Genomic DNA, 144,179 nt, shown 5'->3' with positions numbered 1-144,179 from the left:
GCCAAAAGCTATCTACAAATTCATTGTGATACCTAGCAATATCCCAACTTCATACTTCAAGGAAATAGAAGAAGCAATCCAAACATTCTGAAATAAAAGACTCTAAATAGCAAAAACAATCCTTAACAGAAACAACAGTGCTGGAGGAATATTAATACCAAACTCCAAACTCTACCACAAAGCCATAGTAATCAAAACAGCTTGGTACTGGCACAAGAACAGACCTGCAGACCAATGGAATAGAACTGAAGATCCAGAAATGAACCCATAGACCTATTGCCACCTAATCTTCAATAAGGGAACTAAACAAATAGAATGGAAGAAAGACAGCCTCTTCAGTAAATGGTGCTGGCAAAACTGGTTAAACACCTGTAGAGACTCTTAGCTCCAATTAGCTACCAAAAAGGCCAGAAGAAGACCTGTGGACCTGTGGCTCCAGTGGTAGAGCTCTCACCTTGAGCAAAACAACTCAGGGGCAGTGATGAGGCTCTGAGTTCAAGTCCTAGGAGTGGCAAAATAAAAAGAAGAGGAAGAAGGAGGAAAAGAAGAAAGAGAAGAAAGAAGAAACAGGAGGAGGAAGAGAAGGAGAACAAGGACAAGAAAAGAAGAAGCAGAAGCAGAAGAAGCAGAAGAAGCAGAAGCAGAAGCAGAAGAAGCAGAAGAAGCAGAAGCAGAAGCAGAAGAAGAGGAGGAGGAGGAGGAGGAGGAGGAGGAGGAGGAGGAATTTGTTATTGTTATTATTATTATTCAGGGCAGTTTTCTTTGTGTTTCTGCAAATGACAAACTTTCATTCCTTTCCATGAATGTGCAATATTTCATTGTGTATATAAAGCACATCTCTACTGATAAGAATCTGTCAATTGCATGTTTTCACTATTGTGAATTGTGTTGTGATGAACACAGGACAGCAGATATCCTTTTGGTATAATTAAGCTCTCATCTCCTTTGCGTAGAGAATTAATTCTATGGTAATTCTATTTTTAGTTTTTAAGAAATCTCCATATTGTTTTCCATAATGACCATATTAGTTTATGCTCCTACTAATACAATGTAAGTTTTCCTGAATACTTAACAATGTTAATTATTTTTGGTCCTTTTGATTTTTTTGTTGGTTTAGGGCTTGAACTCAGGGCCTGGATGCCGAGTACAATTCTTTTTTAACAGTGTCACCCCTCCCTCATTTTCTCTTAGGATTTTTCCTCCCAAACTCCCTTTCAAATTGTATAGTTCATTTCCAATATAGTGTCTAGTTAGTATCACTGCTGAATTGGTTGACTCTTTGTATCACCGTTTCTGTGCTTCTGCTTCCCCTCCCCAAATCAGATAAGCTTACATACAAGACAAAGGGTACAGGAATTTAAAAAACTAAAAAAAAGGAAAAACAGAAAAATGAACTGCACAAATTAAAATAAAAGAACTGCAAAAAGTAAAATTAAAAAACCTCTTGTTTCAATTTCTTGGAATTCATTTCAATAAGCATCATTTTATATGATAACATGCACATAGCTATTGAGCCCATGTGTCCTCTCCTAAGAGTATCTTCCTTTGGTCTAACTGTGTGAATGTTTAGAGTCCTGTTTAATCATGTCCTAGTGTATTTTTTTGTCTTTTACTATCAATTGGATTTACTTGGTACATTCTAATTATTACAAATGAGGGAAATCATGCAACCTATGTTTCTTTGGCTCTGGCTTACTTCGCTTAATATAATTTTTCCAAGTCTTTCCATTCCCTTATGAATGGGGAAATATCATTCTTTCTGAAGAAAACATAAAATTCCATCACACACACACACACACACACACACACACACACACACACACACACACACACACACACACACACACACACACACACACACACACACACACACATATATATATATTACATTTTCTTGATCCATTTGTCCACTGAGGGGCATCTGGGTTGATTCCATGTCTTAGCTATGGTAAACAATGTTGTAATGAACATGATTGTGCTGGTGGCTTTAGTTATGGCCTGGTTTGTTGGTTATAACCATTTTAATCAAAGTAAAATGACATCTCTTTGTACTTCCTCAATGTTTAGATACACCTATTGGCCATTTGTATGTTTTCTTTTGAAAAGCATTCATCTGTGTGTAGTGGAACATGTTTGTGGTTCCAGCTACTCAGGAGGCAGAAGTAGGAATATCTCAAGTTTGAGGCTGGCTCAAGCAAATTTAGCACAAGACCTTGCTTGAAAAGCAAACTAAAAATCAAAAGGATTTGGGGCATGCCTCAGGTGGTAGAGTATGTGCCTGGAAAAATACAAGACCTCCAGTAGAACAAGAAAAAAATATATACTCTAAAGCCACAACTAATACAATTAAAATGGGTCAAAGATCTGAATAGAGGAAGAGTGGGGAGGAATCTCATCATAGAATCAAAATAAAATTTAAAAGTAGGAATAAACCAGATTACAGGCTCATGCCTATAATCCTGGTTACTTAAGAGAGTGAGATCTGATGCTTGAGGATCAAAGCCAGTCTGGTCAGGAAAGTCCATGAGACACTTATTTCTAATAAGTTACCAAAAAAGAACCAGAAGTGGAGCTGTGGCCTAAGTGGCAGAGTGGCAGCCTTAAACAAAAGATGCTCAGGGACAGTGTCCAGGCACTGAATTCAAGCCCCAGAACTGGCAAAAAAAAATAAATATATATACATATATATGTATGTGATGACTTAACCAATGAGGTAAAAGATCTGTACACTGAGGAGTACATAACATTGATAGAAGCTGAAAATGAGGCACAGATGTGAAGATATTTTATGATCATCAGTTAAAAATAATATAATTTCCATTCTACTGAAAGCAATAGGAAGATTTAGCAAAATATCTATAAAATTCCAATGAAATGTTCCACAGAAATAGTAAAATCAAATTTAAAAATTCATATGATAAGCTGAGAAAAGGAGAGGGAAGGAATGACATTGTCCAAAAATAAATGTACTCATTACCTGATTTATGTAACTGTAACCCCCTTTATAATAACAATAAAAATTCATGTGATATCACAAAAGCTGATGAATAGCCAAAGCATCTTGAGATAGAACAAAGGTATGTGTTATCACATCACCGTGTGTGTGTGTGTGTGTGTGTGTGTGTGTGTTGGTACCAGGGCTTAAATTATAAGCATTGTCCCTATGCTATTTTGCTTAAGGCTATAGGTCTATCACTTGAGGCACAGCTCTAGTTCTGGCTTTTTGTTGGTTAATTGGAGATAAGAGTCTCATGGACTTTCATGCCCAGGCTGGATTCAAATCATGACCCTCAGATCTTGGACTCCTGAATAGTTAGCATTGCAGGCATGAATCACCAGCACTCAGCAGATCACCACAGCTTAAAATATACTACAGACTGTGAAAATTAAAACAGTATGGTATTGGTGTAAAAACAGACACACCGATCAATGGACTAAAGAACATAGATATGCTCACACATCTACAGCCACCTGATTTTCCACAGAAGAGCTAAGAACATGCAATGGGAAAAGACACTCTTATTGATGAATGGTACCTTGGAAAATTGTGTATCTATGTACACAAGAATGGAACTAGATGTGTGATTCTCATGGATTACAAGAATCAACTAAAAATAAAGACAATATTGTTTTACTGGAAAATGGATGTAACTAGAGATTGTTGTCATAAGTGAAGTGAGTCTGTTCCACAAAGACAAGTATCACATATTGTCTCTCATTTGTGGAAGCTGGAGGATGGGATAAAAAACAAACAAACAAAACAAAAAACAAATTCATAAAAGATGGATTCCTGGGAAGGTAGAAGGGGAAGAGAAAGGGGTAAGGGGGAACGAACAAGAAAAAGAATAGGGGGCTTCCATGTACATGTACATTACACACATGGAAATATCACAATGAAACCCTTCATTTTGTATGAAGTTTAAAATATTATGTAATGGGCCAAAAGAAGAGGTAAAAATGGCAAAGAAACATATGAGGAAATGCTCAAAATCCCTGGCCATAAACGAAATGCAAAACAAAACAATGCTAAGATTTCATCTCACCCCAGTTAGATTGGCCAACATCACGAGTTCTAACAATAAATGTTGGTGGGGATGTGTGGGAAAAGGAACCTTATCATACTGTTGGTGGGAATATAAAGTACTGCCACCACTTCAGGCAGCAGTCTGGAGGTTCCTCAAAAACTAAACATAGATCTTCACTACAACCCAGGCATACCACTCCTAGACATCTACCCAGAACATCACAACCTAGGATACCATTAAGATACTTGCACATCCATGTTCATTGCTGCACTATTCACAATAACCAAGTCATAGAAACATCCCAGATGCCCTACAATAGATGAGTGGATCCAAAAACTGTTGTACCTATACACAGTGATATTTTACACAGCCATTGGAAGGAATAATGCCATTTGCAGGGAAGTGGATGGACCTAGAAAAAAAATCATTAAGTGAGGTAAGCCAAGCTCAGAGAGAAAAACAGCACATGCTTTCTCTCATATGCAGAAATTAGATCTAAAATACACTGAGACATGATAAATTATACAGGACTCTAGGCATTCACACAGTGAGGCCAAAGGAGGAGACTCATAGGGGAGGAACACAAAGGCACAATGTTTATGTGCCTCTAATCATATAAAATAATATTTATCAAAATGAATTCCAGAAAATAGAAACAATAAAAAGAAATGTACTCATTACCTGATTTATGAAACAGTAACCCCTCTGTACATCACCTTTATAATAACAATAAAAATTTAAAAAATATTAAGATGGAAAATAATGAAACTACTAGAAGAAAATACAAGTAAAATGATTCAGAACATTGGAATGCAAGACATTTTCAACAAGGCCCAAAAGGTAACAAAAGCAAAAGAAGACAAATGGAATTTCCTCAAATGAAAACTTCTGCACTTCTATGCAAACATGACAGCATATAGAATGTGACAAAATACTTGCAAACTATACATCTGGAAATGGTTTATATCCAGAACATGTAAGTGATTTAAAACTCTGTAATAAAATATCTGATTAAAATAGTTAATAGGCTTAAATAGACATTTTTCAAAAACATTCAAATAGCAAGCAAGTACATGAAAAAATGTCCAGTATCATTCATCATCAGAAATGTGTAAAGTAGAACCACAATGAAATATCACCTAATATGATAAGAATTACTATGATAACACAACCCAAAAGATAAAAGTGTAAGCAAGTATGTGGAAAAAGGGAACTTTTACACATTCTTGGTAGGAATAAAAATTATTACAGCCATTATGAAAACTAATATGGAAATCCTCAAAACTCATAAAATACAATTGCTTTATAATCAATTTCACTACTAGTATGAAATTTATATAAGGAACATTTGCATCCCATATTTGTCTTCACAATAGCTAAGAAAACAACCTGTGTCCACCAATTGATGGATGAGTTAAGAAAATGTGATAAGTACACAAATGTAATAGTAAGCCACCCACAATAAAATGAAATCTTATCATTTGCAATAATACAAATGGAACTGTAGATCATTATGTTAGATAGACTAAGTCAAGAAAGACAAGTATGGCATATGATCTCACTCTTCTGTGAACTGTCAAAAAGTGATCTCATAGAGACTGAGAATAGAGGGTAGTTATCAGAAGCTGGAGAGAATAGAGAGAGGGTAGCTTGAAGAAGTGTTGATCAATGGTACTAAGTTACAGTAAAGTAGGAATAAGAATTTCTGGCATAGTACAGTGACTACCAATAACAATAGTGAGAAGTGAGAAGAAAGGATTTAATATTTTCATGATGAACAAATAAATGGCTAGAAATACGTGGCATATATCTGTAAATCTAGCTATTACAGAGGCTGAGATTCATGGCTTGAAGCTGTTCGAGGCAAAAAAGTCTTCAGAACTCAACCTTCAATTAACCAGAAAAAATGTCAGGTTGGAGGTAAGATTCAAGTGGTAGAGGGCCAACATGAGCAAGAAAGCTGAGCAAGAGCATTAGACTCTGAGTTCAAGCCATGAAAAAAGCAAAAACAGGGCTGGGAAGGTGGCTCAGTGGTAGAGCGTTTGCCTTGCATGCATGAGGCCCTGGGTTTGATTCCTCAGCACCACATAAGAAAAAAGAAAAAAGCCGGAAGTGGTGTTGTGGCTCAAGTAGTAGAGCACTAGCCTTGAGCTGAAGAGCTGAGGGACAGTGCCCAGGCCCAGAGTTCAGGCCCACGACTGGACTCCCCCCCCCCCAAAAAAAGAAAAGAACAAAGCAAAAACAAACAAAAAGTCAGATGGGTTAAAGATTTAATATAAGAACAAAGACTGTAAAACTACTAGAAGAAAACAGGGAAAAGCAATAAGCAATGAGTTTTTAGATATAGCCGCAAATGCACAGACTCCAAAAGCCAAAATACATAAATAGGATTGTTATCAAACTAAATTGCTTCTGGGCAACCATAGAAACAACCAATTGAGTAGAGACATTCTGCAGAATGAGAGGAAATATTCATAAACCATATATCTGAGAAAAGGTTAATATTCAAAATATGTGAGAAACTCAGACAATGCAGTAATAAGAAAAGAATCCAGTTCAAACCTGGTTAAGGGCCGGGCATTGGTGGCTCACACCTGTAATCCTAGCTACTCAGGCGGCTAAGATCTGATAATCATGGTTCAAAACCAGACTAGGCAGAAAAGTTCACTAGACTTTTTATCTCCAATTAATTACCAAAAAAAGCCAGAAGCAAAGCTGTGGCTAAAGAGGTACAGCACTAGTTTTGAACAAAAAAGGTCAGGGACAAAATTAACCCACAAAAATCAATAGCTTTGAAAGAAAAAAAAACATTTGAATCTTGGGGTTCATTTCCCTAACATCAACTTATCTGACCTGTTCTGCTTGACTCAGACATATACTAGATATTGCAAGTAAGGGAAACCATGGGACCTATGTTTCTTTGGGCCTGGCTTACTTCACTTAATATAATTTTTTCCACACCTTTCCATTTCCTAATAAATGGGGTTGTAACCCCTCTGTACAGTATTTTCACAATAAAAAAAAATCAATAGCTTTTCTGTACGGCAACAATGAGAAGAGCAAGGCTAAAATCAGGAAAGCAACTCCTTTTGTAATAGCCTCAAAAAATTAAGTGCCTAGGAATTAACTTAACAAGATGTGAAGGACCTCTGTGATGAAAACTTAAAACCTGAGAAAGGAAATTAAAGCAGATTTTAGGAAGCGGAAAAAACCTATCCTCCTGGGTTGGAAGGCTTAACATTGTGAAAATGGCAATACTGCCCAAAGCTACAACATTCTTCAATGATATAGAAGAAGAAATCCAAAAATGTATATGGAATAATAAAAGCCCCCGAATATCAAAAACAATCCTTAGCAGGAAGAACAGTGCTAGAGGAATATAAATACCAAACTTCAGACTATTTTAAAGTTGTAGTTATTAAAAAAGTTATTCAACAAGTGGTGCTAGCAGAATATGCTATACTACTGTAGAAAACTGAAGTTAGATTCTTATATATACCACCCTGCACCAGAATCAATTCCAAATGGATCAAAGACCTCAATTAAGAACAAATACCCTGAAAATATTACAGGAAGGAATAAGGGAAGCAGTAGGGTTCCTTGGCAAAGGTAAAAAATCCTAAGATTCAGAAACACAACAAATCAAAGAAAGGCTGCATAGCAAAGGACAAACCCACAGAATGGAAGAAGATCTTTACTAGCTATACCTCAGACAAAGGCCTCATATCTAAAATATATTTAGAGCTCAAAAAATTAAACCCCCCACAAAACAAATCCTCAAAGAAACAATAACCCCATCAATAAGTCAACTACAGACTTAAAGAGAGACTTCTCCGAAGAAGTAAGAATGGCCAATGACACATCAAGAAATATTCAACATCTCTGGCCATAAAAGAAATGTAAATCAAAACTACATTGAGATCCCACCTCATCCCAGTTATCAAGAAAACTAATAATAACAGATGTTGGTGGGGATGTGGCCAAAAGAGTACAATACTACACTGTCGGTAGGAATGTAAGCTTGTTCAACCACTCTGGAAAACCCTATGAAGGTTCCTCAAAAGACTAAGTATAGACCTTCCCTATGACCCAGCAATCCCACTCCTGGGCATTTACCCAAATGACCACAAACAAGGCCACACTAAAGCTACCATCACAACAATGTTCATTGCAGCATTATTCACCATATTGCTAAGATATGGAACCAACTCAGATGTCCCTTAGTAGATGAATAGGTCAAGAAAATGTTATATATATATACACACACACACACACACACACACACAAACACAATGGACTTCTATGTTCCCACCAGAAAGAATAACATTGCCCTATTTGTAAGGAAATGGAAAGACTTGGAAAAAAATTATTAAACGGAGTAAGCCAGAGCCAAAGAAATTAGGCTGCATGGTCTCCCTCATTTGTAATAACTAGAATATGTCTAGTATATTCTTAGGTGCTTCTTGAAATGAACTCCAAGAAATTTTTGTTATTATACTTTGCAGTTCTTTTTCTTTCTTTTTTCCTTGTTCATTTTTTCTTGTTGTCACTGTTTTATTTCTGTACCCTTTGTCTTGTCTATAAGTTTATCTGATTTGGGAAAGGGAAAGGGAATCAGAAATGGTGGGTCAAAGGGTGAACCAATTCAACAGTGGTACTTACTAGACAGTATGTTAGTGGGGAGGAAGGGAGAAAATGAGGAAGGGGGTAACACTGTTCAAAAAGAAATGTACTCATTACCTTACTTATGTAACTGTAACCCCTCTGAATACTACATTTACAATAAAATTTAAGTTAAAGAAAAAAGCTCAGGGACAGCTTCTAGGCCCTGAGTTCAAGCTCCAAGACTAGAACACACACACACACACACACACACACACACACACACACACACACACACACACACATACAATAAAAAATCAAAATGGACATTCAAAAAAGACATATAAGTGATATAAATGGCCCAATTGAACACTATTAACATCTACGAAATGGAAACAATCACAATGAAATATCAATTCATACTTATTAGAAAGGCTAGTATTAAAAGATTGAAAAATAAGTCCTGTTAAACATATGGAGGAAAGTAGCTTTTGTTTACTGTTGGTGCAAATATAAATTAGTATTTGCTATCATAGAAAAAATATGGAAGTTTCTCAAAAATTTAAAAGTAAGATATGGCACTGTGGCTCAAAGTGGTAGAGCACTAGCCTTGGGCACAGAAGCCCATGGAGAAAAAAAAAAGCCCAGGGAGAGTGCCTAGGCCCTGAGTTCAAGTCCCCCCAAAGTGCTACTAATCACAAACATCCTGAGGCTCACTCACATGAGGCTCACTCACAGCAAGCACTCAAGGAAACACAAAACAAGCAGATATGTAAGAACTTGACTGACATACACTTACATGAACATTTGTACCTTGAGACATTGTCCAAGATGGTGGATTAATAGCACTTACCAATCATTTGCTTCTGTAGGGGATAGAATCAAAGCAGCCTCAGAGCACCTACCCCTTAAGAGTAGCTTAATGGGGATGATGGGAAACTACTGAATTTTTGACTGTACACAGAATCCTAAAAACAGAATTTGATCAAGGTCCCAGTGCCTCATGTTTGTACTCCTAGTTACTCAGGAAGCTGGGATCTGAGGATGATGGTTCCGTGCTAGCCTGGACAGAAAGACTATGAGCCTCTTATCTCCAATTAGCCACCAAATGTCAGAAGTAGAACTGTGGCTCAACTGGGAGAGACCTAGACATGAGAAAATAAAGCTCAGATTCAGTGTCCAGGCCCTCAGTTCAAGTCCCAGGACTAGTACACACACACACACACACACACACACACACACACACACACACACACATGCACGCACGCACGCACGCACACACACACGCACACACACACAAACAGAATTTGAGTATGAAGCTGGTGGAATATGCCTGTAACCCTAGCTATGCAGAAGGCTGAGATCTGAGGATCAAGATTCACTAACCCACATGCCAATCTTCTCTGGAAACACCTTCACAGACTCGTTCAGAAGTGTGTTTTGCTGGTTTTCTAGGTAGCTGGAAATCTACTCAAGTTGACAAATAGTCCATAGACCTCCAGAAGAAATCAAGAATTGTTGGCAAGGTTGGTGTTAGGGAGTGAATATTAAGAAGAGAATTAAAAAATGCTACTACAATATGCTATCATCTATTGAGTATGTTCTATATACTACAAGTCATAAGTCAGATTGACAATTAAGATTACATGGAGACCAGAAGTATCACATGTATGGCAAGTAGAACTCCAGTCATCAACTTGAGGCTTCAAGACAGGACTCTTATAACTGAGAAAGTAAACAGTAAGAATAAACCGGTAGTTATGTCCATTATGCATGGTAATATTTGGCAAATTTCCAATAATGAAGGACAGAATAATACAGTAAGAAACTGAATTACTAAAACTGGGATTTAAGATTAGGATATCATCTTGATAACAAGACAGAAGTCCAGTGATCAAATATTAAATATTGGAGCAAGTCTCTCAGCCAATGGCATTTGATGGGGAATCTCCTGAGCTATGTTTTCAGTTCCCTTAACTCAGGTCAGTGTTATTTCTAAGGCCAGAGCAGGCGTAGGCCTTCAGGCAGAGGCCTTATGACTCCAGATATGGGAGATGAGGATGCTAGGCAGAACTCTTCAACTCTTGGAAATCTGAGGCTTTGAGTAAGGCAAAAGGGAAGGAAGATCAATCAGGGTTATTTTGGTTGCAAGTGGCAGAACATTTCAAAGTGGTCTAAGAAAAAAGCATACTTGCTAGTTTAGGTATCTCAAAAGATAGAGGTCTGGATTGAATCCAGTTAAATTGAGATTGAGCTCAATTGCATCATTACAACCCAGCTGCTCTATACTCAGAGTTCAATTCAGCTTCAGTGACCCTCAACTTTTTCCCCAGCAAGTTCCAATTCCAAAGATGAGGAGCCTTTTTTTCTGCCAAAGGCCAGTTGAATGTAACATCATCATATGCTATGCAAGACTATCAATGCAGGTGGGTAAGTTGTGGGCAACTGACAAGAAACATGTCTATCTTTTCATGTGCTAAATGATTTCAAAGACCTTATAGGACCAAAGAGCATGTCACTCTCCTCCCTTGATTGGTTAAGAGCAGAAATTATAGAGCACCATTGCAAGATTTTGAATCCTGACTCTACCACCTACTGTGGGATTTGATAGTTGCTTGATTCTGTATCTGCAAACCAAAGATAATACATAGTCATAGAGTTACTGTGAGGATGAAATAAATTAATGCACATTAGGACTTAGAACAATTGCAAATCCTTTCTTTTGTCATTTTCATCCTTATTATCTGCTAATTTCAAGGAATATAAAACATACTTGTTAGGAAAAATGGAAAAAGGAATAGGCTAGACTGGATTCTCAACAGGTTAAGACTGTTTATTGAGGCATAACAACAAGGGGCACAACCTTCCTGTGGGAATGGAGACTGTGCAAGGAGGTAGAGTTGGAGTTAGGCTTTTATGGAGTCTGAGCAAGGAGTCAGAGGTTACTTTAGTTCAGTACAGGGGAGGTGACTGCAGGTGTGGGCAGAGAAGAGAGTAAGTATATGTAGTGATTATTAACTCCCCTATCCAAGATCTCAAGATTTTTAATGTTCAAACAGCTTTACATCTTGTCTTGCCTTGACAGTTTGACCTTCTCAGGGTCCAGTGCTCAGTCTTCCAACCTCTTAACCCTTTCCTGGTCTCACAACTGTCTCAGAGTTCCTTACAGGTTAGGCCTACAATGGAATGTTTACAGCCTGGCTTAGGTTAAACTGCTGTGCCTCCATCAAGCACAAGCAAGTCCGTTTATGCATGCCTGGGGTTTTGAGTGAAGTCCCTTTGCACCTGGGATAATAGGGTGGATGGTCATTCCTTCTATACTGCCACCAGTAGTTCCAGCAAGTCCCAGGGATGACTCAGTTTGAGTCTTTCTTTCTTTCTTTCTTTCTTTCTTTCTTTCTTTCTTTCTTTCTTTCTTTCTTTCTTTCTTTCTTTCTTTCTTTCTCTCTTTCTCTTTCTTTCTTTTTCTTTCTCTCTTTCTTTTTCTTTCTCTCTCTCTTTCTTTCTTTCTTTCTTTCTTTCTTTCTTTCTTTCTTTCTTTCTTTCTTTCTTTCTTTCTTTCTTTCTTTCTTCTCCTTCCTTCCTTCCTTCCTTCCTTCCATCCTCCCTTTCTTTTTGATGCTACTACTGGGGCTTTAACTCAAAGCTCAAGCACTGTCCCTTAGCTTTTCGCTCAAAGGTGGTGCTCTACCATTTGAGCCACACCTCAAACTTCCAGACTGGTTAATTGGAAATAACACTCTCATGGACTGGGCTGGCTTTGAACCACAATTCTTATTTCTTAGCCTCCTGAGTAGCTAGTATTACAGTGACGAGTCATCAGCACACAGCACTTTCCCATTTCTAAACACTCAGTGGAGGAATGAAGGTTTATTGACCACAGTTGTCTTATATACCAATCCATTTGAGTCGGAGAAAGAAGTCTATTAACCAACATGACCAGGAAAATAGAAAGGACACCTCTCTAAAGGGAAATTGAGAAGGTAATACCAAAATTAAGAAAATGATACCAAAAAATGCCCATCTGAGGGCAGATCTAAGGGCAAATCTATAAGAATAAAGGACTAGCTACCAGAAGCTCACATCTGTACTATTATCTGCTCAGAAGGCTCAAATCTGAAAGATCTCAGCTTGAGGTAAGCCTGGGAAGAAGAGTTCGCTGAACTTCTCCAAAATAACTAGCAAAAAGCAAGGCCGGTCCCATGGCTCTAGTGGTCCTTTTAAACCACAGTACTGTCAAAAAAAAAAGAAAAAGAAGAATAATGGGTCCTTTTAAGTAACATTATTTCTCCTCCCCCTATTTTAAGCAACAATATGATGATGGTGAGGATGAAGATGACAAGAATATAATGATGGAAACAGAATGCACTAGACAATCTGATCTTGCAATTGTGCTGAGAAACTCTAAGAGATTTGGAAGATTTTAATCTAGCAATGTGCACATTATTTTTGATAGGTATACATTTTTTCCAAACTTCCCAGATGATAGGCTATTTGACGAATAACAGATGATTGGTGACAGTGATTTATCCCAGCTGTGAAAACAATGATTGAGAAGTCTTTTAAGACAGCGGGTGAGTCATGGAGGTATATGCCTATAATCATAATACTCAGGAAGTTAAGGCAGGAAGATGGCTAATACAAGACCAGACTGAGGTATATTATGAGTTCTAGATCAGCCAAGTTTAGAGACAAGTTCAGGACTTGTTTCAAAAATAAAAAATAAAAATAAAAAAGACATCTATAGTCAGGCTTTGTAATCAATTGGGTTCAGAAGAATCTAAGAGTTACCCACAAGTCCATGTAGGAACTTTTCTGATGGGGGTAAGCTTGCCCTTCCTTCCTTTTCTTCCTTCCTTCCTTCTCTCCCTCCTCCCCCCGAGGTTTGAATTTAAGGCCTTGCTTATACTTGTTAGGTTAAGTGATACCTACTTGAGTCATGACCCTAGATCCTTTGCTTTTGAACTTATTTTTCAGAAAGGGTCTTGAGTTTTGCCCAAGTCTAACATCAAACCTCCATCCTCCTACCTCTGCCTCTGATATGACTGGGATTACAGGTGTGATTTACAGCTGAACCTACTTTTTCTCTTAAAAAAAATTAAATGATCTCTCTCATTCATATATATATCATATATACATCTTACATTGAATACAAGATGCTTATTTGACTAGATTCAGTATTGATTGTTTTTATTTTTAAAGAATTTTTATTGAGATTAAGTGATTACATAAATTTCACAAATTTCACAGTATTGTGGAATAGTGATACTAAAAGTCACAAACACACTTTAACCTTCACAAGGCAAATTGTCATTATCATGATCTATAAAGTTTGTGAATTCTATAAGCTTTGACAATACAACTATTTCTTCCAAATCAGGTGATATGACTGATTGTTTTTAATATAGTAGGTCTAACCAGGTGCCGATGGTTCATGCCTATAATGCTAGTTACTCAGGAGGCTGAGATCTGAGGATTGCAGTTCAAAGCCAGCCTAGGCAGGCAAGCTTGTAAGACTTTTCTCTCACTTGATTACTAAAAAGAACTAAAAGTGGAGCTGTGCTTCCACTAGCTTTTTTATAGCCTTGGGGAAAAAGTTCAGAGACAGTGCCCAAACCCTGAGTTCAAGCCCTAGGAACAGCATAAAATTAATAACTGAGATAAATAGAGTTTAGTATGTTTGGGGCTTGTTTTCATAAATGGAACTATTCATTTGTGTCAAGTGTCCCTTTTCTGTCTGCCTATTCCACTCATACCATCATCCATCAGTGCAATTTACTTAACAGCTATCAGACAACCTTCTGTTGTCTGTCCAAATGATTCTTCCATGTTTCCTAGTCTGTGCCATTGCTCAAGCTGTTTTCTTTACACCTGAGATATATTTTGCATTTTTTCTATTTCTATAACTGCACCTTAGCTCCATTTCCTCCCATATTTTCACAAATTACCCCATTCTGGATTACACCCTTTCATCTTTGTTGTTCCATTCAACAAAATTTTATTCTGTTTTCTTTTCATGCTAGTACTAGGGGTTGAACTCAGGGCCTGGGTTCTGTCCCTTAATTTTTTCCTCAAGGCTGTCATTCTAACAATTGAGCCACAGTTCTACTTCAGGTTTTTTAGTGGTTCACTGGAGATGTTCCTGCCTACGCTGGCTTCAAACCACAATCCTCAGATCTCAGCCTCCTCAGTAGCTAGTATTACAGGAGTGAGTCATTGATACCTAGCTATCATTTGGTTCTTAGAATATTTACCATATTCTACCTTATTCATGGATGGATTTGACTTCATTGTGCATGTTTGCCAGTCCTGGGGCTTGAACTCAAGGCCTGGGCACTGTCCCTGAGCTTCTTTTGCCCAAAGCTAGTGACCTACCACTTGAGTCACAGTTCCATTTCAGCTTTTTAGTAGTTTATTGGAGATAAGAGTCTCTGTGGGGGCTGGGAAGGTGGCTCAGTGGTAGAGTGCTTGCCTTGCATTCATGAGGCCCTGGGTTCGATTCCTCAGCACCACATAAGCAGAAAAAAAGGCAGAAGTGGCACTGTGGCTCAAGTGGTAGAGCGCTAGTCTTGAGCTGAAGAGCTGAGAGACAGTGCCCAAGCCTAGAGTTCAGGCCCATGACTGGACCCCCCCCCCCAAAAAAAAAGAGTCTCTGTGGCTTTTTTTTGCTGAGGCTGGCTTTGAACAGTGATCCTCATATCTCAGCCTCCTAAGTATGTAGGATTACAGGCCTGAGCCACCAACACCTGGCTGGATTTGGCTTTCTTAGCAATTTGCACTGCCCCTCCTTCTCATTATAAGGCAGAAACTTTAGTCTTCACCCACCCATCTTCAATTTAGTCAAACACATGACATGCATTATAGTAGATGCTTTTAAACATTTATTCATTCACTGACTCATTTTTTTCAATCTCATAGCCAGGAGCAGGTAGCTCATACCTGTAACTCTAGCTACACACGAAGTTGAGATCTGAGGATCATGGTTCAAAACCAGCCCAGGCAAGAAAGTGTATGACACCCTTATCTCAAACTAACTACCAAAAAAAGCCAAAAGTAGAGCTGTGGCTCAGGTGCTGGAGCTCAAGGACAATGCCTAGGCCCTGAGTCTCAGGACTGGCATACATACAAAAGAATTTATCTTCCACTGGTTACTGGTGGCTCCTGCCTGTAATCCTAGATACTTAGGAGGCTGAATCTGAGGACAACCATTCAAAGCTAGCCCCAGCACAGAGTCTCAGAGACTCTTACCTCCAATTAACCATCAAAAGGCCAAAGGTAGAAGTGTGGTTCGAATGGTAAAGTGGCCAGCATTGAGCAAAAACCCAAGCAAGAGGCCAGGTGCTGGTGGCTCATGCCTGTAATCTTAGCTGCTCAGGAGGCTGAGATCTGAGGATCACGGTTTGGAGCCAGCCTGGGAAAGAAAGTCCATTAGACTGTTAACTCCAGTAAACTACCAAAAATAAAAGCCAGAAGTAGAGCTGTGGCTCAAGTGCACTAGCCTTGAGCAAAAGAAGCTCAGGGACAGCACCCAGGCCCTGAGTTCAAGCCCCAGGACTGGCATATATATACAAACATACCAAAAGAAAAAAGAAAAAAGCCAAGTATAAGAGTACAAGGCCCTAGTATTGGGACAAAAAAACTATTAAGTACCTATAATGTGCTATAAAACAGTTATTGAAGACCTAGCAGTCATCATAATTATCACTTTCATTCTATTAAGGGATACAGACAACAAAGCAATACATTTATAATGATAAGTAATGTAAAGCAAGGCAAAAATAAGAGGGATAGAATGACAGGGTTAAGCTCTATGTGAGGTAGGCCTCTCACAAAAGGAACATTTAAATAAAAATATAAACCAAACAGGACTATCTATGATTCAGTGGTAATACTCTTGGGCATTTCCAAAAGATTATGTCAGGATGTAGAGAAAACATTTGCACAAGCATCTTCCTTGCTAACTATTCACCATAGCGAAGTTATGGAGGTAGCCAAGGTGTCCCACATTGGATGAATGGATCAATAAAAAAGAGATTTTATATAGAGAGAATTTTACTCATCCTTCAGAAAGAACAAAATCGTGTCATTTTCAGTAAATGGATGGACTTGGAATTAATATTGCTAATAACTGGGCTCAGAGAGACAAAAGTCACATGTTTTCTCTCATATGTGGAAATTAAGTCTAAATTATAAATATATATATGATACTCACTAGACACTGTTGAAAATGAATTATACAACTTGTGGGGGGGATGGGAGGGAAAAACTGAGAGGGAAGGGGTGACACTGTCCAAAAAGAAATATACTCATGGGATGTGAAGGGTAAACAAAGGAGGAGGCTGCAATGCTTGGTAAGAAATGTACACATTATCCTGCCCATGTAATTGTAACTCCTCTGTACAGTATGTTCACAAATAAAATAAAATTAAATTAAAAAAAAGAAATATACTCATTACCTGACATGGAACTAACTGCTTGTACATCGCCTTTGTAACAATTTTTTAAAAATATATAAAAACATTGTAAGGTCAGCTCTAACAAACATATACACGGTCACATGCAGACATACACAAATTGCCCAAAGTACAATCTACACAGGCAAAGATTACTATGGGTTAGCTTCTTTCAACCATTAACTGACAAGTTAACAAAATGAACACCAGGAAGCTACAACATGTTTTGTCAAAAAAGGACAGGAGGTCAAGGAGAGAGGGGAAAACAAATGGAGAGAATAAATGTGTGTGAATACAGTCATAATATTCAATGTACATATATGAAAATGGAACCAGATACTTTGATTGTGGAGTTAGAATGATGGAAGGGTTGACATTGATCAAAATGTATTGTACTCATAATGGTGAATTGAAACCCTTTTGTACAGCTCCATAAAGATAATATTAAAAATGAAAATAAATACCTAATGTAAGTAAGAATTCACCATGAGGATATCTGTAGAGTGTGTCAAATTGTAGGGAGAATTAGGACAAAGATCCTGAGATAGGTACATTTAACCAGGCTAGTCTAAAAAGTACAGAGAGTGGGGGAAGATTAGATACAAGGTAAGAGAAGCTTGGTACTGGTGACTCACACTTGTAATCCTAGCTACTGAAGATGCTGAGATCTGAAGATCATGGTTCAAAGCCAGCTGGCAGTAAATTCCATGAGACATTGCTAATTAACCACCAAAAAGCCAGAAATGGAGCTATGGCTCAAGTAGTTGAGAACTAGCCTTGAACACAAAAGCTCAGGGACAGCACCCTGACATGGAGTTCAAGCCCCAGAACCAGCATAAACAAACAAGTCAAGAAAAGCACTAGAAGTGGAAATCATTTAGAGCCTGATGACTTGAATTGGGTTAAAATTAAATCAAGAAGTCTGGCTTGTGCCTACAATCCTAGCTACTCAGCAGGCTGATGAGGATTAAGGCTTTAAGCCAGCCCAGGTGGCAAAGGTTGTGAGATTTTTTTTTTTAGTTGTGAAATTCTTTGTTTTGATGTTTTACAATTTTTATTAGAGTGAAATGCCCACATATAACATTACATTTACTTGATTTTCTCTTAAGTATTTTAATCTATATACTCTTCTCATTTTTATTTTTATTTTTTAAATATATTTTATTGTTATTGTAAAAATACTGTACAGAAGGGTTACAGTTACATGAGTAAGGTAATGAGTACATTTCCTATGAAGCATTGTTACCCACTCCTTTGTTTCTCCCCTACCATCCCTTACCTCCCCACTTCCCCAACTCCTTCTTCTCCCTCCCCCTCTCCCCCCTCCCCCCCCAAGTTGTAAAGTTCATTTTCAACATAGTGTCTTGTACATCCATCTCATTGTTACAATGAGTCAACCTGTATCTTTAATTCAGCATTTTGTTATTTCCCTTCCCTTCCCCAAATTAGAAAAATGTATACACAAGATGAAGGACACCAGGGCTGGGAAGGTGGCTCAGTGGTAGAGCGCTTGCCTTGCATGCATGAGATCCTGGGTTCGATTCCTCAGCACCACATAGGCAGAAAAAAAAAAAGCCAGAAGTGGCACTGTGGCTCAAGTATTAGAGTGCTACCCTTTTGCTGAAGAGCTTAGGGACAGCACCTAGGCCCAGAGTTCAAGCCCCATGACCAATTTAAAAAAAAGATGAAGGGCACCGGAATCAAATACAGTGAAAACAGGGATTATACCATGGGGGAAGAACATACAAAAGAAACCAAAAAAATCACATGGTACATTATAAATACATCGACAACAACAACAAAAAAGATAAAACCACTTGTGTCCCTATCTTGGGGTTCGTTTCACTTAGCATCATCTTATATGGTCATATGTGCATAGCTTTTGAACTTTTCTACTTGTCCTAGACACATACTAGTAATTGAAAATAAGGGAAATCATGGGACCTATGTTTTTTCCAAGTCTTTCCATTTCCTAACAAATGGCACAGTGTCATTCTTTCTGATGGAGGCATAGAATTCCATTGTAGATATATGCCACATTTTCTTGATCCATTCATCTACTGAGGGGCATCTGGGTTAGTTTCATACCTTAGCTATGGTAGTTGTGAGATTCTTTTTTTGGGGGGGCGGGGGTCTGGTCATGGGGCCTGAACTCTGGGCCTGGGCGCTGTCCCTCAGCTCTTCAGCTCAAGGCTAGCGCTCTACCACTTGAGCCACAGCGCCACTTCCGGCTTTTTTCTTTTTGCTTATGTGGTGCTGAGGAATCAAACCCAGGGCCTCAGGCATGCAAGGCAAGCACTCTACCACTGAGTCACCTTCCCAACCCCGGTAGTTGTGAGATTCTTATCTCCAGTGAATAACCTAAATGCCAGAAATGGACCTGTGGTTCAAGTCAAGTGGCAGAATACTAGCCTTGAGTGAACAAACTTAGGCCCTGAGTTCAAACCTTAGTACTAGCACAATTTAAAAAATAAGAAATGAGACAGGATGGTAGTACCTGCCTTTAATTCCAGCACTCAGGATGCTGAGACAGGAAGATCCTGTTTCAGACCAGCCTGGGCTACATAACACCATTCTCACAACAAAAAGTCAATAAAAAAAGTTAAAAAATTAATGAGATAAAAATGGAGCTTGTTAAAAACAAGACCTCTGCCCAATTTAAATTGCAGTTCTCACCTCAGACACAGAGGCTCCATCTTCGAGGATTAGCTGCACCATTTGCTTATTGATCTTCAGAAGCCCATCCTTCCTCCCAGATGCTTATTGCTTCTGGCCCAGGTTGAGCCAATGGCTTTGATTCAACTCTGAAGAGGGATCTGAAAACGGCTTGAGGCAGGAAACCCACAGTCTGCTGATTACTTAACTGAACCAAAAAGCTCAGAGGATTTCTAAATTAAGAAGGATGTTTGGCCTGTTCTTTTTGAAACCATTAAAGTGTGGATCTTCTTATTTGTGGGAATGTTTCCCCCACAAATAAGTCTCTCTGTTTCTGTCTCTGTCTCTGTCTCTCTCTGTCTCTCTCTCTGTCTCTCTCTCTGTCTCTCTCTCTGTCTCTCTCTGTCTCTCTCTCTCTCTCTCTCTCACACACACACACACACACACACACACACACACACACACACACACACACACACACACACTGGGTCTAAACAGGAGCAGAATATAATCCTGTTCTGTGAAGAGTATGTGGTGAACAAAGGAAAGAGCATGCATTCTTCCAGTCCTGAAAGGTTGCATGGGCAGAAGTAGGGAGGAGGGGGAGAGGGGTAGGAGGAGGAGGAAGAGAAAAAAGCTCCAAACCACAAGGAGCAATGTGGCTAGTTTTGTTAGCAGCATTTACAATTTCCTGTTTAGTCACGGGAAATTGAACAGTAGATCTACATGATGGGTGGAACCCTATTGGCCATTAGACTTCCCTTTCACAGACTGAGTTCCAGGAATCCTTCTTGACAAAAAAAAAAAAAAAAAAAAAAAAAGACAAAAAAGGAGGAGGATCCAGGTGCTGGTGGCTCGTGCTTGTAATCCTAGCTACTCAGTAAGCCCTGATCTGGGGAAATCTGTTGGAAGCCACTCTAAGCAGACTAACTGGAGAAATTCTTATTTCCAACTCACCAACAAAAGCGGAGATGTTGCTAAAGTGGTAGTGAACCAGCTCTGAGCCACAAAAAACTAAGCAGAGTGTGTGTGGTCCTAAATTCAGGCCTCAGTACTGGCACTAAAACATGTTAATAAGATGACTTTTACATAAGGCATGAACTCTTAAGTCTAGACTACCCCCTGTTATCACATTACCCAGAAGGTAATGTATGCAATGGTTGAAAACACTGGAGCTCTAGTGTCATGTCTACTGCTTATGTGGGCAACAGGTGCCCCTACAAGCTGTTCTCCGGTATATGAAGAAGGTAACAGTTCCACTCTTCAGGAGTTTGAGGATTTAAAGGAATAGTGTAATAAATTCTTCATCACTTCCATTTGTCAAACTTTGAGTTTTCAGCCTCTACTATAAAGAGAAGAACACTGAAATAGTTGACAAAACACTTGACACAGGAAATATCATTGGAACAAAGCTTTTCGATAAAGGACAGAGGGACTGATCCCAACAAAGTCATGGATGCATGAATCAACTGGCTATTTACAGAAAGCAGTTTGGAGGATTAAAGAAGGACTTTCTGGGAAAATGGTAGAAGAGGTCTGAGAAACAGGCCTTAAATGGATTGTGCATAGCCTGTTGTACTCTGCCATCCTTCTTGAAATAGTCATCTAAAATACATTATCCCTTTTTTGTGTGCTGATAGTGGGGCTTGAACTCAGGACCTTGTACTTTCACTTTTTTCTTTGCTCAAGACTAACACTCTGATTTGCACAGCTCTACTTTCAGCTTTTTTGAAGATAAGAGTTTCATAAACTGTACTGCCTGGAATGGCTTTGAACCTGGAGCCTCAAATCTCAGCATACTGAGTAGCTAGGATTACAAGGTATGAGCCATCAGAGCCTAGCCCCAAGCCTATAACTTTTTTCAGTCCATACTGAATGACTTGATTTCAGATTTCTAAGCTACTAAGCAAGGAAACCAGATAAACCTATTCAGGGTTTTGATCTATAGAACTATGAGCTAACAAACAAGTTTCATTTTAAACTGATAATTTTGTTGCACCAAAATAGAAGCTACTCATTGTACAACTATTTGAAGATAACAAATATGTTTTAAAAGAAATAGAAACTAACACAGTGGTTGAGCAGAAACCCTTGGCTCCCATTTCACATCCTCTTGGGCCATCTCTGTTTTTAGCTGCAGCTGTGGTATAAAGTTATGACTCATCTCTAGCTGCTAGGGGCCTATCTCAAGAGCACAATGAACATCAAATGCCAAGGAGCTTGCTCAGAAGTAGAACATAAGTGCAGGGAGAACTAATGACCCCAGGAACAACCCTTAATCAGTGGAGAAAGGGAACCAATAGGATTAGATATATCTTCCAGCCTCTGAAAAAGATGTTTGAGTAGACAATCCTGGGAGACATGGTATATGTTTATTTGAGATCCCAGCAGAATCAAGAATCTGTTGTAGTGATCTGAAAAATAACCTCACATCTTTTGTATTTTTTTCCTCCTTCAGTATCTCTCCCTCTTTTTTCCATTACTCCTGCTTCCTTGGATTACTTCCTAAATAAACCATCTGCTCCTAAATACTTACACCAGGCTTTGCTCTCAAGAGAGGCAAACTAAGCCAATGGTGCTATAAATTAATGTAAAGAATACTGTAAGGAAGAACAGGTAAGATTGCAAAACTACAGATGGTATGCTCACTTTTAGATATAGTGAACTTAAAGGCTTTGTAAAATATTAATCCATTGATTCATTCAACAAATATTTACTGATAATCTTGTATCTGATACAGGAGACGTGAAGTAATGAAACAGGCAATTTGCAGCCTGATATGGAAGGCAGACAATGTACAAGTTCTCTTAATGAAAGACAAGTGTAGAGTGCTTAAGAGTATAGACTGGATGGAACTAGCCTTCTCTGGAGGTTTCCTAGAGAAAGCCACTTTTCAGATGAACTCTGATGGATGAGAAGGTATTATCCGGAAACACTGGAGAACATAAGTGAAGGAGAGAGAAAAGGAAGGATGGTTCCAGTCAGAATGAAGTAGGTACGCACCTAGGTAGCTAAAGTGAGAAAGAGCTCAATGCAATGAATATTGGTGGAATTTAGAACAAAAGAGTATAAACCAAAGTGACGTTGAAGTGGTAGAGGAGACCTGATTCTGCCAGGCTATATAGGCTATAATGCGGATTTCTCTTTTTATTATTTTTACTTTTTTTACTGTAAGAACAACTGGAAGTCACAGATGTGTTTTAAGTGAAGAGTACCATCTGATTTATATTTAAAAAACAAATTATAGCAGCTTTATGGAAAGTAGGTTGGAGGTATGATACTAGCTAAGTGATTAAATTATAAGCGATGTTAGTGTAGCATCAGTGGCAAAGGAGAGAAAGGAGATAGAACTAGGATGTATTTAACATACCTAATCAATAGGCTAGGATGACTGATTATATGTAGGGATGGGTTTGTATAAAGAAGAGTTAAATATGCCTGCTAATGGTATACCTTAAGCATATGGAGAGATGGTGATACTTTTATGGAGAGAAGAGATAGTAAAATCACAAGATGTGTATATAAGAACTTCTGTTTCCTATTCTCTTCCCATTGCTCCCACATCCAATAAAAATGTAGTTTCTGGATCTCATCATCTCAGACCCTAAGCTCAGCAAAACTCACTAGAACTAATGTGGTAAGTAAGCTAAGCCACATTAATTAGTGCTAATGTATTAATATACCCTCTTTTCTAGGCTTAAGGTTGGTATTATATGCCAAGAATCTTTGAAAGAGAGTGCTTTATTCAAAGAGTCATTGTGCAAGTCAAGGACACTTAAGGGTATGTAGGCAGAGAAGTGCATATTTGGCTTTGTTTTTGACATTGTCAGCCCCAAAGGACTCAAGACTCAAGAAACTGACTCTAATTTCTTCTCCAGGAGATCTCTAATATAGCTCAAATTGCAAGAAGATTGGAACTCAGAGGAAGGGCCCCATGCACACAATCTAGATTTTGCCTGGTCAATGGTGTGCTAGCCTGAACTTATATCAGCTAATGAGAACTAATTGTTAAGATTTCAGAAATTTTGCCACTAGTTGATAGTATTTGTAGCTCAAAACTGGTCAATTTGAATTTACATAATGGGAACTGACAACTGCCACCAAATCAGGGCTGCTTCCCTTCAGAGAACTAACTAATATTTGCCAGCATACTGTTGATCCCATGCCTGCCACCAAGTAACTTTCTCTATCTATACCCATAACTCATTCATCCTTGTGGGTTTCACTTTTTTTTAAACCTTTCAGAGTTGAAGACCATTTTCCCTGAACTAAAACCCCCAACCTGGGTCCTTGTGGTTTTAGATAGTGGTTACTAACTGGACCCTGGTAGATCTCACATGTAATCCTAGCTACTCAGAAGGCTACAATTTAAGGGTCCTGATTTGAAGTCAGCCTGGGCAGAAAAAGTCTGTAAGACTCATTGCCAGTTAATCATCAAAAAAGGCTGAAGGTGTGGCTCAAGTGTTAAAGTGCTAGTCTTGAGTGAAAAAGCCAAGTAAGAATGTGAGAGCCTGAATTTAAGTCTCAGTACTAGTACAAAACAAACTTTAAGAAATAACCAAGGGGCTTGGAATATAGCTTACTGATAGAGTGCTTTCGTAGCATGCATGAAGCCCTGGGTTCGATTCCTCAATACCACATAAACAGAAAAAGCCAGAAGTGGTGCTGTGGCTCGAGTGGTAAAGTGCTAGACTTGAGCAAAAGAAGCTCAGGGACAGTCCCCAGGTCCTGAGTTCAAGCCCCAGGACTGGCAAAAAAAAAAAGTAAAATAGCTGGGCACCAGCTGCTTATACCTGTAATCCTAGCTACTCAGGAAGTTGAGATCTGAGAATCACAGTTCAAAGCCATGGCAGGAAAGTCCATGAAACTCTAATCTCCATTTACTCACCAATAATACAGAAGTAGAGCTGTGGTGCAAGCAGTAGAGTTCTAGCCTTGAGCAAAAAAGCCCAGGAACAGTGCCCAGGCCTTAGTTCAAACCCCAGAATCAGCACAAAAAGATAAGTAATTGTAGTAGGAAGACTTCTACTCAGGCAGGCAAGCCCGTCTAGTCGTCTGGAGTGACAGAGCCCACCGCAACAAAGTTGTTAACAAAGAAGCAACTTTATTGAGAAGGTTCCTACACTGACTGGTCAGGGCCGCAGTACAAGCTCGGGAGCTGATACTGCGACCCCAAGAAGCCCCAATTCTTTGGTTTTTAAAGGCACAATCCATGAGGTCGAGCCTGGTCACACACAGGTGACCAATGGGATCGTAACACACACAAAGGATTGTACAGTCATACCAGACCACACACAGGTGGCCAATAGGTGGAGTTTACTGTAAGCATGTGCAAAAGGCAGGATTTACCTGCAAAATATAGCACTTCATTCTCCCTCCTTCTGCCACTCAAAACTATTAACACTTGGCTATTTGTTGACACTGGGGTTTGAAATCAGGGCTTGCTAGACAGGCTCTTTAGCACTTGAGCCATACCCTTAGTACTTTTTAACTTTATTTTTTTAGGTAGAGTCTTAATGCTTTTATTCAGCATGAGTCTCGGACTGCCATCTTCTTACTCAAGGCTTCATGAATAGCTGGCATGACAGGCACATTCAACCACATCTAGCTTGGGTATTGAAATGGGGATCTCACTAAATCTTTGCCCAGTCTGGCCTCAAACTGGGATCCTCCTTATTTCAGCCTCTTGAGCAGTTACAACTAACGAGCATGTACCATTATGCCTAGCTGTAGCTGGTGCTACAAAAACAAAATTTCCAGACTGTTGCCAACCACAAAAATAGCTGAATTTCTTCCTACTTCGGAGTTCTTATCTGAACATTAATGGATTATATAATCCCTATACCTGACCTGATGCTAAATTGTGGTGTTTGTTTTTTTTTTTTAATTTGTGCCAGTACTGGGGCTTGAACTCAGGACCTGGCCATTGTTCCGAAACTTTTATGCTCAAAGCTACTGCTCTATCACTTGAGACACAGCTCCATTTCTGGCTTTTTTTTTTGATAGTTAATTGGAAATAAGAGTCTCATGAACATTCTTGCATGTGCTGACTTTGAAGCATGATCCTCATATCTCAGCCTTCTGAGTAGCTGGGAGCCTCTAGAGTAGCTAGGATTACCGGTGTGGGCCATCAGCACCTGGCTTGATGACATTTTTTCCCTGCTGTTTGTGATGGGCGTAGCCAATTCCCCCCACAGCCCTTCTGTCTCCATAGCCCACAAAGACCAGTAGGGTTGCAGGCACAGGCTTGTACCAGGCAATGCCTGTTAGTGTTGTGGCTTTACACTGCTGTTGCTCTCTTGGGTTCTTGTCTTAGGAATTCAAAGAATGAAGCCTATGGGCAATGAAAGGCTAGTAACAATTTAGAAGAGATCTGTGGATAGTCTTTGCTGCTCTGTGCTAATTTGTCTCTAAGTGGATGGATGAGACTAAGGTTTTTATAAAACCTGGGCCCTGGGCTGTGCTCTAATTAGTTGTCACTATTAGGTATTTGGAAGGTGATGTCTTTTGGAAGGTGATATTTTTATTAGTCAGGTCCTGAATAATTTTCTTCCTCAAGCCTTCCAGGGTTTGGGGAAGGCAACTGACACTTGGGAAATTAAAGGGGGCTAGGGAGGGCAAAGGCAGGTTGTTTGTTTTGTGCTGGAACCTCTTTTGCAACAATGTTGTCTCTTGTGCATCTGGTTTCTACATTGCCTGGGTCCTAACTTACCCTTTCCCTGGTACCTACAGTATTTTACATTTTACAAAGCAGTTTGTGTCTATTCTTTCATTTAATCTGTATGTTAATTTTGCAGGTATCTATATTTCCATATTTGGGGTCAAAGTATGGAGGCTAATAGATGTGATGTGATTTGGTCCAGGGTCAGTTAGTAGTGGCTCAGGGCTGAGATTCAATTCAAGCCTTTTTTAATCTGTTATAAATACCTTATAAATACTTTATCCACAGTCCTACATGAAAATACCTGTGCAGCTTTAGAAATCATTGATTAGCAGAGTATGCATATTTCAAAGGCAGTTTTTCTTTTTTAAAAATTGTCTTTAAGTAGTTGTACAAAGTGGTTTCAATCCAACAGTTTATGAGTACAATGCATCTTGATCAATGATCAATGTCATTCCATCATTCTCCCCATCTCTCCTAACCCTACCCATCCCCTCAAGTTAACTAGTTAAATTTTCACCTATGAAGGCATTTTTTGAGGTACTTGGATTTGAAAACAGGACCTCATGCTTGCTAACTTAGTGCTTCACCACTTGAGCCATTCCTCAAGCTCATTTTCTACTAGACTACCATTCACCCTGCAGAGCACTCATTTTACACCTGACATGTGATTGTTAGTCTCAAAATTTCCCTGCAATGAGACATTCCCCACATTCCTTGTGCCTAGATACAAAGGAATTAGTTACTAGTGCTCTAAGAGTGGAGGAAACAGTTAAACAGTTAAACAACCTCCTCATACCCCACCCCTCACCCTACCAACACACTCATTTAATTAAGAATTTTCTAGCACAAAAACATGCTACTGGGGGTTCCAGTTAACTATCAATCTCTTGAGAAACTGGCAGGCTTATTATTACATACATAGTAATGTAAGAGGTGACTTAGAAGATGCTTTTGTTGGCCCTGTGAATTAACTAAAAGTCCCTTAACTTCATATCTTTGCCCTTTGATCTGAGCTATTTTCTGCTGTTTTTGTGAGAAAAGAGATAAGCAATCTGTGTGGAAGGTAATTTGTCCCCTCAAACAAGCAATGTCTTCTTCTTGTCATCTTAAAGCAAACAGCCAAAAATGTCAGGAGGCTACCTTGTCCCTGTTTTGTTCTAGTAATAAACTAACAACAACTGAAATTCCTCCAGGGATAAAGTATGAGCTAATGGTCAATCAGGCCATCCCTGTGACTTGAGACTGTTTTTACTATCATACCTTTCTCACCCCCTCAACCCAATTCTTCCTATTTAACCTAAATCAAATGTTTGTGCCCCTGAAGACAGCTGGAAAATACAGTCAAGTGCTGTCTTCCCATGACTGCCATGTAATTAGTCTTTCTGCCCTTCACTGTGTCTCTTTATTTGAAATATGGGAGTGAGTGGCTGGATTTATCTTGGGACTCCTGGACTTTGAGCCTGGAGTCCAAAATTCTGCCTTCAGCTTGAACTGAAAGTTGAAAGCATTAAATGTTAAGAGAGGTGCAAAGAACAAAGTTGGGGGATTCCAAGACAAGAGGGAGCATCTCTACCCATAGGAAATTGGGAATGTCCTTAGAGGAATGGATTTTGTAGCTAAGCCCAGAAAAATGTTTAGGATATGGGCCTAATATTGTTGAAGTTTAGAAGCATGGAGTAGGATTGACTCATCATTGTTTTTTCTGCTGGCTTGGAATTCAGGGCTTGGGCGCTGTTCTCTAGCTTCTTCACTCAAGATTAGCAGTCTACCACTTAAGCCACAGCTCCATTTCAAGATTTTTGGTGGTTTATTGGAGATAAGAGTCTCATGATCTTTCCTGCATAGTCTGGCTTTGAATCATGATCTTCACATCCCAGCCTTTTAAGTAGCTAGGATTACAGGTGTAAACTACCTGTACCCAGCTTGTGACTGGTTGTTTCTGAAAATACCAGAAGATAAATTGTAAAACATGCCCTAAAAGAAGTTTAATTTGATTGAAGTGCAGAATGTGAGAGAACAGTGGCTTCCCAGTAGTCAGAGAATGATTAAGACTAGCTTTGAAGAGACCAGAACACCATTGAGCACTCAAAACACCATGGGGTTGACAAGGTGGATAGGGAAAAGCAATGGGTCCTCTCAACAAGACCCAAACTTTCTTACTTAGCCCAAACTTTCTCATAATCGCTTTCCATAATTATTTCTGGAAACAAAACAGTACCATGATTTTTTTTCTCCAAGTTCATGTCAAGCTTAATTATACAAGGAACATTCAGTCCCCAGGGAAAGACTTTACCATGGAAACAAGCTAGGATCATCACCTGGTCCAGAAGGAAAGTATTGCTCCCTGGCTAGAAAAGGCAGAATTTCTGCAGAAAGGCAACCACCTAGGTTTCCTTTCTCTTTGCATCTGATCATCTACAGGTCTCAGTCAGATGAAGATCCAATTCCATGTCTTGTTTGATAGGATATGTGGATGTTTTAGCTGTCTTCCAGTGATTTTCCTGGGAGTGTCTAACTGCTAAGTCTGTTTCTCATCAGTGGCCCTATTCTCTTTACATGGGAGATATAGGCTGTAAGCAATGTGGTTACTACTTAATTATTTTGTGTGTGTGTGTGTGTGTGTGTGTGTGTGTGTGTGTGTGTGTGTGTGTGTGTGTGTGTGTGTGTCTGCCTATAATGGGGCTTGAATTTTGGGTGTGAGCACTCTCCCTTAGCATTTTTGCTAAGGCTGTGCTCTAAGACTTAAGTCACATCTCCACTTCTGGATATTTGGGTGGTTAACTGGAGATATACTTCTCATGGACTTTCATGCCTGTTCTGGTTTTGAACCATGATCCTCAAATCTCAGCCTTCTAAGTAGCTAGGATTACACATGTGAGCCACCTGCACCTGGACAGGAATGTGAATCCTGCTACATGGAAACTCTGTCCAAGACAAAGACCCTAGTGAGGCCACTTGCATATTTAATATTTTTCTCTGGATCATTGCCTTACCTCTATTTTGAGCTTCTTTTTTTTTAACACTGCCAGTGTGAAAAAGCCTTAGATGGTGTAGTTAACTACAAGCTCCATGAGTCACTAGTGATATGTAGCTGCCAAAGAAAAAGTCAATGCAATTTAATAAAAAAGAGAAGACACAAAAGGAGGGGGAGTGGCAAGAGCTTTCTCTCTGCTTTGCTGGGAGGTTGTGCTGCCTCAACACCATGTTTGAAGATATTGCAGGTAGAGAAAGAAAACAATACTGCCTTGGAAAGCTGCTCTATACTGCTTTCCTTGTAGTTCTTTACCAGACCTGGCAGGCTCCAGCCTCAAGACCATTTAACAGGCTCTTTTCTCTGCCTGAAATACCACCTTCAGTTGTCATTTCCTCACTTCCCTAGGCCTCTGCCTCTGGAGAGGGTTCTCCAAACCTTCAAACCTCACAGTTAGGTTCAGTGGCTCATACTGTAATCCCAGCTAGAGATCAGAGGGACCACAGTTTAAAGCCAGCCTGAGTATAAAGTTCAAGAGGAAACCTCCCATCTCAATGAAATGTTGGGCACAGTGGCGAAGCATAGATAGGAAGATACATGGTCTAGGCTGGCCCAAGCAAAACTCAAGACCTTATCTCAAAACAACCAAAGCAAAAAAAAAAATTGGCTGCTGGGTGTTGGGTGCTGGTGGCTGATGCCTGTATTCTTGGCTACTCAGGAGGATGAGATTTGAGAATCCAGAATGGAAGCTAGCCTGGGAAGAAAAGTCCATGAGATTCTTATTTCCAAAACCTCTTTGTCTTCTTTCTTACCATTTTTTTACTTAGTCAATACCTGCCATGGTTTATTGGGGGGATAAATGTAATAGCATGAGCATTGCCAAGAGTTTTTCTAAATTATCTTTAAGTAGTTATATAAAGGAGTTTCAATTCAACATGTCAGTTTGCCAATATAAAACATCTTGATCAATGTCACCAGTTTCATCATTCTATCATATATCTCTAAATCCCACCTATCCCTTCAATATACCCCAGACAACACATGGTCCAGCTTCCTGGTATTCATTTTGTTAAACTGTAAATTAGTTGTTCAAAGGACTTACATCATTAGAATCCTCCTGTGTATATTCCACACTTTAGTTAATGCTTTGTTTATAGCTTCATAGTACCCTGTAATATATATATATATATATATATATATATATATATGCGCACACACACACACACACACACACACACACACACACACACACACACACACATATAAATAAAATTCGGCTCTATCTTCCACATACGAAAGAAAAAAAATGTTGTTCGTCCTTGCAGAGAAGTTTTTAAACATTGGATACTGGTTGACCCAGACCTACACTGCCTAATATGAGCGTTGCTAGATACATGTGACTAATTAGTAATTTAGTGAAGGCTTATATGAATTGAGATGTGTTGTAGATATAAAATACACAGTAGATTTTGTAGCTGTGACATTAAAATGTGTTAACTATTTCATTGATTATATGTTAAAATAATAATATCTTAGGTTCTTAGGTGTATTGGCTTAAACTATATATACCTGTGCCAGTCCTGGGCCTTGAACTCAGGGCCTGAGTTTAGGGCCAAGCTTTTTTGCTCAAGGCTAGAAGTCTACCACTTAAACCACAGCTCTGCTTTTGGCTTCTTGGTGTTTAATTGGAGATGAGTCTCAGAACTTTCCTGCATGGGCTGGTTTGAACTGTAATCCTCTTAGCTCAGCCTCCTGAGTGGCTAGGATTACAGGCATGAGTCTCAGATGCCTGGCAATAAAATATATTCTTACAATTAAATCCACCTGTTTCTTTTCCTTCTTTTCTAATGTGTCTACTAGATTTATTATTATTATTAATAATAATAATATTACATATGTAACTATTGTAGTGGAAAGCATTGCTGTGGAGATTCTGGCTAAGCCCATGCTTAGGGACTGACCTTTATAAGTATGTGAAATATGTGTATGTGTAAGTGAATGGTATAGACAGTATCTTGTAATTAACATAGTAGAGGGTCCTCTGAAATTCCTTCTCCTGGGACTGCTGACAAAAAAGTAAAATAAACACTATGGCCTCCTACTCAATGTCATCTTTCTCATTTCTGCCTTTTCTTATTACACATATTCAAGACATACTAGTCATAAGCAATATTCCATACTTTATTTTTCATTTCTCTTCTTGCTTCCCACCTGCCTATGTGCCCACTGAAGAATAAAGGGATACATGTTCAAAAAGTAAGCCACATTAGAAGGGGGGAAGAAATAAGAGTATTTGTACCAATCACAAGTCCTTTCAAGTTTGCATCAATAATATTTCAGCTTGCTATGCAAATGAGATTGTGTTTCAATCAATAACATGTCTTCTGTAGTACTGCAGTGTACTTCCTCCCTCTGGACTGAGTGGAAGTGACAGTTATGGCAGTTGGTCATCTCCTGAGCTAAAGAATCTTTCAAAAGCATGCTGACATACAAAGGTTTATCAATAACCATACTTAAATCATATTTAAACAAAAAACTTTCAAAAGGATGAAAACAAGGGTGAGCTATAAAGTGTAAAAGGAAAATATGTATAGAAATACCTTGAGTCCTCATACCCTGGAAAATCCCCACTTTTAATTTCTATTCTTGCCTCATAAGTAATTTTGTGCCTAAAAAATGAAGCAAAACTTGATGGTGGAATTTCAGGAAAGTGATAGTGAAGTAAATTATGTCCTCCAGGAGAGTAAAAGCAAGTTAGGAAGTATAACTGGTGTGTTGATAGAAAAGAACACAGAACAGTCATCCAAGAAATGACCCAGACTGTTTACCTCAATTCTTGGGGTTAAGGTAAATCAGGAGAACGCTCCTTGGAGGAAGTGGGACTTGAGTTGGCCTTTGAAGCATGTGTGATTTTACAAAATCCTGGAATTTTAGATTTTGAAGGATCCTGGGAGACATAGTGTATTCTTCATTGTACATATATGGAAACTGAGGTCCAGGTACAGAGAGAACAAGATCACTCGAAATAGTTGGGATTAGGACCAAAATTTTTCTGGCTCACAGTCTTTTATTCTTTTACCAAGTGCTAAGAAGAGAGGAATAATGTTCTAAGTGTAATATCATGTAAAAAAAATGGGCACAGTGGTTCATACTTGTAATCCCAGCTACTTAGGAGGTGGTGATTAGCAGGATCAAGGCTGGCTCAAGCAAAAAGTTAGTTATATCTTACCCACCCCATTTCCCCAATAAAAAGGCATGATAGTGCACATCTGTAATCCCATGTACATGGAGTCATAAGTAGAAAGATTGTGCCCCCTCCACTACCATGCACAAAGTATAAGAGCTTATCTGAAAATAACTTAAAGCTAAAAGGGCTGGAGGTATAGCTCAATTGGTAGAGTGGTTCAAGCACAAGGTCCTGAGTTCAAACTCCAGTACTACCACCTCTACCACATCCTCAAAATAAACAAAAGTTTACATGTTCAAATGCCTAAAGGAACTATTGGCTTTTTACTCTCCCCTGCCCCAACACACCCACATCCTTCATACCTGGTATCTGCTTTGCTTTGTCCCTTAAGAATGTGTTAATTTAGCTGGCAAATAATATAGCACTGAACTCAGATTTCAGGTCAAACACCAACTCGTTTTTATTGAGTTATCAAATGCCAACTCATTTTTAATGAGTTATCAAATGCCAACTCATTGTTATTGAGTTAAATACTGGTTGTTGGGTGCTGAAGAACGGTTTCTCGGATGTAGTTAGCCATCTCAAAAGCTTTGAGATTGAGCGGTCCACCTTCTGCGCCTTTCTGGCCAATCACCACAAGACACACTGACTCAATCTGAATTATGGTCACAGCCTGGCTGGCTCTACTCTGACCTTTGGTACGCAGATCCATGGTGTTGGTACCCTCCATATAAAGATTGTCTCGGATCAGCAGGCATTTGATTCCAGCGATGGTAATTCCCTGCATGAAAAACTTCTCTCTTTCTTCTTGGCGCAGTAAGATCTGAATTTCTTCCGGGGTCACATTGGCCAAGTTGCCTCGAGGATAACAAGCTAATACCCAGGGTGGGCAGTTGGTGATAATGGCCACATCAGAGCACATGTCATTCTGCTGGAAGATGGTGATACAGTCCTTCCAGACTTCTTCACTGATATCCTCAATATTCTGCATGGTTCCAGAAAGCTGTCTCTGAGATGAATTGTTTTCTAGTGGGTTGGTCTTCCACAGAAGTTTGTTGGCACTTGGCTTTAAAAATATGATCAGCTAGGACTGAAATTATTATCAATCCAGTCTTTTTCCTAAGCGCTCTCCCCAGGCAACTTGTATGAAGCTGTTCCCAAAATACTCTCTGCTGTGACTTATATCCCTGAAACAGGAGTGAGGTCACAAAGGCTCTTGTGACTTCTGTAGAATCATCATCAATTACATTATCAGTGACTTCTGGTATCAACTTGCTGGGGCTGTCTCTTAGCTAGTTACCATGAGAAAAAACTCAACCTCCAATGGTAAAATCTTGGAGAAAAAAATGGGATGATAAATAAGTTGGAAGCTTGGTTACAAAACAACACTGATGAACACCTCATATGCTAGCTAATTTTTAACATTTCTCATTATTATACAGGTGATGTACAGAGATGTTATAGTTTCATAAGTCAGGTAATGAGTACGTTTCTTTTTGGAAAAAGTCACCCCTTCTTTTACTCTCCCCCAGTTTTCCCCTCCTGTTCCCCCCCCACAAACTGTATAGCTCATTTTAGACATACTCTCTAGTGAGTACCACTGCTACATTTGTTCACCCTTTGTCCCTCCATTTCTGTGCCCTCTTACCCCCCTCAAAGACAGATAAATTAGCAAGACAAAAAGAAAACAACAAAGTCTTTTATTTTTTTAAATCTTTTTTCTTTGAATTTCTCTTAATATCTTTGATGTTTAACATGGAGAATAGACATTATTAATTTCTCTTTTTTGGTGCCACTACTGGGGCTTGAACACAGAACCTGGGTGTTGTACTTAAAACTGGTGCTCAACTACTTGAACCACAGGTCTACTTATGGGTTTTTGGTGGTTAATTGGAGATAATCCTATGGATTATCTAATCCATATCCTATGGATTATCATAATCCTATGGACATTCTTGGTAGTGGTGGCTTTGAACTTTGATCCTCCAATCTCATCTCCTGAGTAGCTAGGATTACTGTGAACCACCAGTGTCCAACTACATTAATAATTTCTAACATATTTATATAAAGGAGAAAATTCAGGTGATAGGAGAATTTACAATGAAGGAACCTGATCTTCATATTTTAGGCTTCTCTGAGAAAGTTAACCTTATTCTGGGACTTGGAAGGTGAATAATGACTAGCAAAGAGTGTTCAACTAAAAACTTAGGGGAAAAAGAAACTTGTTTTAAGTAACAAAGTGAGAGAAGAAAAAGAGGTGATGTTTCTAGATATGTTTGAACTGTTGCTATGACAATTAATTATGTTCGCTATTGTGTTAGTTTTTCATTGCTGTGGAAAATAGCTGAAAGAAACAATTTAAAGGTGGAATGACTTTTTTAGCTCATAGTTTCAAAGGTTTTGAACCATCATGGCAGGGAAGGAAGAGGCAAAACAGTGTAGCTCACATCATGGTAGTCAAGATGCAGAGAGACAGAGGGAGAGAAAATGCCTGTGGTCAATTGATTAATCTTGCTGAGATCTGAGCTCAAAGCAAGGTCAAAAAGCCCACTATCTTACCAGTTCACAACTTCTTTGGGGACAACCACAACTTCAGCTTTAGTTTCCTTTTATTCTTGTCTTTCCTTTCCTGTCTTTCCTTTCTCTTCCTGCCTTTTCTTCTCTGTCTCTTTCTGTCTTTCTCTTTCTGTGTCAATATAGTGTCTTAAACCCAGGCCCTCACACTCTTGCTTGGCATTTTACATTCAAGGTTTGTGTGCTACCACTTGAGCAACACTTCCACCTCTGCTTTTCTGCTAGTTAATTGGAGACAAAACTCTCATGGACTTTCCTGGCTGGGCTGGCTTTGAATTTTGATCTTTAGATCTCAGCCTCCTGAGTAGCTAGGATTATAGGCATGAGCCACCCATGTTCTGCATTCTAAGTGGTTTCCTTGAGTCAGGGTTCTTCTAGTTTATCCTATAACTTGCACTAACTCTAGAGATTTTCCTTCTCATCAGTCACTCAACAAATATGAAGCACTCATTAGGTATCAATACTTTTCTAAGCACCTAGTTAGGTACACTAGTGAGCAAAACATAACAATCCACAGGCCTCGTAGAACTGAAATTTAATAGGTAGAGACAAATGATAGATTATAGTATCTCCTTCATTGAAAGTATTTTATGAGCTTAGTGCTCATCAAAAAATAATTTTTTTATTCTTTTTCATTAATTTCCAGGCCTTTCTACTTCTATGGGGATCCATTTTAACCCATGATTTATATTGCCCTTGGTAACTCACTGGGTATGCCTCACTTTCCTTTAAAATGACACCAACTTGTTTATGGGGCAGTTGTTTTTTTGAGGATTTGTTGTTGGGGGATTTAATTTTTTGAGTTCCAGGTATATTTTAGATATGAGACCGTTGTCCATTGTATGGCTAGTGAAGATCTTCTCCCAATCCATGGGCTTTCTATGGATCTTGTTAGCTATGTCCTTTGCCATGAAGAAGCTCTACAGCTTTATGCAATCCCATTTGTCCAACCTTTCTTTGATTTGTCCACAGTGTAACCCCTGTTTTGACTGTATTTGCTGTCGGTGCCCTGCATCTTGTATATACACTTCTCTAGCTGGAGGAAGGGAAGGGAAAAAACAAAGTGCTTAAATAGGGATACAGGTTGACCCATTGTAACAATGAGATGTACAAGATACTATGTTGAAAAACGAACTTTACAATTTAGGTGGGGAGGGGGGAGGAAGAAGTGGGGAGAGTAGTTGTGGAGGTGGGAGGAAAGGGTTGGTAGGGGAAAAACAAAGGAGGAGGTAACAATGCTTGATAGGAAATGTACTCATTACCTTGCTCATGAAACTGTAACCCCTCTGTACAGTATTTTTACAATAAAAAGTATTTTAAAAATAAAAATAAAATGACACCAACTTGCCTTAAGGAATATTAGCTAGGCACTGATGACTCTTGTCTATAATCCTAGCTACTCAGAAAGCTGAGATTTGTGAATCACAGTTCAAAGTCAGCCCCACGCAGGAAAAGTCTGAGAGACTCTTACCTCCAATTAACTGCAAAAAGCCATAAGTGGTGCTGCAGATTAAGTGGTGGAGCACTAGCCTTGAGCAAAATAGCTCAGGGACAATGCTCAAGCCCCAAGATTAAGCCCCAGTACTAGCACATAAAAAGAAGGAATGTTATAAGAAATGACTGTTAAAGGTAGAAAAATTATGTAAACCTGGCTAAAAACAGACATCAATAATAATGCCATAGATTGAATGCTGAACTATCTTGAATTGGCTCCCCCACATTATTTAGTCTGTCACCTTTAAATTCAGTCACCCATGAAGTATCAGGATATGAACAAAATGTGGACAAGTTCTTTGTCAAATGATCTTTTGTTCAACTCCTACTAGAGCCTTTTTTCCATAAGAAACCTCATAAACATAGGGTGTGTGTATGTGTGTGTGTGTGTGTGTGTGTGTGTGTGTGTGTGTGTGTGTGTGTGTGTGTGTGTGTGTGTGTGTGTGTGTGTAGTTGTGTGTGTACTGGGGCTTGAACTCAGGCCTGGGAACTGTCCCTTAGCTTTTTTGCTCAAGGATGGAATTCTCTACAACTTGAGTCATAACTCCACTTCTGGTTTTTTTTTTCTAATTGATTGGAGATAAGAGTTTCAGCCTTGTGAATAGCTAGGATTATAGGCATGAACCATCAGAGCCCACCTAATAAGCACAGTTGTTATTTTCCATATTCCCATAATCATTTTGGCCATCTAAGGTTCTTCTAGAATCACCCATTAGGCTCTGCTGAGTGCATTTTAGGGCTTCTTTTGCATGCTTCTCAAAGATATTCCAGATTCCTCCTGAATATTCTTTTCATGTGCTGAGCACCAGTAGTTTACACCTGTAATCCTTGCTATTCAAAAGGATGAGATCCAGGGGATTAAAGTTCAAAGCCAGCCTAGGCAGAAAAGTCCTTGACACTCTACCCCCAAAATGACTAGGGAAAAGCCAGGCTGAGGCATGGCGCAAGTAGTAAAGCAGCAGCTGAGCAAGCAAAGACAGGCAAGCCTGAGGTCTTGAGTTCAAACCCCAATATTGAAAAAAAAAAATAGAGAACCAGCCCAGTGCTGATGGCTCATGCTTGTAATCCTAGCTACCCAAGAGGCTGAGATCTGAGGATAACTATTTGAAGCCAGCCTGGGAAGGAAAGTCTGTGAGATGCTTATCCCCAGTTAACTACCAAAAAAGCTGGAAGTAGAGCTGTGGCTGAAGTGGTAGAGCACAAGCTTTGAACAGGGACAGTGCCTCTCCCTCCCCCCCCACAACCACATGGTCAGGTTTAGTAATAGCAACCATCCTACTCCCTCAGTATCAATTTTTGGTTATCTTTATCCTCACTGTGACTAAATACCTAAGAGAACTGGCTTAATAGAGAAAGAATTTATTCATGCTTTTAGGGGTTTCCAGCTTTTACAATAGGCAGAGTTTAGAAGAACGGAACAGTTACATCATGGCAAGCAGTAAAAAGAGCGAAAATGCTAACATTCCAATCTATGAGATGGTGCCACCTACATTCAAGGTGACTCTTCCCCTACTTATTCTTCTCTAGTAACAGCTTCACACACGTGTAAGCACAAAGGTATGATTTATCAATCTCTTTAGTGCTTGTCAATCTTTAGTGCTTGGCAGTTAAACTTAGCTGTCATGGGAGAGCTGAGTAGGTGAAAGAAGATGAAACTGAGTAGACAAGTAAAAGTGTTACCTTTAGGAAAGCTCAGGAACCATTTATTATTATTTTGTGTCAGTAGCAGGGCTTGGACTCAGGACCTAAGTGCTGTCCCTTAGGGTTTTGTTTTGTTTTGTTTTTGCTGAAGGTTGTTACTCTATCACTTGAGCCACACCTCCACTTTACTGGATAGTTAAGTGGGGATAAAAGTCTCACTTTCCTACTGTGCTGGTTTCAAACCTTGTCCCTCAGATTTCAGCATCCTGAGTACCTAGGATTATAGGCATGACCAACCAGCACCTGTTGGAACAGTATATATGGATTCACAGATTGTATATGGATTCACATTCAGGGCAGGCAGCAGATTTGTTTGTGGAATGTTGAGTTTCCTCATTCTTCCAAAAAGGCCAAGGGAAGAAAGAGGTTTGCAAAACAGAGGATGAGACTGAGAAGTGCTGCTGAATTCAGCAATTGAATTGAATATGACAAAAAGCCACCTGAAGTAGTGGTTAAGAAGAGACGATAAGTAGTTGATGCTTTGCAATGTTTGACATTAAAAAAATTGAAAGTGAGCCACGTAATGAGGTAAAGGAGTTTAGGATAGGAGAAAAGCAGTTGATGGTTTACTTAGCAAAAGTTATGAGTACTAAGAAAGAAATCACTCTCATAAGTGATTTATACTTTCTATCAAAGTAGTTTCCTTCCTTTCTGTAAATACTGGAAAATAGTTTTTAAGAAAATTTCCTGCTTTGACCTGGTGGTTTGGCCATTATCCTTTTCCTGCTACACTTTGATTAAGACATCCTGCTTAACACCCTGAAAACTTTACAGGAAGGAATAGGAGAAACTTTAGGGCTCCTTGGCACAGGCTGAAACTTCTTAATAAAGACCCAGAAACACAACAAATCAAAGAAAGGTTGGACAAATGGGATTGCATGAAACTGCAGAGCTTCTGCATGGCAAAGGACATAGCTAGCAAGATCAATAGAAAGCCCACGGATTGGGAGAAGATCTTCAATAGTCATACAATAGACAAGGGCCTCATATCTAAAATATACTTGGGATACAAAAAATTAAATCCTCCAAAAACAAATCCTCAAAGAAACAACCGCCTGATTAGTAAGTGGGCTAAAGACTTAAAGAGAGACTTCTCTGAAGAGGAAATAAGAATGGCTAATAGATACATGAAGAAATGCTCAACATCTCTGACCATAAAAGAAATACAAATCAAAACAACACTGAGATTCCACCTCACCCCATTTAGAATGGCAATAATCAAGAAATCTAATAACAAAAGATGCTGGAGGGGATGTGGCCAAAAGGGAACCCTACTGCATTGTTGGTGGGAGTTTAAACTTGTTCAACCACTCTGGAAAGCAATATGGAGGTTCCTCAAAAGACTACACATAAGCCGGTGCCAGTAGCTCACACCTGTAATCCTAGCTACTCAGGAGGCTGAGATCTGAGGATCATGGTTCAAAGCAGCCTGAGCAGGAAAGTCTGTGAGACTCTTATCTCCAATAAACCACTCAGAAAACCAGAAGTGGTGCCATGTCTCAAGTGATAGAGCATTAGCCTTGAACTGAAGAGCTGAGGGACAGCATCCAGACCCAGAGTTGAAGTCCCATGACCTACAAAAAAAAAGATTCCACATAGAGCTCCCCTATGATCCAGCAATCCCACTTTGGGCATTTACTCAAATGATCACAAACAAGGCCATACTAAAGCTACCAGAACAATTATGTTTATTGCAGCATTATTCACCATAACTAAGACATATATACACACACACACACACACACACACACACACACACACACACACACACACACACACACATACACACATATATATATATGAATTCTATGCCTCCATCAGAAAGAATTACACCACCCCATTTGTTAGGAAATGGAAAGACTTGGAAAAATTATATTAAGTGAAGTAAGCCAGACCCAAAGAAACATAGGTCCTATCGTTTCCCTTATTTGTGTATACATATACATATACATCTAGACAAGCAGAAAAGCTCAAAAGCTATGTACATATGACCATATAAGATGATGCTAAGTGAAATGAACCCCAAGATAGGGGCACAAGAGGCTTTTTTTCTTTGCCACTGTTGTTTTTAATGTAGTATGTGATTTTTTTTGTTTCTATTGTATGTTCTTCCCCATGGTATTGAGAGCCCCCATGAGAGACCAAAAATATATTTAGCAGTAATTTCAGACAAAATTAAAACATTTGTCATCTGTTATTGGAAAGTAAGTGTTAGATCCTGCACCAAGGCAAGATAACAGTAAGAATTATTAAGGGATCGGGCTGCCCTGATGAGTCCAGGAATTTGGGCAGTCTCTCCCCCTAAATCTGTCAAGAAAACATTTAGGACAAGACATAATTCAGCATTCTTGTGGTTAGCCCCACTTATCCAATCAATGATGTATGATTTAACCTATCCCGTAACCACTAAGCTAGAAAGTCCCTGCCCTTACTGGAAATGATCATACCCCTAACCAATGAGCTTGACATCCTTCCCCCTGCTACATACTCAATAAAAAAACCTGCTGAACATGTGCTCGGGGCTCACAACTCTGACCCGCTGCATCAGTGATGGTTGTGAGTCCAGGCTCGAGCTTGCAAATAAACAACTCTTTTGCTGTTTGTATTGTTTGTGGTCTCTGGGGGTCGCTCTGGGGTCTCGAGTTTGAGTATAACCCCTGTTGTATTTGATTCAGGTGCCCTGCATCTTGTATATACATTTTTCTAATTTGGAGAGGGGAAGAGAAATAACAAAATGCTGAAACAAAGGTACAGGTTGACTCATTATAACAATGAGATGTACAAGACACTACCTTAAAAACGAACTTTATAACTTGGTGGGGGGAGGGAAGAGTTGGGGAGGTGGGGAGGGAAGGGATAGTAGGGGAAAAACAGAGGACAGGGTAACAATGCTCAATAGGAAATGTACCCATTACCTTACTCATGTAACCCTCTGTACAGTATCTTCACAATAAAAAAAAAACTTAAAAAAAGACATCCTCTTTGAAGCTCTTTGAATTTTAGTTATATTGTGCTAATTATGCTACATCCTTTGAAGATTGTGAACCTGAAGTCAGCCAATGTGAGCAGAGGGGCAGGCCCTGCTGTGTTAGAAATAGTATATGTCTGAGTCAAGCAGAAAAGGTCAGATAAGGTGATGTTAGGGAAATGAACCCTAAGATATGTATTCAAATGTTTTTTTTCTTTCATGCAATTGTTTCTAACACATTTATAAGATTATTTCTTTATTGTTTTGTATGTCCTTCCCCCACAGTATAACCCCTGCTTTCACTGTATTTGATGTCGGTATAATTTGTGGAGGGGAAGGGGAAAAACAAGTCGTTTAAATAGGGATACAGGTGGACCCATTGCAACAATGAGAAGTACAAGTCATTATGTCGAAAAAGAACTTTACAACTTTGGTGGGGGAGGTGCGGGGATGATTGGGTGGGGGAGGTAGGGGGAGAATGGGAAGGGATGGGAAGGGGAAACAAAGGAGGAGGCTACAATGCTTGATAAGAAATGTACTCATTATCTTGCTCATGTAATTGTAACCCCTCTGTACAGTATTTTCACAATAATAAATAAATAAATAACAAATAAAAATGCAAAAAAAAGGAATAACTGAGTGCTTGTTTGCCAGCTATTTGGCTGATGGCACACCCTTCTGCAGAAGTAAACCTTACCTTGTCGAATTCCTTCTTATTTGGTGTCCTTATTCCTACATGACACCCCAACATCTGGAACTATTTCTAATACTCTGTAGGTGATATTGTGAAGTCTGAACAAAATATAGCAATTTTAGGTTTGGATTCCATTTTGTCCAGGAACTGTGTTAGTAACTCCCTGTGAGCCCAATTCCAGGAAATCAGCAACTTCCTTTGATCCCCTTGAGCCCAAATTCCAGGAACAACCCCCTTTATGGAAAATTCCACTAACCACAGCTAATGAGTAGATAACAGGATAAGGACCACTTGGTTGGGGTTCAGACCATCTGCTCCAGCCAATCATTTCAAAGAGCATGAACCCCATGAACCAGCCAATCCCCAGTACCTGGCCGGTCCCGCCACTGGTTGCACTAATCATCTTTTAGAATTATTTTATGATTTCCCTGTGGTGTGATATGATTTGCTGTGTTGCAATGACACATAGAAGGCCCTAAAAACCCTATTAAAACCCTGCTAGAGGAAGCATCGGGGCTCTCAACTCTGACCTGCTGCCTAGGTGATGGTTGTGAGTCCAGGCTCAAGCTTGTAATAAACGATTCTCATGTGCTTCATCGGAATTGGCTCCTTGGTGTTCTTCAGGGATCCTTACCTGGGCATAAGATCTCTGGGGGCTCGTCTGGGATCCCCCAGGCCCCAGAACCCCTGAACTGGAGAGTCAGACACCGATCGGTGAGTCTTATTGTCTGCTTTCTTTCATTTTTGTTGCTTTGCCGTTGGGGACCCCACCTTTGTATTTGTAAAGGTTGACATAGGACCTACGCATAAGTGCCCAAGGGTCGTCAACCAGGAGCCCTGGAAGACATTCCAGGCCCCTTTGGAGGGACATGGAATCCCCTCATTCCTTTGGAAATTTTGACAGGATGAAGCAGGTCACTCCTGCGGTGCAGCGTGAGGCCATCATCCCCCTTTGATATTTGCCTCCAGTCAACAGGAGGAATTTGTTGCTTGTCCTTTTGTATGTCAGTTTTGCTTTTGTGTTTGTCAGTTGCTATTTATTTCTGTGTGATGGACGATATGGGACAGACTCAAAACACACCCCTTTCCCTCCTGACTTATAATTTTAAAGATGTTAAAGAAAGAGCCTACAATCTGAGTGTTGAAATCAGAAAGGGAAAACGAATCACTTTTTGCAGGTGGGAATGGCCCCAGTGAGATCTCAGCCTCAGGCTTTGGCCCAGGGGGGTCTGAGCATGGGAGAGAACCTGCCATTCTTAGGGGATGGCCACTAGGGTCTCATTACCCTTGCCCCAAGATGACTGGGAATTCTCCTCCACCCTGGAAGGCCCCTGGGTCAATGTCTGCAGGAATCTAAAAGAAAAAAAATCCTCTTGAGGTGAATAGAGGGGGTTTGAATTACCTGGTAAGTGAATGGTGATGAGATGTCACCCCATTCACTGAGACCTGATTTTGTCTTTGTGGCCACTTGTCTGTCTTGTTTATTTTGGTGTGTTTTCTGTTCTATGTTTTCTGTGGTAGGGAAGTTCTGGGTGATGGTGGCAGGCTCACTCAGCAGACTCTGGATTCAGCTTGCTGAGTGAGAGCTGCACAGAGTTCTGGTAGGGATGAGCTGGGGGCCCATTAGTCCCCAACTCAACCTTTGGTTGTTGTCTTGTTCTGTTTTAGAATTGGTACCAGTTTTAAATGTGGATCCTTGGTTTTTGTGTTTATTTGTATTTTTGTTATTTATTTGAACATTTCTGGGGGAATAAAAGCTCCAGCCCCCAGCTGGGCCCAGTCACAGACCTGCTATCTCCCTCCCTGTGGGACATGGAAGATTGGTGGACTAATTTGGTCCCCTTCAAGCCTCAGGCTGCATTTTCTCCTTGTGGAGGCTGCCAGCCGGGAGGGTGTAGAAGGCTGTGTGCCTGGTTTGGATTTTTCAGCTGGTCCTGACAATGTAACATTTTGTAAAGTGCTCTTGTCTAAAATTGGGTAAAACACAGAATCAGGCCAGTTTAGTTTCAGGTGCCCCCCCCCCCAGCTTTCCTCCAACAGAAGGTATTCAAAAGACCAATTGGTGATATGCCTTGCTAAACAAAAAGCCCTGGGAAAATGAAGCTTAACAAAGGTATCTTGTTTAAAAAAAATCTCGTCTTAAATCTTTGTTTAAAATTTTTAGAAAATATACATACAACTAATTTTCACTTTTGCATGCTTTAAGATCTGTGTGAATGTGTTTTGTATGTGTTTGTGAACATGTTGAAGATAAAAATTGTCACAATGGCCGGGCGCCGGTGGCTCACACCTGTAATCCTAGCTACTCAAGAGGCTGAGATCTGAGAATCGCGGTTCAAAGCCAGCTCGGGCAGGAAAGACCATGACACTCCTATCTCCAATAAACCACTAGAAAACCAGAAGTGGCGCTGTAGCTCCAGTGGCAGAGCGCTCGCCTTGAGCTGAAGAGCTGAGGGACAGCGCCCAGGCCCAGAGTTCAAGCCTCATGACCGACAAAAAAAAAAAAAAAAAAAAATTGTCACAATGCTGTAACAATTTGGTGAGTTTAAGTTTAAAATTAAAAAGGTTATGAGGTTTGGATATTACCAAGAAATCTCAAAGAACCTTTACATTGTTTTAAAAGGCTTTTAAAGGATTTTTTAACTTGAAAATTAGAAAATCTGGTATTTTAAAGCCTGGTATTTTAGAATGCATAAGGCTGTTTGCCCTGTAATCAAGTTATCTAGCTTAACAAAAAGGCATTGGCTGTTTGGGATTTAGTTCCCTTGGCTAAAATTTGGGGATAAATATTAAAAATTTAAATGTAAAAGTTTAACACTGTCAAAGAATTGTTCTATCTGTCTAAACTGTGTATTTCATTCAAGAACCAAGAGAAAAGAAAAGGGAAAAACTTAGAAGCCAACAGAAGATCTATCTTTAGGAGTGAGAGGTGAACAGGCAGAAGTGCAGTTCAGCAGGTCATGCATGGTGGGATAGGCCCTGGAGGGAGTCCACATTTGGTGGGACAGGCCCTGGGAGGAGTCCACACTTGGTGAAAGAGGGCAAGCTGGCACAAACGCAGTTCATCTAACCCTAGAGTCAGATAGGGTGCGTGCCCATTCCATAGGAGGGGCCGAGTAGCCCATCTTTGTTCTGTCCCTTTTCCCTGCAGATAGACACTGGAAACATGATGGTAAAAATTAGTGATTTGATGACCTGATTAGAATTGCTAAAACTACCCCTTGGATATGTTAAAATTAAAATTAAGAAGGACTTAAAAAGAGGGTTAAAAAGTTATTTATATAATGTGACTTGCTTTCAATGATGTTCTACAATTAGGATATATTTTTAAAAGTCATAAAGGTGTTAAGTCTAGCTTCTTGGTACAGTGATGGGGACTATAATTCTTGCATTAAGGAAAAATTGTCATTTGAGTTTAAAAGTTTTTTGGGGGGGTGGTCTGGTCGTGGGGCCTGAACTCTGGGCCTGGGCGCTGTCCCTCAGCTCTTCAGCTCAAGGCTAGTGCTCTACCACTTGAGCCACAGCGCTGCTTCCAGCTTTTTTTCTTTTTGCTTATTTGGTGCTGAGGAATCGAACCCAGGGCCTCATACATGCAAGGCAAGTGCTCTACCACTGAGCCACCTTCCCAGCCCAAGTTTAAAAGTTTTTAATGTGTATCTGTTTTAAAACAAGCAGCCAAGAGGCAATGAGTGACACTTGGCCTCAAGATTTCAAGGGATCTTTTCAAAGTGCAAATGAAAACTAAAGTATAAAATATTAAAAGAGAATAAGAGGATTAAAAATTAGAAATGGATTCCTGGATATAAAGCTTAAAAGTAAAATTGTTCTTAAAATTTGTGTCAAAGAGCAAAAAGGAAAAATTAGGATTACCAAAATAATTGCTTAATTGCTATTTATGTTTGCTCCTATAGGTTTTTTATAACAGTTCCCAGCAGGCCCACAAAAAGGAATGAGGATTCTAGCAAGTTTGTGAGATGTAACTTTGGCTCTTAAGAGCATGCTTAAAAGCTACTTCTATGTTGACCTCCTTGTTGCTTTTAATTGGAGTAAAGTGGCCTTTTATAAGACTCATTGATCTGCAAACTGTTTCAAAGCCAGCCCGGGCAGAAGAAGGTCCCTATGAGACTGTCACCTCTAATCAGCAGAGTGCTGAAAGAGCAAGCAGAGTTGCTTTGGGACTCAAAGTGGCAGAGTGCTAGCCTTGAGCTGGAGAGCTGAGGGACAGCAGTAAGGCCCTGAGTTCAAGTCCAGCGACCAACTAAGGGAAATGCCACTGAAGCTATTATCCTGGTGTGGAGAAGACACTCCTGGGATGAAAGCAAAGGTGGCGTATCCAGAGGCAGTAAGCCACTGTTTGGGATGGAAGAAACAAAGTCAGACCCTAGAGTCATTTGTGCGTGGCCCTTCAAAATTGGTCACAGCCAGGAGGTCATGGAAAGATGGTTTGTAAGCATGCCTAATGTCCATGACTACCTTGTAAAGGACAGGAACTTGCCATCCTCTGTGATAGTAGTAAAAAGCTAAAGTTACAAAATGTGGGAGATAGTTTAAATCCCAACCCCTGTATGTGCCAAAAGTCCTAATTGGCAGTAACTTTTTTTTTAAAATTTTATTTTATTTTATTTGTGAACATACTGTACAGAGGAGTTACAATTACATGGGCAGGATAATGCGTACATTTCTTACCAAGTATTGTAGCCTCCTCCTTTGTTTACCCTTCACCTCCCTTCCCAGCCTCCCCCCTCCCCCCCAATCCCAATCCTTCTCCTCCCCCCCACCCCCCGCACCGACGTTGTAAAGCTCGTTTTGGACATGACAACTTGTACTTCTCATTGTTGCAACAGGTCCACCTGTGGCAGTAACTTTTGAGCTTACACCAGCTACATGAAATTCATCTGCTCAGGAAAGTGTGTAAACCTGAGAGTGTGTTTCTATTGACATCTGTCTGAAGGCCTGCACAGGTAATTTAGGCATTGTTAGGGTCACTAGAGATCACATTCCTAAGCCATCCAGAAAGATGCTTTTGCAAATCAGAGTGCTAAACAAGCTACACTGCTGTAGCCAGAGAAAAGTTCTGTGCATTTGTCAAAAGTTAAAATAGGCTAAGGTTATAGGTTCCCAGCTAGGTAGGATCAATGCTCCTGAAGTCAGCTTGAAGAAGTTACAGAAGATGGACCTTTGATTATCAACCCCCCTTTTAAAATCAAGAGTCCAGAGTCAGTTTTGGAAAAACAAGGCAAAATAGAATAGTGTTAACAGGTGTGCAAGTGTGGACTGCACCTGTTGGAGATGGTTACAAGACCAAGCCTTCTGTGTCTGTTTAAAAAGTTGTCTTGGTAAATTGTCCTGGGCCATTGTCTAAATGGTCTTAAAAAACAGTGGGGCCACAGCCTTCCAAGTCTGTGTAGGAATTTGCAGCCCAGCATGAGGTGTGACAGTGCCTTGGAGCCACTGAGAAATCCTGCTGCTGCTGCTGCACACCCTAATGGGTAAAGTTCAACGACAGCCTGACAGTCACCTGGAGGAGCTTATGAGTACAGCTGGCATAAAATTAAGTTAGCCGTGATATATAATCAGGACTGGTAGAAGAAATCGTGAGGGTCTTGGAAAAACTGCACCAGGGGCTTGCAAATGTCCCACTACCAACCTGGACTCTGGATCGCTTTGCAACCCTTTGGCTGAATAGATAATGCCTCTGACCCGACCCCTGATATTGTTAGTTCTGATACTCACAATTGGTCCTTGCATGATTAACAGGCTACTAATCTTTGTAAAAGAGCCGGTTAATGCAGTCCAGGTACTGGTTCTCAGATCTCAGTATCGGCCCATAGATGAAGTTAACATAGAACTAGATATGAAGGGACCATGATTGGCCCCCTTAGTAGTAAAGGGGGGAATGTGAAACCTGAACGAAATATAGCAATTTTAGGTTTGGATTCCATTTTGTCCAGGAACTGTGTAACTCCCCTTGAACCTTAATTCCAGGAAATCAGCAACTCCCCTTGATCCCCTTGAGCCCAAATTCCAGGAACAACCCCCTTTATGGAAAATTCCGCTAAGCACAGCTAATCAGCAGATAACAGGATAAGGACCACTTGGTCGGGGTTCAGATCATCTGCTCCAGCCAATCATTTCAAGAGCATGAACCCCATGAACCAGCCAATCCCCAGTACCTGGTCGGGTCCTGCCACTGATTACACTAATCATCTTTTAGATTTATTTTATGATTTCCCTGTGGTGTGATATGATTTGCTGTGTTGCAATGACACATAGAAGTCCCTAAAACCCCTATAAAAACCCTGCTAGAGGAAGCATCGGGGCTCTCAACTCTGACTTGCTGCCTAGGTGATGGTTGTGAGTCCAGGCTCAAGCTTGTAATAAAGGATTCTCATGTGCTTTATCGGAATTGGCTCCTTGGTGGTCTTTGGGGATCCTTATGTGGGTATAAGAATATGAGATTGCAAACCATTGTTTTCCATATTAATGTAATTGTAGAGCTAGTTCTGTCATTGTTACCTGGGTCAATTTAAGTCCAGGTGATATGAAATGATGTCCTCCAAGTCATACAGCAGGTTTCCTGAGAGAAGTACAGGTTTTTCAACTCTCCGATTGTTCTTTTTCCCCTCAAACATCTGATTCAGAGTACAGCCCTGCAGGCGTACACTTAATCTGCATCTCATGTGCGAGCTTGTCCTGTAGATTTATGGTCCTCTGTCTACGTGCAATATAACAGTTATAGGCTATACAGTAAATTAGCTCTAAACTAGGTAGCTGGCAGTAATAGATGGAAAGGAGAGTATGCACTCCCGTATTAAAAAACAACAACAACAACAACAACAAAAAACAAACCTTCAGTGAGTTCAAAGGTCTCAGTGAAAAAACTAGAAATCCAGCAGGCAGCTCAAGTCGACCTGTGTTCTCTAGGTAATATTACAATAGTGGAGTGATATCGGAACTTAGATCCCTTAAAGCATGAAGTCTGGACGTGGCTAAATCTGAAACGAAATCTGAACTGAAATCAGTTCCGGAAGAGAGTATTTGCCAGAAAGAAAAATGGCGGAAATGGCTACGGGAGAAATATCGCGATAAGAGCATAGAAGCGGATTCGAAAACGAGAGTTGGAGTGGGCGGAGGCGGGGGGGGGGCGGCGCGGGAGGGGGGACGGGATGGGGGGGGGGGGGGGATAAAAGTCGTTGAGCTCAGTGACCGTTGGAGCGGCTGCACGGCTGCAGCCAGAGAGTGCCCGAGGGTCTGGCTGGTGGGAACTGCGGCCATGGACTATATCACTAGACCTAAGGTAAAGAAAAAGTTAGAAAAAGGTCGGGAGCTGTGGGCTCTTTCTTGGTGTTTAGCTGGGAGTTCAGGTACACTCCGGCGCTTCCTCGGGCTGCTCTTTGACGCCCTCTTTCCGTGTTGGGATTCGTGGCATTTTCTCAGTCCACACCCCCTTTCAGCCAAACTGCGCTGTCCATCTCAGGACCTGCCGCGGAGCGGTCGCGGAGCGGAGAGAGGCGGTCTGTGTCGCTGTCCCACACACACTACCGCTCCAGCTCGCGTCTATCGTGCTCCTCCGACCCCATGGGGCTCCATTGCTTACCTCAGCCGGTACCTTCAAACCCACCTTTACTTCAGCTTTCCCCAATACCCCTACATAGTTGATTCTTTTTTTCTTCCTCGTTTTTCAGTTACTTCCAGATGGCCCCTTTAATATGCCTCGCCGGCCCCCTAACGCGCGTTGTTGTTGTTGTTGTTGTTGTTGTTGTTGTTGTTGTTGTTTTTGGCGGGAGGGGGGTAGGGGGCCGACCGCTACGGGAACAGAAGTGGGGAGGGGGCTGTGAAGAGCTAAGATGGGAGGAGAAACCCAAGACGTGTAGCAATACCTGGTCAGTTGGCGCCTGTTTATAGTCTGCAGTTAGAGCCCCTTCGGCTTTTTTTTCCCCACTCATTTTTTTCAGACCCTCCTGTCTTACTATCTTCCTCTGAGACCAACGCCAACCCCTGTATATTCCAATTCCATCCTCCTACTGACGTTTTCTTATCCTGACTAGGATGGAGAAACAGTGAAGACTTGACAACCAGTATGTGGTTAATGTTTTTCCATTGCTTGTAACAGATATGGCTTAGGCTAACAAGTCCACATAAAAATCTAGCATGTTTAAAGGGGAAGACCAGGGATTTTGAAGTCACTAGTATTTAATTAAGGTGTTTGATCTCACCAAACATGAACTGATGTCTTCAGGCAAACTGTTCAACCACTCTGAGGCTTGGCTTTTCTCATCTACCCAATGAGAATATAAAACTGTCTCTGCTCACTGCACACAGGTGGTTCTGAGGATTAAATAAAAAGTATGCATGAAAGGAGTTTTTCAGTATATGTATGTATGTGCTGGTACGTGGTCATGAACTCAAAGATTTTGTGCTCTAATTTGGCTTTTTTTTGCTCATGACTAGATCTCTGCCAATTGAGCTACAGCCCAACTCTCAACTTTTTACTGGTTAATGGGAGATGAATGTCTAGGATTTCTCTGCCTGGACTAGTATTGAACTACTATCTTCAAATCTCAGTCTCCAGAGTAGCTACGTTTTATAGGCATGAGCCACCAGTGCTCAGCTGAAAGTTTTGGTGGTGTTTTTAGCCGTTACTAGAGCTTGAACTCAGGGCCTGGGCACACTCCTTTGGTTGGTTCACTCAAGGCCATCACTCTCCCTCTTGAGCCACAACTCTACTTCTGGCTGTGGGTGATTAATTGGACATCAGATTCTCATAGACTTTTCTGCCCCAGCTGGCTTCAAAAGCTGATCTTCAGATCTCAGCCTCCTAAATAGCTAAGATTAAAAGCATGAGCCATAGCACCTAGCTCCTGATTTGAAAGTTTGAGGTTTTTTGTAACAAAAATCTAAGTGTTCTCTGCCTACTTGTTGGCTATAGACTTTGACACCTGATGGGAAAAGCAAGCTATCCAGCCTTCAAACATTTTCCTTACTCACCAGCCTCTCCTCATGCCCCTATCTGTAGAAGATTAACCACATCCCTTGTAGCATGCACCCTTGACTGTATCTGAATCCCTTCATTTCCAGGTCATGTCATTTATACCAGGTTCCTTGTGTGGTATGACATGGTAGCCCCACTAAAAAGGCAAAGGCCTTCTTCTATATGAACTTGCTTTTCTAGCAACCCACCTAAGAACAACCCATTTTACTTGCCCAGTTAAGAATAAGTTTACCTGAATAATCTTTTTGTTCTTTTGACTGGGAAAGAGAAAAAAGAGGAATTGCCTTTGCCCTTGAGGATTAAAATACTAAGATATTTAAATCCACCTGTAGGAAGGTAGAATTAAAGCTATGAACTAAACTGACCATGTGTAATGGAAGGGAGAAGAAACCATTAACTGGCTAGCAGAGAAATAATGATTGTGGGGCTGGGAAGGTGGCTCAGTGGTAGAGCGCTTGCCTTGCATGTATGAGGCCCTGGGCTTGATTCCCCAACACCACATAAGCAAAAAGAAAAAAAAAGCCGGAAGTGGTGCTGTGGCTCAAGTGGTAGAGTGCTAGCCTTGAGCTGAAGAGCTGAGGGACAGCGCCAAGGCCCAGAGTTCAGGCCCCACGACCAGAACCCCCCCCCAAAAAAAGAAATAATGATAGTGGATAAGACATACTGAATGTTTATATTATAGGCACTGTGCTAATTGTTTTGTATGAAGTAGCTCTTCAATCATTGGAAAAATATATTGAGAGAGATGTTACTGTTATTCCCATATTAAGATGAGGAAACTGAGGCCTATAGAGATACAATCACTAGTGGTTCACACTTGTAATCCTAGTTACTTAAGCTGAGATGTAAGGTTTGCAATTCTAAGCCAGCCCAGGCAGAAAAAGTCCATGAGACTCTTATCTCCAATTAACTACCAAAAAGCTGGAAGGGAGCTGTGGGTCAAGTCGTAGAGTACTAACCTTAAGTGGAAAAAAAAAACTAAGATAATGCCCAGACCCTGAGTTCCAGCCCCAGTACCGGCACAAAATAAGATCAAATTGCTCAGTTTCAGATTGGTGTGAAGGTGGGATTCAGGCTCAAGAAAATTTTAGCTAACATGTAACCAGACTGTCATGTATTATGTGGGTGATGTAAGTTTAAAATATGAATAAAAATTCCAAATGAAGATTTCTCTGGTGCCTGGCAGGACTATGACTGCCCACAGGGTGTGTATTGCTATCGTTTTTTTTTTTTTTTTTTTCTAAATTTCTGGAAAGATTAAGGTTTCACTAATGGCTAGATTAATCACAACTTAATCAGTGACCTCCTCGTTAACTCATTATCCTACTCATTACCACAAAGGAAAAAATGTCTATTTTGTCTATCTCAGGACAAACCGAGTTTGTCAGTCTTTCTTATGTCAAGTGTGAGAAATGGCTTTTACTTTTGGATTTTGATTCTTTTTTGGGCAGATGTTAAAAATTGTATTGAAGTACAATATACACGAGATAGACCACACACAATTCATAGATTATAAGTTTATAGTTCAATGGAAGATTGGCAAATGGATATACCCAGATAGCTAGCACCAAGATCAAGAAAAACATGCTCCTTTTCAGTCACTACCTCACCTAAGGGTTAACTACCATCCTGAATTCTAAAGGGATATACTGGGTTTCTCTTTTGTTGTGCTTAATTTAAATGATTTTATACAGTAAATAATCTTTGTGTCTAATTTTGGCTCAATATTGATTCATCCATATTATTCCATATATAAATAATCCTCATTATTAATATGCCACATAAGATTTATCCATTTGTCAGTTGATAGGGAATTTTCAGATCTTGTATTACACATAGAACATTCTTTTTTTTCTTTTTTCCGCATATATATTTTTATTGTAAAAATACTGTACAGAGGGGTTACAGTTATAAGTAGGATAATGAGTACATTTCCTATCGAGCATTGTTACCTCCTCCTTTGTTTTTCTCCTACTATCCCTTTCCCCCCTACCTCCTCAACTCCTCCCCCCAACAAGTTGTAAAGTTCGTTTTCAACATAGTTAGAACATTCTTTTGATGTATATAAACATGCATTTTTGTTGGAATAAAAATATGAGTGGAATTTCTGGGTCATAGAATATGCCTATCTTTTGATAGACACTAATACTACTAATCTGCACTCCTGTCACCTATGTATGAGAAACAAAGTTATAACTTAGGGTTCAGTGGTCATTATTGAATTACTTCAGCCCTACCCCAAAGTTCATTGACTCTCCTGTCAGAATGAGAGTTGTTCCTTATGCTTTTCCCTGCCCTTATAACTTCTATGTGACTTAGTACCTAGAGATCTTAATTACCTTTCCTTCCTGGAATGGTACCTTATTAATTAGGATTTATTCAGCTAACATTTATTAAGCTTCAAAGAAAATTTACTGTGGTTAAGTCTGCATACCTTGGAGTCAGACTGTCTGAATTCAGATCTCCTTTCTGTTACTCAACTAGCTTTGTAATCTTGGCAATTATGCAACCTCTCTGTGCCTCTGTGTTTTTTCTTTCTGTAAATTGCTGGTGATAATAGTAACTTTCTTACAGGGTTGTTATAAGGATTAAATAAGTTAATATTTGCAGAAGTGTTTAGAATAGTGTCTAGTACGTGGTAGATGATTAATTTAGCTACCAACTACTATCATTATCATTAGTAGTTATTATTATTTAGGGAAACCACATTGGGAATTATTGAGGGAAGAAAGCTGGTTTAGCTATAGCATCTGCTCCCTCTCAAATTTCTTTTCTTTTTTTTTTTTTAAAAGAGGTAGCCGAATAAGAACAGCACCACGCACATGGTATTCGGGTAAGGGGTAGGTTTATTCATCGCTCCGGGTGGCACCAGGCCATCTTGGTCCTCCACGCGGTAGAGAAAGGCCTGGGAAAGAGAGCTGGGAAAGAGAGAGAGCTGGGAAAGAGGGAGAAAAGAGCTAGAAAAGAGAGAAAAGAGCTAGAAAAGAGAGCATCTGGGAAAGGTGGGAAAGAGAGCTAGGAAAGAGAAGGGAGCTGGGAAAGAGAAGAGAAGGAAAGAGCTGAGAAAGAGCTAGAAAAGAGCAGAGAGCCTCTCAATTTTCTTAATCAATGGAGGTGGTAAAATGCCAAGTATAAGATCCAGGAATGAAAGTGAAAGCTTTCATGAAAGAAATAAATGAAATGCTATTGAAATTTAAAAGCAAATAAGATTGTGTTGTAGATGAATGGGAAGAATATGAAATAAAGCTTTCTGGAGAAGATAACATTGAAACAATCTAAATAATATTTATGGCTTAACTGTTCAAAAATTGGTGAAGGAAGGAAGACTTCCTGCCAAGAAAATTTCAAGAGCATAAACTCACAGGCAATAGTATTAAGACAAGGGGGTAAGAGGTAGTTTGAAAGAAATTGAATTGGAAAGGTAGGTTTTATAGGTTGTAAAGGAATTTGAATTTGTTTCTGTGAGTAATAAAGAACTATAAAGATGTTAGTCTAACCTCAGTTCAGATCCTATACTGCCAAAAAAAAGTCTAGAAATGTACAAGTTAAAAAGGACATTTTTTTGGTGCCATTACTAGAGCTTGAACTCAGGACCTGGGCACTGACCCTTAGCTTTCCTGCTCAAAGCCTGTGCTCTATCACTTGAGGCACACCTCAACTTCTGGCTTTTGCTGGTTAAACTAAGATTAGAGTCTCATGGACTTTCCTGCCTGATCTGGCTTTCAATCCTGATCCTCAGATCTCATCATCCTAAGTAGCTAGGATTACAAGAGAGAGCCACCATCATCTGGCTAGAAAGGATATTTTATCAATATTTTAGTTTTTTATTTAAATTAATTTAGTAGATATCAGTGATTGTGACTGAGAGGAGTGCGCGCGTGTGTGTGTGTGCGCGCATGTGTGTGTGAGTGCACGCGCGCACGCTTACACTTAATTGGAGTGTGCTGCACTTACACTTAATTGGAGATAAGAGTCCTTTTCCTTCCTGGGCTGCCTTCAAACCAGGGTCCTCAGATTTAAGCCTCCTGAGTAGCTAGGCTTACCGATGTGAGCCACTGGTGCCAGACCAGAAAAGATGTTTTAAAAGATTATTTAAAAGAAGAATGAAAATGTGGTGTCTGGTATGATAGGAAATACTCTAAGATCATATTGTGGTGATACTTGTGCAACTGTAAACTGAAAGTAATTATACACTAAAAATGAGTGCAATTTATCTGTAAGCTAGACTTCAATTAAAGTGAAAATATATAAATATGTAAAGATCATCTACCAGTAGTTCAAGCCTTTCATTTCACAGTATGAAATCTGAGGACAAGAGAATTAAGAGTTTCTTGTTCAAGGACAAACATTTGGCAATTAGCAGAGGCAGTATTATCTTTAGTTATTTAGTATGAATGACTGGTTCAGACAATGATAAAGTATGTGTTGTTATAATGGAAACAGTATCTAAAATAATCAGAGTGTCACATGAGTATAGAATGCTATTCTAATAATTTTAAAAAATAGTAACAATTTGTGTTATTACAAAGTGCTTTTCAATCAACCCTTCCTGCTCTCAAGGAGATTACAATTTGTCTGAAGCTTTCCTAAAAGCAAATAATTTTTGACCACTTCTAGGAAGCTAAGAACAGATTTAAGGTTCTATCATATTAACTGCATTAGCCCTTGACCTTGTTTTCCCTTCCTTTTCATGGCTTTGATTTTCTATTCTAATAACCTAATAGTAGATCTGTCTTTTGTTATAGTCCACCTCAAACTCATTTAGGAAAGAAGCAGGGTCAAAATAGAGATAAAACTGGACTGAAAAAATGGCTTTTTTATTATCAAGGAAACTGTGTTTCTAAGGTTGAGAATTGTGCTGACCTTCCTGTTCTGAAAAGTCTAAATCTATTTGACTTCACTTTGATCTTTTCATTCTAGGAAGTGGTATAGTATAGAGAAATTTTCCCCTACATGTGCTAAACACACAGCTGGATCTGAATTCAAGATATGTTACTCAATTAGCTCTGGGTTCTTGAGCAAATCATTTCAGCACTCTGTGCTGTTTATAAAATTGGCATATTATCTGCTTCTTGAGACTATGAAGAAGATTAAAACAAGGTATGTTGAGGACCTGACACATATTAAGTGCTCAATAGCTAAATAGTCCCATTTCTTTCTACTAGGGCACAAAAATGGTAGAGTCTTTAGAATATAAGAATTTTAGGGGGCTGGGAATGTAGCTTAGTGGTAGAGTGCTTGCATAGCCTGCATGAGGCCTTGGGTTCAATTCCTCAGTACCACATAAATAAATTTAAAAAAAATAATAAAAAGAATCCTAGGAGAGCCTAGTGCCAGTGGCTCATACCTATAATCCTAGCTACTTAGGAAGTTGAGATCTGAGGATCAAGGTTCAAAGCCAGTCCAGGCAGAAAAGTCTGTGAACCTCTTTATTTATTTATTTGTTTGTTTGTTTATTTGTCGGTTGTGGAGCTTGAACTCTGGGCTTGGGCACTGTCCTTGCTCTCTTGAGCTCAAGGCGAGTTCTCTACCCCTTGAGCCACAGCACCACTTCCAGTTTTCTAGTGGTTTATTGGAGATAAGAGTCTCATGGACTTTCCTGCCGGGGTTGGCTTTGAGCCTCCATCCTCAGATCTCAGCCTCCTGAGTAACTAGGATTACAGGCATGAGCAACGGGCACCCAGCTATCTGTAAAACTCTTATTTCCAGTTGATCACCAAAAAGCCAGAAGTGGCTCAAATGGTAGAGCACTAAACTTGAACAGAAACAGCTAATAAAGAGTACACAGGCCCTGAGTTCAAGCCCTAGTACTGCCACATGTGCCTGCATGTGCATGTATGAGTGTGCATGAGCACACAAGGAAAAAGAGAGAGAGAAAGAAAGAGAGAGAGAAGGGAGAGAGGGAGGGAGGAAGGAGAGAAAGAAAAAGGAAGAAGAGAAAAGAAAGGAAGAATGAATCATGTGAGATCTCAAAGTATATGTAGCTTGTCTCAGAGGTCTATTTGCTTCTGCAGGAATTCAGCAAAGCTTTTGGGTGGTACATTACAAGAGGGTAAGCTATCTACAAAGCCCTGGTGGCAGTGGTCTGGCATTTTGGTAACTTTTATAGACAGTGGAGTGGTATTCTATACCACCAAGCCTCCTTTGTACTTTGGAAAACACAACTAAGTGGTTACTCCTGGAATCTACTTCCTTTAGAGGTGCACGCATGTGTGCGTGCATGTGTGTGTGTGTGTGTGTGTGTGTGTGAATGAACGTGATTGTGTTTATGTGTATATGCATATATATGTGCTTTGTGGTATATTATAGAAATGTTTTAGAAAGATTTTTTGAGAAATTCTAATTTTCGTTATTTGAAACTAATATTGGACAGGGAGTTGGGAGACCTGGATTCTGACCTCAGATTTAATATTGATATGTCACTTTAAACTGTTTTCTTTTAACCTCTCTGTAATTCACTTGACCTGTAGTTAAAATATCCAAATCCTTAAATATCACATACTTACATTTTCACTCACAGCAATATTGCTATGCTCCTTTTAAAGATTAAAGAAATCATCCAGAAAAGCTTAAGCAATATGAAGCTAGACAGTCTGTGACTCAAAAATATGTACTCTTAACCCCTTTCATTACACTGCTTCAATAAAAATGAACAGATTGGGTTATACAAGCATATCCTAAACTATGTTCCTTATGAACTAGTCTCACAAGATAATTTGTTTGAAAACACAAAGGATTAAGGACACATACTTTGGTGTGGAAGTTAGATGTAATTTATAAATATACATGTAAACATACTGAGTCATATTCACATGTACACAAAGATATTAAGTATAGTATATACAGGGGAGAAAAACAATGGTGTAATTCCTTTGAACTACGAACAGTTTAACAAAATGATTATCAGAATGCTGGACATGTTTTTTAGGGGTATTGGGGAGAAGGGGAGGAAGTGCAAGGTCAATGGGAGGAGGGTAAATAAATGGAGAAAGGCCGGTAGGTGCAGTCATAGTAATACATATATATATATATATATATATATATATACATATATATATATACACACACACACACATATATATATATGGGGTGTGTGCATGCGCGTGTGTGCGTGTATGCGTGCATGTGTGCATGTGTGTGTGTGTGTGTGTGTGTGTGTGTGTGTGTTTAAACGAAACCAAATTATTTAAAGGGATAGGTGGTGTTGAGAGGGATGGAGGAGAATGAAGAAAGGGGTGACATTGATCAAGAGACATTATTCTCATAAATAAGCACGGCAAATTGAAACCCCTTTGTACAACTACTTAAAAATAAAAAATAAGTGTTTTAAGTAAAATAAATTGACTTGACAAACCCCGTGGAGATTCATAATGAATGTTATCCTAATAAACTAAAAGCCCTGCAACAAAGAATCCTGTTTATATTTGTTTTACCCAGTCTTTTCTTACTCTCACTGTAAATCTTTCTGTGATGTATATATGCATGTTTGTATGAATACCCATTAACATCGTGTGGAACTAGGATTCATAGAACATACTTTGAGAAATGCTGTTTTTTTCTGGAAGGTTCATTCTAATTCCTAGCATTTTATAATGGTAGATGTAGAACCTGAGATGCACAGTTCCTTTCCAAGTCAAATATGCTTTCACTGCAGTAAGGCATATGTTCAAGGGTGTTGCATTGTATTTTATTAACATACTTTAATTGTACAGGGGGTGGATTTCATTGTGACATTTCCACTCATGTATTGCATTTTAATACCTGATTCAAATGACCTTGTACATATTGACACAGAAGACTTAGTTTGCTTCTACCTTTCCCTTTTTTTTCTCTTCTATTACATATAGTCTTATTTTTTTTTCCTTTGAAAAATAGACCTAGCTTAGAGATGCTTGCCTTGAAAGCAAGAGAGCAACTCGTTATTATATGTTTTTATGGCCAATGGTGTCTGCTTAGAAGTGATGCTACTGGAGCAAGACTTATTTAGCATCGTGCAGCTGATGGCAGCATTGGTAATGTGGAGCCAGATGTTTCATCTTTTGTTTATTTTATGGAATATCCAAGTTATTACAATTATAGTGACAAATAGGGACATCTAAAGTGCACTTGACTTCCTGTCTTCATCCCTTCCTGGAAAAGCAATGAAAAAAAAGTGTGGTTTATGGTGCATAGCTTTTTTCAACAGTAAAGCACTTGTAAATCTCACATCGCTCTAACTACAGCTAAGAAGTGTAAAACTAACAAAGAAATGTAGTAGCATGATGGGAATTGAAGTCTATAAAGTACATAGTGATGGGTAGCCTCTTTTCCTCTTTCCTTTTCTTTCTACCTCATCTCTCTGCCTTTTTTTTTTTTTTTTGTCAGTCATGAGCCTAAGGGCCTGGAGCTGTCTCTAAGTTTTTTTACTCAAAGCTAGTATTCTACCCCTTTGATCCACAGCACCACTTCCGGTTTTCTGCTGATTAATAGAAGATAAGAGTCTCACAAACTCTTCTACCCTGGCTGGCTTTGAACCAGAATCCTCAAGTCTAAGGCTTCTGAGTAGCTAGGATTACAGGCATGAGCCACCAGCTCCCAGCTCTCTCTCTCTCTTTTTTTTTTGTTGGTGGTGGGGCCTGAATTCTGGGCCTGGGCGCTGTCCCTTAGCTCTTCAGCTCAAGGATAGCGCTCTATCACTTGAGCTACAGCGCCACTTCTGGTTTTCTGGTGGTTTATTGGAGATAAGAGTATCTCAGACTTCCCTGCCTGGGCCGGCTTTGAACCTCAATCCTCAGATCTCAGCCTCCTGAGTAGCTAGGATTACAGGTGTGAGCCACCAGCACCTGTCCCCAACATCTCTTTGCTCTTTAGTATTCCCCTTCTCTTTTCTTACTTCTTACTCCTCTTTTCCTTTCCTCCCCTCTCTCCTTCCTTTCCTCTCTCCCCTTCTCCCTCTCTCCCCTCTCCTATTGTCTCTTCCTTCTTCCGAATTTTCCCCCCTTCTTTCTACATTTATGACAGAACTAGTTTCTATTGGCTAAATTAGCACACCAGGTGAAGGAATATTCTTACCATATTTTCTTAAGACCAAAATGGGCTCTGGTGCTCATGACTAGAAACAAGACAAGGTCTTCTAGAAGATTCTCCCTGATAAGGTTCCCTACTCGATGGAGGCCTATATGAAATCTAGGCTGGGTTTGGAGTTTCCTTCTTTGAAGCTTCCTGAGAAAGTACCCTCCAGGTGGTACACTCTATTCTTGAATTGTGTAACCTTTTTGGAATATCTTGCCCTGGGTCTTAACAAGAACTCTGCATGGCCAGTTTACCCCTTATTTATATCTCTTGCTATTCAGGGACACACAAGATTCTCTGGGTTAAGTAGGAGAGGGAACTAAAATTGCTTTACTGCTTCAAGTCTGGTTCCATGCCTCTTGTTTATTTCCCCCTTGAACTGTGACTTCTTGCCCTGAGTGTGAATGAGCCCTGTCCATTTAACTCTCATTTCTTGTATTAATCTTATTGCAATATATTTCCTCTGGTAAGGACAAACTTACATTTCCTTTTCTGTCTCTCTGCTTGTGTGTGTGTGTGTGTGTGTGTGTGTGTGTGTGTGTGTGTGTGAGATGCTTCACTTCCTCTGGTAAGGACAAGCTTACATTTCCTTTTCTGTTTCTATGCTTTGTGTGTGTGTGTGTGTGTGTGTGTGTGTGTGTGTGTGTGTGTGTGTGTGTGTGTGTGTGTGTGTGTGTGTGATGCTTCACTTTCTCTGGTAAGGACAAGCTTACATTTCCTTTTCTGTCTCTCTCTCTGCTTGTGTGTGTGTGTGTGTGTGTGTGTGTGTGTGTGTGATGCTTCACTTTCTCTGGTAAGGACAAGCTTACATTTCCTTTTCTGTCTCTCTCTGCTTGTGTGTGTGTGTGTGTGTGTGTGTGTGTGTGTGTGTGTGTGTGTTGTCATGCTTCACTTCCGGCTTTGTGGTAGCTAATTGAAAGCCTCACAGATTTTCCTGCCTGGGCTTTCAATCCTCAGATCTCAGCCTCTTGAGTAGCTAGGATTACCGGTTTGAGTAATTGAGTGGCTGGAAATTTCCTTTTAACTTTTCAGTTTGATGAAGTAACCACAAGCCTTTACCAAACCGCTCTCACCAAATTTATATATCCTGTATTCAAGTGAGCACCATGCCTCTTTAGAACATCTTTGTATCCCTGTTTCTCTTGCAGCAGTGATGCTTTGTATTGTTCGCTGTAAATATTTTCTTTTCTGCATATCTTCTGCCCTAAAGGATAGTGCGGATTCTTTTTTCTCCCTTTCTTCCCCATCTGAATTTTTAGGCCTAAAGTGCCTCTTGGGTTTAGAGAGTATTTTATCTTACAGTAGACTTTTGTGAATTTTGCTTAATAACTTCTTTCTCCATCTCTGGTCTGTTTCCCTTTCCCTTCCTTCCTACTTGGACACTTATTATCCAATTCTCCTCTCTCTTACTTCAGCCCCTCTTTAGCTGCCTTAGAATTGACCAAAGACAAAATTCTGCAGGTATATTTATCAGTCTAATTGGTTTCCATGAGTGCATGAATGGAGTTGCCTCCATTTCCACAAAATACAATGAAAGCTCCCACTATGTAACCACCAGAACAATGGATTTTGTATGGTGAGAAGAAGGAAAACAAAAGGAAAAAATATTGGTTAACATTATGTTAAAGTTACTTTCTTAGTAGGGTTGAGATAGAGGGGACTTCTTTTTTGAACTCTGGGCCTGGGCGCTGTCCCTGAGCTTTTGTGCTTAAAGCTTAGCATTTTACCACTTGCCACTTCCAGATTTTTCTGTGATTAATTTTTCTGTAATTAATTGCACCAATGAGATGTACAACATGTTATGTCGAAAATGAATGTTACAACTTTGGCGCAGGGGGAGGGGTTAAGTGGGGTGAGGGGGGGAGATGGGAAGGGATGGTAAGGGGAAACAAAGGAGGAGGCAATAATGCTTGATAAGAAATGCACTCATTACCTTGCCATGTATTTGTAACCCCTCTGTAAGGTATTTTCACAATTAAAAAAAAAGAATATTCATAAACTTTCCTGCCTTGGCTGGCTTCAAACCTCAAGCCTCAGATCTCAGCCTCCTGAGTAGGTAAGGATTGCAAGCATGAGGCACTTGCACCCAGCTGGAGGAGACATTACTGTGACTCAGACTGGAACATCCTATTTTCAGGAAAACCTAGTCTTATTTGGAAGTTCTTCCTCATGATTTCACTTTAAGTGGTATTTGGCATGTGGGACTCTATTTTGTTTTGGTCAAGTGTGTTGGAGCCTACTGCTAGGGCTCAGTCCAAATCAAGAGCCTCCTATTACTGGAATCTAAGGTTTGTCTTGTTCTTCGCTCTATAGAATATCATAGAGACAAACTGGTAGAAGGAAACAGGTTCAGTCAAAGCTGACTTTAAAAAAGACAGGAGTCTTTCTAAAAAGAGAGGAATCTGTCTCAAAAGAAAATATGAGAAGCTGGTCACTGGTGGTTCACTAGCTACTAAAGCTGAGATCTGGGGATCATGATTCAAAGCCAGCCTGGGCAAGAAAATTCATAAGATTCTTCTCCCCAATTAAACACCAAAAAGCTCAAAGTATTGCTGTGGCTCGAGTGGTAGAGCGCTAGCCTTGAACACAAAACTCTGGGACAGAGTCTTCCTCATCCAGAGGTATGTCTCCTTCTCCTTCTCCTTCTCCTTCTCCTTCTCCTTCTCCTTCTCCTTCTCCTTCTCCTTCTCCTTCTCCTTCTCCTTCTCCTTCTCCTTCTCTTTCTCCTTCTCCTTCTCCTTCTCCTTCTCCTTCTCCTTCTCCTTCTTCTTCTTCTTCCTTCTTCCTTCTTCCCCTTCCCCTTCCCCTTCCCCTTCCCCTTCCCCTTCCTCCTCTTCCTCCTCTTCCTCCTCCTCCTCCTCCTCCTCCTCCTCCTCCTCCTCCTCCTCCTCCTCCTCCTCCTCCTCCTCTTCTTTTTGCTAGGACATCACTTTTTTTTTTAATCTCATGAAACTAGATACTTAAACCTAAGGAAGGGCTTCTCTTCAGCAAAAAGGACTAGGGAGGGATGGAAAACAAAAATGAAATTTCTAATGAACCTCTGTTATATACCCACAGTTTTACTTAACAGTATATATTTCTGCAGCAGAGATAGCATTGTACTGAATTAATGTTTTCTTAGCTTGTACAAGAAAATAAGACTTGTATTTCTTGAGTCTGGCAAACAATTTTAAAATGACTTTGCAGGACAGATTTCTGTGGACCAGTGATCAAAAGATCTTGTTTTCTCTCAAGCAGAACTGCCTCTGGGCTATAGTAAGAATTAAAATGAGAAGTTCAATACTTGGTACATAGTAATGTCTTAATTTTGTTATTATAGTGGTTATTTTTGTATTTAGGAGTGAACCTTAGAGCCTAGCCCTGAAAAATAATAAGATGAATGTGGTTTAGTGGTAGAGTGCTTGCCTAGCATGCATGAGGCCCTGCGTTTGATTCCTCAGTACCACATAAACAGAAAAAGCCAGAAGTGGTGGTGTGGCTCAAATGGGAGAGTGCTAGCCTTGAGCAGAGAGGCTCAGGGATAGAGTCTAGGCCCTTCCTGAGTTCAAGCCCCAGAACTGTCAAGAAAGGGAGAGAGAGAGAGGAGAGAGACAGAGAGGGAGAGACAGAGAGGGAGAGACAGGGAGAGACAGAAAGGGAGGGACAGAGAGAACAACTTTTTTTTTTCAATTTATTTTTTATTTTATGGAACTTTATTTTTAATATACATTTCTTTAAAGATGTATTTTTCAATGCTTTTCCAATGCCATCTTGGTTGATTATGGAAGGTTTCTACCTTTTTCTTTTGTTAAACTATTTTATTGTTATTATGAAGGTGATGCATGAAGAGTTACAGAAGTCAGGTAATAGGTCCAATGTTTTGTACCTATTACTAACTCTCTCTTAGTTTTTCCATCTTGTCCCCACCTACAAGTTGTATAGTTTATTTTTCAACATAGTAACTACTGAGCTGAGGAACTTTTTCAAACTCTCATGATTGAGATAATTTACATCAGAATCTCTAGGGGTTGACTCAGGCATCAGTATCTTTATTTATATTTTTAATTGACACATGATAATTGTACACATTTATGAGGGTACAGTGTGGTCCACAATGCATAATGTTCAAATCATGGTAATGAGCATTTTGTTAGTAAATTCCTCAGTTGATTTCAATCTTCAGCTAAACACGTCAGGATTAATTTAATGGATATCAGTGATGGTTACACATTAGAATCACCTTAAATAATCCCAGGGCTCCACTCCAGACAAATAGATCATTAGGTGGGCTTCCAAGTATCCATTATGTTACATTGTCCTTAAAGTTTCCCTCATATAGAACATGTTCTCTGTGTGTGTGTGTGTTTGTGTTTGTGTGTGTGTGTGTGTGTGTGTGTGTGTGTGTGTGTGTGTCAGTGTGTCAGTATGGGGCTGGAACCTAGGGCCTGGGCACTGTTCCAGAGCTTTTTTGCTCAAGGTTGTCACTCTACCACTTGAACCACTTCCAGATTTTTGCTGGTTAATTGGAGATAAGATTCTCATAGTCTTTCCTACCTATTAGCACCCAAATCTATTATTTTCTCTTTTTTGGAGCAATATTTATTTTCTCATAGTTCTGGAGTTACCCCCAAATTCCAAAAGAATCTGAGACAAGATGAATTAGCTGATACAAAAGGAAGCTAAAAGGGGGTGAGGGCATAGTTCAAGTGGTAGAACACTTCCATAGCAAATACACAGCCCTGAGCTCAAACTCAAGTGTTGCCAAAAAATAAAGCAAGCTTAAAGGTTGGCTGAAATATTAATAACATAGATAGAAGTATATTTACAAATTCAGGAGAGGGAAAGTGGGGCAGAGTAAAAGTCTAGTGAGGAATTTGAAGATTCCAGGCATCAAGCCTTGGAATAGACATAGAACAATGTTTGCCTCCTCGGGCCTGATCTGAGAATTCTGTTGACACAGACTTGGTTGTTAGCAGTCTTTCATTTCGTCTGTCAAATGAATCACCTAGACAGTTGCTATCTACAATTTGACTGGAGCATTCATCTCTTTCTGGCTGAGAATACCAAACCAGAGATTTTTTTTTAAAGAAAGAAATGGTTGCCCTTTCTAGAAGAATTTTTAAAACCATTGCTTGAATTCAGGACTTTGTGCTCACTCAGCTTGCTTGCTCAGGGCTGGTGTCCTACCTGAGCCATGCCTCCAGTGTAGCATTTTGCTGGTTAATTGGAGGTGGAATAGCATAGACTTCCTATCAGCACTAGCCTTGAATGATAAGTTTCAGCCTTCTGACTACCTAGGATTACATTTGTGAGTTACTAGTGCCCAGCTTTCCAGCAGCTCTTGTAAAAAGCTAAGTAATACTAATTTTTAAAAACTTAAGCTTGGATCTACAAATTGGCTTTTACTTCGATGGCATAAAGTCTAGGTTCTGGGGAAAGAGGATGTTTAAAGGAAAAGTCTCCCATGTTCTCTTTCTTTGTCCTTCAACCTAGTGAAACTTGTTTCTCCTCTTAGCATCTATAGCCAGAAGAGAAATATAGTTCCCCTGAGAATGCTGCTTGAAGGATTTCACAACTTCAATATTAGTTTTAAAAAATTTGCTAACAACCTTCACAGCACCAACTTTTGTTTGTTTTTGTTTTTTGGGTCTGGTCATGGGGCCTGAACTCTGGGTCTGGGCACTGTCCCTCAGCTCTTCAGCTCAAGGCTAGTGCTTTACCACTTGAGCCACAGCACCACTTCTGGCTTTTTTTTGCTTATGTGGTGCTGAGGAATCGAACCCAGGGCCTCAGACATGCAAGGCAAGCGCTCTACCACTGAGCCACCTTCCCAGCCAGCACAAACTTTTGAAGAGGCCGAGGCTTCTCAGAAAATAGAGTCTATTCTTTCTTATAATCATGATCAAATATTATTCTGTGTTTCCTTATGTGTAAGCCCTAAAGGTCAGTGGGTGTCAGCTGTTCAACTTTCGTTCCTCCCCAAAGGCTACCTTTTTTTTTTTTGGTCGGTCATGGGGCTTGAACTCTGTCCCTCAGCTCTTCAGCTCAAGACTAGTGCTCTATCACTTGAGCCACAGCACCACTTCTGGTTTTCTGATGTTTAATTGGGGATAAGAGTCTCACAGACTTTCCTGCTTGGGCTGGCTTTGAACTGTGATCCTCAGATCTCAGCCTCCTGAGTAGCTAGGATTACAGGCGTAAGCCATGGGTACCTAGCAAGGCTACATTTTTTGATGCTGGTTCTTGGGCTTGAACTCAGGACCTGAGTGCTGAGAGCTTTTTCACTCAAGACTGGTACTCTACAACTTGAGTGACAGCTCTACTTTTTCTGGTTTTTGGAGATAAGAATCTGACAGACTTTCCTGTCCAGGCTGTCTTCAAACCATGATCCTCAGATCTCAGACTCCTGGATAGCTAGGATTTCAGGCCTGAGCCACCAGCACTTGGCCTCTGTTTAATGGTATTAATCTCTTTGACAACTGCATTCTCCTTGGTATCACCTTTGAATGTGCCTCTTTTTCGTCCAAACTGCAAGTTTTATGATGTTTCTCATTCTACTCTTTTTTTTTTACATCTGTTTCTCACCATTTCGCCTAAACCAGGAAGTAATACCTATGCCACTGCCATAATACTTGGCTGCCTTGAAATTTCCTTTGCCAGATAAACCAGCCTGACACCTTTAAACACAACTTTACACAGTCTTAGGCTATGAAGCAAACATAGTCAAATTTTGCAGTGTAACACAGGTGATCTTTAGTTCCAACTAGCAGCCTTATTTTCATCTGAAACCTCACAGCATATCCTTTACTGTCTACATTATTCTCAGCATCCTGGTCTGAGTTGCCACGAGGCCTGTCCATTAAACTTCATGTATGGAATTTTAGATTCTTTAGCCTACTTCTTCAGTCATCCTTAAAACCATTCCCCAAAGCTTATGAACTCTACGTTGTCAAGTATAGCTACAGCTATGACCATTGTTTGGTACTAGTTTTCTGAGTTAGTCAGCTTTCCATTACTGTGAAAAAAACAGATAATCAACTTATCTGCCCAAATTTTCAGTCCCTAAGAGTGTTAAAATAGACAACTGTACTCATTCTTTTCCTCTCTGCAATTCGCTAATTGCTAGATAAATTTTGGAAATATACTGCATGATACATACATGTTTATGATAGGTATCTCTTCTGCTGTTCTTTGTCACATAAATTCTGTTTCATTAAATGTTGTGATTTCTACCCCAGCTCTGTTTCCTCATATTTGCCTGGCATATCATTTTTCCATTCTATTATTTTAACTTCTTTGTGTTTTTATTTTTAAACATAACAATTCTAGCCCAAATACTGTCAACTATTTTGTTTTAATCCAGTATGCAGGCCTTTTAATTGGTAAGTTTAATTCATGTACATTCGTTAAATTACTACTTATTGGGACTTATTTCTGCTATCTCATTTTATATTCTCCATTTACAATACTTTTCCTTTCTTTTTTTTTCTTTCCTATTTTAATGTATTCTTGCCCAGCAACTTTTAAGATCTATCCTGTTATTTACACTTCTTGATTTTTTTATGCATTGAATAGTGATACCTTCTGTCTAGCAAGATTAAGTAACTATCAGTAGAGTCTTGGACTCTATTTTCTACCTACATCTATACCAGTAAACATTGTCTAGAATTTTGATTTTTTTCCTAGATTACATATGACCCGCTTTCATGGTTTTTCCAGTGCTCATTTAGGTCAAGAAAATGCAGCTTACCCGGGCGCTGGTGGCTCACGCCTGTAATCCTAGTGACTCAGGAGGCTGAGAGCTGAGGATCGTGGTTCAAAGCCAGCCTGGGCAGGAAGGTCTGTGAGCTTCTCTTCAATAAACCACCAGAAAACTGGGAGTGGTGCTGTGGCTCAAGCAGTAGAGCACTAGCCTCAAGCTGAAGAGCTGAGGGACAGTGCCCAAGCCCAGAGTTCAAGCCCCACTACCGACAAAAAACAAAAAAGAAAAGAAAATACAGGTTATACTAGTTTGCCTATTTGGAAGGAAGTAGCATATGTTCCAATTTAATCACAGATGGTAAGCCTATAATGATATTTTTTGTTCTCAACAGGTAGAGAACGTGAAATTACTGGATCGTTATGAGGGCAAGAAACCAATTAATGGAATTCTTTACCTTACTGCAACCCACCTGATCTATGTGGAAGAGGGTTCTTGTGCTGCATTCCGGAAAGAAACCTGGGTATGTTTGTGAGAAGAAATATCAAAGAGCTGTGTATATATGCCTTCTATATGGCAGTTTCTTAAAATTTAAGTAGCATTACTAAATTGCTATAAAACCAGCCGGGCGCTGGTGGCTCACGCCTGTAATCCTAGCTACTCAGGAGGCTGAGATCTGAGGATCACGGTTCAAAGCCAGCCCGGGCAGGAGAGACCGTGAGACTCCTATCTCCAATAAACCACTAGAAAACCGGAAGTGGTGCTGTAGCTCAAGTGGTAGAGCGCTCGCCTTGAACTGAAGAGCTGAGGGACAGCGCCCAGGCCCAGAGTTCAAGCCCCACGGCCGACCAAAAAAAAAAACAACAACAACAAAAACTAAATTGCTATAAAACCTTTTCTTCAAATTGCTTATTCAAAGAGTCCTTTGGTGGTCTGAATCTTAGGACTCCTCTTTCCTCAAGTAGTCATTCTAGACCAACATAGGGATAGTCCTAAGGTTTAACTCAAACATTTTTAGGTAGTCTTTTTTTTTAAAAAATTTGTTCAGTGCTGTGGAGCAGACCCAAAGTATTCAGTGTGCTAATCAAATGTTCTTTTACTGAGTTACTCTACAGCCCTTACTTTTTTTGAGACAGGATATTGCTATGTAGCTCAGCCTGGCCTAAAATTGATGTTCCTCCTATCACTACCTCCTTAGTGCTTAGATATCAAGCATGTTATATCACAGCTGGCTTATTTTCATTTTCTGAACCCAGCAAGTGGGTAAACATTCTGTGGCCCCAAAACCAGCAGCTTTAATAATACCTGGAACTTGTTAAAATACAAACTTTTAAGCCTAAGGTTTTGAATTGCCTTAAAATTATTTTGAAGTACTGAGATTGAATTTAGAGGTATACTCTCAGCTCCTTGTTTGTCTGGGATTTTTTGATAGGTATTCAATAACTTTGTTCTTGAACTCCTGATCTTCTCCTCTTTCAGCCTTCTGAAGTAGCTGGGATTACAGACATGCGCCACGAGACAAGACTAACTACAATTTTGATTTTTTTTTGCTATTTGTTTATATTTTCTTTAAGTACAAGGGAACTGACATTTTTAAAGATTGCCATTTAACAGTTTATGAATACAATTTTGAATTTCTAAAAACCACTTAATGATATTAATTCTTAGGCCACTGGAATATACCTTGGGCCACATTGATGTAAACTGTCTATACATGCAGGATCTTAACTGCATGCATGTGCCAATTTCTATTTTTAATGTTTTTTGAGTTAACATAAACTAACAGTATGAGGGGAGTTCACTGTGATAATTCCATACATGCAAACATGTTCTCCCCCTCCATTTTACTTCCTCTGCTCTCCTATTCCTCCCAACTTTTTCCAAACAGCTTTTGGTCGGTTTTATTATACTGTCTTCATATATATATGAAACCCACCAAAAACTGTTTGAAAAATACTATCATAGTGTGTGTGTGTGTATGTGTGTGTGTGTGTGTTTGTGTGTGTGTGTGTGTGTGTGTGTGTGTGTGTGTACATGTGTATGTGTACTTGGATACTTTACCTCCTCAGTATCCTTTTTTTTCTCTCTTAACTGGTCCCTCCTGAAAGTCCCCCTTTACATTAATTTACCATTATTATCACCACCATTGTAGATTTAAGCTCAACGAATGAGTGAAAACATGTTGCTTTTGACTTTTTGAGCTTGGCTTGTTTGGCTCATTCACTTTCCCAAAAGTGGCAAGAGTTTCATTTTTCTTCATGGCCCAGTAGTATTCCATGGTATATAGGTACCATATTTTCTTTATTCATCAGTTGTTGGGTACCACAGCTGATTCCACAGTTTTTCTATTGTGAACAGCACTGAAATAAATATGTGTACATAGATATTTGTGTATTGATTTTCACTTCTTTAGATATAGGCCCAAGAGTGGTATAATAGGATCATAAGGAAGGTATATTTATAGTTTTGTGGGGGAACTTCCATACTGATTTTCATTGTGGTTGTACTAGTTTACATTCCCACAAACAATGTATAAGAGTTATTTTTCCTTGCATTCTCTCCAGTATTCTATCTTCCTTACACTGAAGAAGTATTATAATTCAATCTTAATTATTAGATTTATATTTAGACCTTTTCATTTATAACAAGTGTCACATGCTCTATACACAGGACATAGTCTTAGTGATTAAAATCCCATACTTTAAAATGTACTCATTACCTGACTTTCATAACTGTAACCCCTCTGTATATCACCTTTACAATAAAATTTAAATTAAAAAAGATCCCAGACTTTAGAATCAGTAATGGTCAGGTTGAAATCCCAACTTTAACAGTATTACTTTTGTAACCTTGGGCAAGTTATTTAACTTCTCTGGATTTGTTCCCCTCACTTGTAAAGTAGTGATAATAATATGGAAAAATTATAATGTTAATGTTTGTAAGTGCTTAAAACAATGCTTGAACCAAGTCTGGTGGTGCATGTCTGTACTCTGGAGGCCGATTTTAAGTTTGAGGCTTCCCTGGGCTACATAGTGAGTAAGGCCAGCTTGGGGTACATGAAGAGTTAAAAAAAAAAAGAAAGCAACGGTAGCTGGTGTGGTGGTACATGCTTGTAATCCTAGCCCTCTGGAGTCTATGATATAGGAGGACTTTGAATTCTAAGATACCATATCCCAGAGTATAAACAAAAAAATGCCTGGGATATATTATATAAGCATAATTAATTGAACTTACATAGGCTAGAAATATCTTTTTTTGGGGGGTGGGGGTCCGGTCATGTGGCCTGAACTCTGGGCCTGGGCGCTGTCCCTCAGCTCTTCAGCTCAAGGCTAGCACTCTACCACTTGAGCCATAGTGCCACTTCCTGCTTTTTTCTTTTTGTTTATGTGTTGCTGAGGAATTGAACCCAGGGCCTCAGGCATGCAAGGCAAGCACTCTACCACTGAGCCGTCTTCCCAGCCCCACGAGAAATATCTTAGTACTTAAATTCAGTAGGCATTCTCTTTTTTTGGTCTTGTTTTGTTTTGTTTGGTCATGGGGCTTGAACTCAGCCTGGGTGCTGTCCCTCAGCTCTTCAGCTCAAGGTGAGTGCTCTACCGCTTGAGCCACAGCGCCACTTCTCAGTAGACATTCTCTATATGAGATTGTATCTTACTCTCTTTGCTGTCATGGGAAGAATGCTAGAAGAGGAATTTAGGGAGCCAGTACTAGCTTTGTCTTATGCTATCTAGGTGTATGGCCTTGCACAAGTGATTTTCCCCCTCTGAGCTTTTTTTCTGAATCTTTAGATGAGGTAGTTAGATTATATAATTAATAAGTACTCTTCCAATTCTAACAGTTTTAAGAAGCAGTTCTTTAGAAACATCTACATGTTCTCATGTTTGTTCCTATCAGGTATTTTTCAAACCCAGTAGACTGAATCTGGAAGGGAAAACAAATTACTTAGGCATGGCAAAGGATACTTATTTACCCAATTTATTATAATTAATAAAGTTTATTCCCCACTTTGAATGTCTTCCCTTTCCCTCTTCCCAATTTTACTGTTTGCCAGACTTCTGATCTTAATAGTATTTTACTAGCCCAACATACATCTCCCATATTGACTAGTAGGGCTTTGATTTTCCTAAGATTTTATTTATTAGTTTCTATTACCATTACCAAGAAGTTTTTTAAAATAGTATCTCCAAAACTGCCACAACAGAAAATTAAATTTGACAGAACGAAGATAGTAAAGTCCTTTATTGAAATATGTACATGATTTCTACATCTCCCCTATTCTTGTGGATATGATTGAAAGATTTCATGGAAGAGATGACTTTTCCAAATAAATTTGGGACTGAGACTTGATAGGATGAGGAGAAGAAAAGCAACGTTGATCAGAAGGTCATTTCAGGGAGTCCTGACAATAGAAAGAACATATTTGGGATGTAGTTGCAGGAAACATTAGAGACATGGATAGTAGGATAACTTGGAAAGCCAAAGCATGAAACCATGACTGTTTGGCTGTTTTATATTATTTTCATATTTTATATTATTATTTAGACACATTTTAACCTGTTTTCTTTGTGATCATTTCTTTCCCTCCTTCTCTCCTTCCCTTCCTCCTTTCCAAATTCCTTCCTTTCCTAGCATCAGTATAAGCAGGAATAATTATCCTATATTTTTTGTTTTGCTATCAGTAATCTTAATTCCAGCTCTAGAGATTTTAGAATTCTGACAGAAAGAACCCTGTACCTATTGTTACCCTGCATGGTTCAAATTCTATCCATGCTGCTGCTTGATTCTGTAAGGAATTCACTTTTCAGAGCTTTAAGCTAATAGTCATGGACACACTATTGATTATTAATCATTTTTATGCCAGTCCTGGGGCATGAACTTGGGGCCTGGGCACTGTCTCGAGCTTCTTTTGTTCAAGGCTAGCACTCTACCACTTGAGCCACAGCGCCACTTCAGGCTTTTTCTGCTTACGTGGTACTGAGGAAACAAGCCCACAGCTTCATGCATGTAGGCAAGTACTCTACAATTAAGCCACATTCCCAGCCCCTAATCATTAATTCATAATTTGGTAGAATGAAATAAACCTATATTTTCCATTGTGGCAATTATTCTGTGATTTCTAAATTTCATCATCTGTGGCCACTAAAGCTGGTAATGTTGTATCTTTAAGGAGAGACAGATTTCCTAACATGGCAATTTGTTTGCCGTGTTTTACTATTGTTATGCTTTTTTATAATTGAGAGAAACTCCATTGTGTATTGTAATGGATGGTGGTAAGCTAGAGATAAGATTATGTGTCTGGTAATACTATTACTATCACTGAAAATCAGATACACTGATAATGACAGAGGTAGTGCACAATGTATCTTTATTTTGTTTTTGTTTTCTGTTTTGCAGATTGCACTCCATCACATTGCCACTGTGGAGAAGTTACCCAGTACTAGCATGGGCTATCCTCTGGTACTTCACTGTAAGAACTTCCGGGTAGCACACTTTGTTTTAGATTCTGACCCTGTGTGCCAGGAGGTTTATATTTCGCTACTCAAGCTTTCTCAACCAGGTAGTTATGACAGCATTTTAAAAGAATTTTTGTTGTTATTATAAAAGTAATACACAGAGGAGTTACAGTTACATAAATCAGATGACTACATTTCTTTTTGGACAATGTCAGCCCTTCCCTTGCTCTCTCCCAGTTTTCCCTCCCATCCCCACCCACAAGACATCATTTTTTTTTTTTTTTTGTCGGTCGTGGGGCTTGAACTCTGGGCCTGGGCGCTGTCCCTCAGCTCTTCAGCTCAAGGCGAGTGCTCTACTACTTGAGCTACAGCACCACTTCCGGTTTTCTGGTGGTTTATTGGAGATAGGAGTCTCACGGTCTCTCCTGCCCGGGCTGGCTTTGAACCTTGATCCTCAGATCTCAGCCTCCTGAGTAGCTAGGATTACAGGCATGAGCCACCAGTGCCCGGCAAGACATCATTTTTATCTAAAACCATTTTATTCCTTTTTTTCCCCCAAAAAGTTGAAATTGAAAGATTAGATTATAGGCTATAGAGTTAGAGTTTAAATCCAGGCTTTGCCACTTACCAGCTCCATGGGTTTGGGGCAAGTTACATAGCTTTTGAATTCAGCTTACTTGCTTGAAAAAGTAGAGTAAATAAGAGTTGTTTTTTGTTTTTGTTTTGTTTTGTTTTTGTTTGTTTGTTTGTTTTGGTCATGAGCCTTGAACTCTGGGTCTGGGCACTGTCCCTGAGCTCTTCAGTTCAAGGTGAGCGCTCTACCACTTGAGCCACTGCACCACTTCTGGTGGCTCATTGGAGATCAGAGTCTGATGGACTTTCCTATCCACGCTGACTTTGAACCACAAGATCTCAGCCTCCTGAGTAGCTAGGATTACAGGCGTGAGCCACTGGCCCCTGGCTAACAGTTTTTGAGACTTACACATTCATGCAATTTACTATGTACTTAGTATATAGTAGATGTTTGAGATAACTTCCTTTTCGTGTTTCCCATGGTCTGTAGGCTTTATATTTAGTCCACTGTTCCTATCCTTGCTTTCAGTTTCAGCTAGAAGACTTTCTCAGAGTTTATCAGTTTATGAGTCATTAATGATATATTTATTCCTATTTCTTTTTTTTTAATTTAATTTAATTTTATTTGAGAACATACTGTACAGAGGGGCTACAATTACATGGGCAGGATAATGCATACATTTCTTACCAAGCATTGCAGCCTCCTCCTTTGTTTACCCTTCACCTCCCTTCCCAGCCTCCCCCCTCCCCCCACCCAATTATACCCCCCTCCCCCCCCCACACCGACATTGTAAAGTTGGTTTTGACATGACATTTTGTACTTCTCATTGTTGCAACAGGTCCACCTGAATCCTTAAATGACTTGTTTGTCCCCATCTCCTCCACATGTTATACTGACATCAAATATAGTGAAAGCGGGGGTTACACTGTGGGGGAGGGACATACAAAGCAACAAAGAAATAATCTTATAAATGCGTTAGAAACACATGCATGAAAGAAACGAAAACATTAAAATACATATTTAAGGGTTCATTTTCCTAACATCACATTATCTGACCTTTTCCGCTTGACTCATACATATACTAGATATTGCAAATAAGGGAAACCATGGGACCTATGCTTCTTTGGGCCTGGCTTACTTCACTTAATATAATTTTTTCCAAGCCTTTCCATTTCCTAACAAATGGGGAAATGTCATTCTTTCTGATGGAGGCATAGAATTCCATTGTGTATATATACCACATTTTCTTGATCCATTCATCTACTGAGGGGCATCTGGGTTGGTTCCATATCTTAGCTATGGTAAATAATGCTGCAATAAACATAGTTGTGCTGGTAGCTTTAGTGTGGTCTTGTTTGTAAACATTTGGGTAAATGCCCAAAAGTGGGATTGCTGGGTCATAGGGGAGCTCGATGTGAAGTCTTTTGAGGAACCTCCATACTGCTTTCCAAAGTGGTTGAACAAGTTTACATTCTTCCAGCCTCACTGTCTCATTCTAGCCTTTAGTCCTAGACGATTGACTACCTCTTGCTTTTAGTCTTTGGGATTTCCATGCTCTTAAGTTTTCCCTCTTATTTTCTCCTCCTCTTTCCTCAGAATACTTCCTCAGTACTTGCTGATATTTTATTTTATTTTTATTTATTTATTTATTGTCAGTTGTGGGGCCTGAACTCTGGGCCTGGGTGCTGTCCCTCAGCTCATCAGCTCAAGGCAAGCACTCTACCATTTGAGCCACAGCACCACTTCCGGCTTTTTCTGTTTATGTGGTGCTGAGGAATTGAACCCAGGGCCTCATGCATGCAAGGCAGGCACTCTACCACTGATCTACCTTCCCAGCCCCTTGCTGATATTTTATTGACAGAGTTACCTGACTCTGCACTTTATAAGGCTCTGATCAACTTCTGTTCATTTTGGGAGAAGTCATTGCCACATAAATTAGTCAAATAAGCATCAAATTAATGTTGCAGCTTTTGAAGGGAGGAAGAAAGTCTGACAGGGAGAAGACAAATGGTTATCAGCCAGAAGCTAGTGTTGGCCTGACAAATAGAATGCAGTTGTTAATGTTGTGCAATATGTCACAATAACCAGAGCAATTGGGACATAGAGGCCAAGTTTAAAATTTTTGGTAAGGTCTATTTTCCTAACATAAAAGCTTCAGATCAAGTCAATTATTCATCATTATTCTAAAAGAGAGCTTGGGAAAGTTTTTTAGTTGGTATAATATAAAAAATTAAAATATTTTCAAAGAAGAACCGCAAGCATTATTCCAGTTCTTATTCTTTATGTAAAAGCAGGCATGTACACAAAGCACTAACCTGTGGTGGGACTGTTTAACAAGCATTCCTTTGGGGATAAGGAAACCTTTGTTTGCATTGTTTGGTAGTCTTTAAGTTCTACTTATCATTACTTTGTTTCTCTGTATGTTCTCCAGTGTCACCTGAAGATCTTTATGCTTTTTCTTATAATCCCAAAACCTCAAAAGGGGCAAGGGAAAAAGGATGGAAACTGATTGACCCAGTATCAGACTTTGCGCGAATGGGAATACCCAATAGGTACTGGACCATAATAGATGCCAACAAAAACTATGAGGTAATTTTGGGATGGCTTTTATTCTTTAGATACATTTAATTAAAATGACAGCATATCAGCAAATATGATCTGGAAAAAAGAAAAATCCCTCATAATTGTTTTTCATTGGACATTCAGCCATTCAGCCATTCAGCAAGCATTTCTTTGGGTTCCTAATGTGCTCTCATGGTTTGAAGCATAGAATGCTGTGGGAGCCTAGATGGCAGCTGTGAAAATAAGCCTGGTAAGCGAGAGACAGTCTGATATTTTGAGGTGTTGCCTTGTGAAGACATATAGATATATATTTGTCAGACCTGGGGCTTAAAATCAGGGCCTAGGCACTGTCCCTGAGCTTCTTTAACTCAAGGCTACCACTCTACCACTTGAGCCACACCTCTACTTCTGGCCTTTTCTGTTTATGTGGTACTGAGGAATCAAACCCAGGGTTTCATACATGCTAGGCAAGCACTCTACTACTAAGCCACATTCCCAGCCATGAAGATATTTTTAACATCCTAGTGCAACATAAAACTTTTTTGTTGTTGTTATTATTATTATTATTATACAATTTTACATTCCATAAATCAGGTTTTGAGTATAATGTTTTTTAGTCAGTGTCACCATTTCCTTCATTCTTCTACATTTTCCTCCTCCTCTCAGTACCCTCAAGTTATGTGGTTCAATTTTTACATGTGACTATATTTGCTCACCTTCCTCACTCCATTCCTTTTCCCCACCCCAAATATTTCCACTTCCTGATTCATTTTGAAAAACACTTGTATTTCTCCCCTAAGGATACCATCCTTTAGTCAGTTTGTGTGTCAGTGCATTGAGCCTTGTATATGTTATCATGCATGTTTGAATTTTAGATCTAGCTGTTTGTCTGTTTTTGCTGTTTGTCTCTCTAAGCCTGGCTTGTTTCTCTTGGGAAGGAATTTTATCCTCATTTATGCAGAGCGAGATAGGAGTTAAGAAAATGAAGCCAAATCATGAAGGGTTTTATGGCCAAATTAAGAAATGTGAATCTGATCCTGAATTCAAAAGAGCATTTGGGTAGATCTGAAGAAAGAACCATGGGCTGAATATGGAAATGCAGGATTATGATGAGGGTTTCCAAGATCATCTCTTAGGACCTGTGATTCATTAAGCATTCTCATAGGATTCGACATATAGTCAGACCAATGACTATGATTTATTGCAGTGAAAGGATACAAAGAAAAAAAACAATTGTTCCGAGTATCAAATTAGGTCAACATATGTGAACTGTCTGCCAGGGAAGCTCATAGAGACTCAGTACCTAGGGTTTTTGATTACTGCTGTTCATGTGGGCACTCTACCTTATATAATAGCAGAATTCCACATGCCCAGAGGGAAAACAAATGTCCAACATAAACCACATTCTTTGATCAAACAGTTATGGTGCAGTGGGGTCTACCTCCTGAAATCTGTGTTCCCAGGCATCTACCAAGGAAAGACCAGCTTTAAAAGTAGGCTTTTCTGCTGGGCGCCGGTGGCTCACGCCTGTAATCCTAGTTACTCAGGAGGCTGAGATCTGAGAATCGTGGTTCAAAGCCAGCCCGGGCAGGAAAGACCATGAGACTCCTATCTCCAATAAACCAGTAGAAAACCGGAAGTGGCGCTGTAGCTCAAGTGGTAGAGCGCTCGCCTTGAGCTGAAGAGCTGAGGGACCGCGCCCAGGCCCAGAGTTCAAGCCCCATGACTGACAAAAAAAAAAGTAGGCTTTTCACTGGGTGCTGGTGACTCATGCCTAAAATCCTAACAGCTTAGGAGGCTGAGGTCTGAGGATTGAGATTAGAAGAGAGCCTAGGCAGAAAAGTCAGTGTGATTTATCTCCAGTTAACCATCAAAAAGCCAGAATTAGAGCTGTGGCTCAAGTGGTATAGTACTACCTTGAGCACAGTGTAGACCCTGAGTTCAAGTCCCAGAACCAGCACAAAAAAAGGAAGTAGGCTTTTCTAAAGATAGCAGTCAGGCCTATCTTGATAACTTTCTAGTTACTGTTATTTAAATTATATCCCTGAATTGTTAGATTAAAAAATTATTTGCAACTTATCATACATAGTAAGTCATTAATTGCAGTGCCTTTCTGGCAACACAGGTTTTGAATGGTCACTATGTATGAGGATTGATGAGCTGCCATTTAGAAAGACCATCTATGAGATGGCTTGTTAGGGTTATACTTGACAGTAATGAATAGAGATGGAGTGAGTTCTGTGCTTAGATATGTGTCTAAGTCTTCTTGAATGAGGTCTGAATTATCTGTGTTCACCCTTTGGATATGTATGCATTTCTGAGCACAAAGGGCAGCTGCATCTCTGTGTGATTTGTTTCTCCAGAGTCTAAAGTTCAGGTAAAAAGATTGTTGATGATTATAGAACTTCTTTTTCAAATGATTTTTTCATTCTGGTGTCTTTGACTTTCATAATGAATTATATAGAATATTCTTCATCTGAAGTATCTTGAAATACTTTTTGGTGGTGCCACGGTTTGAACTTAGGGCCTTGTGTGTTTGCTGGTCTGGTGTTCTATCACTTGATCCATGCCTTCAGGCCTGATTTTTGTTTGTTATTTTGAAGATAGAGTCTAGAGAATTTTCCTGCTTAGCCTGGCCTCAAACTGTGATCCTCCAGATCTTAGCCTTCTGAGTAGCTAGGGTTACAGATGTGAGCCCCCAACACCTGGCTGAAATTCTTTCTGATATGTTGTCAAATGTTTGGGGTTATTATTACGGGAATGATTACAGTTAACTTATGTCAAGTCTGTGATAAATTTGAGAAAATGTATCAGTCTTTTTTATAGACTATCACACCTAAAATGTCAACAATTTCACCTTCACGCTCAAGGCCTCTCAGGTATGTGTACTAGGAAACCATTGTGTAATTCATGAAAGAATAAACCATATTTCCTCTTCCTTTTCCACCTCTATGCTTTACATTTTAGCCTATTCATTTAACTTATTCGTTTACTTTATCTGCTATTTGTTCTAGTAGGCAAATGCAAACATTTCAGCATTGGCTTGTATGTCTTTCTGCATATATACATGTATATGTTATTCTAAAGGTACAGTTTTTCTTGTATGTATCAATGACTTCCTTTTGGGGAAATAATATACTTTGAAATGATTTTCTTTTATTTTATTCTACTATTTCATTATTATTTCTTTTCCTTATTTTTTTATTTTGGGAAACCTTTGTACTAATGATATTTTCTTTTTGCACTGGTTCTGGGGCTTGAACTCAGAGCCTGGGCAACTGTCCCTGAACTTTTTTTTGGGGGGGGGGTCCAGTAGTGGGACCTGAACTCTGGGCCTGGGTGCTGTCCCTCAGCTCTTCAGCTCAAGGCTAGCACTCTACCACTTGAGCCACAGTGCCACTTCCGGCTTTTTTCTTTTTGCTTATGTGGTGCTGAGGAATCGAGCCCAGGGCCTTGAGAGCATGCAAGGCAAGCACTCTACCACTGAGCCACCTTCCCAGCCCCTGAACTTTTTTTTTTAAGGCTCATGCTCTACTATTGAGCCATAGCTCCATTTCTGGCTTTTTACTGGTTAATTTGAAATAAGAGTCTCATGGACTTTCCTGCCCAGGCTAGTTTTGAACCATGATCCTCAGATCTCAGCCTCATGAGTACCTGGGATTACAGGCATGAGCCACCAGTGCCCAATACCAACAATATTTTTGTTCCTATTTCTGAGGAATGGATGACACTGGATGATAAATACCAGCCAACTAGTTGATGTTTCAGCAATTACTAATCCTAGTCTGTTGGTAGCAAGTAATAAACTGCAAAATAAGTTTTTCTTTTCTTTTAGATATGTAGTACCTACCCTCCTGATTTAGTGGTTCCTACATCTATTGCTGTGGACACAGTGATTGCAAGTTCGAGGTTTCGAAGCAGAGAACGTGTTCCTGTGCTCTCCTACTTCTGCAAAGAAAACAATGTGAGTTAAGTAGACTTCTCTAATAATTCACCTTGACTTTAGAAGACCTGGTCTTAAGTCTTACCCTGACAACATAGCTGTGTGACCTAATCAAACCATGTAACTTCCCTAGGCTTAAGTACCTCAAAAAGAGCTTTTGAGGGGTTTACATGAGAGGGAAATATATGCGTACTTTTATAAACTGTAAAATGTTATACATGTTAGGTAATATTTTAGTTTGTTCTTTTTTTATCTAGGTTCCAATATGGTGGGAAGTTGCAGAATGAAAAGGAGTTGCATGAGAGTATACTTGGGGACTCTGACCTCACACTAGAATACAGATATCCCTGGTTCTTTATTGATTGTGTGTGTGCATGTATGCGTGTGCACACATGTACACACCCACATTCATATACATATAATAAGGTAATAGGAAGGAAAGACCTATTTGACTTCCTTTAACTAAGAAGTGGTAATAATTTTCACTTCTTATGATCATACTGAACTTTGCGGCTAGATAGTTTTCAAGTCCTCAAATTAAATATTCCAGTGCTAAAGAATATATAATGCAGCCGGGTGCTGGTGGCTGTAATCCTAGCTACTCAGGAGGCTGAGATCTAAGGATCGCGGTTCAAAGCCAGCCCAGGCAGGAAAGTCCATGAGACTCTTTACCTCCAATAAAACCACCAGAAAACCCAAAGTGGAGCTGTGGCTCAAAGTGGTAGAGTGCTAGCCTTGAGCAGAAAAGCTCAGGAACAGTGCTCAGACCCTGAGTTCAAACCCCACTACCAACCAGAAAAGAGAATATATAACGTAATTTGGTGTCTGTATCAAACTGAGTGCACAAACTCCTGTAAAATACATCAAAGTATAATGAAGCTCATTAACTATGCAGTCTTCATGTTAAAATGGCCTGAAACATACCAGCTCTCTGAGTTGGCAGTGACTCCTGAAAGTAGTAAACACTGTACTCGAAATCTCTAGATCATTACTGTGTCTTGAATTCTGCCACTGAAAGCCTGTTTTATATGAATCTATTATGGAGACTGTAAAAAATAGGATAGTTTCAGAAAAACAATGAGACCATTATGTATCAAGAATAGATTATTAAACACGCAAGAAGGGGAAACAAAGGAGGAGGCTACAATGCTTTATAAGAAATGTACTCATTATCTTGTCCATGTAATTGTAACCCCTCTGTACAGTATTTTCACAATAAAAAAAATTCTGATAAAAGATGTGATTTCTTTGTGGTCTGCCTTGCCAGGGCTGGTTTAAGAACTGGCCCTGTACACAAGGGGAGCAAGAGACAAGAGGCTGATCCCAATGTCAGTGGAATGGCCTGCTTTAGAGCCACATCTCTCTGCTTTGCAAACTGTTGTGAGTTGGCACATCCTTTTCCCTCTGCTCACCAAGGAAGATTTTGACCACCTGTGGACTTTATGGATCAATTGACAACATTTTTTTCCTTGTAGGCTACCATTTGCCGCTGTAGCCAACCTCTCTGTGGATTTTATGCTCGCTGCATTGATGATGAACTCCTGCTAGATGCCATTAGCCGAGCAAATCCTGGAAGCCAATTTATGTATGTTGTAGACACTAGACCAAAGGTAGCTATCAGTAACTTCTTTAATATCACTACCTCTTGCAGTCCTCCTCTGTGCATGCTGAGACTTGTAGTGTTATTGGGAAAGTTAAGTTTGAGTATGTGGGTTCATTATCTCAGACATGTGAAATCACTTGAGCAAGCCACTTGGTATACCTTTTTAAATTTTGTATTTGTGTTTTTAAATATAATTTTATTGTGTGATTAAGGTATTGTACAGAGGGGTTACCCTCTCTCTTTATGGAGGGGTTACTAAGTCAGCTAATAAACAACATTTCTTTTTTAGAGAATGTCACCCCTTTCTTTTCTTTCCTCTAGCTTTCCCCTTCCATTCCTACCCACATGTTACATAGTTTATTTTTCACATAATGTATTGAATTGTATGATTGCTTTTGTTCACCCTTCCTCCCTGTGCTCCCCCATTACCCTCCTATAAGAGGGAAAAAAAAGCAAAAACAAGCACCGCCAATAACAATAATAACAAAAAAACTTCATGTTTCCATTTCTTGGAATTCATTTTGATAAATAATATTTTAAATGTTCATAGGAGAGCCAGGCATCAGTGGCTCATGCTATATAATCCTAGCTACTTAGGAGGCTGAAATGTGAGGATCACATTTCAAAGCCAGCCCAGGTAGAAAAGTCCCCATGAGATTCTTATCTCGTTAACCACTCAAAAAAAATCAGAAGTGGAGCTATGGCTCAAAGTGGTAGGGTGCTAGTGTTGAGCCAAAGAGCTTAGGCACAGTGCTTAGGCACTGAGTTCAAGTCCCACAACCAACCAAAAAAAATGTTCAGAGGAGTTACACCTTTGTGTTCCTCCACTAAGGATATTCTTTAGTCTGTTTGTGTGTGAATGCCTAGAGTCCTGTACAGGTAATCATGTCCAGTTATATTTTAGAGCTAGCTTCCACATATGAGAGGGAACATACACTGTTTGTCTCTGAACTTGGCTTACCTCACTTAAAATGATTTGTTTAGGACCATCCATTTCCCTCAAATGGCATAGCCTTATTATTTCTAATGGATGAGTAATATTCCATTGTATATAAGTACCACATTTTATTGATTCTCATCTATTGTAGGGCATCTGGGATGCTTCTATAACTTGGCTATAGTGAATAGTGCAGCAATGAACATGGATGTACAAGTGTCTTTATCATATGCTGACTTGTAGTATTCTGGGTAGATTTGGTACACCTTTTTTTTTTTTGGTTGTGGAGCCTGAACTCTGGGCCTGGGCACTGTCCCTCAGCTCTTCAGCTCAAGGCTAGCACTCTACTGCTTGAGCCTCAGCCCCACTTCTGGCTTTTTCTGCTTATATGGTGCTAAGGAATTGAACCCAGGGCCTCATGCATGCAAGCCAAGCACTCTACCACTGAGCCACCTTCCTAGCCCCTTGGTACACCTTTTGTAAGTCCCTTGCTGTCAAATTAGGCTGGGAGATGGTATATTGAGCAGCCTGTCTTTGCCACATCAATGTGATCTTGAGTTAAAGGCTCATTGAGATCTCATATTTTTCACTAAATCTATTTCTTAAGCAAGATTTTCAGTAGTTCCCTGTTGTAGTCTCTAAATTTACTATAAAACAAGAACCTCAATTTAGACCCTGGAAATTTAATACCACTATGTAACCTTCTATGAATAATACTGTGTGTGTGTGTGTGTGTGTGTGTGTGTGTGTGTGTGTGTGTGTGTGTGTGTGTGTGTGTGTGTGTGTGTGTGTGTGTGTGTGTGTGTGTGTGTGTGTGTGTGTGTGTGTGTGTGTGTGTGTGTGTGTGTGTGTGTGTGTGTGTGTGTGTGTGTGTGTGTGTGTCCTGAGGCTTCAACTTAGAACCTGGACACTATGGTGAGCTTTTATGCTCATGGCTATACTCTACCACTTGAGCCACAGCTCCCATTTTTGGCTTTTTGGTGTTTAATTGGAGATAAGGGTCTTACAGACTTCCCTGCCTGGGCTGGCTTTGAACCATGATCTCAGATCTCAGCCTCCTAAACAGCTAGGGATATAGGTATGAGATACTGGCACCTGGCTGTATAAAAGGTTTTAAACCATAGTTGGTTAACTCTGTTGTCTTGAGAAACAAAATTCAATAATCTGACTGCTACATGATTAACCAAAAAAAAAAAAACCCCAAAACAAAACTGGTGATAGTAATGCGTTAATAGCCAGCACTATTAGCTGTGAAATTTTTTCTTAATTCAGGGAAATACAACTTGTATCTTGATCCCAGAGAATAAGAAAAGACCAGGGACGTAAATTTTTCCTGGAATTCAGCAGTGGACAAGTAGACATGAACTTAAATCCTTTGACATTCCTAAGAACCTGATGCTTTTTGGAATTGGATTATCTGTGATTTTTACAATGTGTGTTCTCAGACTTTGTCCCTTTCAAATCCTAATGTCATTGAAGATGAAACTCTTAGATCAACCTACATATGAGCTTAAACTTTGCATTAATGGCTTGACCTTTACGTTTTTTTGGTTTGTTTGCTTTTGTTTTGTCTGTCATGGGGCTTGAACTCTAGGCCTGGGCACTGTCCCTCAGCTCTTCAGCTTAAGATAAGTGTTTTATCACTTGCACCACAGTGCCACTTTCAGTTTTCTGGTCATTTATTGGAGATAAGAGTCTCACAGACTTTCCTGCCCAGGGTGGCTCTGAACTGTGATCCTCAGATTTCAGCCTCCTGAATAGCTAGTATTACAGGTGTGAGCCACCGGCACCCAGTGACCTTTAATACTTTGTCTAGTGCTATAAAAGATATAGAAGAATTCACTGTGACTTGTAAAGTTAGAAAGGACAGATTTTCTTTTATTAAATGTCATTTTTTATAAAACCAAAGAAAAACAAAAAATATCATTTTTACAAAAGGCATCAGAAATAACTTGATGTGTTAACTGTGATTGCTCAATCATTGATATATAACTAAGCCTATGCCAGGTGGTTGTGCTTCAGAATTGAGCAATTAGGTATGTGTGAAACTGGCTTGTAGCCTTAGATAGCTGTCTTGCTCCTTTTTTTTCTTTTTCTTTTTCTTATCCGTCATGGGGCTTGAACTCGACCTGGGCACTGTCCCTCAGCTCTTCAGCTCAAGACTAGTGCTCTACCACGAGAGCCACAGGGCCACAGGGCCACTTCCGCTTTTCTCAGTGGTTTATTCGAGATAAGAGTCTCACAACCTTTCTGCCTGGGCTGGCTTTGAACCAGGATCCTCAGATCTTAGCCTTCTGAATAGCTAGGATTACAGGCGTGAGCCACCAGCACCCTGCTCCTTTTTTTTTTTTTTTTTTTTTTTGGTTATTCATAGGGCTTGAACACAGGTTCTGAGCACTGTCCCTGAGTTCTTTTACTCAAGGCTAGTGCTCTATCACTTCAAGCCACAGCTCTACTTCTGGTTTTTGAGTTGTTAATTAGAGATAAGTCTCATGGGGACTTTTCTTCCCCAGCCAGCTCTGAATCATGATCTTCAGATCTCAGCCTCCTGAGTAGCTAGGATTACAGGATTGAGCCACTGGTGCCCAGCCTCTGCTCCTTTTTGTGGTCTCTCACCAAAGCTGCCCAGGACTTAGTGGGCCCAACAAAGAAAATTATTTCCATTTTTGCTCAGGCACTATTCTTCTGTTTCTCCAAAGCTTGTTAACTTGCTTCAGCCATAACTATGTCTGACATTCTGAGCTTGGATGGAGTTTAATTAAGATTGTATTTTCTTTTTTCAATAATTGGGATTGAATTCAAAACACTCTACCACTTGACTCATGCCTCCAGCCCTTTTTACTTTATTTTTCAAATAAGGTGGTCTTATGATTTTTTGCCCAGACCAGACTGTGATTCTTCATTCTCTGTCTCTCAACTGAGATTATAGGCATAAGTCACCATACCTAACAAGTCTGTATTATTAAGGTTAAATTACCTTAAAATATCAAGAGAAACCTTACTACACTTATGAAAAACTAAAGATGTAGTCCCTTTTGAAAAACTAGAGTGGGTTTGTTCATATCCAATGCTAGGAACACACTTTTAACAGATCCCATATTCCCCTCCCAGTTTCAACAAATAAAGATAATGAAGTTATATGCACATACAAATATAGTCTGTGTGTTAAATATGTATGTGTGGTGATACTGGGGATCACATACATATGTGTATGTATTGTGATACTTGGGATATAACCAAGGGTTTTGACATACTAGGCAAGCTCTCTACCATTTGGCTACATCCCCAGTAAATTATGACAGAATTAAAAATGAACAAGAACCTCATTCTTCTGGATAGCTAGATCTATACTGTTAGTATAAACTATATTGTATTGACAGAATTTGTCCTTATGAATCAGACAAACCTAAGGTCAAACTGTCCCTTAAGCCATTATCCTTATTTTTTTTCGATTGTGGGCTTGAACTCTGGGCCTAGGTGCTGTCCCTGAGCTCTTCAGCTCAAGGCAAGCACTCTACCACTTGAGCCACAGTGCCACTTCAGGTTTTTTGGTGGCTAATTAGAGATAAGAGTTTCATAGGGACTTTCCTGCCCAGGCTGACTTTGATCCACAATTCTCAGATCTCAGCTTCCTGAGTAGCTAGGATTACAGGCATGAGCCACCAGCACCCTGCTGCGGATTATCCTTATCTTAGGTAACTTTATTTACTTGTCTGAACTTCTTTTTTTGGGGGGTGGGCTCCAGTCCTGGGGCCTGAACTCTGGGCCTGGGCGCTGTCCCTCAGCTCTTTAGCTCAAGGCTAGCACTCTACCACTTGAGCCACAGCACCACTTCCAGCTTTTTTCTTTTTGCTTATGTGGTACTGAGGAATTGAACCCAGGGCCTCATGCATGCAAGGCAAGCGCTCTACCACTGAGCCACCTTCCCAGCCCCTGAACTTATTTTCTTATGAGGATAATATTAATACCTACTGTGAGGGGTCTAGAGTGAAAATTAAATGAGATAATTTATATAAACAATCTAACCCAGTGTCTAGAACATTTCAGGAGCTCAGTAAATATGGCATCTGTTCACCTAAATTTTAATGTACAGTTGTTCTTCAAATCTGCCAGACAAAATTTCAGAGTATGTACTGGCAGTGTTGCTCGCTCTCTACATTAGCTTAACCCATACCTGAACTGATGTAACTACTGTTTTTGTTTGGTGAAGCAATACTCTTAGCAAACTTCCTTATTACTATCTTGCTGTTGTTTATGATTTTACATGGGTTTCTTTGACATTGATTATTAATTAAAGGTCAATGTCATTGTCAGTGTGATAAAAGATCAATATTACTGTCACATTTCTTTCTTTACCGTTTTGGCATTTTTCTCTTTATATGTGTAATTTGATAATATATACCTTAGTGTTTTTATGTTTCTTCCCAATAACATGAAAGCTATACCCTGTTCATATACATCTTCTTTCTGTTTTCTGAAATGTATAATACTCGGGGATGAGGAAACTTGCCCAGACAAAATAAAATCACTCAGTAATAGGATCATCATCATAGAAGGTTATCTTTTCCATGACTTTATTAATGTTTCCTTTCTGGAAATCATATTTATTCCCTACCCTGCCCAGTATTCTTTATATGACATAGAGATTTGGTGGCCACCACAAACTGAACATAGTGTTAAAACAGCTTTTGGAGCTGGGCATTGGTTGCTAACACCTATAATCCTAGCTACTCAGGAGGATAAGGTGTAAGAATCAAGATTCAAAGCCAGTCCAGGAAGCAAAGTCCCTGAGACTCTTTATCTCCAATTATCTCCAATTTGGTAGAGCACCAGTCTTGAGCAAAAAACTAAAGGACAGTGCCCAGGCCCTGAGTTCATTATTGGCCCCCCAAACAAACAAAAAAACCTTATGGTGTCTCTATTTTATTTTATTTTATTTTATTTTTTGGTCCGGTTGTGGGGCCTGAACTCTGGGCCTGAGCACTGTCCCTCAGCTCTTCAGCTCAAGGCTAGTGCTCTACCACTTGAGCCACAGCGCCACTTCCGGCTTTTTTCTTTTTGTTTATGTGGTGCTGAGGAATCGAGCCCAGTGCCTCAGGCATGCAAGGCAAGCGCTCTACCACTGAGCCAACTTCCCAGCCCTCTCTTTTATTTTTATTAGCAAGAAAAGGTTATTTATGTATAGAAGTCATTTTAGATATTTTAATTTTTAGACATCTGTGTAGAGCTGCCAGTTGTGAAACTTTTTAACTTTTGCATGTTTCTTAGTATTCTTGTTCACTGAAACCAGGCACTGGTAGCTCACACATCTAATCCTAGCTACTCAGGAGGCTGAGATTGAAGATAACAATTTGAAGACAGCCCAGACAGAAAAGACTGCAAAACTCTTGTCTTCCATTAACCAGTACAAAATCTGGATTGGAGGTTGTATCTCAAGCAATAGCATGCAAATCAGGAGCCAAAAAAGCTGAGCAAGAGGGCTGGGAGTGTGGCTTAGTGGTAGAGTGCTTGCCTAGCATGCTTGAAGCTCTGGGTTTGATTCCTCAGCACCATATAAACAGAAAAGGCCAAAATTAGTGCTGTGACTCAAGTGGTAGAGTCACTTGAGCACAGAGAGGCTCAGGGATAGAGCCCAGACCCTGAGTTCAAGCCCCACGACTGCCCCTCCCCCCCAAAAGCTGAGCAAGAGCATGAGGCCAAGTTCAAGCCCCAGTATCAACCTCAGAAAAAAAGTTGTTCCACTGAGAAAACATTTGTGATAGGCAGCTTAAATTATTATTCCAGTTGAGATTAGATATCTTCATAACTGCCATATACTTCATCTCTGAAGTTGGACATTAGTAATAAAAATATCAGTCTCCTTTTTCCTTTTATCAGTCTTTTTACTTGAGGTACCTAATGTAATAACCAGTGAAATCCTTTCATTCAAGAATGAACCCTGTATGCTTCAACTTCTTTTTAAATGAATAGAATTTTAAACTGTTTAGAATGAAGCCCTGAGGTTGATTAACCCCGTTCTTTCATCATCTGGCCTATTTGCCCTGATTATGATCTCTACTATTACAGCTCAATGCCATGGCCAACCGAGCAGCTGGGAAGGGATATGAAAATGAACTTAACTATACCAACATTCGCTTCAGGTTCTTGGGCATTGAGAACATCCATGTGATGCGGACCAGCCTACAGAAACTCTTGGAAGGTACAGGGGTTTCATCTTGGCTAAGTCAGAGACCATAATATTGCATTAAGCAGAAATCATGCCTGATTTGGGGTGGAACAAAAAGCCAGCAGGTGAGCAGATTCAATTAATAATCAGGTGTTTAACTGTAGTATGAACCTAGCTTACATACTACAGAATTATAGCAGTGTTGGTCTGGCACAGGGACCAAGACATTTTATTTCCATAACTTGGTAAAGTACATACGAGTCTAGTTCTTGGGGAAACAATTTCTCTTTATAGAATTATAGTCAAATATTCAGAGTGGGTAGACCAGTATAAGTGTTAATGAATTGGGGACTGAATTCATCATCCTTAAGGTAAGAAATCACCTTGTATAATCAGCTATAAGAAGTCAGTCTAATGTCACTGTGCTGGGGTCAGAATGGGAACAAGATGTATGGAACCTATAGGACTCTTGGATTTAGAACATTATTCTCAAACCACTTCCCAAGATTCTTTGATGTAGTATGCCAACTCAGGAAAAGATAGTGAAAACTTACCTTCTTTATTAGTAAACTCTTTCTGTCTTTTCTTCATTTTTATACAGGCATAATCTACAAGGTACTCTCCCCTAGATAGCCCTTGTCAGATTTTGTCTCTTCAATCTGAATCCCTTTTTAGAATATTGAGTGTGCCTTTTCCTTGAGTCTCTTCTCACTTTCTTTTGGCCTTAAAATATTCTATAAGAGGAGACTTTGTTTTACTAAATTTTTTGAGGCAAAATATTGCCCTCTGCTGGATGACTGAAAGTACATGAAAATTGACATTTCTTTTCAAACCTAACAGAGCCATAGGGCATAATAAGTAGAGTTATAGGAGTAGAGACAGATGTTAGGGGCCTGCAGAATTAGAATGTGTGGGTGGGATGAGTGTGGGATCAAATATGTTTTCTAATCGAGGAGTTATGAGCATTTTTCTGTAGGTGTTGACTTAGTTTTCAAAGCATAGGCCCACAATGCAAAGTCTGCCTTTGTCCTATGTTTGACCCATCGTATGGTTTCTACCTAATCATTTAATGTTTCTCTACCTCCACTTCCTCATTTACAAAGTGAGGATCATTTTCTTCCCTTTCTTGATAAATGAACTGAGGTGCTTGTCAATTTCAATCTCTGCTTCCTTTTCTGCTTTAGTTTGTGAATTGAAAAACCCAACAATGAGTGAATTTCTTGTTGGCCTGGAGAGCTCAGGGTGGTTGAGACACATTAAAAGTATTATGGAAGCTGGAATTTTCATTACAAAGGTAATAATCAGGACTTTTAAGAATTTGAACTAACTTTAATTATGGGATCTCTTAGTAATAATGTATCACAGTGGAAAGAATATTAAAGAGAAACAGGTTTTTCCCCATTCACTTCTGCAACTAATTACTGTGTGCCCTTAGACAAGTCAGTTTTTCTGTCTGTAAAATAAAGTGGCTAGGCTAGAATCTACTATAACTTCTGAGGAACCCACAGAACTCTTTGTGAATATGATTATTCCTCTCCCCCTTGGAAAATGCATATGTGATTATAGATAAAGAAAATGGACCTCAATTTTAGGGGCACCATAAACCCTGGACCTCAGTTTTAAAACCCTTAGGTGGTCTGTAATGGTTATTCTAGATCAATTACTCCGACTTTTTTGTGTTAATTCTAAGGTACCAAATGAAAGTAAAAGTGGATGTAAAATAAATATCCTCTGTATCCTTTATTTGAATTGTTTTTGCCAATAGGACTTGAATTCAGAGTGTTGTCCTTTACTTTTTTGCTCAAAGCAAGTGATATACCTCTTGAGCCACACCTTCACTTCCAGCATTTTGGTGCTTAATTGCTTTCTGATTAGTTAGGATTACCGGTACAAGCCACGAACAACCCAGCTTATTATGTGATTGTTTTTTAAAAAGGAAAGTTAGAATATACATTTTTTCATTTTGAAGCTTTGTTTTTATGTATTCCTACATGAGAACTTTCACCCTTATTATTTGACAGAAGTAAAGGAAAGAATGACTTTTTAGCCCCTATGCTATTTTCTTACTTAATAGCAATAACTTCTGGCTTAAAAGGTTTGAAAGGAGTATGTGTAATTTATTGTTTTAAATATCCAACTTTATTTCCTTATGCTTTATGCTTTTCCTAGTCCTGTTGCCTATACTTTTAATTGCAATGTGATATTGCTATGTGACTTTGTTGGTTGTTTTAGGCCTTTTTTCATAACTCTTGCATACTGTTCTTTTTATTATATTCTGTACCCATATATCATACCTCCTCTCTGAAGCTAAATTTATTATACCAAAGACAATGAGCATGGAGAAGAGGGCAGTTTCATAGTGCAAGCTCATATGAGTGTACCAAAACTGAAACCCCATTCCATCACCACATATCTAGTATCCCAAGCTGAAATACCCTCAGTCAGCCTTAACATTTCCCTCTTCTCCTCCAACTGGCAATTTCCAAGCCCTATCAGTTCTCCTTCAAAAATGTGCCATAAATCTATCCTTTCTTCCTAGTTTCTGCTGCTCCTTACCTAAGGTCATTATGGTCCTTTCCCTAAGTACTCTAATAACCCTCTATCTTCTTGTGTCCCCAGGTGAATGCTCCTCAGTTAAGTGACTTGCTTCAAAAGTCATTTTTCTTTCTTTTTTTGCAGGAGGCAGAAGTACTGGGTTTAAACTCAGAGCCTCACACTTGCTAGGATGATGCTCTGCTACTTGAGTTATGCCTCCAGCCCTGCTTTTTGCTGGTTATTTTGGAGATGGAGTCTTGTGAACTTTTCTGCCTGGGTTGCCTTTGAATGGTGATAGTTCTTCAGATCTTAGCCTATTGAGGAGTTAGGATTTCATCCATAAGCCACTAATACTTGGCTTCATTAATGTGTTGTGCCATTACTTTAAGCTAAACATCTTTCAGTTGTTCCCTTTTTTCTTGCCCATAAAACTCTGCACCTTTGGATATTCATTCTTTCATAGTCTTAACCTAACAGCTAGAGAGGACCTCTTGCTATTCTCTAACACAATGCTTCTTTTACTCTTTTTAAAAAAATTTATTTTTTCTCATTATAAAAGCAACACATGCATATTCTAAGAAACATTTCAGAAAAATAAAACATAAAATTTAAACAAAGCACACATTATGCTTCATCTTCATGCTTGATCAGAACTGTCCATGTTTGAACTTTCTGTGATGATACAAATGTTCTGTATCTGTACTAATAGCTACTATCCATGTGTAACAGTTTTGGGCACCTGAAATGTGGCTAGTAAGACTGAAGTTTAAATAACTATAGGTGGCTAATGACTTCATATTCGGTAGTACAGCTCTAGAGTTTTTCAACTCTTATATGTTATTGTACAAGTACTTTGTAAAAATTGTATACTATGGAAACTCTTCTGCAACTGACTTATTTATACTTTATGTATAATTAATAGTTTTCACATCACTTGAGTCAGTAGTACCTTATTTTTTTCAGTGCCTATATAATATTCCATTGTGTGAATTCACCATAGTCTCTGTTGGTAGAAAATTCAGTTTGTCCCAGTTTTTTTAAACTAATAAGAATTGCTCTCTGTGTGTGTGCATGTGCATGCGTGCACACGTGTGTGTGTGTGTGTGTGTGTGTGTGTGTGTGTGTGTGTGTGTGTGTGTGTGTATGTGAGTACTGGTCAGACACTGGTGGCTATAATCCTGGCTATAATACTAGCTACTCAAGAGGCTGAGCTCTGAGGGTTGTGGTTTAAAGCCAACTTGAGCAGACAAATCCAAGAGATTCGCTCCAATTAAAAAGCAAAAAGCCAAATGAGAGCACTCAGACGCCCAGTTCAAGCACAAGCAAAAAAAGTACATGTATATCTGTAGGTATTCCTAAAAATGGACTTTCCAAGTCAAAGAGTGCAGGTATTTCAAATTTTAATGATGAGGCCAAATTGCCTTATAAACAGTAATAGTTTTGATGGCCCCCCCTAACCATGCCTATTTTTCCACATTGCTGGCAATGGATATCATCAGTATTTTAAATCTTTGTCATTGTTATTAGTGATAATTTTATATACCTTGTTTTTAATTTACGCTTCTTTTTCTTAATGAAAATGAGCATCTCTTTCTATTCACTTTTCACTTTCCATTTCGATTTCTGAAAAGTACAGTTGCTGTCAGACTATTGCTGAACTGAGGAATTCAAAATGTTGAAAACTCATTTCCCAGATTTCTGTAACTCCTTTCTTATCTGCAACCTAACTACCCTCTAGGATGACCATTTTTCTTTCTTTTTTTACTTTCCTGCCTAGGCTGGGTTTTTTTATTGTAAGAATACTTTACAGAGGGGTTACAGCTACATGAGTAAGGTAATGAGTACATTTCCTATCGAGTGTTGTTACCTCCTCCTTTGTTTTTTCCCTACCATCCCTTCCCTCCCCACCTCCCCAACTTCTCCCTCCCCACCCTTGGAAGTTGTAAAGTTCATTTTTAACTTAGTGTTTTGTACATCTCATTGTTAAAATGGGGGATGACCATTTTTCTTGCATTGCTGCTACTAAGAACATCAGGACCTAGTGCAGGTTCAGTATTCTTGCTCTGGCCTAAACTTTTTCCTCTCTTCAGGTCTGTGCATCCTTCCTGGTTGCTCTCCCTCCTCCATTACTTTGAGGTTGGCTTTACCTCCTTCTTCTCCATGCTGATTCTTCCCTGTAACCCACAAGCTTGGAAGGACCATGTCTAGCTTGTTGAGTGAGAAGTGCTTGAAGCTTGGAGGTTTTATATTCCAGCCCTTACATCCTTACTCCAGTGAGCAGAGTTGTGTAATCCCCAGGAAATCGCTACACTTTCAACTAATCTTGTAGTAACTTGTACCTTCCATCTTGAGCTTTACACTTTCACTGTACCTACCCTGCTAAACAGAGTTATTTTCTTTTATGAAATTAACATACATTAGCCAGGTGTCTGTGGTAGCAACATTAACCCGGTGTTGGTGGCTAATGCTTATAATTCTAGCTACTCAAGAAGCTGAGATCTGAGTATCAAGGTTCAGACCCTACTGGTATAGGAAAGTCCTTGAGAAGCTCTTATCTCCAATTAACTACAAAAAACAAAAAAACAAAAATGGTGCTGTGGCTCAAAGTGTTTGAACACTAGCCTTGAGCACAAAAGCTCAAGGACAGTGCCCAGACCCTGAGTTGAACACACACACACACACACACACACACACACACACACACACACACACACACACACACACACACACACACACACACACACACACACACACACACACACACACACACACACACTAGCATACATCAGCCAGGTGATGTTGCTCACACTTGTGATCCTGGCTACTCAAGAGGTTGATTGATATTTGAGGATCAAGGTTCAAAGCCAGCCTAGACATGAAAGTCTATGAAACTCTTATGTCCATTTAACCATGAAAAAGCCTTAAGTGGCACTGTGGCTCAAGTAGTAAAGTGCTAGCTGTGTACAAAAGAGCCAAGTGATAGAAACCAAGCCCTAAGTTCCAGTCCCAGTACTAGCAAACATACACACACACACAAATTAGTGTACATTAGTTGTGCAAGATGGTTTCATTGTGATGTTTTCATATACACCTACAATATAGTCTTATGAAATGCCTTCTCTAATATTCTTCCTTACCCTGTTCCCTTCATTGTTCTGTTGTCATACATGCAAACCAAACTACCCACCTTCTTCATCCTCATTGACCCTTTTAGTTTAGCCTTCCCTCTTTCCTCTGATACCCATACCCCTATCCCAGAGCCATTTATTGCTCCTGTATCCTGATTAATGAGCATTTCTGTACAGAAATAAATCTACATTCACATTAATTGGTTCTGTAACAAGCTTATGGTCTCCAATCATAGCTGAAGTCTTGGGACCACTTAGCAGTTATTTGGCATGCCCCTGGTTGGGTTTCAGTCGTGTGCCACCAAGTAGGTATTCCTAATCTGTACTGCGCTTTCAAGTTGGCTACCTATTGTTGGTTCACCCTTCTATGAGCATATATTCATACTTGTCTCCTGTGTCATGGAAAATCAAGGTGATATCTTATCTGCCCACTGTTTCTGTTTGTTTTGTTTTGTCAGTCGTGGGGCCACAACTCTGGGCCTGGGCACTGTCCCTCAGCTCTTCAGCTCAACGCTAGTGCTCTACCACTTGAGCCACAGCACAACTTCTGGCTTTTTCTGCTTATATGGTGCTGAGGAATCGAACCCAGGGCTTCATGCATACCAGGTGGTTCTAAACTCAAGGCCTCATGCTTGCTGGAAATTAACTATTTGAGCCACACTTCTAGTCCTCACCACTCTATTTTTTTCTTTACTTTTCTGTTTTTGGCCCAAGATTGGGACTCAAACTCAGTACCTGATGCTTTCTCTCATTGGCTAGCCCTCTACCAATTGAGACAGGCCTCTAACCCCCAACCAATTTTTAATAGCTTCTTCCTGCAGAACTATGCTTAAATTTTTTCTTATCTCAAAAGACAGAATTTTTCTTACTCTATTCTCTTTATTAGACAGCTTTCTTTGGCTATAACAAAATATCTGAGATACAGTTCTAATGGTTTTAGTCCATGGTTTGTTATCCCATTGCTTTTGGATTTGTGAGGCTGCACATGATGATGGTTGTGCATATCTGAGCAAGAAGCAGAGAGAGAAAAACACGCAGGAGTCAAGAGTTCTGATACGTCCTGCAACAGCAGTCCTGTGATGACTTCCCTCTATTAGGCCTTCCCTCCTGACAGTGTCATGGGCTAGGGCCCAGACCTTTGTGAGGATGCTTCAGATCTAAACTAGGCATCCTCTTTCTAAACTAAACTGAATAGAAATATGGCATTCTCTTTCCTCTCAAACCCTTTTCACACATACTTAATCTTCACCATTAACATTTCACCTTTCTTCACTTTTCACCCCTCTGTGGCCCCACTTTCACAATACTACTATTACTCTTTCTGGGGCCACTAAGAACCTTTCACTTGTTAGAGCTAAGTGTCACTTTTAAAAGCTTCATTTATTTAAATTATTTTTAAGTAGTTGTACAATGGGGTTTCAATAAAAAATGTTGATTTAGGGCTGAGAAGGTGGCTTAGTGGTAGAGTGCTTGCCTAGCATTCATAAAGCCCTAGGTTTGATTCCTCAGTACCACATAAACAGAAAAGCCAGAAGTGGCACTGTAGCTCACATGGTAGAGTGCTAGCCTTGAGGGAAAAAGTTAAGCAACAGTGCCCAGGCCCTGAATTCAAGCCTCAGGACTGGCAAAAATAATGTCGATTTATAAGTACAATGCATCTTGAGCAGTGTCATCCCTTCCACTATTCTCTCCATCTCTTTCAGGCCCACCCATTCCCTCAAGTTACCTGGTTCCATTTTCATATATGTACATATTGCATATTATGATTACATTCTTTTCTTCTCTCTATTCATCTACCCCTTTCACTTTGCCCTCACCGTTCCAATGATACATGTTCCAGCGTTCTGGTATTCATTTTGTTAAGCTATAAGTTAGTTGTTCAAAAAAGTTAGACCATTGGAATCCTCTCCTGTATCTACCATAATTAATATGTTTGTGTATGTGCATATTACTCTTAAGAATCACTTTAAAATTTTTTTTGGTTGGTTGTGGGGCTTGAACTCAAGCTCTTCAGCTCAAGGCGAGTGTTCTACCACTTGAGCCACAGTGCCACTTCCAGGTTTCTGGTGGTTAATTGGAGATAGGGTCTCATGGACGTTCCTGCCAGATCTCAGCCTGAGTAGCTAGGATTACAGGTGTGAGCCAACAGCACCCAGTTAAGGATCACTTTTAACCTCTTATTTTGACCTTTTCTGCTGCATTTGGTACTGTTGACTCATGACTCATAGAACCTGTCTTTAATCCAACCATTCCCTCCTGGCTCTCTTTCTACCTTTCAGGCTGCTTCTACACAGGTTGACTCCTATAATATCCCCTCTTCCTCTGTTTGCCTTTCAAAGTGTGTGTGTGTGTGTGTGTGTGTGTGTGTGTGTGTGTGTGTGTGTGAGAGAGAGAGAGAGAGAGAGAGACAGAGACAGAGACAGAGACAGAGACAGAGAGAGAGAGAGACAGACAGAGACAGAGACAGAAAGAGAGAGAGAATATGTGTGACTGGGAGATAGAACTTCAGGGCCTTGTGCTTGCTAAGTAAATTCTACCATTTGAGCTGTGGCTTTAATTCTTTTTGTCTTTTTAGATAGGATCTTATACTTTTTGCGCAGCTCAACCTTGGATCATGATCCTCTTACCTCCCATTTAGCTGGGATTATAAGTGTGTGCCACCACATTCAACTTGTATATTGAGATAAAGTCTTGATGAATTTTTTGGTCTGGAAGGGCCTCAAACTGATCCTTTTACCTACACCTCTCAAATAGTTGCAATTATAAGCAGGAGCTACTATCCACATCTACTCTAAAGTTCTCTACTTTGTGTGTGGGGAAGGGGGGGTTGTGAGGCTTGAACTCTGGGCCTGGGTGCTGTCTCTCAGCTCTTCAGCTAAAGGCTAGTACTCTACTACTTAAAGCCACAGCACCAATTCCAGTTTCCTGGTGGTTTATTGGAGATTAGAGTCTCATGGACTTTCCTGCCTGGGCTGGCTTTGAATTATGATCCTCAGATCTCAGCCTCCTTAGTAGCTAGGATTTACAGGCATGAGCCACCAGTATCCGGTAAATTCTCTACTTTTTAGGGATTTTTCTCACTTTTGATTTGACCTGGACAGTAATAGCTGTACACATAGTTTCTACTACCTTTACTATTGAGCTAGTGGCCAAATCAATCCTCTAGCTAACATCCTTCCCTTACTTAGTTGTCTTCTGCACTCTATCTAAAACTTGCTGCTGCTACTTCCATGTTTACTCTTTAGAGTAATGGTACTACCATTTACTTAGTTACTTGACTACACATTTCAGAGTTATCTTTGACTCTTCCCATGTATTTTCTCATTATGTTCCGTTCAATTTTTATATTTACCCTCCTTTTCAGACCCCTACTGCTTTCTTACTTTAGGTATTCATGGAATTTCATGAATGGAGAATCTCTTTGGTCTTCTGCCACCACAATGATCTTTTCTTTTTTGGTCTTTATGTGTGTGCATGCTCGTGCCGGGGCACTGACCCTTAGCTTTTTTCACCCAAGGCTGGTACTCTAGCACTTGAGTCAAAGCTCTACTTCCAGGTTTTGTTTTTTTTTTTGGTTATTAATCCAAGATAAGAATCTCATAGACTTTTCTACATGGTCTGGCTTTGAACCTTGATCCTCAGATCTCAGTCTCCTGAGTAGCCAGGATCACAAGCATGAGCCACTGGCACCTGGCTCACAATGATCTTTTTAAAAATGAACATCTGATCCTGGCACTCCTGTACTTTCATCACCATAGTAGTTCCCTATTGCCACAAGATAAAATAATACTTGTTCTCTGGACCCTTGGTTTCCTGACCAGCTCTGTCTCTTCTCAGCCCAGTTTCAATCATTACAAAGTGACTAAAGAGTTTTCTGCCTGTTCTGTGTCTTATTGCCTGTGTATATGCTGTCATTTCCCCCCGATGAAATATACTTTCCTCCCTGTTTATCTGGCAAGTTCTTACTCACCTGACAAGACCCACTTGAACTGTTTTCTCCTCTTTGATTATCTTATGCCACTGTCTTATTTGCTATCAGTTCAGTTATTTGTGTTAAATGTTTGTTTCCTTTGTATTCCTAATATAGCTATAGTGTATCTCATCCAGTCACTCAGCAATTACTGGCTAAAGAGGCAAATAAGTTAATTGATTAATTAAATAATTGGCTTTCTTTACCTGAGGAAGTCCTACTCTGTCATCAAGATTTACACTTCCCAAATTATTCCCTCTATTCTACATTTTTTGGTCCAAGACTAGGACTTGAACTTGGTGTCTGACACTTTCACTCATTGGCTGGTACTTCCACCTGAGCCACACCTCCAACCCCATTTCTTCTACATTTTGAACACATTTTCATTCTAACACTTATCAAATTACCACTTACTTGTTTACTTGTATTTTTCATTGAATTGTGTGTTGTTCTTTAAATTCCCCATGTCTACCATTCTGGTATGATTCAACAAATGTAGAAAAAGGAAAGGAAGGAAATTCTTCAAGATAGCCCAGCTACTCAGTAGAAACCTAATTCAGATCTCAGAGGATACTTTCTGAATGTATTATCACAGTCCTCAGAGTTAAAGATGAAGAAATTGAAAAAAAATTGTTTCCTTGGCCCTTACAAAAGAATATATCTATTATACATTAACTTGTAGCAGCAGTACATAAACATCTACTTACATTGTAGGCTCTTCAGAAGCAGAAATTGTTTCTCATCTTTGTATCTAGGGATGCAAATAGTATCTGCCTGGCATATAGAGGTACACAATTAATTTTTAATGAATATGCCTGCTGATTGTAGCTTATGCCTGTAACCCTAGCTACTTAGGAGGCTTAGATCTGAGGATTACAGTTCAAAGCCAGTCCAGGCATGAAAGTCCGTGAGACTCTATCTCCAACAAACTACCAAAAAGCTTTAAGTGGAGTTGTGGCTTAAATGGTAGAGTGCCAACCTTGAGCAGAAAAACCAAGCCAGAGTATGAAACCTGGAGCTCAAGCCCTAGTACTGGCATGTGGGTACGCACACACACACACACACTCAGACACACACACACACAAAACAAAGAATGAATAAGTATATGATCAATACTAATTGCCCAAATTAACCAAGCTGAATAATTGTTTTGATCTTTCTATCATTCTGATTGTATAGAAATCAGCCTGAGACAAGAAATCTCATCAATTTTTCAGATGGAAGAGTTTGTACTAATAAGACTAGATGGTTATATGGTGCTGGACACCTGTAATCCTAGCTACTCAGGAGGCTGAGATCTGGGGATCACAGTTCAAACTAAGCCAGCCCAGGCAGGAAAGTCTATGAGACTCTTATCTACAATTAACCACCAGAAAACCAAAAGTGGTTCTGTGGCTCTAAGTGGTAGAGCACTAGCCTTGAGCAAAAAGAGCTCAGGTCAGTGCTCAGGTCTTAAGTTCAGGCCCCATGACATAATAAAAAGACTAGAAGGTCAGTGGAAATCATATTCAGGTCTTGGATTGAAATGAAAAACTCTCCTGTGTTTTTGAGGTTGTATTTATTCTCTTATCCATGCCTTCCTCTGAGCTTTCTCTTCAGAAGTTCTGTGAATTTAGACCCCTCTGTTATTTTTTCTTTTTTGTCCTGCATGGGTTGATTTAATTTTCCTATTAGTAAATTCTCTTCTTGCACCCGAATATTTTCTTTTCATTCCCCATTGAGTTTTCTGAAGAAATGGGAAGTGATTAATGTGGCACAGTTAGACCAAGTTCTTGGTGCCATAGGGATAGTATGGGGAAATACTATTGATTAACCCCACATGCTATGTAAAGGTTGCTTATGATACCTTTTGCCTCCTCTCTTCACAGGCAGTGGAGGAAGAAAAGGCCAGTGTCTTAGTCCATTGTTCTGATGGTTGGGATCGGACATCACAAGTTTGCTCGGTGGCAAGCATCATCCTAGACCCATTTTATAGGACATTCAAAGGACTCATGGTAAGCAAGTGATTCTGCTTTCTTTTGTGTGTGTGAAAGATGGTAAATAAATTTCAAAGAACTCTCAACCAACTTGTTAATTTACAAAAATGTGCTGAGTTTATAAAATAGCTTTGTTTTCCAACTTAGCTGCTATTAAACAAGTCATGTACAGTCTGTATACTTCTTGTATATTTATCAGATGGTAAGTTCTATGTAATAGGCTACAGTAAGAGATGGAAAAGGCTAAAAGTTGAATGGATGATAGTTTAACTAGGCTGTTTGTTGGCCTCATAATGTTCACCATGTTGTCTGTGTGAATTTCAGACTCAAGATTTCTTTCTGGTGCTGAATTCATTCAAGGCTTCTTAGTCTTCCTAAGAAATAGGTTTCATGATAGTGTTTTAGCTTCATTTCTTTGGGATTTTCTTTTTAATGGTTGAAAATGGTTGTCTTATTGATACTAACTTAAATGCTACTTTTGGATTCCTATTATCCAAAGGTTGAATTTAAACTTGTGCTCAGAATTACATTTAGTACACTGGATACAAATCTAAAATAATTTCTCCTGAGAGCTTCTGAAGTTTGGAGACAGTCTATGCAGGCCCATTATTGAAATCTGACTTAATTATCACTGGGGAGATTTATTTTACTATTCAATCTTTTCAACAAAGTTTTTTATATGTTTGTATGTATAGTTAGTTCCTTTAATGATTTTCCTAATGCAGTCTTTTCTTTTTTTATATAAAAATGAAGATCCTAATAGAAAAGGAATGGATATCTATGGGCCACAAGTTCTCTGAAAGGTAAAAAGTACCATCATTTTAAAGGAGGGGGCTGAGATTTCACAGGTAGGGTTGATAAAAACCCAAGTATTTGTGTAGGAAGATCAGGAAGTTGAACAAGTCCTTAATTTATTTCTTTCATCAAGAAATAAGTATTGTAGGACACTAAGGCGAAAAGGTGACTAGAAGAATGTCATCTCTATTTTGAAGGAATGCAGGTGATTATATCAAATGGTTAAGTATTTTGGGAAAAAAGTCATCACAAACCCCAAAGAGAAAAGTCCTTTCATCTTTATGAAGAAGTCAGGGTAGGTTTACAAGAGTAGGTAGCATTTAAGGGTGAATTATTAGAGATGACAGAGTTTGGTAAAACAGTGGGTGGAGAAGGATATTTAATCAGTGGGATTAGAGTCTAAGATAATGTACCAAAAAAAAAGATAATGTACAACTTAATGTTTTTGTTAGAATGTATGTTAGGCATCTGTGGCTCATGCTACTTAGGTGGCTGAGATATGAGGATCATTGTTCAAACCTAGCCCAGGCAGCAAAGTTTGTGAGACTCTTATCTCCAATTAATCATCAAGAAGTTGGAAGTAGAGGTATGGCTCAAGTGGTAGAGTGCCAGCCTTGAACTAAAAAGCTCAGCAAGAGTTCAAGGCCCCTGCATTCAAACCCCAGTACTGACACACACACAAAAAGAAAAAGACTGGTATATATTTCTGTTCTTTAGTAAGGGGCTGGAGTAAAAGCTACCATTACCTACTGTATAATCTAAACTAAGCCATTCACTAAGGCTTTGCTATGATACCAGATCAATAAATACTTGCCAAATAAGTACCTAAGTATATGCTGTATACCAGATCAGACACTGAGCCAGTCCCAAAGGCAAATGAGTTTTACTCTCAAGGAAGTTAGTGGTCCCCAATTGATATGCATCCATTTATTTTTGATTCAGTCCACTCCTTGCTTCATCCACAATGTTGGGCCTGTCCAACTGTCAGATACTAAGCAGACGGAATTGAGTCAAGGGCTCTAATCCCTTCTTTGTAAAGAAAAAGAAATCAGTGGTGACAGCATATTATAAATGCTAAGATAGAGGAAATCATAAACAAAGGAACTTGATCCATTTTAGAGCAAAGAAGTCTTTGAACGGGTCCAATTTAAGTTTTAAAAAAACTTAAATTCATATTTATAATATGAATAATTATTACTTAGAAAAGAGGAAAATATTCTAGTATGGATGTATATGAAACCATAGATGTATGAAACAGGATGGTGTACTTCAAGAACTGAAAGCAATTCATTGTGCCTGGTCCTTAGAGTACATAGGTAGAAAGATGAAATGAGTCCAGGAAACTGAGTCCATTAAGGAGATCATTGAAGGCTCTGATTTTTTTTCTTCTAAGAAAGTAGAATATGAGTATATAAATGTCTTTTCTTAGAATCATGATCAAATGAGAGACTGATACCTAGATAGAGTTGTGAGTTTTAAGAAGGGTATTTCAAGACAGAAGAAATTTAAGCATGCTCTTGTGCTGAGAAAAAGGAAGTAAGTATTAGAGAAGATGAAGGTTTGAAGCACACATAATTTTTGGTCGAGTAAGACTTCTGAGGAGGTAGAAAAAAGTGAAAGCTCAAGTCCAAATGAAAAGGTTAGCTGGCACTATAACTAATGAACACATCCTGAGACTGGATGGAAAACAGGCAGAAGTTATAATTTAGAAATTTTGTACTTGATGTCCTCCATTTTTTATAATGAGCTATAGAAGCTTACGTACAGGAAGATATGAAATAGAAACAAGGTTCAAAAAATTAACTTAAAATCTGCAATTTTCTCAAACATCTTTTACAAGTCAGAATGTGGGAGCAGAAAATAGTATTTTCTATTAGGTAAATTAAATTGGCAGCAGAGGAAAGAGCAGTAGTACGTGGTATTAAGGCAAGGGAAAGGTTTATTTGCAGGCCACCTCTGGTAACAGCAGGAATAAAGGATATAACCACAGGCAGGCCAGACTTATCATCGAGGCCAGGGAAGGAAGAAGGTGTGGCCACACATTATGTGGATGTGACCTCAGGGAGGGGGGGGGTGGTGACTGCCTCCAAGTGTGTTGGTTACCTAGGTGACACAGGTACTGCTCCACCTTCCCAGGGTGGACCTTACATTTTCACCTTATCTGTGGGTTTTAGAGGAGAATAATGATAAGAAAGGCCAGAAAACTGAGTAAATGGAGAGAGAATAATTGACAGAACAGATGATAAAGTCAAGGATGGATAAAGAAGAACAGAAAGCCCTTAAGAACCTATCCAGTAGAGAGGTTCTGGGATAACTGGGAGAGGAGGTTTTAAGAGTGAGATACTAGGATTCAAATTTCAAAGGAGGAACAGACCTTCCAAATAGGCTCAAGAACCAGCCTATGGCAATGGATTCAGAGACTTAAGTGCAATAAAAGAAAAGATCAGAGAAGATAATTGGATTTGAGTTATCTAAGAAAGCTTTTAGTTTAGTCTGTGTAAGTCATCAACCAGCAACAAAGATTAATGCTTAAGACCAGGGTCAAAGTCTACAGAGAATGTGGAGAAGTGACTTAGAGGTTGGTAGAAGATACCTTTGAGGAAAGGGGGAAGTATATGAGCTAGACAGCATGACCTATGTTGAAATTTTGGGAAAATGTAAAAGGAGTAGTAGTTTGGAAGCAGTAATATTAGCAAGGAAACCAGCAGAACCCACCTTTGTTCTGCTTGAGGGTTATGGTATATGGAGAGTGGAATGATAAGTATTCTCTGGTTTCAGGGGTGTTTTTTTTTCTTTTTCTTTTTTTGCCAGTCCTGGGACTTGACCTCAGGGTGTGGGCACTGTCCCTGAGCTCAAGGTTAACATTCTACCACTTGAGCCACAGCACCATTTCCAGCTTTTTCTGTTTATGTGATACTGAGGAACCAAACCCAGGGTTTCGTGCATGCTAATCAAGCACTCTATCACTAAGCCACATTCCCAGCCAGCATTCTCAGTTTAATTTGAGCTTCAAGAAGAGATCATATCTTTGGTGATTAAGGTAAAAATATTAGAAGGTAGAGAACCTTCAGCACAGAGGATAGGAATGCTATGTTTGTTTCCAGAGGAATAAGATTTGCTATGGGTTATAGGGTTGATATAGGAGACATTGTTGAGGAAGTTTTATTCATATATTTAATACTTTTTTCTTAAATACCTATTTTGTGTGAAGTACTTTACAGTAAGCAATTTGGATGGGGTCCTTGTTCACATTAAGCTAAAGGTGACTGTTTGCATTTAAATTAGTGTAATTAAATGTAACTAAAAATCCAGTTCCTCAGTCACTAGTCCACATCTCAACCATTAGTGACTATCATATTATAGTTCTGCTGGAAAGAGAGCATAAAAGAAAATAGCTGGGTGCTGGTGGCTCACAGCTGTTATCCTAGCAACATAGAAGAATCAGAGGATTGCAGTTTGAAGTCAGCCTAGGCAGGAAAGTCTCTGAGATTCTTATCTCCAATTAACCCCCAGAAAACTAGAAGTGGCCTTGTGGCTCAAAGTGGTAGAACACTAACCTTGAGTGATAAAGTCCAAGGACAGTGCCCAGGCCTACTTGAGTTCAAGCCCCACAACTGACAAAGGAAGAAAGAGAAAATAGACTACATGATCAAAGGACTTATAGTCTAGACAATGGTGAAGGATGCCATTGGCTAAGAGGCCCCCTGAGATCAACTAGATTTGAGATTTAGACTGGCATTTTACCATGAGGTATTTCTTTGCCAAAGCCAACAGAGAGAGAAGGTGACCTTTTATAGCATATTCCAAACAGTGTAGTAGTAGTAGTAGTAGTAGTAGTTGTTGTTGTAGTAGTAACAACAACAACAACAACTGTTTCTGGTATTATGGTTTTAACTCAGTCCTTTACACTCAGCTTGCTTATTTATTTAGCCTGTTTGCTCTACTGGTGATTCATTGAGCTATGCCTCCAGATGAGCTTTTTGCTAGTTATTGAAGAGATGCAGTCTCATATTTTTCTGTTCAGACTGGCTTTGAACCATGATCATCTAAATATCAGCCTTCTGAGTAGCTAAGATTACAAGCATGAGACACTAGCACCCAGCTCAGTGTAATCCTTGATGCTAATAGTATCTTTATCTGTTTCTTGTAGATGTGGCCACATGGAAGGGGACCCTAAAGAAGTGTCCCCTATCTTCACTCAGTTCCTAGACTGTGTTTGGCAACTAATGGAACAATTTCCTTGTGCCTTTGAATTTAATGAAAATTTCTTGCTGGAGATCCATGACCATATTTTTTCCTGCCAGTTTGGAAATTTCCTTGGGAACTGCCCAAAGGATCGAGAAGATTTAAGGTAAAAATCAGTTTGTGTGAAAACACCAAATAGGGAGAAAGAAGATCATGGAAAAGAATGAAGCCAACCCCTGAATTTATAATACCAGTCAGAAAAGGAGAGGAAGTAATAATGAAAACGTTTTTTTGTTGGTTGTGGGGCTTGAATTCCAGGCCTGGACGCTGTCCCTCAGCTTTTCAGCTCAAGTCTAGCGCTCTACTACTTGAGCCACAGTGCCACTTCTGGTTTTCTGGTGGTTTTATTGGAGATAAGTGTCAGGAATTTCCTGCCCAGGCTGGCTTTGAACTTCAATCCTCAGATCTCAGCCTCCTGTGGAGCTAGTATTACAGGTGTGAGCCACTGGCACCTGGCAAAAAGAACTTTTAATGTATAAAGCACTCCATGTTTGAGGAACCAATGAAATGGTGGATGTGCAAGAACTTTGTATTGCCTATAGTCTTTTTTGCTTGTATCAGAAATTGCACACTGGCAGTACTTAGTCTTATCCTAGCCTTACAGGCACAGTTTGGTCAGTCTGCATTGGTTTATTTTTTTTGTATTTGGTGGGGTTTTTGTTTTTGTTTTGCTTTTAGAGACAGATTTCACTGTGTGCCTCAGGGTGGCCTAGAATTTTTTATATACCTGCCTAACTTCAAGCTCATTATCCTCCTGTTTCAGCCTCTCTAGTGTTGAGATTTCAGGTGTGTGCTACCACATCTAGTTTGGAATTCTAAACTATGAATTCAGTTAGAAGCATTTAAATATTAGGGATTTCACATAAAAATCCAATTAACTTAGGCATTGTTTCCTGAAGTAGATAAGCCAGTATACCCAGAAATTCTGAAAAATGAAGAACTCTTAACAAATTTTTGTGTCAGTACTGGGGCTTGAACTCAGAGCCTTACTCTTTTCTAGCTTTTTCTATTCAAGGCTGGCACTTTACCACTTGACCCATAGCTCTCTAGTTCCAGCTTTTTGCTAGGTGATCAGAGATAAGAGTCTCTTGGACTTGTCTATCTGAGTTGGATTACAAGACTCAAGCTAACTCTTATTGGCCATAGTACTTGCTACTTTCTTTGGCTTTTTTGGCCCACTTCTAAAGTTATCTGTGCAGTTCCTTAAGCAATTCGGATGTATTTTCACCCCTAATTTAAATGAACATTCCTAAAATAAATAAAACATAAATACTTTTTGAGATTGACAAGATAGAACAACTGTAAATGGTAATCTCCCTATTTTAGACCAGAAAAAGAAAAGAAACTAGCTGCAAAATTGAAACAACCCTGTTTCATATTAGAAGTTAGCTCAAGTTCTTGGGCCCTGTCATGACATTGCCTAGATGACATGACCTTTCTGAGATTCCATTTTCTTGTTAACGCAGACAATAGTGATGTATCTTTCTGCTTTAACATTTTTACTTTACTTGGTTGCTATCAGATACATTTCTGTCTTTTTTGTTAGTCCCTCCCCAAATGCTTTTATATGTATTCAGTTTGAGTAAGCATTAAAACACTAGATTTTTTTCTATAATATTTTACCCTCTTAGAATGAGATTCATGTCTCTGTATCCATTTCTCACATAAATCTGAATATCTCTGTAGATGATTTTAGAAACATTTGAACATTTAAAATGGTAATTACTTAAGATGGCAGAAATGTCATTTACTCATAAAAGGAAAAGCAGGGGCTTTAGAATCAGGCAGATCTAGATTCAGACTTAGACTGTCATCTATTATATGTGTGACCCTTAGCATGTTAATGTTTTCTTATTTTCTTCCTAGTAGCTTGAAACTAAAACACCATCATAGAACTTTATTATGGACATTTAAGGAAGTATTTTGGGCAATGTTTGGAACAGTGTTTAACACATAATAAATAATAAATATTAGTCACTTCATCTGAGGTTTTTTTTTTTCTATTTTTAAATAGTATATAAGAAAGTTGAATATTCAGGACATGTTGCTTTTCTGTAAAAGTTACAGGACTAGAATTTTAGGACCATATTTCTGCTTTCCATTCTCTTTTAACTTTCTTTGACACATGCATACAAAAGACCTTCCCACCTGGTTTCCCAAAATCCTCATTGGGAACCAATATATCTACACATTTTCTTCCACATCAACCACATGCTGGTTGAGCAGGTTCTTCATAGTATCAACTAAAATGTTGCAAGCAGTTTTGCAATATTTATACTATAATCTTTGGTTCCCTACCTAAAATAATTCATGATTATCTCCTCATATAAATTGCTGTTGTCTTCAGAAGGAAGGTGAAGCTGGCTTAATATAAAAAGAAATAACAGAACTGCCAGAAATTTACCCTGCAGGATCCTTATATCTTAACTTACCCGAGGTTTGTGGGGTTTATTTTTTAGCAGTACTAGGGATTATTGAACAAGGCTCTACTCGCTATCACTTAAGTCACATGCCAAGTCCTTCTGCTTTTTAGTTCATTTTTCAGAAAGGATCTTTTTTTTTTTTTTTGGTCCATCATGGGACCTGAACTCTGGGCCTGGGCACTGTCCCTCAACTCTTTAGCTCAAGGCTAGCACTCTACTGCTTGAGCCACAGCACTACTTCCAGCTTTTTCTGTAGTGCTGAGGAATCAAACCCAGCATCTCATGCATGCAAGGCAAGTACTCTACCACTGAGCCACCTTCCCAGCCCAGCATCTTTTATTTTTGCCTGGACTGGCTTTAGAGTGCAATCCTCCTACCACCACCTCCTGAGTAGCTAGTATTACAGGTGTAAGCTACTATATTCCATAAAGACAATTCCATAATTTTTTTAAAGACTGGAAAAATAATCAGTTCATAGAATTCTAAATTTGGAAGAGAAGTTAACAGGTCACATCTTTCTCTTCCTTCCTTTCTTCCTTTTTTCCTTCCTTCCTTTTTTCCTTCCTTCCTTCCTTCCTTCCTTCCTTCCTTCCTTCCTTCCTTCCTTCCTTTCTTTCTTTTTTTGGTAAGTTGTGGTGCTTGAACTCTGGGCCTGGGAGCTGTCCCTCAGCTCTTCAGCTCTAGGCTAGCGCTCTACAACTTGAGCCACAGCAAGCACCATTTCCAGTTTCCTGGTGGCTAATCAGCGACAATAGTCTCACGGACTTTTCTGCCCAAGGTAGCTTTGAACTGTGATCCTCAGCTTTCAGCCTCCTGAGTAGCTAGGATTACAGGTGTGAGCCACTGGTACCTGGCTTCACATTGTACTTTCTTAGCTTGGAAATTGCTAAGAAGTTTTCTAATATCACACAGCCACTTGCGAGCAGAGACTGAAACTAGAACCTCTTTCTCTCTATAGAGAACTCTTTCTAAACTCATTTATTTTAAACATGGATAAAAATAAAACTCAAATACTTTGTTATTCTACCAACATTCATTAGTCATTTCTATTTTCTATCATATCACCTCTCTTGAGTTGGGCTAATTACTAGTTAAACATAGCTGATTATCAAGTTCAACAGTACTACTGACATTTTTCTTTTTTAACAGAGTCTTTGATAAAACACATTCCGTGTGGCCTTTCTTGATTCAGAAGAAAGCAGACTTCAGGAACCCTCTATATAAAGGCAAGACTATGTATGGGGTCCTCAATCCTAGTGTGCTACCCTACAACATTCAGTAAGTTGTTTTGTTTATGGTTTTGTTTTGCTGTATTTTGTCAGTACTAAGGTCTGAACTCAGGACTTTATACTCACTGAGGAGTAGAAAATGACTGGGAGATAAATGTTATAATACTCTCTTACCAAAATTCAGTAGCGGGCTTTTTCATTTATTACTTAATCATCATTGTTTTAAATTTCTTATTGAATTCTACAATTTTGAAAAAATGTGAGTCTTAGAATTTTTTCCTTTAAGAAATAAAAAACAGCCAGATATCAGTGACTCACATCTGTAACCCTGTCTACTCAGGATTGCAGTTCCAGGTCAGCCTAGGCAGAAAAGTACATGAGACTCTTAGCTCCAATTAACAACTAAAAAGCCAGAAGTGGCTGTATTTCAAAGTGGTTGGACACTAGCCTTGATCACAAAAGCTCAGGAACAGTGCCATCAGTGCCAAATCCCTGAGTTCAAACCCCAGGACTGATACACAAAAAATAAATAACAGCTATAGAGGATTATAATATATACATATATGTATCCCTATAATTTCCTTCTTTTCCCCAGTAAGTAAAAATAAAACATCCAGATATTATAAAACAAACTACTATAAAAGAAAGAGGAAAAATATTAAATAAAGTCCACAGGAACTACAAGAACAATATGATGATGAATACCATGGTTTTCTTATTGCCTGATAGCTTAGATGTGAAGCTAAAGAAATGAGCAATCTAGAGATTCCAAGGCCACCAAAGCAAAACTCACAAACATTGCTCTGTCTAGCCAAAGAACTAAAAAAGGGGCAGACTAATAAGATAAGAAAATTTTAGACAATATCTCTCTTACTATCAAAAATAACCATAGATGGCGAGGTGCCCATGGCTTCACTCCTGTAATCCTAGTTGCTCAAGAGGCTGAGATCTGAGAATGGAAGTTTGGAGCCTGCCTAGGAACATAAATCTTCTGGTCCATGAGACTCTTTTCTTCAGTTAGCCACCAAAAAGACAGAAGCATAGCTGTGGTAGAATGCCAGTCTTGAGCAAAAAAGCTAAGGGACAACGCCCTGGCCCGGAGTTCAAGTCCCAATACTGGCACAAAAAAAGACCACGTAATACCTTACATATGCTAAAAAGGTCAATTTGATGTTTGTGCATCAAGCAACAGAGATGTAAGATATGTGAAGCAAACAGAGAACTGAATAAAGTTCTAAGAAACCTATAATTAGAGGTGGAGATATCAACATTCCTTTTTCAACAATTGATAGAAAAAATACACAGAAAAGCAGCAAGAACATAGAAGAACTCAAAAGCACAATCATTCAGCAAGATCTGCCCCACATTATTTTTCAAGCACCATGAACATACACTAAGATCATGTCCTAAGCCATTAATATGCTCACCAGTCTTTTTAAAAATTAAAATTAGCGGGGCACCAGTTGCTCACACCTATAATCCTAGCTACTCAGGAGGCTAAGATCTGAGGATCATGGTTCAAAGCTACCCCATGCAGGAAAGTCTGTGATACACTTATCTCCAATTAACTACCAGAAAACCAAAAGTGGTGCTCTGGCTCAAGTGGTAGAGCACTGCCTTGAGTTGAAGAGCTCAGGGATAGTGCTCAGACCCAGAAATAAGTGCTTCAACTGACAAAAAATTGGGCTGGGAAGGTGGCTCAGTAGTAGAGTGCTTGGCCTTGCATGCATGAGGCCCTGAGTGATTCCTCAGCACTACATAAGCAGAAAAAAAGCTGGAAATGGTGTTGTGGCTCAAGTGGTAGAATGCTAGCCTTGAGCTGAAGAGCTGAGGGACAGTGCCCAGGCCCAGAGTTTAGGCCCCATGACTGACAAAAAAAATTAAAATTATTTCTAATGTTTGCTCTGACCCAAATAGAATCAAACTAGAATTAATAACAGAAGGACAACAGGAAAATCTAGGAACATTTGGAAACTAAGCTAGTTCTGAATAACTTGTATATCTTACAGTAGTTTCAAGGAGAAATTAAATTGAAATATGAAAATGTAACATACCAAAATTTATGGGACATAGCTAAAGCAGTGCTGAGAGGTGATTTATGAAACACAATGTTTAACATTTGAAAGAAAGTCTCAACTATTCTAAGCTATGTATAACCTATAAAATCCATAACAAGAAAGAAATGAATAATTTACTGCAGAGAGATGGACAAAAAGAGCCTGGAATGAAGCAAAGAATATCACTGCAAACCCCACAGACATGAACACATAATAAAGGAAATCACAGACAGTCTTCAACTGAATACAGTTCAACTTAATTTTTTAGCTTTATGGTGGTGTGAAATTGATAAGCATTCAGTAGAAATACTATCGATTTTTATCTTTTCCTGAGCTAGCAATATCTGGTACAGTGTTCTCTTGGGATGTTGGGTAACAGCAATGCCCTACAGCTCTAGTCAGCCCTTGTAATGCCAAAGCTACACAACTGTTACTTTGCAGTATAAAATGTTGTTAAACTATGATGTTTGGGAGTTTATATGTATTAAATGAATTTTTTACTTAGGATATTTTCAACTATACTGTTTAATCCTAGCACTATAATCCTAGCACTGGTAGGGCCAAGGTAGGAGGAATGTGAGTTTGTGGCAACTCTGAACTACATAGTAAGTTCCAGGCTTTGCTGAAACTACAGGCTGAGGACCTGTCTCAAAAAAAATAAAAACAATCAGGAGAATAGGCTAGAGAACCTAGAACTAAACTCAAATAAGTATATCTCAATTAACTTAAAACTCCATTCAAAAGGAAGGACAGCTTTTTTAAAATAGATAATTCTAAGGTAGGTAATTCATCAGCCTTCCCTCCAAAATGTGGTTTTGTGTGTATGTGCTTGTGTGCGTGCATGTCTGTGTGCATGTGTGCGTGTGCGTGTGTGTGTGTGTGTGTGTGTATGCTTATCCTGTAGCTTGAACTCAGGGCCTGGGCACTGTCCCTGAGCTTTTTCACTCAAGGCTGATACTCTACAACTTGAGCCATAGCTCTGCTTCCAGCTTTTTGGGTGCTTAATTGGAGATAAGAGTCTTACAGACTTTCCTACCTGGGCTGGCTTTGAACCATGATCCTCAAATTTCAGCCTCCTGAGTAGCTAGAATTACAGGCATGAGCCGTTGGTGCCTGGCTCCAAAACTAGTTTGACTTATACAAAACTGAACATAAAATGGATTGTAAGTGTCAAGAAATAATCCAGTTAAGAAATGGGCAAATAAAGTTTTCAAAAGTACAAATGGCTAATACATACATGAAGACATGTTCAACATATTTAGCTATAAAGGAAATGTAAATTGAAATGACCATATAATTCCATTTCACCCTAATCAGAAGAGCAATCATCAAGGAAACAAACAATAACAAATGCTGGCAAGAATATGGATGGCAGGGGTCACTCTTAATATACTGTTGGTAGGAATGCAAATTAGTCCAGCCACTATGGAGTTCAGAATAAAGGTTATTTGAAAACCTAAAAATCAAACTACCATATGATATTGTCACTTCTGGGCATATATCCAAAGAAATGTAATTCAACATAAAATAAGGATAACTAAACACCCATAGTTACACCAGCACTATTCACACCCATAGTTACACCAGCACTATATGGAATGAGCCTAGTTACCCATCAACCAATGAATGGATTAAGAAAATATGCTATAGATACATGCTATAGAGTATTTTTTCAGCCAGAAAGAATAATTTAAAGGAGGAGTTCCGGGAAGATGGCGGAGGAGAAGCTGGAATCTGAACAAGCTCTCCCATAGAAAGCAGTTTTAGAGTTCCAGTGAACAGCCCTAAGCCAGAGAACCACACCAAGTGAGCCATCACAGGACAGAGGGTTAGGCAAGAGAGGGGAAATCAAGGCAAAGAGACACATCTGAGCGCTTGCCAGCAGCCCCCGCGGCAGTGGTCGCGGCGGCGACTGCAGGGCACCATAACTGAGCCACAGAGTCCGGGACGAAGGAGCCAGACACAGCAGGGGAGCGGATTCTACACAACACCAGCAAGAACCGACAAGGAGCGGACATCTTCATCTTGCAGTTTGCGGACCAGAGACGACCCAGGAACCAAGACTCAGCGTGAGTAGAAGCCCGACTTCCTCACTCCTTCTCAGGGAGTAGAGGAGGGAAGGCCACCCCTCCCCCCCCAGCACCAGTGATCTCCATCTTGGATACCGACAAAGCTCTGCGGAGCTGTGAGCTCCAGTTTAGGCCTTAGAATAAAACGAGTCATTTAGCAGGTTACAAGAACTTAACGGCGGCGTGACCTCCCAGACTCAGCTCCATCCAGGGAAAAGTCACCCAGCTCGGGCGCCAGCCATAGGAATGGCTTTCTGCACTGGGTAACCAGAGCCAGAGGCTGCCCCTCCCTCTAGCAGCCTCAACAATCAATTGAAAAACAGAAACCCTGAGAATGGCTCCAGGCTGGGCTCTGTGAGGTTTTCACAAAATAGCCCCAGGGAAAAGCTACTGTTTGTTGAAAGGCCTCAACTCTACCCAGAACCTAGCCTCATCACTGCATTCCCTTATTTTGTGATTCTCAAACCAGATCACCCTCCCATTAAACTAACCTGGGAAGGGGATCTCAAAATCTTGGGTAAAGCAGAGGATTTTTCTGCCTGTTCGAAAAATCTGACTTAAGAAACCAATCAAGCCACAGGACCTCAAGCAGACCAGAGACTCCAACAAGAGGCTGGCTACAGACACAAGGGAGATACAGGATTTTTCCCACCCCTCCCAAAAAAATTCAAAGAACTTTTTTTTTCTTTCTTCTTCTTCTTTTTCTTTTTTTTTTGGTTCCTTATATATAAGAAAAAAAATTTTTTTCTTTTCTAATACTTTTATTAATCTTTAATTTTTGCCTTTTTTGAAAAAAAATAGTTTTCCAGTAACTTTTTTTTCCTCTTATAATTTTTAGTTTAAGGGTATGTGAAGGTGCGTTTTTCTTTCTTTTCTTGTCTTCTTTCTCTTTTTTTTCCTTTGTTCTTCTTTTTTAATTATCTTTTTGTTTTTGGTTTAGCTCTACTGAACTTCTGATCTTTTTATTCTCCCTTTCTTATCCTTTTCACCTTTTCCTCTCCTTTGTTCTTCTTTATATGACTTAACTCTTGTCCTTCACACCCTCAGACAAACCCGTAGTTAACTAGTAGACCCTATCCCCCATTGTGTACACACTTAATCCACAAATTTATTACTCAATTCAAAACCTGAGACTTAAATTCCTTAATAGCAGTACTACCTCTTTATACCTATATAACATTTTAAGTATTTTTTTAAGTCTTTCACATCTCCTCTATGTCCCCCCCCATCTCTCAATATATTCACGTTCCTCTCTAAATAGATTATTCTTGAATCTCCATAATATCATTAATTTTTACTTGTCTATTTTTTCTGGTCTCTTTTCATTTCCCTTTCCCTTTCTTCTTTTTCCTCTCTCTCTCTCTGCTTGCATCCTACTCAACCTATTTCCTGCTTTGAGATTAGGACATAGTTAACTCTCCCTGTGCCTCCCCACACCAATCTATTCCTATATTTTACACACATCTCTCCCTAACCCTAATAATTTCTGGTTTTCCAAATTCTTCTCTGCAGTTCGAAGCCCATTAACATATAGTTGTTTGATGTTGAATAGATGTATCTGTTGAACTAGATTGTATCTGTAGACTATTGACTGTACAAATTCATACTTTGGTTGATGGTAGCCTTAAGATAGTGTTCTAGCACAAAACTGGCGCTATTTTCATCTCAAATGGGCAGAGTAAGCTGGAAAAACACAAGAAAAATGGCAAATCCAGGTATCTCAATTCCTAATCTTGATAATCAGGGGACAGAACAGATAATGAATAATCCAGAGGAGAGTTCCCAAATAGCTCTACAAACACTGCTGGCAAACATGATAAATGAAAAGTTTGAAAACATACAAAGGACTCTGTATGAGCGTGATAGGGAGAGAGAGGAAGCAACCCGAAAGTATATACAGGAATATCATAAGCGTGAGGAAGCTACTCAAAAACTGATACAGGATTTGCATGAGCAGGCTGAGAACACTCAAAGAGAACTGCAGGAATCCCGCGAACGGGAGGAAACTAATCAAAGAGTAATACAGGAATTGAGAGAGCAGGATGAGAATACACAAAGATCACTAAAGGCATTCATGGAATCCATTAACAAAGAGCTGAAGGAAGTCAGGGAGACCACAAAGGGAATGCTGAATGGAACCCAACAGAAGGAATGGGAGTCCAAAGAAACCATAACCAATCAACTAAGAGATTTAAGAATAAACACTGAACATCAAATTAAGGAAATAAAGAAATTCATACAAGACCTAAAACAGAACTTCAACAAATAATTTGAAGCCATCAAAGCTGACCAACTAGAAGGAAATGAGATAAAAAAACAAAGTAGAGAGTCTTGACAGCAGGTTAGACCATGCAGAAAATCGAATCTCAGGGATTGAAGACAGCCTAGATATTATAGAGAAAGAACATACAACCATCCAAGACAAGTCCAAGAAATATGATAGATCTATCCAACACTTGGAAGATACCATCAGAAAGCCTAATCTAAGGATAATGGGTGTAGAGGAGCACCTAGAAACAGAAGTTAATGGTCTAGGAAATTTGTTTAACAGGATCCTAGCAGAGAACTTCCCAAACATACAAAAAGATAGGCCTATTCAGATACAAGAAGCTTTTAGAACCCCAAATAGACCAGACCAGAATAGGACATCCCACTGTCACATTATAATCCACACAGGATCAACTCAGACCAACAAAAAGATCCTTAAAGCTGTCAGGGAGAAAAGGTTAATCACCTACAAAGGGAAACCAATTAGAATCACCTCAGATTTCTCAGCAGCGACAATCAAAGCAAGAAGAGCCTGGAATGATGTATGCCATGCCCTAAAAACAAACATCAACCAAGAATACTGTACCCAGCTAAACTCTCCTTCATAACTGAAGGCCAAATAAAAACCTTCCATAGCAAAGAAAAATTGAAACAATACATCTCCACCAAACCAGCCCTACAAAAGATTCTTAAAGAAGTCCTACACATAGAAAACCAACAAGACCACAATAAAGGCCAAGAAACCGCACCCAATCTGAGAAGCCAAGAACCATAGGAAGAACCCAGTTTTCGCAGTCCCCAAGAAGGTGGATAACATGGCAGGAACTCCCAAGTACCTCTCAGTCCTATCTCTTAACGTTAACGGACTGAACTCTCCAATTAAGCGACATAGACTATCTAGTTGGATTAAAAAACAAGACCCTTCTATCTGCTGCCTTCAGGAGTCACATCTTGCCCATAAAAACAAACACATTTTCAATGTTAAAGGCTGGAACAAAATCTACCAAGCAAACGGCTCTCATAAACAGGCGGGAGTTGCAATCCTAATATCAGATAAAATAGACTTCAAATTAAAATTCGTGAGAAGAGATAAAGAAGGTCGCTACATACTAATTAAAGGATCTCTCCTTCAGGAGGATATTATAATTCTAAATATCTATTCGCCAAACAATGGAGCACCCAAATTTATCAAAGAAACACTACTTTCCCTCAAATCCCATATAGATCCAAAGACATTAATTGTTGGGGATTTTAACACACCACTCACCCTACTAGATAGATCAACTCAGCAAAAACTCAACAGAGAGACCGCAGATCTAAACAGCTGCATAGATGAACTAGAATTAACAGACATCTACCGAACATTTCACCCAGCAGCATCAGAATACACGTTTTTCTCAGCAGCACATGGAACATTTTCTAAAATAGACCACATTTTAGGCCACAAAGCAAACTTGTCTAAGTTCAGAAACATTGAAGTTATACCTTGCATTCTCTCTGACCACAAGGGAATAAAATTAGAACTCAACACCAAAAGCCACCAAAGAAAGTCCAGTATCACATGGAGGCTGAACAACACAATGCTGAATCATGAGTGGGTCATGGAAGAGATTAGAAAGGAAATTCAAATGTTCATGCTATTCAACAAAAATGAACACACAAATTACCAGCTCCTCTGGGACACAGCAAAGGCAGTACTCAGAGGCAAGTTTATAGCTCTGAGCTCCTACATCAACAAATTGGAGAGATCTGAAACTGACAATTTAATGACACATCTAAACCTCCTTGAAAAAGAGAAGCAAGATAAACCCCATTCCAGTAGATGGAAAGAAATAATTAAAATTAAATTAGAATCCAAAAAAACTATAGAAAGAATCAACAAAACAAAGAGTTGGTCCTTCGAAAAACTTAACAAAATTGACAGACCCTTAGCAAATCTTATAAGAAAAAGAAGAGAACACACCCAAATTAATAAACTCAGAGATGAGAATGGAAACATCACCACGGAAACAACCAAGATTCAGAACATTATAAGGGAATACTTCTCAAAACTTTATGCTAATAAGTTTGAGAACTTGACAGAAATGGACCTTTTCCTAGCAAATATTGACATGCCAAAACTAAACCAAGATGAGTTAAACCATCTTAACAGGCCCATATCAAGCACTGAAATAGAAACAGCAATAAGAGACCTCCCAGCTAAGAAAAGTCCAGGACCAGATGGTTTTACAGAGGAATTTTACAAGGCCTTCAAAGCAGAGCTCACACCAATACTCCTCCAACTCTTCAATGAAATTGAAAGAGAAAGCTCACTACCAAACACATTCTATGAAGCCATCATAACCCTCATCCCAAAACCAGGCAGGGACTCATCAAAGAAAGAGAACTATAGATCCATTTCTTTGATGAATATTGATGAAAAACTTCTCAACAAAATTTTGGCCAATCGACTTCAACAATTCATCCAAAAAATCATACACCACGATCAAACAGGATTCATTTCAGGGATGCAAAGCTGGTTCAATATACGCAAATCAATTAATATTATTCATCACATCAACAGGAGCAAGAATAAGAACCACATGGTTATCTCAATAGATGCAGAAAAAGCATTTGACAAGATCCAACACCCCTTTATGATGAAGGTTTTGGAAAAATTAGGAATCCATGGAACATTCCTCAAAACAATAAAGGCTGTATATGACAAACCTACAGCTAGCATTATACTTAATGGTGAAAAACTAAAGCCATTAACTCTTAACTCAGGAACAAGACAAGGATGTCCACTCTCTCCACTTCTCTTCAATCTAGTATTAGAATGTCTAGCTACAGCAATAAGACAAGATGCAGACATAAAGGGGATCCAAATAGGGAAAGAAGAAATAAAACTCTCCCTCTTTGCAGATGACATGATCTTATATTTAAAGAATCCCATAGACTCCACTCCCAAATTACTCAAGCTGATTCAAAACTTTGGCAAAGTAGCAGGTTATAAAATTAACCTCCCCAAATCAATGGCTTTTCTGTATGCCAACAATGAGAAAAGTGTGGCTGAAATTAGGAAAGCAACTCCATTTGTAATAGCCCCACAAAAATAAAATACCTAGGAATTAACTTAACCAAAGAAGTGAAGGACCTCTACGATGAAAACTTTAAAATCTTGAAAAAGGAAATCAACACAGAACTTAAAAAATGGCAAAACCTCCCATGCTTCTGGATTGGAAAGATTAACATCGTGAAAATGGCAATACTTCCCAAGGCTATCTACAAATTCAACACAATATCTATCAAAATTCCAACCTCATTCTTCAAGGAAATAGAAGAGGCAATCCAAAAATTCATATGGAACAACAAAAGACCCCGAATAGCAAAAACACTCCTCAACAGAAAGAACACTGCTGGAGGAATATCAATACCAAATTTCAAACTCTACTATAAAGCCATAGTAATCAAAACAGCTTGGTATTGGCATAAGAACAGACCTCAGGACCAATGGAATAGAATTAAAAACCCAGAAATGAACCCACAGACCTATCGCCATCTAATTTTCGATAAGGGAGCTAAAACAATAGAATGGAAGAAAGACAGCCTCTTCAGTAAATGGTGCTGGCAAAATTGGTTAACTACATGTAGAAAACTAAAGCTAGATCCTTATATATCACCCTGCACCAGAATCAACTCCAAATGGATCAAAGACCTCAAAGTCAAAGCAGACACTCTGAAAACATTACAGGATGGAATAGGAGAAACCCTAGGTCTCCTTGGCTCAGGCCGAAATTTTCTGAATAGAGACCCGGAAACACAACAAATCAAAGAAAGGTTGGACAAATGGGATTGCATAAAGTTGCAGAGCTTCTGCATGACAAACGACATAGCTAGCAAGATCAATAGAAAGCCCACATATTGGGAGAAGATCTTTACTAGCCATATAACGGACAAGGGTCTCATATCTAAAATGTACTTGCAAATAAAAAAATTAAATCCCCCAACAACAAATCCTCACAACTGCCCAATAAATAAGTGGGCTAAAGAGTTAAAGAGAAACTTCTCTGAAGAAGAAAGAAGGATGGCCAATAGACACATGAAGAAATGCTCAACATCCCTAGCCATAAAAGAAATGCAAATCAAAGCAACATTGAGATACCATCTCACTCCAGTTAGAATGGCAAAAATCAAGAACTCTAACAACAGATGCTGGAGGGGATGTGGACAGAAGGGAACCTTACTTCATTGTTGGTGGGAATGTAAACTTGTTCAACCACTTTGGAAAGCAGTATGGAGGTTCCTCAAAAGACTTCACATCGAGCTCCCCTATGACCCAGCAATCCCACTTTTGGGCATTTACCCAAATGTTTACAAACAAGACCACACTAAAGCTACCAGCACAACTATGTTTATTGCAGCATTATTTACCATAGCTAAGATATGGAACCAACCCAGATGCCCTTCAGTAGATGAATGGATCAAGAAAATGTGGTATATATACACAATGGAATTCTATGCCTCCATCAAAGAATGACATTGCCCCATTTGTTAGGAAATGGAAAAACTTGGAAAAAATTATATTAAGTGATGTAAGCCAGGCACAAAGAAACACAGGTCCCATGGTTTCCTTTATTTGCAATATCTAGTATATGTATGAGTCAAGCAGAAAAAGTCAGATAATGTGATGTTAGGAAAATGAATCCTTAGATAGGTATTTTAATGTGTTTTTTCTTTCATGCATGTTTTTCTAATGCATTTATAAGTTTATTTCTTTGTTGCTTTGTATGCCCCTCCCCCACAGTATAACCCCCGCTTTCAATATATTTGATGTCAGTATAACTTATGGAGGAGATGGGGAAAAACAAGTCATTTAAGGATTCAGGTGGACCTGTTGCAACAGTGAGAAGTACAAATTGTCATGTCAAAAAGGAGCTTTACAATGTCTGTGGGGGGGGAGCGGGGGGGGGGAAGGATTGGGTGGGGGGGAGGGGGGAGGCTGGGAAGGGAGGTGAAGGGTAAACTAAGGAGGAGGCTGCAATGCTTGGTAAGAAATGTATGCATTATCTTGCCCATGTAATTGTAACCCCTCTGTACAGTATGTTCACAAATAAAATAAAATTAAAAAAAAAGAATAATTTAAAAATGTGTTTGCTGGAAAATATATGGAATTAGAGATCATTATGTCAAGCAAATTAAGCCAGACTCAGAAAGATAAATATCACTTATTCTGTCTCATATGTGAAATCAAGTCCTTAGAAAATTAATGGGCCAGGTGCCTGTGGCTCCTGCCTATAATCCTAGCTATAGCTACTCAGGAGGCTGAGGTCTGAGGATCATGGTTCAAATCCAGCCCAGGCAGAAAAGTCCTTGAGACTCTTATCTCCAATTAACCACCACAAAGCCTGAAATGGAGCTGTGGATCAAGTGATAGAGTTCTAGCCTTGAGCAAAAAAGCTCAGGCGCAGTATCAGGACCAGTCCAGACACCAATAAAAGAATGACTAGAATGTGTAACAGGGACTTTGTGGGCATGGGCCAGGACCAACAGGAAGGGGGAAGAAAAAGACGGTATATATGGTTGAATTACTTTATATACATGTGTGAAAATAGAATAGCAGAACCTGTTAAAATTAATTTTAAATGGGATGAGGTTGGGACGAGAGAGTAATAGGACTAAATTTGGTCACAGTGTATGCATATTTGGAAATTTTACAAAGTCACCCCTTTGTAAACTAGTAGATTCTAATAAGATTGTTACATCTCAAATAAAAAAAAAAACATGCCAGGTGCTGGTGGCTCATGCCTGTAATCCTAGCAACCCAGAAGGCTGAGATCTGAGGATTGCATTTCAAAGCCAGCCAGGCAGGAAAGTCCATGAGACTCTTCAGTTAACCACCAGAAAACTGGAAGTGGTGCTGTGGCTCAAGTGGTAGAGTAGAAGCCTTGGACTGAAGAGCTCAGGTACAGCACACAAGCCCAGAATTCAAGCCCCATGACTGACAAAAAAAGGAAAAGCCTAACATATTCAATCTTGTAGAAGAAAAGAAAAAAAATCATGACATAGGGCATGAGTTTCAGTACCTACCTACTTGATACTGAAAGCATATTCCATAGAAGGAAAGATTGACAAATTACACCTCAACCAAATTAACTTTTACTCTGTGTCTGTGTTTAAATTAGGAGAAAATATTGTAAATCATTATCCAACAGCAAACAATTAGCTAGAATATATAAAGAACTCCTAATGCTCATTAGTAATAGCAAATCCAGTTCAAAACAGGGCAAAAGTCTTGACCAAATGATGCAGTGAAGAAGATACACAGATGAAAAGATAAATATATGAAATTATGTTCAGCTTATTAGACATTAGGGAATTAAAAGATCAATCAAATATGCCTATGAAAATGGCTAAAATTTTAGATAACAAGTGAAAATACCAAGTGCTGGCAAGGATACTGTAAAACTGAATTTTTCATACATTGCTGGTAGGAATTGTAATGCCTTTGCAAAACTTTTGCGCCTGATAAAGGACTGTGAGGAGGCAGGATTGATAAGAGAAAGTGAGTCGTGGGAAACAGGGGCAAAGAATTCCAAGATAAATGTTGTTCTTGTAGGCTTGGTTGAAATTACACAGGCCCTGCTTTCTTTAAGCTTTATTCTCCCGTGCTGTGCTCTGTCTGACCTTGCTCATTTGCTCACATTGTTACTATATTCTGAGAACTGAATAAGCATATCTTAAAGAATATTTGGGGAATAAATAATTTTGTAAAAATGACTTTTGGGTCACAGAAATTCTTACAAAGAAATGCAGCAATTTTAAAGGCTGCCCTTCATTAAATGGGTGCTCATGGAGAACATAGATCTGTGCTATAATAAACCAAATTTAAAGCTAAGTACCAGTGGCTCATGCCTGTAATCCTGACTACTCTGGAGACTGAGATTTGAGGATGACAGTTTAAAACAAGCCTGGACAAGAAAGTCTGTGAGATTCTTATTTCCAGTTAACCAGCCAAGATCTGGTCCTGGATCTATGACTCAAGTGGTAGAGTACCAGCCTTCAGTGAAAAAGCTAAGGGAGAGTGTCCAGGCTCTAAGTTCAAGCTCTGGTGCCAGCAGAAAAAAAATAACCCAAATTAAGTAAACTGAACAGACTTGATTTCTCTGAGCCCAATTGATAATGTCAGATGACTGTAATATTAGCAAGAACAACTAGAGTACCTGATGCCCAGAACAAAGAAAAGCACTTATCTCAATGAGTGTTGAACAAAACCTCCTACTCTCTCTTTTCCACAAATAGTACTTTTAATAGTACTTTCAACAGTTTTCAAAACATTTTTAAATTGGCATCAATTAATTGTACAAGGAGATTTCATTCTGGCAGGTCCACATATGCAAACCAATATACCTTGTTCCAACCCCCTTGGTGACTTTTCCTGGTTTCCCTTAGCCCCTTCCCAAACCAATCTCAGCAAGCTTTATTGTTCCATTTTCACCCATGTACCTAAAATATTTTGACCATATTTACCCTCCTTCACCCTCTCTGTTTTCCCTCCCTCCTCCCACTAGTGCCCGTGCCCTGACAGTATCTGATTTACATTCAAGTCATTCATTTTTTATTTTTTAACTGCATATGAATTGTTCAAAGGGATTTTACTCTTACATTTCATACATGAAATACATATACATTACTTTAATCAGATTGATTCCCTTGAGCCATCCAGGGAAATCTCACAGTATGAGACCATTCAGACTTTGCCTTTGTAGAGTGGAATACTGCTCAGAAGGGGAGGAGCACCTGAGTAGCACAGTGGTTAGTCTCTGAGTCAATGAAATCTGAAAGCTAGCAGCAATTTTGAGTCATGATTGTATGCATCTTATCTATGGTTAGCAGATATTTGGTGTCATTTGCAGGATACGTGAAGCTGGTGGGTTCAAATGGCTGAAAATAGGCTAATGTCATCTATGTTTAAAACAATTGTATGTGTATAATTTTGAGACTGATAAATACCAAGAGGCTTTTGAACTAATGGAGTCCCAGCCTTCAATGGAGTAAACAGTCTATCTTTGGCTCATGCATAGAAGTCCATCCTCTGCCTGTATATTTGTAAAATATACAGCACATAAGCTTTGCCACTTTTAAGTATATAACTCAGTGGCTTTCATTGGAGCTGAATTGGATTGTTGGTATTGTTTTGTTATTTCTTCCCTCTTTAGAATGTTTCCTAGCTGTGTATTTGCATGCTGCAGGCCTTTGTAACAACTGGCAGCCTGCAGCTTGTTACTTGTGTAATAAAGACTCCAATATTCTATATTTTAAAATGTGGCTTTTGGGATGATACACCTTACAACACTAGTGTCTATTCTAATGAGTGTGAAGTAGTATCTTGTCATGATCTGTATTTCCATGACTTGTGATATTGAACCTAATTTCATCTGCTTATTGACTATTGTGTATCTTCTTTGAAGACCTCTCTATTCAACTCTCATTGTGTACATCTGTGTGTGTGCACGTGTGCGTGCATGCATGCGTTGTTATAAGGGCTTGGACAGTGTCTCTTAGCTTTTTCCCTGAAGGCAAACACTCTACCACTTGAGCTATAGTTCCACTACTAGGTTTTTGGTCATTAATTCTCTAGGCTAGCTTCAAACCATGATTCTCAGATCTCAACCTCCTGAGTAGTTCGGATTACAGTTGTGAGCATCAGGTGCTTGATATAGCTTATGTTTTAATCATGATGTTGGTTTTCTGGGGTTGAGTTTTAAGTGTTCTTTTTATATTCTGAGTTTTAATCTCTGACCGAACATATGATTCGTGAATATTTTTTAACATCCCTTGGATATTTCTTGTCAATTAGTTCAAATGACTTCAAGAAATAAATTTTAAAGGGGTCAGAAACTTCTCAGTTAAAATGAGATGACATTGCCCAGGCCCTGAGTTCAAGCCCCATGACCAGAAAAAAAATGAGATGACAGGACTAAGTACAACAATGTCAGTTAAACTAGGCTGTGAGTCTTCAATGCCTTGTCTTAGTTGGTATGGTGCCATATTTGCTACCTGCACCAGTAGGGGAAGGTTAACTGCTTCCTGCCAAATGATAACCAACAGTAGCATAAAAATCATAGGTTTGTTCCATAAAATTAGAATAGATAATCTCAAAGAGTACAGTCAGGATCAATGCTTCTCTTTGTAAATGGATAATTCTAATAGCAAAGTAGGTTAAATTTAAATATACCAAGCTGATCACCTCTGGGGAAGGAGAAGGGATGAGAGGGTTCCTTTAGATCAGGAGTGATTACTGGGATTAGGGAGTTCTAGGCGCCCATTTCCAACAGAGCAGGCCAGAAGTACTTAACTTTGGGAGCCAAACTACAGTTAATGTGATAAAAGGGTGGTTGTCTGCTAGAAGTGGCCAGCTTCTGCAGTTGTCAGATTCCTATTTTACAACACATCCCTGCCACTGGAGATGATCAGGGACAGGCTTTGAAGACTAAGCTATCTTTTAATGCCTGTTACAGATTGTACTCTAACCCTCATAACTACTATTTCTCCAATAATTTACCAGAAGATATCATCTGGTATGGATATTCTTTGTCCATCAGGATCCAAAATAAGGTCTCTTGTTTAAAGTTTCACACAGAAACAAGGGCCTGGCTGTTGGCTGGTTGCTTGGCATTCAGAGGTGCAGCATCCCTACTGGTAGTAATTTTGATTTAGGCCAGATGGAGTAGTATTTGTGAAATTAACAAGCAACATTAGAGCTTGCCCTTCATGAATTTCTTTTAGATCCAGGGCAACTATGATCTCTTAAATTGTTTTAGCATTAGCCATTATAACCTGAAAAGAGAATTTACTTATATTTGTCAGGATCCCTCCTGAGAAACAACTGGGCAGACTCAGGACTCAATTCATTCTCATCTGGCTTTGCCAAGTCATCAAGCTGTACACCATCTGTTGTCCGATAAGCCCACTTGGACATCTCTAGCTGATGGAGGACATCTTTGGCTTCTGCTAACATTTTCCATTGACAGTTTGCCCAGACCTTTATGAGGCCTAATATAGGATGGGCAGTCCTCCAATCTATAAATGTCTACATCAACAAGGTGTATGTGGAATGAGTTCCAAAGCATCCTTTGTGGGCCATTTCTACCCTTCACAATCATGCAGGATCTGTTAAAAGTGACACTACTTTTTCCATCTTGTGCTCTAGCATAAAGTGCCTTAATTCTCCTATTAGTAGAATTTGATTCCTGCCAGATAGTCATCATACAATCCCCTTTTTTCACTGGCTTCTAGGGTCAGGTCCTGTCCTAGTCCATTTTGTACTGTTAGATTATCTCAGACTAGTTATTATTATTATTATTATCATTTGGTGGTACTAGGATTTCTACCTCAGGACTTTGCTAGTCAGGTACTCTCCCAATTGAGACATGCCCCCAACGCTTTTTGCTTTTGATTATTGTTTGTTTCATTGTTCTGTTTTTATACATGTATATAAAGTATTTTAACCATATTTGCCCTCACTTACCTTCTCCATTATTCGTGCTCCTCTTTCCTGCTGGTATCCATGCCCAACATAACCTGTTTTACATTCCTATCATTCATTTTGCTAGTGCATATTAATTTTACAAAGGGGTTTCACTGTACTATTTCATACATTACCTTCTTTCCTCATCTCCCCTATTATTAGATTTCATGTTTCCTTGTGTCATCATCTATAGATGCAATGTATTATGATATTGTTTTTAGCTGTTTGTGAGACAGAATCTTATGGTATTCCTGAGCTGGCCCGGATGGATTACAGTCATCCTATTTACAATTCCTGCATAGCTGAGATAACAAGCACACACAACCATGCCCAGCTCTTTATTGACTAAAATGAAGTCTCATGAACTTTTTGCTAGGGCTAGCCTCAAAATACAATTCTCCTGTTCTCTTCCCTGAGTAGCTCAGATTACAGGCATAAGGCACTATGCCTAGCTCATGCAAAGTAATTTATAATTAAGATAAATTTATTTGGCTCAGTTCTGGAGATCAGGAAGTCCAAGAACATGGTGTTGGCATCTTGCAAAGGCCATTGTGCTGTGTCATCCTATGACATGTTATAGATGATAATTCTTTGTTACATATCTAATTTGTAAAGATTTCTCCCCATTCTGTAAGTTGCTGTTTTGTTCTCCATAAGTGTCCTTTATGTTTTTTAATAACCCCTCTAAAACTTATGTTGAAATTAATTCCCATCATATCAGTATGTAAAAGTGATTAGATTATCAGGGCTCTGCACTACCAGCTGAGTGAGTAGGTAAGTTTTCTCTGGAAAGAGTTATCTCTGAAGAGAGTAGAGTCCTGATTAATTTGCTATTCTTCCAGTCTCCTAAGTAGCTTGGAGTGAAGGTGTAAGCCATTGTGCTTGCACAAATTTTATACTTTCTTATACTATGTTGTTATTTATCATTCTTTTACTTCAGTGTTTTTCTTTGGTGGAATTGTCATTTGAAATCAGAGACCTGTATTTTCTAGCCAGGTGCTCTACCATTTGAGCCATGCTCCCAGCCCTCATTTTCTTTTGGCTCCTCTAACTGGATAATTACAAATAATCTACCTTTTTGTCAGTCATGGGACTTGAACTCTGGGCCTGGGCACTGTCCCTCAGCTCTTCAGCTCAAGGCAAGTGCTGTACCACTTGAGCCACAGTGCCACTTCCGGTTTTCTGGTGGTTTATTTATAAGAGACTCAGACTTTCCTTCCCAGGCTGGCTTTGAACCACAGTCCTCAGATCTCAGCCTCCTGAGTAGATAGGATTACAGGCATGAGTCACCGGCACCTGGCTTTTGAGTCTGCTGATTGTTTTGCTTCTTAAAGTCTCTTGTTCAACATCTATATTGAATTTTTAGTTCAGTTATTAATTTTTTTTCACTTTAAGAATTCTGAATTTTTTTTGGTTGTACCGGGGGTTGAACTCAGGGTTTGACACTTGCTTGGTTTGCTTGCTGAACTGGTGCTCTACTACTTGAGCCATACCTTCAGCCTTGGTTTTGTTGGTTCTTTTGAAAACATACTTTCGTGGACTTTTCTGCCCCACGCTGGCTTTGAATCTTGGGTCTCCAGATCTCAGCCTCCTAAGTAACTAGGATTATAGTCATGGGCCACTGGTACCCACCAAACTTTTATTAATTTTACATGTGCATTGGGGATCTTCATAAGAGGCTAGAATCAAAGGAATGACTAAAGCATGATATTTTAAGGGGTAATACTGAAGTTTGAACTCAGGGTTTTATACTTGCTAGATTGGCACTCTATCATTTGAGCCACACCTTCAGATTTTTTTATCCTTTTAAATTTTTTGTCTTTGTTGGAATGTTCCCTTTATTATTCTCTTCAGCTTTGGGGGCCTTTTTATAATGGTTATTTTCAGTTTTCTATCAGGTAATTAACATACTATTTTATTATGGTTAATTTTTAGCTTTTTCCTTTGTTTGGATGGTTTATATTTTCCCAAATTTTCCTTGACTCTATATGTATATCTTCAAATTAGAAAAAATGTCTCCCCTCCAATATTACCAATCAACTTGGCCAGAACTTCTATGGAACTCCTAAGAATTTGTGTTAGTCTAAACTGCTGTGTTCCAAGTAGTTCCTTGGTATCTAGTGTTTGCCCAGTTTCATCAGTGCTTGGAGACCAATGTCATTCTTTTGGAAGCTCCTAGATAAACCGGAATGTTTCATGCCTGGTTCAACTCTTTGCCTCCCCAGAGAAAAGGTGGGAGCCAGAATTTTCAGCTGCTTCCTCTTCTTTATGCTGGGTGCAAGAACTATGGTTCAGTCTGCCACTTTATTCTCTATGATCTCCAACAATTCCAGACCCTGTCGGCTCTATGAGAAAGCAGCCAGTCTGTCAGGGAACACCTGGAGAATTTGGAGTATTAGTTACATGGTTCAGATCTTTCTGTCCTCAGACGCTGAGATTTGAGGTTCCCTAATACTGTGGCACTGTGCTCTGTGTGGGGATTATGATGAGTGTTTCTGATTTGCTTTTCTTTTTCTTTTGTGCTAGTCCTGTGGCTTTAACTCAGGACCTGGGTACTGTTCCTGAGCTTTTTTGCTCCAAGCTACTGTTCTACCACTTGAGCCACAGCTCCTCTTCTGACTTTTTGCTGGTTAGTTGAAAGTCTTATATACTTTCCTGCCAGTGCTGTCTTTGAACCGCAATCCTCAGATCTCATCAGCCTCCTAAGTAGCTAGGATTACAGGGGTGAGCCACCACTGCTCAGCTACTTCTGCTTTTCTTAGTAGTTTCAGTGTGGCCAGTATCACACTGACAACAGGTACAAGAGTACTTCAGTTAGTATCTGGACTTCTCACAGAGGGAATTGATCCTTGGTGTTGCTGCTAAATAACTGTGACTTTGGAGGTGAAGGTGAATCTAAGGTTTCCTATTCTGACATCTTGTTGTTACTTTTCCCCCTTATCTCTTAAAACTACATGTGAACCTGTAATTATCTCAAATTAAAAGTTTAATTTAGGGCTGGTTGCATGGCTTACAAAGTAAATGTGTCTGCCTATCAAGCCTAAAGTCTTAAGATAAAACTTTAGTACCAAAAGGGAAAAAAAAGTATTTGGGTGCTGGAAGTGTGACTCAATAAGTGAAAGCAGTAGATACTGAGTTTGAGTCCCAGGATCAGACCTAAAGAAAAAAAACAGAAAAGAAATAACCATGGGCTGGGAATGTGGCTTAGTAGTAGAGTGCTTACCTCACATGCATGAAGCCCTGGGTTTGATTCCTCAGTACCACATACACAGAAAAAGTTGAAAGTGGTGTTGTGGCTCAAGTGGTAGAGTGCTAGCTTTGAGCAAAAGAAGCTCAGAAACAATGCCCAGGCCCAAAGTTCAAGCCTCAGGACTGGCAAAAAAAAAAGAAGAAGAAGAAATAACCAACCCTTTGGATAGTTTGGGATGGGTAGGTGAGAATGTTGAAAAGGTGACACTGTTCAAGCTGTACCGTACTCATAAACTGCTTTCTTGAATAGCAACTCCTTTGTACAACTACTTAAAGATAAGAAAAAATATTCAAAAAAGGCAGATTTTTTCAAAAATAACCTCGTTTTCTTTTTTAATTTCCAAGAATTGTTATTTTAAAATAACATATTAATTACATATTGTAATGGAGTTCAATATATTATTTGCAAACATAGGCAAATAGGATTATACCAAACATCAAAATTTTTGCACAGTAAAGGGAATTCTCAAGGAAGTAAAGAGACATATTGCATAATTGAAGAAAATATTTACCAACTATTCATCTGGCTAAGAAACAATATTCAAAATACATAGTGACTATATACTTTGAAGGCTCCAGAATTCACTCACACACTATGCAGAGCCTCAAGTTGTTGTGTTTTGTTTGTTTGTTTTTGGATCCAGTAGTGGAGCCTGAACTCGGTGCCTGGGCACTGTCCCTCAGCTCTTCAACTCAAGGCTAGCGCTCTACCACTTGAGCCACAGTGCCACTTCCGGCTTTTTTCTTTTTGCTTATGTGGTGCTGAGGAATCGAACCCAGGGCCTCAAGCATGCAAGGCAAGCGCTCTACCACTGAGCCACCTTCCCAGGCCATCCTCAAGTTTTCTGAAGGCCAAAATATCTCCTTCTATAGAGATCTTTCTACTGAGAATATTATTCTTCAAATTGTTTTGTGTGTGTGCTGATCCTGGGGTTTGAACTCAAGGCCTGGGTGCTGCTCTTGAGCTTCTTTTGTTCAAAGCTGACATTCTGAATCACAGCTTCACTTCTGGCATTTTAAATAGTTTATTAGAGATAAGACTCTCATGGATTTTCCTGCCTGGACTGGCTTTGAATTGTGACCATCAGATCTTGGCCTCCTGAGTAGCTAGTATTACAGGCATGAATCATCTGGGCCCATCTATATTTACCATCTTTTAATGTCATCAAAATCATATTGCTTTTGATATCTTCCCACCCACCAGGTTAATACCTTTTTGGCAAAAAGAAAATAGTGTAGTTCCTCTAGTTAAACTAACCCACTAACCCACTTTGTGTTTCTTTTTGTCTATTGAAGGTTCTGGTGTGGGATGTATAACCGCTTTGACAAAGGGCTGCACCCCAAACAGAGTATAATAAACAGACTTTTGGAAATGAAGAAACAACAAACAATGCTGGAGGCACGGGTGCATGAATTAGAAAAGGTGAGGAGAAAGGTCCCCCCAAAGAGATTCTCTTGTCCCTTCTAGATAGACCCAGCCCATTTGAAGTTGAATTGGTGCTTGTGAGATACTACCTAATTTGGCTTCTTGGTGTCCATTCTGCAAAACTCAGGGAGTAACTCCTTTTCTTCCCATAGTGTGGGAAATATCTTACCCAGATAGTTAAATATAAGGATTGAATAGAATTATTAGGAGGAACAAGAGGGAATGACGAGGAAATTACACTGGTATTTGTTATCAATCAAGAGAATAACATTTTGAGTGAACTTACCAGAATAATGAAATGGTTATATTTTTCAATTAGGAAAACCTTACCAAAGAAAATTCTTTCCTTTTTCCCATATAAACTTTACTCATCAGATAGTCATTGCTGTTTATTGATTGTGCTTTACAGCCACAACAAAACAAAAGTTTAGTCACAGGTCAAGTAATTAACAAGGATTTCTTTCTAAAACATGGAAAATACTGAGCTGCTTAGGAAATGTAGGCATCCCTAGCAGTTTATTTAAAGGACAGAGGAGTTAATTCTTCTTAGAAAAGAATTATTGGAAAGGATATGCTATTTAGGAACTAAGTGTGAGCCAGATAAGGCATATCATTTTCTGTTGACTATTAGTAAATAACTATAGCCACCACCACCCCTTTTGGAAGTCCTGGAGTTTGAATTCAGGGCCTCAGGATTGCTAGGCAGCCTTTCTCAAGTGGTAGAGGGCCTGCCAACAAGTGTGAGGCCCTAAGTTCAAACCCCAGTATTGCCACAAAAAAGGTTGTACACTTAGACCCCAGCCCTCCACTTCCCAGATGTGAATTTGACACATACAACTTCTGTGAGCCTCATTTTCCTCACTTATAAAATAAAGCTAATCTCTGATTTCTTATAATGATAGAAGGAAATTACATAAAGCACCTGGCATAAATAGGGATTCAATATTAATGATCCTTTCCTTTTTCCTGTTTTATCCCAGTAATAAAAGACTTTTACATATATAAGACCTTTGAGTTCTTTTGAGGATCAGTAATGGTATAGATTTTAAAGCACTATGGCAGGTAATAAAGAAAAGATGTTTAGCAGTATGGGGTCAAAGATAATTTGCTACCATATAAATGATGGCAATAAGATTGCAGATCAATGTATTTTTGCCAAGCTTTTTTCTTTGTCTAATTGTTTTTCAACGATTCCTTGCTCCTGAAACAGAAACTGAAAACCCATGGTGAGCCACTAGAAGAAGATGTCTATCCCTTCCCTCATTCAGGAGATGCATTATCCCAGCATTTGGGAAGTCCTTTGACTAGTTCTTTTGGCTTTATGGGTATTGAGGGAGACGTAAATACCTTGATGGAGAATCGCACCCTGTCCAGGGAAGGAGGCCTTCATGCTCAGATGGATCAAGCAAAAGACCAGTGTGGAGAGCCCCACCCTGACTCTTGTAAGGACAAACTTGGGGCCATGGATATCTCTGGAGATATGAACATCTCTGGAGCCATGAATGTTTCTGGAGACACAGACATTTCTAAGGGTACTGACATCCATGAAATCCTGGATATTTCTGAGGGCTGGGGCTTCTATGAAGATATAGGTCTCCCAGAAGGCCTAGTCATCTCTAGGGTCACCAGAAAGGAGACAGGCTATTCTGATAAAAAATGAGCTATTCACTTGCTTGATTTTGTGCTAGGAGCACCTGTAGCAGCCATACATGTCCTTGTACCAAACAGGGTTATGCTGCTTTCACTTGATTTAAATGGGTCCGACCAGGACACATTTCCCCCCTTCAGAGTCTGGAAGGGGATTTAGAATGTTTACTGTTTTAAGTGGCCAGTATTTACCTGTTAAGAATTCCAGAGTATAGGCAAGAGAAAGAATGTGTTTTTCTAAAATGAGATTAAACTTCAGAAACATTGCCTTTCAGCTGAGATGTTTGTGAGATTGGTTCTACTATCTGTTTTCCTTAAATGAGCAACCTCAACTACTTTACTGCCTGAAAACAAAGTGGAAATCTTGTTACTGGAAAATTACAACTTTATTGAAAGGAAGGAGATATGATATTGCGAATTTCACAATATTATAAAAGAAAACACGTTCAGATACACTGAGTCATGGGGTGCTAGCTAAAATTGGCAGTATAGGTGCTTGGAGAGTTGGAACATAGAAGTAATTTTCTTGTTACATTAATCTCTCTTTTCAACCTACACCCCAGTTCAGTTTTGTTATAATACTATTTTTAGTCAATCCATTCTTTTGTAGCTAGCCCACAGGTAAACCTGAACCTACTATAAAGTTTTTAGTTCTAAATTAGTGAGATTTAAATAGTTATTAATAGCATTATCAGCATCAGTCCAGGAAGCAACTTAAAACCTCAATGCTCCGTACTTGCCTGAGATATTGTCTGTGTGGTTATTTGGTTGTTTTGTAAGTCAAGCCCTTTCTTAGGATTTTTTTTTTTTTAAAAAAAAAGGCCATTGGTTTTGCTTATCTAGATATCACCTGAAATTTATGGACTTTTGAATATAATTGGCACTGCTTTTGAAATCTAGTAGGTATTTCACTTTGTCTACATGTCTAACTTCTTTAAAAAGTTTATTCTTCTAGTCCAGCCACTCACATATAAAGGAATGTGTTCTTTTTTAAAAAATGAAATTTTCACCTTGTTATAGATATACTTGCTAACCTTTCTCATCTTCCTATTGGATATTCATTCATTGTTTCAACACTTCCACATGCTGGGCATACAGTGGTTTGGGCCATGATTTACATATTGTCAGCATTTCCAAAACTATAAATGCCACTAGCTGATTCAAGCTAAAAAAAATTAGATGACTTAAAGATACATCCCTGTTGATTGTCGTATCCAGTTGTGAACACAGAATTATCTTAAGGACCAACCACTTTGTTAGTTGCTATTCGCTGAAAGGAAGACATCCTTTTAGAAGTATAATTTAAATATAGAAGAGAATAGTTGAGACAGTTTGTTGATTTCTTACTCAAAGGTTAATAAATATGGACCCCAATAAAACAACCTTCTTTGGCTAGAGAATTCTAATTAATTTTGGTTGATCTATTTCATATGTAAATTTGAGCTATTTTTCTACTCATTTCCTTTTGGTGGCATTTTTCTTTCTCTTTTTAAAGAACTAATATGGGTCTTTTAATTCATAAATAGGGACTATTTTTCTATCTTTCATGTATTGTGTGTTTGTTTTCTTTGAGACAAGGTCTCGCTGTCTATACAACCCGTTTCACTCAAACTCATTGTCCTTCCCAGCCTTCCCAGTCATGCATAATACCACACACATTTTTTAAATCATAAAGCATTAAAATAATCTCTTAAATTAAGATCTCTTAATGTATCTTCTCTGATCCCCCTCTTAACATAATTTGGACCTCAGTTTATATAACTTAAATCATCCTTAATTTCCAGTTGTCTATTTGACTTCTACAAATAATTGTTATTTCTGCACATAATTTTGATTTAAAGGCTATATCCTCACTGTACAAAGGAAGTTGTCAAAAGGAATATCAGACTAGGATGTATCACAGTAGTAAAATGTTTGCAATGCACAAGGGCCTGGTTTCAATCCCCAGTACCACCAAAAAAAGAAAAGAAAAAGACATTTTCCCGTATCTCAATCTGTATTTTGCAGTGCATAACCAGGATGATACTCGAGATACAGTGTGTTGAGAGGTTTAATTGGAAGAGAAAGAACAAAAAGGGAAAGTGGCAAAATTTAGCTTTCAAATCTAATTAGAAAGCTAATGTGAAGTCTCATATTTTTCCAAAGGACCTGTACAAGGGTAGTACATAGTGCCAAAACTTATTTATTAGATACAAAACAAAATGAGTCGATAATGAAGATTTTTTTCAGTACAACTCCAAACTTAGCAATGGCACACAGCAACTCTGTTCCCAAAAGCAAAATAAAAAATATACAGACTATTTTATATTTTGTTGAGTATTCAAGGTCATGTAATCAGTTTTAGTGTTAGGATCAGTGTAGTCAACTTGTTTGATCTTCTCTACATGACCTGTTTTGTTCAAGAAAAACCTTGAAAATATTTATTTTTTTATCACCAACTACTTCTCTATTTTTTATAGTCATTTAAAAAATGTGAGGGAAGAAAACGGTTAGGGGAGAATCCAAATATATGTGCATTGCTAGAAGCCCAGTAATTATCTGCAATTAGGAGCCCAGCAATAGGGAGGAGATTTCTGAAGGAAAGTTTCAGGAATATTAGAAATATTAGATGATCTACTACAGCTTTTATTTCATACTCTCATAGAACACCTATGCTGTGACAGAAATGTGACCCTTCCTCCACTGTCCTGCCCTTCCAGATCCTCAAGCAGAAATTCCATTCTCATATGACTACCCTACTTAAATTGGAAGGCATTTAACCACCTGCCACTGTCTTATCCACTAACCTGACCTCTGCTTATTTCCTATACAAGTTTCATGGGCCTAAGGTCACTATTTATCTTTTCCAAGTATGAGTCAGGCTCAGTTCCTGTGCTGGTGGCCATGCTCAGATTCTGCATGAACCTTTTTTTTTAAGTTACTTAGTTGATGGAATGATAGATTTATCACAATAATAAAGCAACCCTAAATAACTACTTCAGAAACATCTAACAGGCTTGACTTTTTAAAGAAGAAATTCAGGAATAGGGTTGACTGTATAAAAGAAAACCTGAAACTATCTAGAATCAAGAGAGCAAGAATGTAAAGCACATGATACATTTGTTGAGCACATGTACCTTTGGGAAGTCACCATCAGATCCGTTGTTGACTGCCAGCATGCATGGAACACCATTTGTCTGAGATACATGTCTCTTACTTCACAGGAAGTGAGACATTTCCAGTAGCCCAAGCTGGTCTGACATTTACTATATAGCCTAGGGTAGCTTCAAACTCTTGACCTCCTGCCTTAGCCTCCCAAGTGCTGGAATTACAGGCATGAGCCTCCATGCCTGACCTAAATCCAACTCTTTTGAAAAGGTGCTTTCAACCAAATTAACTTTGGCTTCAATTTAGCAGAAACATTTAAGGATTCTCATATCAGATTTTGGTTCCTTGCTGGTTTTATTAAATACACAATACCTTTTCTTCATTCTATTAGGCTTTGATATATAATTTGGAATCTTTTCTATGAGAATATTTTATACCAGTGGCCTTTTTTTGTAAATAGTTGTTAGGGAAATGTAAATTATCTAAGAAAAATAATTCTCTCAAAAGAGTTTACTATGCTCTACTTTGGTTCATACTTGGAAAGATTGTTTTTGGTTCCTCACATAGTTCCCAATGATTTAGTAATACTTTTACCCAAACGTTCTCCACCCTCAAGCCACTCCCTCCCAGAAATTCATGATACAGCAGACAGGATTCAAGCCAAGTCCAGTTGCTTTCTCCTAAATGCCAAATCTAGACTAAACTTTTATATGGATATTTGAAAACAAAAAGTAGACGTGGCTTAAGCCTTAAATTTTTCCTCTGGGGTTATTTTTTACATAATATGAAGAAATAAATGTCTGGCCTAGCAAGTGACATAAAACAAAGGATAAAGGGAACTACTGTGGCTCATAAAGGACTCTGGTTTTGTTATCTTTTAAAGGCAATTCTGTATTTGATGGCAACATAGAAGCTTTTCCAAGGCATAAAAAAATTACCTTTCAAGCCCTACACAATATGTCTTCTCTGATTCTCCGGCTGTGGGTCTGACAATCTGTGCCTTTCCCTTAATAGGAAGTATTGCTATTGTCACCGTTCATGACAGCCATATCACCTTTAGATGTCAATGCAAGTAAAAACATGTTACATGCCCTGCGACTTGTCTTCACAAAAGATGTTTGCTTTGAAAGCAGCTGTCTGATTTAGGCCTGTGTGTCTTGCAAGAACTGAACAAAATATGTTCAGAAGTTGGCATGTGTGAAACCAATGGCTTCTATGTTAGGTCCAGTGCTCTGTCCCCTGGTGTTTTATAAAGCTTTGGGAGTAAACTAAAAGTTTCTTTTCCAAAGCTTTGTTGCCTTTCAAACGTTTTCATAGCTTTATATTCTGACTCTGATACTAGCCCTCCAGAGTCTCAGTTGTACAGATAGTTACAGAAGGGAAAAGAGAGTGATACAGAGATGGACCTAGCCAGTTAAGATTGCATGTACTCCTAGTAAATGGCTTGTTCACAATAAGGTGCAACGAAAAGGGTCTTCAGTTATTATGACTGACATTTTCTTTCAAGGCTATCTTTATACTATTAGAAACTTCTTTCAGGAATACTATGAAATGTGCATTTTCTTTGTGTGTTTTTTGCTTGAATATGTGCTTGTGGCTTTGGTTTTAGAGAGTCAGGGGAAGTAGGGGACTGTTAATATGTTTTTTGTTAGTATGTCCTCAAGGCAAATGACTTCTGAGCCACCTTTTTGCTTCTATAACAAACATCACTGGTCCCCTAGCCAGTCAGATAAAGAATAGTACAGCTAAGTCACTAGGTGATAACTGTTCAAAGACCAAATTCTCTAGTGTCACCTCCCATATAATTGGCCACACCAGGTCTCATAATTCTTCATCTGTATGCCTGTAGTCAGGATTGTTTCTATATTTTGTGAGCACAGATCCTAGTTCTGAAATATAACATTCTGGATTCTAGTTTTAACAGTGCCTCCAGCTTAAGAACAGCTAACAAGTTTAGTATTTTGATAAGTAACTCATAGTAAGACTATTTGTATACATTTACTGTAACCAGTAGCCTCCAGTCCTATAGGTCACTTAGGCATTCAGATGAAGGGAATTTTTCAAGACTTTGGTGTTAGACATCTAGTTGATAGTGTCCAGCAAAGTGCCATAAAGTCTTTAAGACATGCCAAGGCAGAAATACAAACCAAAGTGAAGCAATTAAGCCTTTTCTCTAGGTTGGATCAATCAGGCAGCTTTATAAGTAGACCTTAAATATCTGACCAATGTTATGTGTAGTGTGTGTTAATGTCAGCTACAGACATGCATGAACATGCACATGCAATTGATGTGCAATGTGTAGTTTCCTTGAGAACATGAGTTTCACTAGTTCTGGGTTTATAAAATGACATGGTCACAGCAGCAGAAAGTATGAATTTGCCAAAATACAGTAATGTGAGAAATTTACTTTCAACATCATGTTGATTATGTGTTATGTTATGCTTGTAACGGTGCTGCAGTATGGATGTGTCAGCTAGTCAGGATGTTCACTACCAATTGTTTTGTCCACTGCCCGAGAGTTCATTAGCTCTCTTTTGTAATTTTTCCAATCTGAAAATGTTGATATATTTTTTGTTTAAAATTAAAAAAACTTCAATCTTTCATGTATGTTGTGTGTGTGAGGTTGCTATATATTAGCTAAGACAGGTAGCAAACCTCCCCCAAATAGTACCCTGACCTAGCTTGAATAGATGAGTCACTTTACATAAACAGAGAAGCTTCAGGTGGGTGGAATATGCTCTTGTTAAAGACAATAGAGGCATCAGAGAAGAGACCTGGTTCTGAAGATTACTGTTAGAGTAAGGTTTCTGCTGGTGACCAGCTGTGAGGACAAGACTGACAGCAACTTAATTCACAAAAGTATGCTGATGGAATACAAGTTTGTTCATTCAAGTTGGGAGAAAAACCTGTTCAGTGACCAGCTTTCATTCTTCCTCAGAGTCCCCTCTGGAGCAAGGATTCTCACACATTAATTAGGGGGCTTGGACTCAAAAGTTATTTCTTCCAGACTGCGAAAGAGTTCCCACCTTGGAGCCTCTCCCTCTGGGAACCATATGTATGCAGCCTCCAAAGAATGGGACACAGAGAAACTTTGGTTCTAATACTGTCTATCTGTATGGCCTTGTGTAAATCACTTCCTGACTATATATCTCAAAGCTTCATCTTTAAATGGGGATACTAGTTGTACCTACTACACAGAGTACTTGTGTAAATTAACCAAGTTTGCATGTAATGGTACCTTGTAAATTTCCCAACATACAAAAAACAATCGGTCTCTTACTTTTCAGCCCTGATGTTTCTGACTAAACTGATAAATTCCTGCTTTTCACCTTCCTTTTTTCTTAGTTCCATTTGGTCCCTTTCATGCTCTTGACACAATTTCTTTAAACAGTTAATTTACAAATACAATAGGATTACAATGTAATGGATTAGTACATGATTCTTATAATCAATAAATCTTTGTTAACTGGAATGTTTTAAATTCTATATATACAGAAATTTATATGTACGTATAGAGAACAAAAACAGGATTATATAGTAGTCTCTTCCCTTTCAATACATATAGGTTTCTCATTTTTAGTGGACACATCATTTTCATTATATGAGCTATAACTTATTCAGCTATTATATTGTTGATCAAGCTATAACTGTCTTCTGTATCAAATTTCAAACTTGCCTTTCCTATTTCTAAATGGAATTCAGCAAATGCCTTCTTTTCTGATTTGAAATATCCCCTTACTTGAGGTGACATACAGATAATTTCATCCATTCTAAGAGGATTTTTTTGAGACAGGATCTTGTTATGTAGCCCAGGCTGGTTTTGAATTTATGATCCTACTGCCTCAGCTTCCCAAGTTGCAGAATTTCAACCGCTGGGAGGGTTGTTTTTTTTTTTTTAAAGAAACTTGGTAGCAAACAAACTTTTTTTTTTAAACAAACTTGGTAACTTGGACTCCAAGTTTCTATGGTACTTTATGTGAAGTATAATTCTGAACTTGGAATCTCTTCCTTATATCCCAAAGTAAACCACTACACTAACTGGCCCAGAGCCTGATAAGTTGTCCATCCTCAACAACTATGTTTAGTCCATTGTCACCCAGTAAGGTCTGGATTCACATGGGAAGGGGGTCAAGAGAATGCCCTGAGTGATGAATCTGGATGAATCTGATTCCCTACCATGTTTATTTGTAAAAGGAATAATCTCTACCATGTGTTAGTTTCATAATGATTGTGACACCAAGGGAAATCATAACTACAAATAACTTGAATTTTGAAGTATTTTTCATGTATAAATAGGTGTTAAATGGTTTCAGTTTTTAAATTCTATCCAACTAAGCCTGAACTACCATAATAGAATGAACCAAATAGTTAAGAATTGGAAAAGTATGCTTTGGGAATTTAGGGGAAAATGTCACTTGGGTATATATGAATTGCAGAACATGTGAAAGACTGCTTATTTTTCTCTAGGCCTTTGTTGCCTTATGTTTAAAACAGGTGGTTTAAACTAGATGATTTCTGGGAAAATATATTAAGTACCTATTGAATGGCTCATTTGTGACAAGCTTTGCCCTAGAATCTTTAAATGTATTTCATATGGCTGCAATAACTGAAAAAATCCTGTATCAAAATCACTAAGCCTGCATATAGACGTACTAGAACCAGAACTGCCTAAAATATTATACCTGCAGAATTTCATACTATAAGATCCTATTAACAGAAGAGGGAGGGAGGTGGGAAAATAAAAGATCCTATTAACTGAACTTCAGGTCTAGACAAGATGATGGAGATTTCATTTCTCACTGCTCCTTCAAACAAAATATAAACTCTGAAAGTAATTTAAGAAGCAGTTAAAGGAGAATTGTAAAATGTAGTTAACGAGAAGGAATGCTGGGATTAAAGTAACAACACAGCAGTTAGAGCTTCTTATGTGTCTGCAGAGAGGCAATCCAGCCTAAGTAGTTCCTGACCCCAAACCTAACAATAGAAGGAATCCCTTCAAAAAATCAAAGGTTCATCCCTTCTTTAGATAATATAGAAGTCCCACAGCAAGAGGTGAGCCTGGCAACATCAGCAAGCAGGATTTACCAAGACCGCCTCCACATTCCACTGGCAATAAGCAATTGTGTGAATGAGTAACTCTCCATCTCCACCTTTTCCTCATGCAGTGACATTGAGTAGCCAGCAGACATCATCCACATCTAGCTACTCGGGATGCTGAGATCTGAGGATCTCAATTTGAAGCCAGTCAAGGTAGGGAAATCCATGAGACTTGTTTTTGTTTTGTTTTGTTGGTTGTAGGGCTTGAACTCAGGGCCTGGGACCTGTCCATGAGCTCTTTTGCTCAAGAGCTAATGCTCTACCACTTTTTTTTGTTGTTGTTGGTCATGGGGCTTGAACTCTGGGCCTGGGTGCTGTCCCTCAGCTCTTCAGCTCAAGACTAGCACTCTACCACTTAAACCACAGCGCCACTTCAGGTTTTCTGGTGGTTTATTAGAGATAAGTCTCAGAGACTTTCTTGCCCGGGCTGGCTTGGAACTCAGATATCAGCCCCCTGAATAGCTATGATTACAGGTATGAGCCCCCTGCACTTAGCATGTGAGACTCTTATCTCCAGTTAACTATTACAAACCTAGAAGTTGAGGTATGAATCAAGTGGTAAAGCATTAGCCTTAAACAAAACAGCTAAGGGACAGTACCCAGGCCCTGAGTTCAAGTTTTAGTACAGAGACACACAGACACACACAGAAACAGAGTGCTGAAAATGCTATATAATATCCAATTTACAGGCTGTTGAAATAAGGGAAGAGTCTGAGAAACACTTTGTCCTGCAGTATGGAGAATCCCAACCCCCCTAGGGACAATGACAAGTAGGGAAAGCTCTTCTGTCCCTTCAGGCAACTTGACACAGAAAATGGGAAGAGACCCAGTGGTACTAGAAAAACAAACCAAAATAGCACCAAAAGGATCTAAAAATAAAACTTACATTGGAACCACAACTAACAAAGTAGTCTTATTAAGTTGTATTTGATAATTAAAATGAAAAATGTAACACCATCTGACACTCAAGACATGATATTTAAAAAGCAGTGAAGATAAAGAAAGGCTAAGCAAGCCGGGGGCCTGGGGGCTCACACCTGTAATTCTAGCTACTCAGGAGGCTGAAGAGCTGAGGGACAGTGCCCAGGCCCAGAGTTCAAGCCCAATGACCGACAAAAACAAAAAACAAAAGAAAGGCTAAACAGTGGTAAAATGTTAACACAGTCCTGATAAGTCAAATATGCAACTCTGTATATATTTTAATGTCATTTTGCAACCACTAAAATATTATACCAAGATATACACTAAAAGGTATACACTAAAATAACATGAGATCTCAAAATGTTCAAGTAATACACAGGATATAAATTAATATCAGCAATTAAATGTAAGAATTGATTAAAATAGCTCTACTATGTATATGTTATTTCAAATTCAACAATAGATTAAAAATAAAAAGGTAAAAAAAGATTGCTCATTTATATCCAATAAAATATACTTTAAAGCAAAGAAAATTAATACAGAGAGAGCCATAACAAAATGACTAAGATCAGTGCATCAGAAAAAAAGGATCCTAAATGATCACAACAGAAACTGAAAATACACAAAATAGAGATAGAAGTAAAATGAGAAATAGACAAATCTGAGATTACACTTGGGGACTTCAGCATCCAATTTTCAATAACTAATAAAGGAAAATCAGCAAGAATACAGAACTGAAAAATACTCCAACCAACAGGATCTAATGGACATATATCGATTTCTACACCCAACAACTGCAGAATACATATTCTTTTTAATCTCTGATAGAATGTATACCAAGAGAAACCATTAAATGGAACTAAAATAGCCTCGAATTTAAAGAAATAATAATTATGCACACGGGACATTCTGTCAACAAAGTAATAAAGCTAGAAGTTGATAATAGATAACAAAAGTCTCTAAACATTTTGATATTAAAAAATACACTTCTGTGTAATCTGTAAAATCTCAAAGGAAATTTAAAAACATATCAAAGGACTTCTTTGTAGACCAGCATGTAAAAAGCTTGAAACTTTGCATTCCTATTCAAATAAGGAAGAGAGCTAACAGAAATACAGTTTTAAGTCCATTAGAGAATAAGTTCATAGAACAAAATTTTTCCCTTAAATTGGAGAGACATACAAGTAAATACAGAAGAATTTACTAGAGTAGAAATCCTTAAGCAGAACTCTTCAACATGAACCAGTACCACAGTAGAAAAGCTTAATCTTTTCTCCTGGGAGCTTATTGTGGAGTATTTAGGAGTTAAGAAACAGTTTAGGATATATATTGTGTGGCATTGTGACTATAGTTAATGACAATAAAATATATTGTTCAAAAACAGAAGATGATGTTAAGTGTTCTCACAAAAATACTTAAAGGCTAGAAGTGTACTCTATGACAGAGTGTACAAATCCCTGAATTCAATTTTCATCACACACACACACACACACACACACACACACACACACACACACACACTATTTACTCTCCTAGTATTTAATTTGTTATTCTTCATATATGCTGGATATTAATCCCCTGTCAGATGAATAGCTGATAAAGTAAATTCATGCAGAAACTATTGAAAAAAAACTGTTATATGATCCACCTATTCAACTCCTGAGTGTATATCCAAAGGAATCAAAATCAGTATAGAATAGAGATGCTTATACACTCATGTTTATTGTAATCCTACCTACAATATCCAAGTTATAGAATCAATGTATGTGCCCATTAATGGATGACTGGCTAAAGAATACATTGTGTAGAACAGACCTGAGGATCAATGGAATAGAACTGAAAACACAGAAATGAACCCACAGAACTATAGGGATAAGGGAGCTAAAAAAAATAGAATGGAAGAAAGACAGCCTCTTCAGTAAATGGTGCTGGCAAAATTGGTTAATCACCTGTAGAAAACTAAAGGGAGTTCCTTATATATCACCCTGCACCAGAATCAACTCCAAAAGGATCAAAGACCTCGAAGTCAAAGCAGACACCCTGAAAACATTACAGGGAGGAATAGAACCCCTAGGTCTCCTTGGCACAGGCCAAATTTTTCTTAATAGAGACCCAGAAACACAACAAATTAAAGGAAAGTTGGACAAATGGGATTGCATGAAGCTGCAGAGCTTCTGCATGGCAAAGGACATAGCTAGCAAGATCAAAAGAAAGCCCACAGATTGGGAGAAGATCTTCACTAGCCGTACAACGGACAAAGGGCTCATATCTAAAATTAAATTCCTCAACAACAAATTCTCAAAGAAACAACTGCCCAATAAATAAGTGGACTAAAGACTTAAAGAGAAACTCCTCTGAAGAGGAAATAAGAATGGCCAATAGACACATGAAGAAATGCTCAAGTTCTCTAGCCATAAAAGAAATGCGAATCAAAACAACGTTGAGATTCCACATCACCCCAGTTAGAATGGCTATAATCAAGAACCCTAACAACAACAGATGCTGGAGGGGATGTGGCCAAAAGGGAATCCTATGCATTGTTGGTGGGAGTGTAAACTTGTTCATCCACTTTGGAAAGTAGTATGGAGGTTCCACAAAAG

General features: G+C 39.1%; 1 protein-coding gene across 1 annotated transcript; it reads left to right on the top strand.

Annotated features, from left to right (window-relative positions):
* Positions 1 to 49,183: 49,183 nt before the first annotated feature.
* Mtmr8 (myotubularin related protein 8) lies at positions 49,184 to 133,312 on the top strand. The gene is made up of 14 exons (XM_070039091.1): positions 49,184 to 49,285; positions 68,104 to 68,232; positions 73,104 to 73,266; positions 76,168 to 76,325; positions 80,134 to 80,262; positions 81,717 to 81,851; positions 88,848 to 88,980; positions 90,132 to 90,241; positions 100,449 to 100,574; positions 101,310 to 101,359; positions 105,502 to 105,702; positions 109,169 to 109,297; positions 130,698 to 130,824; positions 132,038 to 133,312. The coding sequence occupies exons 1-14, from the start codon at positions 49,262 to 49,264 to the stop codon at positions 132,485 to 132,487; spliced, it is 2,064 nt and encodes a 687-aa protein (XP_069895192.1). The 5' UTR covers positions 49,184 to 49,261; the 3' UTR covers positions 132,488 to 133,312.
* The last annotated feature ends 10,867 nt before the right edge of the window (positions 133,313 to 144,179 follow it).

The sequence above is a fragment of the Dipodomys merriami genome, unplaced genomic scaffold, assembly GCF_024711535.1.
Source record: "Dipodomys merriami isolate MVZ:Mamm:240054 unplaced genomic scaffold, mDipMer1.0.p SCAF_3, whole genome shotgun sequence".
Classification (NCBI taxonomy): Eukaryota; Metazoa; Chordata; class Mammalia; order Rodentia; family Heteromyidae; genus Dipodomys; species Dipodomys merriami.
The sequence above is the reverse complement of the archived record's forward strand: the minus strand, read 5'-3'. Positions and strand labels throughout refer to the sequence as shown.

What these genes read in the sequence shown, in the direction of transcription:
- Mtmr8 (XM_070039091.1), top strand. Translation starts at nt 49,262, where the DNA reads ATGGACTATATCACTAGACCTAAG. An exon ending in ATGCCAACAAAAACTATGAG is followed by an intron (nt 76,326 to 80,133) that starts GTAATTTTGGGA and finishes CTTTTCTTTTAG; the next exon opens with ATATGTAGTACCTACCCTCC. An exon ending in CTGGAATTTTCATTACAAAG is followed by an intron (nt 90,242 to 100,448) that starts GTAATAATCAGG and finishes CTCTCTTCACAG; the next exon opens with GCAGTGGAGGAAGAAAAGGC.